The sequence below is a fragment of the Toxorhynchites rutilus genome, chromosome 1 (assembly GCF_029784135.1).
Source record: "Toxorhynchites rutilus septentrionalis strain SRP chromosome 1, ASM2978413v1, whole genome shotgun sequence".
In the NCBI taxonomy this organism is placed as follows: Eukaryota; Metazoa; Arthropoda; class Insecta; order Diptera; family Culicidae; genus Toxorhynchites; species Toxorhynchites rutilus.
In genome coordinates this window covers 120,872,115-121,016,293 of record NC_073744.1, presented here as the reverse complement: position 1 = coordinate 121,016,293, position 144,179 = coordinate 120,872,115, and the positions used below count along the sequence as shown (strand labels likewise).

Sequence of the window (144,179 nt, the reverse complement as noted above, 5' to 3'; positions counted from 1 at the left end):
TTATAACTTTGTAGTACGAAGTTTTGCGTTAGAATGTTATGTACCAATATGAAGCTTACCTTTTACCCTTTCAATGAAAAATAACCAGAGAATCAATTATTTGACATTTCTCTTTTATTTAACGTCTTTATGAAGGGTGTGTCACATCAAATTGCATCACGGAAAAAACGCTGTAGAAATTTAATTTTTAGGAATTATATCTTCAGCTTTCGCTTATAATCAGATAAGAGTGTATAGATCACGTTGGCCATGCTTCACTGTCAATTTTTCGTAAATTTGGAAAAATGTCGTTGAACGAAAAAGAGCGTCGTGAATTAATCCTGTGCACTTATTTCGAGAATCTGGAGTTGTCACATCGGGACATCGGTAAGATGCTGGGAATCGTCCAATCCACGGTCAGCAGAGTACTAAAACGATACTTCGAGAACCTAACCATCGACCGGAAGGTGAAGAGCGGCAAAAATGGATGCTTCGTCAGTGAAAAAGATCACAAGCGCGTAGTTAAGCAGTTTAGACATGATCCGAGAAGTTCGGTCCGGGATGTCGCCAATAAGCTGAATTTGTCAAGTTCATTCGTCCAGCGGACCAAGCAGCGGGAGGGCCTGCGTACATACAAGGTTCAGAAGGCTCCTAACCGCGACGAAAGGCAAAACATGGTGGGAAAGACGCGAGCCCGGAAGCTGTACACCGAAATGCTGACGAAGCCGCATTGCCTGGTAATGGACGACGAAACCTACGTCAAAGCGGACTTTCGTCAGCTGCCGGGCCTGTTGTTCTTCTCCGCAGAGGACAAATTCAGCATTCCGGAGGAGATTCGCAAGCCGAAACTATCCAAGTTTGCCAAAAAGTACATGGTGTGGCAAGTGATCTGCTCTTGCGGAAAGCGGAGCGCCCCCTTCGTGATAATCGGCACGGTAAACGGGCAGGTTTACCTTAAGGAGTGCCTACAGAAGCGCTTACTACCACTATTGAAGCATCACGAGGGCCCGACCATCTTCTGGCCGGATCTCGCTTCGTGCCACTATTCAAAGGACGTGTTGGAGTGGTACGAAGCCAACGGGGTCACCTTCGTGCCATAGGAAATGAACCCGCCCAACGCGCCGGAGCTTCGCCCAATAGAGAAATATTGGGCGATTATGAAGCAGGCCCTCCGGAAGAACCCAAAAGTTGTCAAATCGGAGGCGGACTTCAAGAGAAAATGGATTTCTGTTAAAAAAAAACTACAACCTGACGTTGTACAGAACCTTATGGTCGGGGTAAAGAGGAAGGTGCAAGCATACGGGCTTGGGCTCGAAGTATGAATAAAAAGAAAATGCCAAAAGTTGTTTAATAGTTTTTATTCTACTGCGAATTTCGACAGCGTTTTTTCCGTGATGCAATTTTATGTGACTCACCCTTCATGTCAGAATAGATTGACCAACTAACCCCACACACGGGGTAAATTGGTCAATAATAGGCATGCTATTTTTGAGCAAATAATAAGCATTTTTACATTAGAAGTTTCCTTCATTATAAATTAATTAATGAAATCAAAACGAAACCAGTTAACTAATATCATGTAGCAAGTAAAAAAACAAATTAATTAAAATTTCAAATTATCGTAAAAATCGTTGAAAATTATTCAGACAATCTTTTTTGTGTCATTGAATTTCTATTATTTTGGCCCTACTATACAATAGATTAACCTAGATCTTTCAAACGACTGCTTCACAAATCGAAGATTTTCCAGTTACATACCTTTTCTACAATTAGTTTCGTGGATATGGTTTGAGTTACAACCAAAATTTCAAAGCTGAAATAAACAAATAGAGTCACAGTTCCGTTTTTGTGCGAAGAACTTTCCTCCGATATTATGGTGAAGACATTTTCTCGTACCATGTCAAGACTTTTGAAAAAAATCACCTGGCATCCCAGCAACGCACAACCGCTTGCATTCTTGCTTGCATTTGTTTTAATGACATGTGTACCGTTCGCCCCAAAGTATATAGAAATAGCCTCCAGGTATGCTACATTACTCAATGCATTATTGTGAGTTCTGATATTCAAAATGAGCGCTTATTAAATTTAAGAAAAACCGTGAATGATTTTTGGCAAAATTGTAACCATGTCCGTATTTTTTAACCCACTTAATAAAAAGTTTTTCCAATTTGCTTATTTTTTTTGTATCACTATTTGTATCGCTATTTTTCATCCACAGAACGCTAATTTTTAGGACGTTCAGATTCCAAGATATCGTCACTGAACAACTTACCTCTATGACCAACTAGCCCCGCCCTACCCTATCTGTCGTGGTGCTGTACAAGAAATTTGGGCAAAGTACTAGATGCTCAGATCTGTGGCTAACGGGAGACAGAGGAGGTGCCTAAAACTGACCGTCGCACAGTTCGTTGGATGTATAGGAAAATGGGACAAAAATCATAACAGCAGAATTTAGTCATTGCGACACTTTGATGTGATGGGAAAAATTGTTCATAATTATTAGAACTACTGTTTGCACAAATGTCTCGTGTCATTTGAATCATCGCATAAGTGTCTCAAGCGACAAAATCTTTTTTTATCTAAAGTGAAAAGTTCTGATCATTTCGGGTACGCAGGAATCATTATTTTAGTAACTACTTTTTTGAATTATGCTAAAGTATTTTTTTTAAAGATCAGAATAACGATCTTCATTAGTATCTTATGTCATCTGAACAACCTCATAAGTGTCTCATGTAAAAAAAAAATGTTTTTCAAAAATGAATCAATAGCAAAAATGTCTCATATCCAACGGATTATAAAAATAAACTATTTATTTATTATACCTCATACGATTTACTCGGGTTTCTTTCAAAAACAAAAAAATGATGACAAGAAACACTGTGATAATTCTTCGTAATTCTTTTGATGCTTAAAAGCAGGCGGTTTTCGCATAAGGGATACAGGTCGGATTCGATTATATACGGACTCGATATATGATTCGATTATACACAGTTTGAAAAATAAAAATATTTGATATATGGCTTAATTAAAGAAAAAATATAATATTTCAACATGAGAGTTTGACGTTTGAGTTTGTTATTTAATTACACTAATTTAGATGTTTCACTACTATACCCTGTACCAAATTTTCTTATCTTTCGAATGGAAGCAACAGAATCGTTTTACGTAGCTACTTGTTGAAGTAGTGCCACTTAGAGGCAAACAGAACCTGAAATAGCAACAGAATCGTTTTACGTAGCTACTTGTTGAATTATTATCGAATTCAAAAATTTCGATAATAATTATTTTCCCATACCCTAATTGACTCTCAGGCTTAGTCCCAAAAGGTCGATTTTCGGCCAAAATTTTTTTTTCGAGATGACACCAGATCTCGACGTTTCGTGGATTTTTAAGTCATTTGGCATCGAAAAAAAAAATCGATTTTCCAAATTTCCTTTATTCCCCCCTTGCAAGATTACGGGTACCGCGTTAAAAACCGCGTAAAAAACAGCGTAAAAAAACAGTGTTAATAGGAAAATCCGCTTAAAAAACCTCGTAAAAAAACCGCGTAAAAAAACCTGAGTGTATGAAACAATTTATAGTATCAGCTATAAAGAGCTAAATAGAGTTGGTTTATTTCCAGCAACATTGCTCGATATTTTGTAATATCAATTTGTATGCCGCTGGATATAATTCTAAAAATGGTAGAAAATTTTGTGATGAGATTTAGATCTATTCAAGTGATTGCAGCACTTGTCATACCGTATCAAGGTTTCGGCTTGTCAACCATTAAGCCGTTTTGAGAGCCTTAACACGTTGAGCCCAGGAATGTGCTGACTGACTGGGACTGACAGTGACAAAATAATAAAATAAAAATATATACTGTTTGGATGTTCTACAAAATGTGACTACAGTGGGACTTTGATTATCTGCGAGCGAATGATCCGCGTTGCGGATTATCCGCGAAAGCTAGTTCCATAGTAATTCTATAGAGCTTCCCAAAATTTTTCAGTGAGACGTAGGTGCTTGCTCTTTTGTTTTGGTCATAGCTCTATATTATCTGATCACTGGTGCACACGACCTTGTTTCCTGTATTGACAAAAAAATGATGCTGAAATATCTTTACTTCGTATTTAAACTTCATTTTTAGTCGTATATTGCGTTATCCGCGGTGACCTAGCCGGACTATTTCGCGGATAATCTGGGTTCAACTGTACTTTCTAGTCGAATTGATGACTTTTTTTCTATTTATACAATAACTATCTTCAGGACCTGGGACCGACACTGATATTGTGCAAACGCTCTTGATGCGGACTGAATGGAGAGCGCAGCAAGAAAAAATCGGGGCTTAACGTGTTAAATTGACTTTGAATACGTTTCTTGCATTAATCGTAACTTTTCTTGCTAGCTTCTCCTCGAACATGTCACGTTCTGAATGGCAGCATGAAAATAAAATACCAGATGAATTTCTTTTCAAATTTTGAAATGAATAAGGCAAACCTGTAAGTTATATGCAATAAACATTTGAAATATTTGATCCAGCGATGTAGAATCGATAGACCGAATCTAAAAATTCCGGAATTCTCGGACTTCTCGTGGACGTTAGAGCTGTTCATCTCTTTAGGAGTGTCTCAACAGATATAACACTTAGCCGCTTCTTTCTCTTGGGATAGCGTGCCACATGCTTTCCCATTGGACATGTTGAACAGAATCTCGAAAGTTATCCGAAATTGATACCGTTGGTTGATGTGTCGTAAGGCAACAATTCTCTGATGAGTGACTCTATTGCAGATTGCTCATTCAAAATGAGGTTTGTATCTTCTTCTGCGAACATAAACTTGATAGATCTGCAGAAATGTGTAGATCCTGGACGGGGATTTCGCCCCAAGGTTTCTCTTGTTCCAACATCAGTTAGTTTGATGGGCACCATAGCAATCAGAAACATGAATTCATCTGTTGCATTTTCATATGAAAGCATTTGTTTGTAAGTACTGTATCCAGAAATGTCGGGCGAGCCTCATTTAAGGATCAATTTGTAGCTTTTGTAGGCTTAATCATGCGCAAGCTTTCAAAAAATACCGTTAACTGTCGAGTTAACCCATTAGTGCCCAGCGTATGAAATTTAATACGCAAAAATGACCGTTTTTGAAAAACTGTTTTTGATGAAACTAAAGTGTTAAGCGCAATTTAAATGACACCACATGACAATTTAAGAGTGTTTTTTTTGTGTCATTGTCATTTTATCTGTCATTTTTGTTGTTTTGTTGTGTATTTAAGCTTGCAAAGTTCGAGTTTAATGGAGTCGCAAAAGTAAACATAAATTTATCAAAGTTTTATTTCTTAAAGGATTCTAGATTGTTCAAATCTGTGACACAACACTACTAGACGAGTGTAAAAAATGATATCTAGGAAAAAATTCGAAGAAAATTATGAAACCGCCAAAAAATCTATTTTTACTTTTGAGCGTATGAAATTTCATATGCTGTGCATCTACGGTTTATTTTTTTCTCAATAGGATATATCAGCTTCCCGATAATCCGGAGGAGCTGTACAATTATTTGATTGATTTGGACGAAGACGCTTTCGAAAATCTAGTGTCAACAAATTATATTGACTTCGTCATCGTGCCCCCAAGCGGTGGAGACAGCGATGTGGATGCTGGAGATAGTGACTCGGAGGACGGCCCTTCCGATTTTGGCAAACAAGTGAATGTCGAGAGCAACATTGAACGAGGCCAATCACAAGAATGCTCCTCGGGCAGCAGCAAGAAGCAGAGAGCCAGACACTGGGAAAAGTTTTTCAACGTGGAGGTACGTGTAAGAGATACATAAGGCTGAGAAAAAGAGAGGATCAATATTCCAACCCCATCTTTGCAAAATGTACAACAAAAGAATGGGTGGAGTTGATCTCTTCGACGCTCAACGAGGGCTATACCGCTGTACCATCCGTAATAAGAAGTGGTATTGGTTCTTTTTCCGATTTGTGCTGAACGGTGGGGTTGTAAATCTTTGGCATATCTACAGAAAGAAACATGAAATGGACCTTTGCATAATTTCGTCAGAGCTATCTGTGAAGTACTTCTAAGTGACATAAATCTAGCAAGGATCGAGTTCATGCAGATCATGCCTAAACACTCGAATTCGTGGAAGTTAGGTTTGGCGGAATAAATCATTTCATTAATACGAATCCAACTGGTACCCATCGAAGGTTTGCGTATTGCAACCGATGTACGACGTATATTTGCTTGAAGTGTGTTGTTGGTTTGCACCCTTCGGAGTGCTTTTTTCGGTATCATACTCAGTGATACTAAATCCGATACACTGCCGTTCTACGCATAACTGTACTATGTTCTATGCAATCCCTATGGACCGTGGGACAATTATGCGTAGAACGGCAGTACACGAAAGTGCTAATAAAACATGAAAATGGTTGTTTAAGTTGAATTTTATTAAATAAAACCGTTTTGTTCGTAATTCAAATGATTTCCATTTTTGATACTGAGTACTTTTTGATACTCAGCGTATGAAATTTCATACGTCAGATATCTCAACTTCCAAAGAACTCCAAACCAAAATATTGCGTTTCTCCCCCGTTTCGGGACAAACCTAGATGGACTAGAAAGTTTCATGCCATTTGGATCAAGTTCTTGTACACCTGGGTTAACTAGCTCCTGAATGTCTACCATTGCTGATATCTCCGCGCACGATGCATCGATTCAGTTGGACCGGTGTTTACACTACCCCTAACTGCTCAAAATTATCGGCCGATGGAAACTTTGCAGTCAGAAGAGGCTCTTAGTGTATGAGCGCAACAAAACTAAAACTCGTTGCCCGCTGCCACACTACTGCCGTTACATGCTAGAATGATGGCATTAGCACATCAGCTCTGCTTCGCGGTCAGAAAATGAATGATATTTTCGGAAAGCAACAGCAAAATTTATTTCGACTGGCGGTAGAATCACAAGGGGAGTGCCTTACATAAGCATACTTTGCTTTTCTTCATGTTTTCATTGTATTGAGAAAAACCGTTGTATATCCTATTGTTTTTGCATGATAATGATATCATCAAATTGTATTTCGCTGCTGTTCTATGTCATTCGTCGTGGAATATTCGATTGGTGAACACCGTTTGCAAGATGAGTCTCGGCGAGGGATCGAATATCTTTCTCAAGGCATGAGTGTAAAGGAGTAACCGAAAAGTAGAGTTTTTGCCAAGGGCCTTTTTCAAGGCTAGAGACGAATGAACTAAAATAGTGGAAGTCTCTTGAATTGGAAATCCTTGCTTCCTTTCTGCTGCACTAGTTACTTTTTGGTTGACTCAACTGACGGATTTCGCGTCAACTCGATCAGATGTTGGCATGACCCTCTCAAAATTGAATGAACCTTTCTGGACTAATTCTAATTCTAATTCTTTCTGGACCTTATTAAGCAACTTGGCATACTTAGTTTTCCGAAAATTCAACCTGTTTAATATGTGGAAAGGGCCAAATATTGATGACCATTTCTTTTAAATGGGCCGTACAAGCACCGCAGATGTACCGCTTGTATGCAAATTATATTCCGCTGTTACTCTGGTTGCTCTTTTTCGTCGGACCCATTTGAGGAGCAGAAATTAGACCAATAAAAACGAGGTACATAGAGGGTTTGGACAATGCTTGACATTTCACAATTATTCAATTGTTTATATCAAGAAAAATGTTATTTATTGCGATAAATGCGTAGGAATATTTCCTATCAATTGATGTAAACGTCGTTGCGATGTATTAAGAAATGCTCGAGTTATAAATGTTTGAAATCTTTCAGAAAAAAATCGCGTAATTTCAAGAAAACCTTGTAAAAAATCGCTTTGAATAAAATCACGTAAAAAAGAATCTAGTGTCAAGTGCTTGAGAATTTGTGGAAAGTGATACTATGGAAACTGATTCAAGTATTCAATTAAACACGCGGTAATCTCAAAAACGATCCTCACGGTAACTCACAGCTAATTGCCGGTTCGGCTGTTATTCGAATTCTCTGCATCACCTGGTTCTCTCACTCCTAGGGGAGATGGGGGTAAAACGGACATGTTAAGAAGAACTTCAATTATATCTTTGGAAATTCATGTTTCCCAAAACTTTGATGCAGTTTCTTGCAATTCAATGTGCTGTTTTTCTACCTAACTGGCAAAATATTTTACAAAAAAGTGTTTTTCAATGTGTTTCACTGAAATTAAAACAGACCGAAAAGTACAACATTTTTTTCGATGCGGGTAATATGGACATATAGTGGGGGTAATATGGACAGGTTTGTAATATATGAAACGTAGAGGTTTATCGATCACGAGAGGAATAATTTTATTCAACCAAGGTCTGAACTCATCACGAATGTTCGTTAAATGATGAAAAAATCGAATTAATCCACCTAGAAGTGATATCGTGCTTTTCAGTAGTATAATTCTACAGACCCTCAACTATTTTTCTTTTGGCTTCAGTCAGCTTCTAAACAGTCCACATTTGGTGATTTTATTTCCATTTATAGACGCAGGGCATTTCTTAGGAATAGATTAAACAGATTTTCACAGTCCACCTCACTCCCACTGGCAACTGTCCGTTTTACCCCACCAGTACAATTATTTCAATAATTTAAATATTCCACTCAAAAATGAATTTACTTTTCTGTACATACCTAATATCCCTTCTCTGTTAACTCACAAACCGAAATATAATCATCAGCGAATTTTATGTTGATATTAAAACGCTCTAAATGCTTAATATCGAAGCAGCTAAAACTACATCCACACGCGGAATCATGTATGATTTTCGGTTTTTGTTACCCTTTTCCACTTTTGATCAGTATTTATTGCCATAAGGTGGCTTAGATATTATAGAATAACATGTAGAAGGTGTTCTCATTAACAGAAATCTGAAATTCAAAATGTAATTATACAAACCAATCACCTGTCCATATTACCCCCACTCTCCGTATTACCCGCGGTTCCCCTACATCTTACAAAGTGTATCAGATTAGCAAAAATTCAATATAATAGTAATTGGATTTTTTTTCTATGAATGTAATATTGGGCTGTCAAAAAAGTCCTGCGGTATTTCCGCGAGGTGTCGTTGTAAGCGCGTAGTTCTAGTTGTATTCATTGTATTGAGTCATACTATAGCTTGTTGGAAAGATATTTTTGCGCGCTATATAGTCCTTGACAGTGTTTTGTTTGGTTAAGTCATTCGTGAGTTATAGTGTCGCAAATATGGAGCAAAATAAAAAGAAAATCCGACATATTATACAGTACGACTATGACAAAGGCAAAAATGCATCTCATGCTGCCAATAAAATTTGTGCAGTTTATGGACCCGATACAGTTTCCATTTCCACCGCACAACGATGGTTTCAACGTTTTCGTTCTGGTGTAGAGGTCGTCGAAGATGCGCCACGCTCCGGAAGGCCTGTCGTCGAAAATTGCGACAAAATCGCTGAATTAGCCGAGAAAGACCGGCATAGTAGCAGCCGTAGCATCGGCCAAGAGCTGGGGATAAGTTATCAAACCGTTATTAACCATTTGAAGAAGCTTGGATTCACAAAGAAGCTCGATGTATGGGTGCCACACACGTTGACGCAAAAAAACATCTTTGACCGTATCGACGCATGTGAATCGCTGCTGAATCGCAACAAAAACGACCCGTTTCTGAAGCGGATGGTGACTGGCGATGAAAAGTGGGTCACTTACGACAACGTGAAGCGCAAACGGTCGTGGTCGAAGCCCGCTGAAGCGGCTCAGACGGTGGCCAAGCCCTTATTAACGGCCAGGAAGGTTCTGCTGTGTGTTTGGTGCGATTGTCAAGGAATAATCTATTATGAGCTGCTTCCCTATGGCCAAACGCTCAATTCGGACCTGTACTGCCAACAACTGGACCGCTTGAAGGTAGCACTCATGAAGAAGAGGCCATCTTTGATAAACAGAGGCCGCATTGTCTTCCATCAGGACAACGCCAGGCCACACACTTCTTTGGTGACGCGCCAGAAGCTCCGGGAGCTCGGATGGGAGGTTCTTTTGCATCCGCCGTATAGTCCGGACCTTGCACCAAGTGACTACCACCTGTTTTTGTCCATGGCGAACGAGCTAGGTAGTCAGAAGTTAGCCACAAAAGAGGCCTGTGAAAATTGGCTATCCGAGTTTTTTGCCAATAAGGAAGCGAGCTTCTATAACAGGGGTGTTATGAAGTTGGCATCTCGTTGGGAACAAGTCATCGAACAAAACGGCGCATATTTGACTTAAAACAGATGATTGGAACTAATTTTATGAACAAATGAAAATTCAAAAAAAATACCGTAGGACTTTTTTGACAGCCTAATATGTATTATTTTTATTTTTTATAATAAAGACCGTATGATATATTGAACAACAATTAGTTGAGCTATAATATTCTTCGAAGAACGGAGAATATAGCGGTATGTGGACGTAGTAAACGGCCATATTTCTTCGGGTGTTCATTTTGACCGCTTTTCCCCTAATATGATTATTTAACCAATACTAGAAATTTTCAAATGTGTTAATGTTCCTGCGTCTGAATTGACCCTATGTATAAAATGCAAGTTACTCTTTTACCAAAAAAAAAAACAATCGGGAACATTTTTCTTAAAGCGAGTGGATTTGTCTAACCGTCATAGCGTCCCGTGCTTCCTAATAATCTTTCATGAAAGTTGTTATGTAGTTTTATTCTGTGGAATTAATCTAAATTATATCGGTATCCACCTGACGGAACAGAACGTCAAAGATGCGCATGTTCCTGGGGAATGCACAACACAGTAAGTATTTTTTATTGCTCTCTCGATCGTACAAAGGGTTGCCTTCGAGATCGCTGTGGTTTACTTCTGAAAGGATTCCGGCGATTGAATCCAGCGAGGCATACACACACTGAATGCCACTCACTCGTATCATCTAACCCCCATGAATGCGATCCACGAATGTCGTTGACGAATCTGATCCTTCGCTGCTGCATGCTTGCGATCCCGTAGAGGAGATCTCTTTCCATTCACTATGAACCCAAGATTCGAGGCCCTTATGACTCGAAAAAAGCAGAGCTGAATTTCCCGTTCTTTGTTCGCTCTATGACCCAACCCAAACTACACGCACTAAAAAGCATAATAATATCTCCTATTACAAATACTCGCGCGGGCGGTATATTGTGTGCGGTACACAGAAATGGATGGAGGATAATTATTATGCCTTTTTCGGTCGTAAGAGCACAAGTGATCTCCAGTCTTTAGCAAATTGATTCGCCGTAAATTGTTGTTCCTTTTTCTCTTGTTTTGAATTCAAATTCATGTACGCTTGCGGTTGGATCATATGACATCGTCGTGGGAAGTTCTTCATGTTAAGGAGAAGAATGCGGTGCGAGCAGTACTCCTTTTGTTGAAACCTGGCTTGATGGCTCTTCGCGTTGAAGGCTTTCTGGTACAACTTTTTTCTCCTGTTCGTTCCGTACTTATTTTTGTCATCAACAAAATACGCGGCTTTGTTGCGTGTTTCTGGAATCAGCAAATTATTTTGAAATTTGTTTTGTTTGTTCGATTACAAGTTTGTTTGATCATATTTTACTTCTAGTTTCTCGGAAAAAACCTCATGCATTGAAAAGTTGTTTTTAACTAGAATATAAAAAAACAAGAACAACTGATAAGTTTGATGTTATTTTTTTCTATTTTGTTACTGATGTAATTGTTGACAGCTTGCGACGAGCGTTGAGGTTGAAGTAGCTTCCCAGAAGCTCGAGCGAAAAAATGTTGTTCAACTAGGCACTAAACTGTTCGAGGGCACTCCGGAAAACGTGATTGTAAAACCTTCGGAAAACTTAAGACATTCGATTTTGGTATATATTCCTGCTACGATGGTTTTATTCAGACTGACTGGTTTTACAATTGTTTCTGTTTTTATAATTGTTATTTGTATATGTATGCGTGCAAACAGTGATAGGAAGTAGATTGACGCGAACTATTACGTTACGTTTACGAATTACGTTTTATAGCAAGCAAATTTCGTACACTGCAATTAATTCTACGACAAATTCATGTAGGATAAAATTCATTTTAGGTATTTTATAATTTTAAGCTAGGACAATAAATTTCTGCCCTCAACAGTAATGTTTTCAATTATTTATTATATTTATTTATTTTTAAACCGTGTAGTTGAGTACAATTCCACGCGCCTATTTGAGCGACATTTTTAAACCTGCTCAATGGTGCGAAGACTTCCGCACACTTTTTGAAATTAATTATGAAGATGGGTGAGTTGAAAGTTGACTACGTATCGATCTTATATTCAAGTTATTATTGAATACATAGCTGATCTGATTATATACAGTACCCACTTTTGTTTTTCATCACACTGATAGGCAAAATAAAATGCCCACGTTATTATTTTTTTTAATTTCCCTCATTAATTTGGTTCACATTATTTACTATATTTATATGAAGATTTACTCATGGAAAACTAAAAAAAGAGTTTCACTTACAGAAACAAAAAAAAATCAATTTATATTAGAAAAAATAGAGTGCCCGCTTCGACAATCGATATGTTTTCGATAAGTATTCGTCGGAAGACCCCTCGATTGTTTATGTTTTGAAGCAAGCTCGACTTTGTGCATTTTTACATTTTCACATTAAATTTTGCCTGATTTTATCGAAATGAACCTGATTTTTGCTGATTTTGTACTTTTTCCTTCATCGGAATAAAATTTATCCGTTATAAATATACTACCAATGTTTTCCTTTGAAAATGAGAACTGTCATAATACCCTACATAAAAGTGCTCTCCGATCCGCAACTGTATAATGCTTACTTTTCAATTATCTATGGATTCTGCAGCGATTCGCTTTATCGGAAGTACATTGTCGACATACAGTTAATTGCAAAATTGAGTGTACAAAGTGCTATTTTTTAGTTTTTCGGGGTTCAAAAATAAATAATTGAGAACAACTTATATTCATCGTATAATTGATTCGTTTTACTCTCATGTAGTTGACAAAAAAAATGGTCACATTTTTACTTCGTGTTTGAAGAACAAACAAAAAATTATAAACTAAAAAAGCTAAAAGAAGAGATAAGTTGCAAGTTTTTTTTTCTGAGAATGAGAATAATAATTGCGCAACTCGGATAGGCCATGTGTTCTTTTCCATAAATCTGAAGCCGAGGGAAGTAGTGACGATGAAATAGTGCGAAGCGCTAGATGAAAAGTTTCGAGTATTGTCTCACCGAGTTCCGATTCGGATATTGAGGAACTATACGCAAGTGAAGATCTGAACTATATGTTAGAATAACTTACTCTAGACGGCATAAAGATATAACGGATTTTAATATTAAGTATATTTTTTGAGAATTATTTTCTAGCAGTAGGTACATTTAAAATGTAACGGTTTATTGATTTTCCAATAACTTTGTCAAACATAATTTTTTAATTTTTTGAAAGAAAAGTCTGATAAAACCCTTTTAAAAAATCAGTCGTAATTTAAATTGGTCATAAAATAATGAAAATTGTAATTTTGGTAGTTTCCATCATTTGTACCAAGTTTCAAAAAAATCGTAGAGGGTCGGGTCTGCAGTCGACTGATTTGGGGTGTAATCGCTCTATACGGGAGTTAAATAAAAAGTTAAATAAATAAATGTAATTGGCCATTTTGAACTTCGATTTTTCATGGTCTTTTCATTTGATACCCATATTGATGGGGTTTTGATAAAATGTGTAGTCCGCCATTTTGTAGCAGCCGCCATTTTGGATTTTCAAGATCATGGAATACGCAGTTTTATAACGACAGCAGAGATAAAGGCGTGTTCCAAATTTCAGATCAATCGGTCAACAGGTAAGGGGTTAAATTTCCATTAATGTGGGGCAACCCTACAAATAAACATACAAACATAATTACAATAGGTCATGCTTAAAAGAACTGTTTAAAAGTATAGTATATAAACTATATTTTTATGTTTTAGATTTTTTGATTATTCTAAATATCCCATATTTACATTTAAGTGCCTATTCTATCAAATTCCGTTCCTATTCAAATTCAACGAGGAAAGTGTCACCCACATCTGGGTGACGGGGCCCCCCAGGAAATACACCCGTCGCCCAGATATGGTGTTTAGAGATTTTGCGTCTAGTCAAATAAATGGAGAGTATCGTCAAGTAGCATGTGTACACTCAATTTTGCGATTGACTGTATATTAAAGCATGATGTAGACGTGAAAGAAAGAAAGACTCTCTATCCGATTAGCCTGTCCGAAGGCAGTTTTCTGCCCAAAGGCAGTGTGCAAGCAGAAAAAATGAAATTTCATTCATAATTTTTATTTCATGAGTGCGTTTATTCCATTTGGAACATCCATTATGATTTTCGCTTCATAATGACACGAACCTCAATACTGTCAATACGGTTTGAATGAATGTACATTGAAAGTAGTGCTGCGAGATCTTTTTTTTGTCTCACTCCAAAATCTTACTTCAAAGATGACAGCTTCACAGTTATTGGGTGGATTTCATATGTATGATATATAACTATATAAGCTTCACATACCATATGAAAATATGTAATATGTGTTCCATCAGGGCATTGTCAAACTACATGTATTTTCGACAACATAACACATTATTTTAGAGTCTGGCTGGAAGGTGTTATCCCACCAACTAAACTAAACGAATAACTCTGGAACCTGTGGGTACCATTAAAAATACCTAGAACACTTTTCGATGTGAAAGTAAACATTTTGTGAGAGGGTATAATCTTTAATTGTGCATATAAAATTGAATAAATGTTTATCTGTCTACCCAAATAATGTTATTGTTTTCCCAAAACTCGGTACAAACTTTCCGGACAACCCAACCTGAACTATACTGATTTCTCCTTATTTTTATTTTCATTCTTCCTGATTTTAAAAAATTATAGTTGACAACCCTGCATAGTACTTTTATTATATGTATTTTTTTCTGATAGAATGACTTAAATCACTTCTGTATTTTCTTTTCCAAATTTCTTTTCATTTCAATAATAAATTCGACCCAATCTTGGCTGTTAAATCGGAATTTGGTTTATTTAGTTAACAAATATTCCCTTCTTCGTTACGTCACTCTTTCCTAGTGAATAATGGTCACGATCAGGGTTGCCAACTATAATTTTCAAAAATCAGGTAGGATGGAAATATAAATCAGGAAGAAATAATTTTGGGTTTTGGGTTGTCCGAAAAGTTCATGCCGATTTCTGGGAAAACAAAAGCATCAATTTAATATATACAGTTTTGTTCCACATTCTTTTGCTATCCTTCGAGCAGCTCTATTATTCTATCCTCCCAGAACATGTTTGCTTTCTTGTCGAAAACTGATTGATGCTCATGAACAATGGTTTCAGGTAATTGTAGTGAATCGGCAAATTAATTTAATTTTATTTTATTTTTAAAAGTCTTATATATCGATTTTTGATTTGGATGTTATTTGCTGCGAAAATATAACGGAAACTTAATTTTTTTATTTAGCTCTACATAATTTCTAGCGGCTAATATTCCTTTCATTGTTTCCGTTCCTAGTCTATCTATAATCTTTATTTTATTAAGGTTGAATTGAGCTTAAAGTTCTTCTACCAATGATGAGGTATGTGAAAGGATTAATAAGTGGAAAAACTAGTATTTCATCGGTTCTTTTGATCGTTTGCATGTTTTCCAAAACCCCCTTAGTATTACTACAATCAATTGCATAGAAATCAATATTCAGATTTTCTCTGAATTCATCGTCCATGCTTTGAAAACGAATCTTTACTCATCAATCGCTTATCAGCAATGGAAGACTGGTTGATTTTTACTAATGTTGATGTTTTTGATGTTCGTTTCTAGATATATTTACCGTAGTCCCATCATTGAAGTTGATCCTACTTTGAATCTGACGAGCAAAGGATTTTTAAAATCTTTTTATACTGACCGTGAATTAAAAAAAAATCTTGAGTAATTTTACACTCTTAAGCGACCCATACTGCCGTTCTACGCATAGTTGTGCCATGTTCCAAAATCAGCAACTGAGAAAAACGCACTCAAGGTTTTCTCGCATATTTGTCTAGCAAAAGCTTTAAGCATTTCAATTTAGCAATACACCGGGTTTTTTAGAAGCACTATACTATTGTTTGATGAAATGTGATGAGATCCCCTCACTGAAAAAAACGGGTTACGGGTTTAAAAATTCATGGTGGGACTGTTATGCCTAGTATATCAACATCGGATGATTGAACTTGATGTTGTCTTTCGATATACAATAATTTTTCATGTGTTTTTCCGAAAGATTATGCATAGAAACATCGTTTTACGAAGAAAAGTGAAAATCGTCAAAAGGTAACATGGGACAACTATGCGTAGAACGGCAGCATAGACGTTCAATATTATGGCCGAAATTTGGTTTGGGCATTATAATTGAAGGTCTAGGGGCAATATATTGCACAAACCAAAATATTCTATATTATTGATCAATAATATTGAACGTCTATGGGCCGCTTTAAACGTATTCCTTCATCAATAACATTGCGGCTACATCTACATGAACTGTATCCCCAACAAGGTAAAGCCGCTCCTCATACTTAATCACATCCGATATTCTGGTTGCATGAATTTGTCTAGTAGGGGAAATGGGGGTAAGACGGACATGTTGAGAAGAACTTCAATTATATCTTTGGAAACTCATGTTTTCCAAAACTTAAAAGCAGTTTCTTACAGTTCAAAATACTGGTTTTCGAAATAATTGGCAAAACAAAAATTCGTTTATCAATGTTTTTTTTTACTGAAATTGAAACAAGCCGAAAAGTGCAACATTTTAATCGATGCGGGTATAATGGACATGTAGGGGGGGGAATATGGACAGGTTGATAATATATGAAGCGTAGAAGATTTTCGCTCTCTCTCAGTGTTTGTGTGTCCAGTAACTGAAACAGAACAAAAAGAGAAAGCAATATAAAAAAGATTTGAATATTCTTCCCTCCACTTTCTATCGTGCATTGGATGTGATTATGGACGTGACTGTCCATTTCAACCCCACCAGTGCAATTATTTCAATAATTTAAATTTACCACTTACGAAAGAATTTACTTTTCCGTACATACCTAACATCGCTTCTCTGTCAACTCACAAACCGAAATATAACCATCAGCAAATTAAATTTTGCATTGAAACCACTCAAAATGCTTAATATCGAAGCCGGAAAAATAACATCCACTCGCGGAATCATGTTTGATTTTCTGTTTTTTCGGTTCTATACCACTTTTAATCAGTATTCATTGTCATAGGATGGTTTAAGTATTATAAAATAGCATGTAGAAGTGGTTCCCATCAATAGAAATTTGAAATTCATAATGCAACTATACAAATCAACCACCTGTCTATTATACCCCCACTGTCCTTCTTATCAGCGGTTCCCCTACTGCTTTGAAAAGTCACGAAATTTTTGAGTGTGGTGATAAGAAAAAGTTAAGTACAGCTTTGCATCAGGAGAGTTTAACATAATATAAGCTTTTTAGAAGTTGTAGTGGATTGACTACCGGTAAACCCAATCAGTCATCTATCCTGTTTTTAATTGTATCTCGTCTCCGGTCTGCTAATCAATCCCCATATGTTTCTGTTTCTCCGTAATTAATGCCTTCCCACTCCCTTCTTGATTCTTACCCTAGCATTCTCTCTGTTGACATCGCGAGGGGTTTTTCAGACCAAGATTATTATATTGAGGTGAACCCTACAGAAGTGTGGACCGCAGATGACAGTTCTCATTCCCAACTAGGAGAACTTTGGCAGGGATCCTAGTATCAGAGAAGAGAAGTGGAACATGAGAGAAAAAAGTGGCAACGATTTGTGGCAAGAAAATGTAAACAGTGAAAAAAATTGACAGATGGTTTACGCTCTAAAAATTGAACATAATGTTAAGATGTCTCTAAAACGGTGGGAGACGTATATAAAAGGTGGGAGGTTCGTATGTAATGTTATTAATGTTAGCATCATCATGATAAACACGGCGAATGGGATAGAAATTACGAACTGAAAATTGAATAAAATATATATATTAGACTCTGAAAGTGCTGTGGACAAATAATATAATGCATTTTTATAGGTTTATGTATAATGTTGTTAATATTTGCATTATCAAAATAAACCCATATGTATTGTAATCATAACATGCTGAGCTATTCATAACAGCATTTATGGTCGTATTCCACAAATGATAACAAATGTGTAATTTACGAATGAAGCTTCGCCATAGAAACTGGACATTGAATAAAAAAAAAATTAAAATGTGGTAAGAGCATCAGTTGAAATTTTTTCAAGCATTGATATCGAAATAAATTGAATGATACAATGATACAATAAATACTACTAGGTAATGTATGTACGCTTAAAAAACAACATAAAAATATGATGAATTTTATTTTTTTCAGTTTCGGACATACCCCGTAAAAAGCCATTTTTATTGTTTTTATATACCCTCTGTTGGTATTGTATCTAGAATTTACAATGTAATGAAACGTTAACATCAATTAGTTTCTAGTAATCAGCTGTTTAGTTGCCGGGGAAGTTAACACCAAACGATATTTTTTTAGTGTTATATATATTCCATACCAAACCGATATAGTGGTTCTCGAATTTTCGTGTAAATTGGTAGTTTTGTTCCTTATCGCAAAATATTACATCCCATTCCATTTTAGGGTGGTTCGAGAAATCTAGTAAAAATATAAAAAAAATCTAGTAAAATATTTTTTTTTCAAAAATTCATATCTGTTGAACTACTAAACCGATTCAGGTGATCGACATATCAAATTGGCCAGTTAGCTAGTCTTTTTTAAAAAAATACTGCACTTGCAAAAAAAAATATTTTCTTTTCTTAATTATTGATCGTATTTGATCTTTATAGTTTTCATCGTCTAAGGGCGCTGTATTTTTTTTAATATTTTTTCTCGAAAGCTGAGAATTTTTTAGATAACATATCCAAAAATGTGTTCTTGGTTTTTAAATTATGATTTTTCAAATTTAACCGATGATTCAAAAAATCATTTTTCTCCTTTTTCCAAAAGTTACGTTTTTCAAAAATTATGCGACATAGTTAATTGAGGTCAATAATTTCACTTTGAAAAATCATAACTCAAGAACGAAAAAGAACATATCTCTGATTTTTTAATGTGTTAAGTAAAAAAGCCTCAGATTTCAAGAAAAATATAAAAAATATAGCGCCCTTTTTCCGAAACCATGCTAACTATAAAGAACAGATACATTTATTAATCACGAACACAAAATTCATTTTTTTCGCAAGTGCAATATTTTTCCAAAAAATTCTAGCTCATTGGCTTTAATTTGATATATAGATCATCTTGGTTAAAATTATAACTCAAAAAAGAAAAAAAGAACACATCTGATTTTGAGTAAAAAATGTAAATGTGTAAAAAATCCTCAGTTTTCAAGAAAAGATACATTGATGATGATGATGATGGTCCCGCCTCCTTCCCCTACAGAGGTTTGAGCAAGACGAGTTATCTAAAAGATAATTTATTTTTCTCAGCATTGAAACCAGTTTAACAAAAGAAAACTAACTGATTTTATTTACAGATATAAATTCGTATATAGTATTGCAATGTCAAAAACAACCCAAGCCGATACCCAGTCGTGTGATACCCCACAGAGCCGATACGGTCCCGACCAGACTCTTGCAGCCAATTGGTCCACCAAAGCACAAGTCCATCCGCCAGCCTTGTTTTGGATTGACATTGAATATCCTCATCCAGAGAAGTCGAGAAATTTTCATTTACAAAAAATTTCTAGACCGGCTCGTAAAAAAAACTTTTACTTTAAATCCTTTATATCTGTGAAACGCGCGCGGGGCTCAAACTTTTGTAGACTACCTTCATTTTTTTTAAACTAATACAAAACAAAAACAACAAAAAATAAAAATAGTCCATCATCACCAAGATCATGATAGACATTATAGAGACGAATACAAATTGAAAACAAAAAATATAACATAAATCAAAAATTGTTCAAAATTGTATAAACAATATAATCCGTTTAAAAAAACTTCGTCAGGTGGAAAATATTAAAAACCAAAAAATAATAATCAAGAAAACTGTTCACATTAAGATATCCGTTCGTATAAAACATTGTCAGTCAAAAAATATTTGTCATAAAAAAAATTTAAAAAAAAAACTTTCAGCTGTTAGGAAAACACAGCCTTAACGTGTGAAATACAGTTTCTCTTAAATTCCGCTAGTGTTGTTGCACGTTTAATATGTGTTGGCATCGAGTTGAAAACATTTACTCCTTTAAAATATAGAGAATTTTCTGAAGCGATTTTTTGTGAATTTTGTGAATGGATACAATCAATAATTACAAAAACAAGACTAAATTTTTTGCAAGTTTGATATTTCTCCAAAAAAGACTAGCTAATTAACTTCAATTTGATGTGTCGATCATCTGAATCGGCTTAGTGGTTCAAAAGTTATGAGTTTTTGATAAAAGTCATTTTTAAGAAAAGTTAAAAAAATGGAATCACCCAAAAAAATAATACAGGTTCATTGTTATTCCATAACGAAAAGAAGGTACCAATTTTCACGAAAATCTGAAACCACTATATCAGCTTGGCATGGAATGGCTGAAGACACTAAAAACTATTATACTGTGCCTTAATTTTTTGAGTGTAACATTCAAAGACCCTTCAATAAAAATGGCATTGAAACAACAGAGTAAAACTGACATACAATTATGACGGATGACTGTGCGTGCTCCAACTAGCAAACCGCCAATTAGAAAGCACTCCAACTAAAAAAGCGTCAATAAGCGAATGTGTATTGTAAAACTGTAAAAAATATATAAAAAAATACAATCGAAGACTCTCTTTGTCGATTATGAGTTTGTTTTTTTTATGTTACTACTAGATATGTTTGCGGATTAATAGAAAGATATGATATGTTGATCCTTGAAATAAGTTTGAAAGTTAAGAATTGGAAAAAAAAATTAAATTCATGTGAATGGAGACGACTTTTGTGTACAGCACATGCCACTGGGGCCTTTTGCTGATTAAGTAAGTAAGATTTCTTCCAAAACGTCATAACTTTTCAATCATTGAGTCGATTTCAAAAATCGACATATCAAATGAAATCTCATTCTTCTATGAATCAACTTCAATCGGTCATTCAAACAAACTCAGAAATTGGATACTACCGAAAAACTTTAATTATAAAGCATAGAAAATTTGCCACTAAATTTTCCACTCTTTCACACCAAATTTCTATCTTGTCGCAATGTTAAACCTCTCAAATTGAATTGTCAAAATGATAGGTCAAAGAACGAAAAGCAGGAAAAATTAACAAAAAGGGAGGGTAAATAATAAAGCAAAGGTAATCATCAAAAAAATATTTGAAAAAAAACATTCCTTCTTTAATTTCACTTTCAATTTTGATAAAATTGCACTGAATAGTTAAAGAAGAGCAATATTAATATTTGAATAAACTTATGTAATTATAAACATGTTTATATAAACCTTCCCATCTTATCCTTCTTCATTGAAGACCTAGCGTTAAGACAGCTAGAAATCCATAGACTCTCAAATCAAGTGTGCATGAAAAATTTATATTCTTCACGTAAACAAGCGATGAAAATGTGGACACTTTTTAGTCAGTGAATTATATGGAGTTCCACTGCTGTGCTAGTACAGGGTGGGCCATTTAAAGTGGAAGCATCTGGCAACCCCATAACTTTTGACAGAGATGTCAGATTAACAAATGTCATACCGCGTTGGAAGCGTCATTTCAGTACAATTTTAACCATGGAACAACACACACCTAAACAAGGCGCTGAAATTGTTCAGCTGTACATTCAAAATAACTTCTCAATTGTGGCTTTTGGCAAAAAATCATAATGTCTGATGAGGCGCATTTAAACTTGAATGGAGGAGTGAATAAACAAAATTGTCGGTTTTATGCTACTGAAAACCCTCAATTCATCGAAACGCAACCTCTTTACGACCAAAAAGTTACTGTGTGGTGTGGCATTTATGCCGATAAAGTCATCGGCCCGTACTTCTTTGAAAACGAAAATGGAGCAACGGTAACCGTGAATGGGGAACGTTATCGGACAATGATAACCGATTTTTTATTGCCATTTGTTCGTGAAAATGAATTGGACAATTACTGGTTCCAACAGGACGGCGCTACATGCCATACAGCGGCTGCCACGACCAAATTATTGCGCGAAATGTTCCCCGGAAGATTAATATCGAAAAACGGCGATTATGACTGGCCACCGAGATCACCTGATTTGACGCCTCCTGACTTTTTTTTTATGGGGATATTTAAAATCCAAGGTATACACTGGTAAACCAAGGACCCTGGCTGCGCTGAAAGACAATATCCGACAAGAAATTGCTGCCATATCGGCCGAAACATTGGGCAAAGTGATGGAAAATGCCGAAAAAAGGGCACATTTTGCGGTCAAGGCCAGAGGCGGTCATTTACGAGATATCATATTCAAAAAGTAGTTAGAACAAATCTCCTTGGACCAAAATAAATGAATTTCAAAAAATTTTTTAAAATTCCACTTCTTTACTTTGCTATTGCAAAAACAAATCCTTCCACTTTAAATGGCCCACTCTGTATATGTATAAGGGATAACTTTTATTTTCATAAAATGAAAAGTAAAAAAATCAGGATCATTTCAGAAAAATCAGGCAAAACTGAGTGTGAATACGCAGTGAATACGTCAAAAAATTTGTTTATTTCTCATCTCTCTTCGCATCATACTGTAAGCAGGGTAATCGGCTATGAGAGAAATGAAATGATGCCATAGTTTTATCGGATGTAAGAAACAAATAAGTGAATTTAACAGCTGATCATTTGGAAATCATTCTACATGACTAAAATTGAGTCACTCTGATCGCGTTTTGTGGTGGTGAATAGTGCGTCCGTCAATTAAGTTAAACGTTCACCAAGATGTCTTAATGTCAATTATCTGATAACCATCTACTTTAACTTCATTTCTCACATTCCATTTCAGTCCACTGAAAACATCTTTGATTCCCGAAATTCAGTTAGTTCGTATCATTATGACTTCCGTGAGAACCGTTGAAATCAGTTCAACTACCATCCGTAAGTCTGATTATTATTCTCTATCAGAAAAAGCGAGGAGCAAGACCACTCCTCCAAAGGATGTGCTGCTCAATGCCGAAAGACAGGAAGTGTCATTACAACTTTATAACGTTTACAATATCACAGCCTTCAAAAAGACCGTCATCCGCTTTCATGGTTCCAATGGCAGGACGAAAATCAAAACAAAAAATGCAAAACAGGAACAAACCAGTGGAAGAGGAGCCAAAAGTCTGTGAAAAGAGCAAGGAAAAGCACACCATCGCTCAGACGGAAGGCAAGTGTAGTAAAACGCAACGAAATGAGCGACTGAAGAGAAGTGAAGCAAAAAAAGCATTCATTTTGCTCCCTTCGCATTTTATTGCGCAGCAATCAAAAGCAACGATGTCGTCACTACAAAAGAGAGAACCACACCTCCAAAAATCAGACTAAGTACGTACTGAGTGCATGGAAATCTGAGAGTTCTTGTCTTTTTGCAGCAGAAAGCCACTCTGGTATCGTCTTTCCGTTGGTGGCAGTGGAAGATGGGATAATAATTATTTGTTGCGTGCTTCCGCCCGTCAATAACGCAAAGATCTTCAGGTTTCAGCGTACCTGAATTTTCTCACCCTTTTCTGGCAGTGCTCCAACGGTTTTGCCTACGATTCGATTGGAATATAAACCTCATCATGATCACATTTTTTCTCAAATGTATTTCATTATATTTTTTTCTGACATGTTCAACTTTTATGAATGACTTGAGACGTAAAAAAATATTGCTTCGATAATTTTCCTTTTGTCTTTATTTGACACAAAATCGAGATCAATTATGAAACACATCAGTTAAAGATGCTTACGAATGAAATTTCAGATAAGCGATACTACATAAAGAGCTGTGAAAATCGGGGATTTATCCCGAAGGCCTAACATTAAATCAATGTAACGAAATATTGAATTCATTTCATGTGAAATTCGCTACGTAGAGAATGTCAATATCGAGAGAAGTCATCCACAGGCTGGTACATCGTTTGTACACACCTGTGTGAAAAATTTTCTGAGGAAATCATAGTCCAAGAAACGACTACCGTATTCATTGCGATCGAATAACATCTCAATTAGATTGAGTTTTGTATCATCAATTCCAAATCTCGATATCCTCTTTCCTCCGAATTTCGATTCTGTTTTGTGAATGGCGAACAATAGATCGCTGCCTTTCCATTCAAATCTTGCTGTAGAATGGAGAGCGAAAGATCACGACAATCCTCGAGCAAAGAAATTCTGAGAAATGAATGAAAGAGGATCTTGAGTTTCAACCGAGCTGGCAAATACGTTTCGATCTGTTGAAATTGGCACCATTGACTGGATCGGTTCTGGAAAGTTGAATTTCGCAGTGTGAAAGGCAAAAGTTGCAAAAGTTGAAAATGGCATGTAAAGCCCAAGCACTTTGTTAGGAAAAGTCGAATCTTAATCGACAAAAAAAAGTTCAAATATGCAACAATAGAAACTTATGGAATGCGTTAGTTCTATTTATTCTTCATTGTTACATTGACAAATCGGGAGCCGTGTTTTCATTCGCAACGAGAGCATTTATTATCAATTTAAACCCTCTATTCAAAAATGCAATATATTTGGCATAATTCGTTCTTCGGTAATCTATGTAGAAAAGGTTAGGGTTTCTCAGGTGCCTAATCGGTGCGAAAAAAAAAATTAGGTTTCCTACTATTTCTTCTGAGTCCACTCGTTGTGATATAATGTCAAAAATAAATAGAATCATGGCAGAGTTCCGACGTTCTTTTAAGCTTTTCATATTGATTAGCATGCAACGTGCCCCATATGGAGGGAGATGGTATGAAAACCAGCCTAGTTTACGAAGTGCATATAATAAAAATTGTTTTTGTACAGATTCAATTCTGTCTTCGTGTGAAGTTATGTGGGGGACCATACAATACTGCAGTATTCGAGAATTGATCTGACGTATGTGATATACAATGTTTTTATTGTGTACGGATTGTGGAAATGGTAACTAAAGCGTTTGATGAAGCTCAACATATTATTTGCTCTATGGATGATTGTACTATAATGATCAACGAAGGTTGGTTTCGAATCTAAGACCACGCCTAAGTCTCTTACTCGTTGACATCTACTGATGGGTTGATTTCTCAGCTTAACACCATTGTTGAAGTGTGTTCTTCTTCTTGTAAAAGCGCATTTCCTAACATTGAGCTGTAATAAACTCTTAGTGCACCATTTATAAAATATGTCAACTTCATTTTTGAATGTTTGAGAGTCTTCTTCATTCTTTATTTCCATATACAGCTTCATATCATCTGCGTAGATAAATGCCGTAGATAATACTGTTAAGAAAAACGCAAACGTCATTAACAAATAAAGTGAACAAAAGTGGCCCCAAATGCGAGCCTTGAGGAACTCCGGATGTAACAAATATGGGTTTTGAACTTTTCCCATTAAATCTTACCATTTGCGTGCGGTCAGTCAAATATGATTCTAGCCATTTCAATAGCTTGACTTTTATCCCTATTTTTTGAAGTTTGAGAAGCAGTAATGGTATATCAACACGATCGAAAGCCTTACTAAAGTCAGTGTATAGAGCTTCAACTTTATTACAATTATCCATTGTATTCGAAGTGAATGGGACAAATTCCAGCAAATTTGTTGTTGTTGATCGTACTTTGAAAAAACCGTGTTGCTTATTCGTAATTCGTGTCTTTAGTTGTTAAAAAAAAAATTTGGTTTATTATGGCTTCAAAGAGTTTTGGAATGCAAGAAATAATTGCTACTCCACGACAATTTCTTACATCGGATCTATTACCGGATTTGAATATAGGTACAAGAAAAGAGTTTTTCCATATTTTTTGGAACTTTTCTGATTCCAATGACTTATTGAAAAGCCATAAAAGTGGATGAGTTAATTCAGATGTCTAATTTTTTATAAAAACCGGTGGAATTCCATCAGGACCTGGCCCTTTCGAGACATCAAGCTTATTTAATGGGTCAACAATTTCAATGTAAGTTAGTTTAGACTCCAACATCACATGGAAATTCTGGAAGAAATGCAAAGAAGTTACGATCTCGGTCCTCCTCAGCTGTTTCAATATAAACTTCTTGAAGAAATGCTGCAAAGAGGTTGCAATTTTTTTCTGGGTCATTCCCCACGGTATCGTCAAGGTGCATGCGTGATGAAAAACCATTGCTTTTTAATTTTGTTTTTATGTAATTAAAGAAACTTTTCGGATTAGACCTTATGTCCGACTCTGTTTTTAAGTTGTAATATTCAAAAGCGCTTTAACAGTTGAGTTGAGTTCTTCGCAAATGTTCAGATATTTTTCGAGATTAGCGTCAGATTTGTATTTCTTATAAATTTTATTTGCCTTCTATTTTATATATTTTAGATTCTTTATGTTTTGATTAAACCAAATCGGAATTTTTTTTTTCCTTTTTCGTCTTGTTGGTATCTCCTCGTCTATAATTTCATTGATCATCGAGTAAAAAGTCGTCAAATAAATCCTGCCAATTGATATAGTTAAGCTTACACCTAATTGATTGGTAATTTGCTCTAGTGTAATCAGAGACTTCCTCGAATTCATAATCAAATGGTTTTTGGGTGTTATCTATAAATATAGAATATTCGATAGCTGTGTGGAAGGCTTCATTTTTCCAAAGTGGAGTTAATGATTCAGTCACACAAAAATCTTCGGTCATATTTATCAACAAGAAATCCAAGAAGCATTTCTGTCGATTATAAACATTGTTTATTTGATTCAAACTCGTCGAATTCTCTTGTTGAAATATGCTCTGAGTTTATTGATGAATTAATAGCAATAGGAACGCCGCTTCCCGATTTTTTATGGGATATGTGGAGATTACGGTCATCTCTGAAGACATTAAAATGATTTTCGAATACTTCCTCGCTTCTAACACTATCATCTCAACTTGTCTCTGTGGCCATAATTTACGAGAAAGAAGAAATCAGAATATTAATTTGTTGAAATTTTTGTTGTTATTTCTACGATTGTTGAAATTGGTCCTGTTCCTGCTGCCATTGTTAGGGCTACCATTGTATCTGTTATTATTATTGTTGTATCGGCGATTTTGTTTACGCCGTTTTCTGGCTTTATCTGCCTCTTGTTGTTGTTTCATTCTAGGGAGTTGCCGTGCATAATACTCATACCAATATGGCTTCCATCTCCTTGTTGAATCTAAAATTCTCCAGCCTGAGTTCTCTGGAGGGTAAAATGGTGGATTAACTGGAAGAGTAAGTTCCACGCGCAATTCCTCAGCTAGACTGGGACAGGACTCCGGTGGAGGTGGTAGCATATGTTCTACATTGTTTCCTGTTGATATAATAACGGCTGAAAATGTTCTTAATTTCTCTAATATTTCTATTTCAGCTTGACTATCCTGTGGGGTTTGATTAATGTTCGCTGCTATTTCCAGTGACAAATTCCCCAGTTGTTGAATTCCTTCTCGCATTTGGCTGAGATCGCGATTCAATGCCGACGTCGTTGATTTCATATCATCCGCTATATTCTCTCTCGTGTTATTCATTGCGATGTCAATGAGTGTCGTAATATGATTCTTTACCGTCGCCGGAGAGAGATTGTTGCTTTTATTTGCGGACAAATCATTTTTCAAATCGACGAGCTGACCCTCAAGTTCTTGACGGCTTCATGTACAACACATGCATTTTGTTGCTGCAGTGTCAGCCGATGGATCACTTCCGTATTGTATTGCAATTGCTCGTTGATTTTTTTTTGCTGCTCGATAAGTTCACTAATGTCCAACTCGGCGCGTACGTAATTCTGGCACTTATTACAGCACGGTAAAACATATGACGTAATGTCAATTGTCAAATCTTGCGATGTACGCCGATGCAGGCGGCGTGGAGTCGTCGCGGACAGCCAGCACATTTCCACAAATTGCAAAATAACGGAATTTATTCGCGGGTGCTTCGAACAATTTGAAAACACGTCCACTCTGATCGAAGGCTAGAACTTGTTCCTACATACTTCCAAAAATTTTCCTTGTGACTGGTTTCTTGTCATGAAGACTGCAAGACATACCGGAAAAGAATGCATTGGTAAGGTATTTCGGCTGAAATCAGTGGAATTCTCGGAAAGAGTCCTCGTTCTCGGATTTACCTTTGAATATTGGGGCTTGGAAGATATTCCACTTGTCCTATCTATTACTTTTATTTTTCTTCGTCTTCTTTTTCTTTTCCTTCTTCTTCACAAAAAGATAAAATAAATACACACCTGGTAGATCTCTTACATCGTCTGGTACACAAACAAAGTGTAAAATTGCGAAAGAAACACTTACAATTCTATTGTTGATTCACAACATGTGTTATTATATATCACATATAACAAAATGTGTCAATTATTGCACTATTTCCGTAAAACCTGTTAGTCATTATTCCAAGTGGCAATCCATACAAAAATGAGCATTAGTTTATGATTCCGACTTAACAACTTTTACCCTTTCAACGCCAGTGTATTGCAACGAGATGAGTCAACTTGAATGCGTCTATAAAAATTAGTCTTGTTTCTTGAGTTTTTTGTTTTCTTTCACCGGCAAACCAAAGGCGTTTTCAAAAATTTGTATTTCCCCAATATATAACCACGAATTGTTTTACAACAGACGGACGCCATGCAATTTATAACAGATTTCCGTTTTCTGGTTACCCCAACTGGTTTACGAAAACAAGGTGCTGAAACAACGAAAACACGCCACCGAGAGAACGAAGAGAGGTTTTCTATCCCATCGATGATTGCTTATCATCTTCAACACGGCGGCGGCAAACCTATTTACCAGATCCAATAAAAGTGCTGAAATAACAACCTGTAAAAAGGGTAATGATCGTTACTTTTATTGGGGGCAATGATTTATGGCTCTTTGTGCAAGTGGCGAAAGCATCACTGGTAGAGTTGCTGCACCGCAGTTTCGATAAACTTCAAAAAATTGAGACGTTACAGTTGTGTTGTGATGAAATATCATCTTATTCGAATTGGTGATCAGTAATATCTGTGCGACTGTATGACGTATTCTAGTGATGATAACCTCATCATGGATACGATTGGGATGGACTCATTCCAGGGAAGTGAATTACATTATACGATTATGCGAAAATCTTCAGCAAAGAAATTGTGGATTGCCAGTATTCCGGTGAATATGCGTTCAACGATTTATTTATATGGAATGAAGATAAGGCTAGACAGTATTTCTACACCAGTTGTTTTGAAATGGTTTTGTAAAACCACATCATGCGCAATGTATATCTAGGAAGAATGAATCATTCTTGGCTAGTAAGATTAACTGGCTTCACGTTAATGTGGTGCTTGAATTTGAATGTTTCGTGCCTGACAAAAACGATTAATTATGTTTAGTTATTATTTCACATCTTATGTACATCTATTAAACCGAGCTTTTTTATCTCTGGAAACAAAAACAAGTTATAAAACGGAGTGTAGTAACTATTTTCACAAAAATCCTGTGACCTTTCGCTCATCAATCACTTCATTTAATTTATTTTCAGTTGTTACAAATTTCTAGATAAGTTCTTTAATTAGACAAACAATAAAACAAACATTTTCGAATATTAAGGGAATGAATTGAGGAAATATGGAAAGACACAACCAAACAACTATCAACGTGCAATGGGTACTTAAGGTGGCCGTCCACTTGTCCAGATGTCAAATATTTGACACTTTCTTAGAGTTTGGCTTAAATTTGGTACAAACACTATTTTTTTGCCGCTTTTAATTATCAACAGTGGCAAATATTGGGTTGGAAGGTAAGTTCGTAGCGTCGATTTTTTAAAACAAAAAACAATAATTATATCATTAGGTTAATCAATTATATATACGTTCATTTTTTCCGCTAATTCATGACTGGTTTGGCGACCGTTCTCCTTTGTTTGCCAAAACGCAAACAAATCGTCTTGAAATAAAATAAATATATGAACTTATTCCTCAACCCAATAAATCGACTAGAATATTTAACGAAACGTAGCCATGTACAGTAATAATTTTGAATCTTTATTCCGAACACTTTTTCATTAAATTCAATATCATATCAAAACCATAACATCTTTTACATGTTGAATTAATGTGACTGATAGTTACTATCGACGGAATTCATGCCAACTTGCATTAGGAGTTTGTAGCACCATCTCAGATAACAGTGAAGCGTTGTGGGTGTAAAAACATTGGTCATTTAAGCAACTTTGCATACTCGAAATCTTCGAGAATGAATTAGACTCCTTTAGGAAAATTCCAAACAAATTCTGGTCAAAGGATGAAAGGCGTGGTACACAAATAACGTAACGTTGAAAATGCGATTTTAGAACCCCCTCTCCCTATGTAACAATAAGTAACGCAAGACAAACCCTCTCCCCCTTGAGTCTCGTAACGCTAACACAATCTTGATAATAAATCAGACGTTTGAAAAATTTTCATAATTAAAATATCAACGTATAAAATCAGACATCTGCCCAAATCGGAATAAAATCTTCAAACGGATGTTCGTTATGTACTAGTAGTGACTTCGGAAGAACTTTTGACAAATTCATAAAATTTCGAACAAACAGAGACAGAAAATTAGTGCTCACATGGTGCTTCCAAACCATCTGGCATTTAACTGAGAGGACTATGAGCTGATATAAATTGATGTTGATTTATACAAAAGTAACTACTCCTTGGTTCAATGTAGCAGTACCTGTCGTTACATTTCGCTACTTGCGAAAGGTACTGGGATGTCCATACGTGACGAGCAAACCACTCGTCTTAATATCGTACTAATTCCGCTTCATCGATTTGGTAGTTTGTGAGCTCAATACATTCTGATTTGACAGGATCGCTAGTTTGTTCCACACACATCAGCTAACGATTCTCCTACATACCCAAAATCTTCCATTTCCGGTTTCGGGTTCCTTGTTTTGAGTTTTTCATCCTAGTGAGATCCGTCATGATCATAAGGAAGTATTTAACTTGCTAACTCCCGGGAAAGAGCAGCCATTAGACGATCAACTCGATTGAAAGCACTGAGTTCTCGAGCATTTTCTAACAACGAATATTGCATCAAGATTCCATTGATTTAACCCTTTGCGGTCGGAATTAATTTCCCTTGAAAGAGGTTCTCTTATCTCATAGAAACTTCGTATACATTCGTGGAAAAGTACACTAGACATTAAAATTCGTTTAGAAAAAATGTAAACTTTTACATCGTTGAATAAAGTATTCATTAAGAGCAGACAATTTAGAGCAGTGTAATTTTCCTTTAAAACATTTTGGATTTGGATTTTTTTAATGAAAATTCAAATGATTACCTTCATTCAATCCTCCGACCAGAATCGTTTCGATATTATAGTTTATGAGCTATAATTTTTAATAAAAAATGAAGAAACAAAATTTGGTCCTCTTCAAACCGTAACAGTTCGGCTGAAAAGTTTATAAGATAACACAGTAGAACTATTTTTTTTCAAAATTCAATTTAAATATTCAACATAATTGCCTTCGATTATAGCGATCTTGCAACTTGATACCATTTTATAGTACTCTTTCGGTTTTTCCTCAAAATAGGCCTCAGTTTCGGTAATCACTATATCATCGGTCTTAAATTTCTTGCCAGCGAGCATTCTCTTCAGGTCTGCGAACAGAAAATAGTCGCTTTTCTCACAATAACAAAAGTTGTTTCACTCTCAATGCTGTAACTCACGAACTAATCGACCGATTGCTGTCAAATTTTGACACGTATCCAGTGAAAGATGGTGCTTTGTGATACAGTGGTAGACATTCGTTTAGCCGCACCCTATTTTTCCTCATTATTTTTATAAATAAGTCAATGTTTTGTACAGTTTTGCTCATAAAAGACGATTTTTTTTTCGTCGCATTCATTCTAAAAAAAAGTATACATTCACTTTTTGTTTTATAATTAATGACGCAAAGTAACTTTGGTGTTCCCATTTGTTGGTCGTTATATCCCATATTTCTGGCACTATTTAAAGAATTTCCGTACCACTTTCTCAGATAGACCAATTTTTGTCACGATCGAGCGATTAGAAAACTTTTGTTCACTGAATATCTTTATTATTTTCCGCCCCTCTTCCGTCAATAGAATACCTTTCGCCATTCCTTTAAATTCTACGTGAATCACTAATCTGACCAACTTCTTACGTTGCAAATGTAATATTTATCTTGTAAATTGAACATTCCCAAGTATTTTTTCAAAAAAAACACAGATAAAGGCTTGGTGATTATGCGAAAACTCGATTTTTATGCGGCTAAACGTATGTCTCGGGAAAAAAGACGTTTGAATGTTTATATCCACCGATGCCGCCTTGTGTGTGTGCGTGTGTGTGATTGTGACGCACGTCCTTTCAATAAAAGTGACTTAAATATACTATCGCTACAGCAAATAAGTATCCCGATAAAATGAACATTCTTAGTTGATTTGTAAGTGTTTCAAGTTTTTTTTTCAAGTGCGACTCAACGAATGTCTATCACTGTAGTCAAGTAGATTTATGCAAAAGGCGTCATCTAGACGTCAACCTTATGAACTTTTCGGCCGAACTGTTAGTCTATTTTTTTTTAAAGATTTAAAGTATGCAAAAGCTGATTAAATGATCAATGTATTTACACCCACAACGGTTTACTGCAATCTGAAATGGTGCTGCCAATGACCAGTCGAGTTGGCATGAAATTTGTCTAAATATTGTATTAATTTAGTGTAGGGTTAAGCATTGTTCCTAGCTGTTGGCAACAAAATGGCAAAAATCAAAAGAAATATTCGTGTTTCACAAATCCATGTCCGGAATAAAAAACACATTTAGAGGACGATTTTAAATCCGGATGGAGAATGAAAGTAAACGATGAAATTTCTAATTGAAAGAGTTGCATAAGAGTGTCCAAAATTAAAAGCAAAAGCGTCCGAAATTCAAATCGATATATATATATATATATATATATATATATATATATATATATATATATATATATATATATATATATATATATATATATATATATATATATATATATATATATATATATATATATATATATATATATATATATATATATATATATATATATATATATATATATATATATATATATATATATAAATGGAGTGATGTCTGTCTTTCTTTCTGTCTGTCTGATTCTTATGGACTCGGAAACTACTGAACCGATCGATATGAAAATTAATATGTAGGGGTTTTTGGGGACGGGGAACGTTTTCGTCATAGTTTGAGACCCCTCCCTCCTCTCTAAGGGGGGCTGGTATAAAAATGAAACACTAATTTCTAAATTTCTCGAGAATTAATCAAGCAAATGAAACGAAATTTGCCGTGTGGAGGTTTTAGGGTGCAATAAATGATTCTATGGTGGTTAGACACACCTCCCCCTCTCTTAGGGGGGCTGCCATACAAATGAAACACAAATTTTTGCATTACTCGAGAATTAATCAAGCAAATGAAACCAAATTAGGTATATGGAGGTTTTAGGGTGCAGTAAATGATTCTTTGGAGAATTAATCAAGCAAATAAAACCAAATTTGGTATGTAACGTAACGGAAAAACATGTTATTTGCAAGTGGTTGAAAAATCTTGAACGAGAATTGCGTCTGAAAATAATCTGAGATTATAATGTCGAGTTTTGGTAGAAGTACTAGGAATTTTATAGTATAACGTAATTTTAAAGGGTAGATTAGAAAATCAATCAATGAATAATTCTGCGATTGGACCCATGAACAGCGCTTAGTAAGAAAACGTGGATGTGATAACGAAAAATAAATTTAGGGCGGGACGAAGTTTGCCGGGTCAACTAGTCATGAATAAAAAAGTGTACGAATTTAAAACCACGGAAAATGAAGAAATTTACCGATTTTAAACAAATATAAGCCTTCTTGTTCTATAGGAACGGTAATTTTTCATGCTATAATATGGCAATATTTTTTAGTAGTTGAAGATATCATCGTAAGTGCTTATGTGTCCAGATTTCGATGCATTACGATACGATGATAGGCTTGACAAACAGATCGAGAAAAAATCAATAACTGAATATTTTTTTTATCCAAAATATATTGTTTTATTAAGGCTCATATGGCGTCAGCCTAACGGGGCCGGGAGTTTAATATTTCAACAATGTTTGCTTACAACTATGTTAGTAATATGTAACCGATTACTCGCGGTTGGCTCGAGGTTAGTATTACAAGTGTTCTCATAATTGGTATGTTGCAGTCTTCGATGCTCTGTACGTGTGCCCAACACGGGATACTTCCTATTGGGATGCAGCTGACCATTAATCAGCAACGCCCCCCTAGTCTGTACCCCATATCTAGCGTGGTGCGTCTTTCTCGACTCGAGGAATCCAGGATAGAATGGTCGCTAGCCGGCGCAATCATCAGCTCGTGTAGAGTTGTCATGAGCGGTACAACCTTTGGCTCTTGTTGAATGATCAGTGGACTGCACAACCTTTGGCCCGTGTATCTGTAAAGAGTGTGTGTGTATGTATTGCCGCGACTAAGTAAAAGTTTATCGTTTGGATAGGAGGGATATGAAACGGGGACACAACGAAGGAAACATCATTAAACGTTGACATCGGCGTTTCTGAGGAACAGGTATAGATGAAGCAGAAGATCAGGATCCCGGCTACCTAAGATATCCCGGACGGGGATATCCGATTGTCTGCCTTATGCTCTCAGTGCTCTAGAGAGCTGAGAGCGAGCAGCATGGAACCGGATACACGACCAGACAACATGCTCGATGTCGTGGTAGCCATCGCCACAATCACAAAGATTGTTTGCTGCGAGCCCAATGCGATAGAGATGCGCGTTTAGGTTGTAGTGATTGGACATAAGCCGAGATATCACGCGAATGAAATCACGACCTACATTCAATCCCTTCAACCATGCACTCGTCGAGACCTTAGGGATAATCGTGTGTAACCAACGACCGAACTCATCATCACTCCACATGCGCTGCCAACTTACGAACGTATACTGACGAGGAATGTGGAACAATTCATTATAAGCAATTTGCCTTTCAAAAAGTGTGCCTTCTAAAGCGCCCACCTTAGCTAGCGAGTCCGCTTTCTCATTCCCCGGAATCGAGCAATGAGAGGGAACCCATGCTAAGGTAATCTTGAATAATTTTTCGACCAAAACACTCAATAGTTGTTTTATTCTTGTTAGGAAATAAGATGAGCATTTATCAACTTTCATTGAGCGGATTGCCTCTATTGAGCTGAGACTGTCTGAAAAAATAAAATAGTGGCCGATGGGCAATGTTTCAATGATCCCTAATGCGTGATATATCTCACCCAGTTCAGCGACATACACGGAACAAGGATCTTTGAGTTTGAAAGAGGCACTGGAATTTTCATTGAAGATGCCGAAGCCAGTGGACCCGTTTATGAATGAACCGTCAGTAAAGAACATTTTATCAGATCTAATTTTCCCATATTCTGCCGAAAATATCGGCGGAATAGAATCGGAGCGTAGGTGATCTGGGATTCCATGGATTTTTTGTCGCATGGACTGATAAAAAATGACAGAGGAATTGCAAAAGTATGGGAAGCAAACTTGGTTGGAGATGCCTGGTGAAGGGTGCACGTCGTGGGTAAGGTAATCATGGTTTAAAGACATAAAACTTGACTGAGGAGAAACTTGACTGAGATGAAAAATCTGTAGGATAATTCTGTGAACCGAAGAGTAAGCGGGGGTACTCCTGCCAAAACTTCGAGACTCATCGTATGTGTCGAATGCTGATCGGAAGCAAAAACTGCCATATTCTAACACTGATAATATCGTTGTTTTGTACCAATATATGAATATTTGCTTGTGGTATTTTCTGTCAAATATATTGGATTAGCACACGTTGATTAAATTTTATCTGTCAAAAAGTGTCAAATTTGGCTTCGGTCAAACGGTGTATGAGCAACCTTTCAGACGCGCTGACAAAGGTGCTAGTGTTTGGTCGAGCATTATGAATCTTCTTCTTCTACTTCTTGAATGGCGCTAACGTTCACTGTGGAACTTTTGCCGTCTCAACGTATGCATTAACTAGCGTCATTTTTAATACTTAGTTGAGATTTCTTAAGCCAAATAACACACCTTGAATGTATTCCGAGGGGCAAGCTCTAGAATACGCGTGACCACAGTGCAAGTCGAAGGAAATTTCTCTGACGGAAAATCCCCCGACCAGAACGGGAATCGAACCCGAACACCCGGCATGATAATGTGAGACGCTAACCACTCGGCCATGGGTGCACATATTATGAATCTAGTACTGTATAATGAAGTAGTAGTTCATCTCGAATTTATAATATGTAACTCATTGTCAATAGATGGCTAAGCTTTTTTTTTCAATCCATCTGGTGAAGATGGCGATGTATAATACATTTAGATTTACTATTGCCATCTGGTGGTAAATAATATGGACGGTGAAATATTTCATCATCATTGCTTTGAAATATTTCACGTATAACGAGACAAAAATCTTTTGAATAATAAGTTGGGAAAAAGTAATCCGTTATTTTTGCGTGAAATTCAAACCCTTTTTTCAAAAGTTTCGGATTGTCCGATTTGCACCGTTTGTACCGTTTTGTTGTAAAATTTGTTACCATTCTAAAGGTAACTTCATAATGTCTCTCTCGTAGTAGTGTTGGTAATTATTGGCGAAAAACTCTAGCAATCGATTTTTACAGTCTTCTCTTGATGCAATTTTCTTATTACTCAAGAAGTTTTGCAATGCGAGTAAAAGGTGATAAACGCTTTGTGCCAGGTACGTACTATACAGTGGATACATTTAAATATCCAATCAAGCTCCAGGAATCTCTGGCAAGTCACTATAGACAAGCGTTATCCTGATGGAACACAACACCACTTCTATTGGTCAATTCTGGACGTTTCTGGTCAATAACCAGCTTCAAATGGTTCAGTTGTTGACAGTAGAGATCTGAATTTAGTGCATTTCATTAAAACAAAAAAAAATAAAACGAAAAAATTGAATTGCACGTATTTTTCTGTTATAGTATCGAAGCCATAAACACCATTCACAACTTCAGCGGTCTGGGTTGCATTTTCAGCATTATCAAAGAAAATGTGCAAAATTTACCAAATTTTCTCTTTCTTGACTTCCATTATTAACACCCTGTAACCCATAACTGAATGGAACATTAAAATCCAGTAAATTTTTTTTTAATGTGAAATGTTACCTTTACAACGAGCATAAACTTGAAATTTTATGATCGATATTACACGAGATATCGATCACTACAACCAGCTATCGAGAAAATAACGGATTACTTTTCCCCCAATGAGAACAGTTAGGAAATTAATTATCACAATTTTTCAATATATTTCTGTAAAATATCCACGGAGAGGGGGACGGTTTTCACGAGGACGCGTGGAACTTTTTTGAATAAATACATATTTTAACATAAATCTGTTCTGTTTTGTATTCAGAATATTAAGATATTCCGCCCAGCCTCAGTAATCTAGATTAATTAATAAACGGTTTGAGTTGTATGAGATTGCCGTCCAGTCAAATATATCATTGAGGTTCTTCATTGAAATCTGTATTCTGTGCATAGTTTCATTACATAATTGTGCCTGAAATGAAAATTTGTTGTATTACTTCTTTCAAAATGTACCAATTTCGTAAAGTATTGGAATTTCGTCAACTGTTAAAAATAAATATTTACGTTTTCGTGAGAGGATGCTAGTTGTAAAACTTGAAATAATTGACAATTGAAACAATCTTATTAATAATGTATATCAAAGAATGTCAGTGTTATGAGATATGAAGGGGTTTGAATTAACATTGAATTCAAGTTATGTAAAAAATTTTTTACAGTTTAAATATTTCTTGAAATTATCATAAAAAAAGTTTATTGATTACTAAAAAATATTGCTAAACATCATATTTTAATTGGGCAGCAGGCTTCCGAGTTATGATTTTTTAAATGAAAAAATGTACAAAGTTGAGAAAAAATGTTGATGGGCCTGTGCCTAGGGGCACGGACGGGATCTTGACATAGGACTGTGATTGTGTGTAGTAATTGCATTTAATTGATTTTTTCATTGTTCAAAATTTGTATTTTTTCTCTTTTGATACATCAAATGGATGCCCTGGAAAACCCATTTCCTGTATGTACTTGTATCCTTGAAACGGGTTAGATGACATAACGTGGTAGAATTCGGTACCGTATTCTGTTCAAAAATATACACAAAAAACCATTAAAGCCATTACTACCCTTTTCTTCTTTTCTTCTTTTCTTCTGCAGAAGAAGACAAAGTGTCATCATGTATCATTTTTAAACACAAGTCTAAATAGTTAAGATCTACATAAATATAAGCCTAAGTCAAATCATTCTATGACTACAAAAATATATTATAGATAAAAATAGCATTACCTCCTTCGTTACCACGTTGTCCGGAACACTGTTTGTAATAACTTTATAGTCCTGTAAGATCGCGACTACTCAAGCTATCATAATCTGATTTACGTGGGTACACCCTTTCGATCTTTTAAATCAGCAGCCATTCAAATTCATTTGTTGCCTTTTACATAACCAAACAACATACTCGATATTATGACATCCTGGACCACAATTACACAAATTGTTAGTAGTGAGACCTACACGATAAAAACATGAATTGAGCACAAATTAATTGGACAACATACAATATAATATAAAATTAATGCCTATTATCGGTAAATGGAGTATAATTCATTTTACGCATCAACTTATAGAGGGTTGGGGAAAAAGAAATGTCGTATTTCTGATCGAAATTTGACGCTTTATTTAACATACTTAAAATTATCCAATTTAAGTCAAATATGCGCCGTTTTGTTCGCAAACTTGTTGCCATTTAGAAGGTAACTTCATTATCCCTTATAAAATCCCCTCTCCTTATTTGCAAAAAACTCAGACATCCAGTTTTCGCAAGCCTCTTTTGAAGCCAAGTTAGTATCACCAAGAGCGTTTTGCATGGACCGGAAGAGATGATAATCACTTGGAGCCAGGTGCGGACTATACGGTGGGTGCAATAGGACATCCCATCCGAGCTCCCGTAGCTTCTGGCGGATCATCAAAGATATGTGAGGCCGAGCGTTGTCCTGGTGGAAAACAACACCATTCCTATTGATCATTTCTGGCCGCTTCTGGTCAATCACCTGCTTCAAACGGTCAAGCTGATCACAGTAGAGAACTGAGTTGAGGGTCTGGCCATAGTTGAGCAGCTCATAGTAGATGATTCCCTTCCAATCCCACCAAACACACAGCAAAACCCTCCTGGCCGTCAATCCGGGCTTGGCGATGATGTGGGCCGCCTCACCGCGCTTCGACCACGACTTTTTTCGCTTTAGGTTGTCGTACGTGATCCACTTTTCATCACCAGTCACCATTTTCTTCAAAAATCGAGTTCGTTCCGTTTCAGCAGTGCATCGCAGGCGTTGATTCGGTCTAAAAGATTTTTTGCGTCAACTCGTTTGGCACCCATACAATCCAGCTTTTTTTGGAATCCAATCTTCTGCAAATGGTTCCAAACGGTTTTATGGTCTCTACCCAGTTCCTGGCCTATCGAGCGAGTGCTCACATGCCGGTCTACTTGGATGATTTCAACGATTTTATCGGTTTCCACGACGATTGGCCTACCAGTACGGGGTGTATCTTCGACAGCCACTACACCAGAACGAAATCGATCAAACCAACGCTGTGCTGTGCGAATCGTTACAGTATCGGGTTCATAAACTACACGATTTTTTTCAGCCGCCTTCGTTAGAATTTTACCTCGCAGGTAGTAGAAACGTAAAATATGGCGAATTTCTTGCTTGGTGGACTCCATCTTTGACGCGCTATAACTTGAGACTGAAAAGGACAATCACAACACTGTCAAAACGACACTTATAGAATGTCGTCTTTAAATAGCCGTATAGTATGACCCGATGCGATAAGTACAACACAAGATATGGTTAAGTGTTGCCATATATTGACAATATACGACATTTCTTTTTCCCCAACCCAATATTATAAGCTAACGCCCGAATTTAGGCAAAAAAGATGGCTCGTTGCGTCGGGGAGGAAGCGAGTGGATAGTGCAATCGAAAGAAAACATACCCAATTAAAACGTCAAATTGTTAACTTTTTTACTATATTCACTGTTCATGTTTCAAGCAAAAAACAAATCTGGATAAATTTTTTGTCTAATTATATATAACACAACATATGTCGCAATAATATTTTGAGTAATATGCGTTTGAAAACTCTTAATAAATCGTTACATTTTTCGTAGAGTGACCCCTCTATATAGAAATCAAAGACATAGTCCTATGTCAAAATCTGAGAGGGCCGGGAAGTGACTGATTAATTTGGCAAAGATCTATCGTACAGTAATCTGTTCGTAGTACATAAGTAATGTTTTGATACGGATTAAAGTGGAGTAAAATTAAAACAACATTAATAGCATTTGGAAAACACTAAGCAAAAAAAACTTAATTCTATTGGTCAAAAATATTGTTGGAAATTTGTGTTACAAACAAAATTTCTTGTACCGAAACGTTGAAAATGTTGCAGGATGCATTTGGTGACTCATGAACGCATGCAGATGAACGATTTGTCCCGTAAAAGACGACCATCCACTTCTTCAACTGATGAAAACATCGACAAAATAAAAGGAATGGTGCACAGAAATCTTAATTTAAGTTAGAAAGAGCTAGTTCGAGAATTAAATATTTCTTACGAGGCCGTTCGTCATATTTTAGTTGATGTTTTGGGCATGAAAAAAGTCATAGCACGTCTAGTGCCAATAAAGCTCTATTTTCTTCAATAATCACAATCAATCGAAACGAGAGAGTATGAGGCTACCACACACTGACAATTTGCGGAAAGGCACATAGATTCACTATGGAGCTTGCTTTTGCAAATAATCCGCACCGCAGATCATCCGCTCGCAGATAATCGGGGTTCTGTTGTATGATATGTAAATACAGGGTAGACCCGATTATATACAGTCTCCAATCTTATTCATTCATATATATTCTTATTCATTGTATATATTCGAAGAAAATCTTTTTAATTGATTTATGTACATATATTTTGGACATAAAAGAAAAATTTGATTTTTTATTCATTCCATTAAAGTCAGAAAACACTTTTCTCACATAAAACAATTACATTATTCGGAAACTTTCAGGCAGTGTTGCCACATTAAAATCTGTATTTCCGAGGTAAAAAATCTTTTTTATCTGTAGAGAAAATACAAAATCTGCATTGGAATCTGTATTGCGGATTTTGCTTGATATATTCTGCTTATTCATGTTTTAAAGCTCGTGATCACTTGTATAGCTTGCCAAAAGTTTTCTGAATAAGACTATCTTTCAATTTTCAGGCCTATGCAAAAGTTTACTGTGCAATTTTTTTTCGCGAAGAGGGTTTTAAAGGTGTTATTATCAATTCTGTTCCTAAAATACATAGTAAAAATCGATGTTTTATCAACCAAATTAAAGCTATAACCGATCGACAATTCTTTATTTAACACCCAAAAAACACATCATCGAATTCTCTACATCGACTCTCTCTCTCTCTCTCTCTCTCTCTCTCTCTCTCCCTCTCTCTCTTTTGGGCATAACTTAGCTGCAAACACATTCTCAGCTGTATTTCACAATATGCATGATAAGCGGATCTTACACTGTCAACTTTATTGAAAATATGATGACATTTGAGAGCATAATGACAGCTGAACATGGCCGACAAAGCAGAAATCCGGATTTTCTGATTTTTGGGCATCAATATCGTGACATTTCATATGGATGCATGATGATGACGTTTTACCTCACGGACTTCCAGACTGAGTTGCCAGATTTGCAAGCGGACATTTAATGTTTGTTAGTCTTTTTTGCGATTGCAATTAAAATTTATAAACTTCTGAAATTGTAGGAATCATAAATGAAAGCTTTTGGTTTGGAAAACTGATACAGTAATTTACATTTAATGCGACATGCCGAGGAAGCACTCAGTGTCGCATTGGAGGCGATTTGACCTGTAATTGGACATTGAAGATGAGAGTGGTACAGCGTCAACGTCTGGCGGCGAATTTCAATGTGGGGCCATAATTTGGGCCCGAACTCGATGTTTACAAAAATGTCTAACTAAACGTGTCGCATACAGGTCTGTCCAATCAGAAAAATGTCGCATTAAATGTAAATTACTGTACCTGAAATAGCAAAATACAGTACTTTTCGCGATACAAATCAAAACCTCTAAATAAACTGACAATGTGATGGTGAGAGAGTGAATGAAAATTAACAACGTCTTAGGAATTTTTTAACATTGAACTCGGTCATTCTTTGCGCTAGCGGGGCAGCCACTTTAGTCTAAGTTGTGTGTATCTTCACACTCCGCTATAAAATTTGGAGAATGGGAAGATCTGGGAAAATCACAGGTGAAAAAACATCACGTGTTAATTCAAGTTACAGTAGAATCCCGATTATCCGCGAATAGTCGGGATGATGTTTAAACATAGAAACTATGTTTTATCAATACAGAAATAGATACAGATACAGATAATCGGGGTACAGATACAGATACAAATAATCGGGGTTCTACTGTCATAGTCTTATTTATCGAATAAAAACATTTGCTTGCAGATAATATAATTTGCATATATTTTCGCAATCTAAAATAATCTGGAATCCCTGAAACTGAAAGGATCAGTCTGTATTTGTGAAGCGAGTATTATGACGTGTTTTTGAGAAGGAAAAACGAGTTTTAAAGTGTAAATTATGAATGAAAATTAACTTTTCCAAATGAAATTAGTAGTCTATTTATGTGAATGCAAATCACTTTCTTTCTGCAAGTGGCGAGAAAATCCCATACAAAAATTGTATCTGAAACTGACGTTATATAATAATAATAAATTTTAGTAGGAATATCTGAAAATTCATAGAAAATAGGTTAAGTTAGAGTTAGGACTACACGCTTCAACTAATCAAATAATACCAAGTAGATATTTTCATTCAAATTTTACCAATTGGAAATTGCCTTCTAGCCTTCTAATCTGATGGAGAATAGTTTGAATCCCAAACTGATAATATCGCCACTAGCCATCGCGGATATTTTCGTTGTCTCGGGTTGAGAGCGATATTGACCGTGTAAGGCGGCTGGTTAGATCGGATGTCGAAAGCCTAGCTGTCACGATATTGAAGGCACTTATTGTCAATCAGTTTGATCGTGTAAGGTGCCCATTACACGGTCAACTTTATTGACAATATGATGACATTTGAGAGCACAATGACAGCTGAACATGGCCGACAAAGCAGAAATCCGGATTTTCTGATTTTCGGGCATCAATATCGTGACATTTCATATGGATGCATTATGTTGACGTTTTATCTCACGGACTTCCAGACTGAGTTGCCAGATTTGCAAGCGGAGATTTAATTTTTGTTAGTCTTTTTTGCGATTGCAATTAAAATTTATAAACTTTTGAAATTGTAGGAATCATAATGGAAAACTTTTGGTTTAGAAAACTGATACAATAATTTACATTTAATGCGACATGCCGAGGAACCACTCAGTGTCGCATTGGAGGCGATTTTGACCTGCAATTGGACATTGACGATGAGAGTGGTACAATGTCGATGTCTGGTGGCGAATTTCAATGTGGAGTCATAATTTGGGCCCCGAACTCGAGGTTTACAAAAACGTCCAATTAGAAGTAAAAATGTCCAATTAAACGTGTCGCATTACAGGTGTGTCCAATTAGAAAAATGTGGCATTAAATGTAAATTACGGTACTTTAAATAGCAAAATACGGGCCTTTTCACGATACAAATCAAAACTGACAATGTGATGGTGAGAAGTGAATGAAAATTAACAACGTCTTAGAAATGTTTTAACGTTGAACTCGGCCATTCTTTGCGCTAGCGAACGGAGCAGCCACTTCAGTGTAAGTTGTGTGTTTATTCACACTTCGCTATAAAATTTGGAGAATGAGGAGATTTGGGAAAATCACAGGTAAAAAAAACATCACGTGTTAATTCAAGTTACAGTAGAATCCCGATTATCCGCGGAATAGTCGAGTTAACACATTGCGAATAACGAAAATCGCGGATGACCCATTGAAGGACCAAAAAAGAATAACAAACACGAAAAAAGATGTTTCAACATAAAAACTATGTTTTATCAATACAGAAATCATTAAACTATTCATCTATAAGGTCGTGGCTAAATAATGTAAAAGCCATGACCACAACAAAAAATCATGGGCCTACCACTCACTATCAAATTCCGGAAAGGCCTATTGATTTACTATGGAACTCGCAGTCGCTAATAATCCGCACGGCGGATCACCCGCTCGCAAATAATCGGGGTTCCACTGTCATAGTCTTATTTATGGAATATATAACTTGCATATATTTTCGCAAACTAAAATAATCTGGCATTTCTGATGTGTTTTTGAGAAGGAAAAACGAGTTTTAAAGTGTAAATTATGAATGAAAATTAACTTTTCCGAATTAAATTAGTATTCTATGTGAATGCAATTCACTTTTTTTCTGCAAGTGGTGAGAAAATCCCATACAAAAATTGTGTTTGAAATTGACGTTATATTATAATAATAAATTTTAGTAGGAATATCTGAAAATTCAGAGGAAATAGGATAAGTTAAAGTTAGGACTACGCGCTTCAACTAATTAAATAATACTAAGTAGATATTTTCATTCAAATTTTACCAATTTAAAATTGCCTTTAGCATCTTAATCTGATGGAGAATAGTTTGGATCCCAAACTCGAATGTCGCCACTAGCCATCGCGGATACTTTCGTTGTCTCAGGTTGAGGGCAATATTGACCGTGGCAAAATATTGATTGAGGTTAGATCGGATGTTGAAAGCCTAGCTGTCACGATATTGAAGACACTTATTGTCAATCATTTTGATCGTGTAAGGTGCCCAATAGGTCAGAACCGAGATGAAAAATAGAAGGTGAGGAGATTCACGGGTTTTGGTTGTGTTAAACTTTGATTGTAGTAGCCAGAAAGATGGGAAGTTTACATATCAGGCATATCAGTCAGTTACTCAAATGGTATAAAATTGAACGTGTCAACGAACAACGATGAAAGAGGATGTACAGAAACTAATTACATATTTCCAAAAAATATTTTTCGAATTATAAAAAAGAGCATGTAACGAACTAAAATGTTTAAATTTTTTCTTTGATTTCTTTTTATGTCAGAAATAGTATTCTAATGTCTACTATGTTTGAATTTTAGAGCAACTTCATGGAAGTTTATCTCTTGTCAGCATTTGTAATTACAGTGTTGAACACCTCATTTCTCTAAAATTAAGACGAAGCAAGGAAAACTTTTCGTCTCTATCTAGGTCATACGGAGTCAATTGAATTTATTTTTCAAGTTCATTTTACATGAAAAAACTTGCAATCTTTTTTCCTATGCCCTGTCTAATGTTTCTCCGTGGAAGAAAGAAAAGATTATGTGACTCTGACTTTGTCCATTTACGTTTTTGGTCGACGTAACGAGAAGTAAAATTGAATTGAAATTAAGTTTAGAACACCTCAATAATATTGAAATTTCAGTTTCTGTTAAAATGTCAGTTGGGTCATTATGATTTTGAACGCTAGCAATGATTGCAGAAAAAAAACTAGTTCGTTCATTTTATCTGCTTGTATTCACTTTCAAAAACAACACTTTTCTGATGTAGTGGTCTATTATAAGAAAAGTAAAATACATATACAAAATCTGTGACGTCACATATTTAAAAATCTTCTCAATTGTCATTTTCCATCTCGGGTCAGAACCTTATCTATCGGATTCTATAGCAAATTCAAATTGGAACTTTTTTTGCAGTTGAGTTGTCAACTAAACAAAAAGTTGATGAAGAGAAATCGATCAAGTCATTTACAACCCTTTTCTTCTGAGCCCCTCAACTAGAATCTTTGAAAATTACAAATTTTACTCCACAGTACTTAAAATGGTCAATTAAATTTCACCTTAACGTTGAAACATCATATTATTTCTCAAAGTAAGTCATATTCGAAATACAAAAAAAAGTTTTTTAAACTGTACATAATCGAGTCTAAGTCTCAGTCTAAATATGATCGAACCATATATAATCGAGTCTGTTCTGTTCGATTTTTGAGATTGAAGAGATTTTTTTAATTTAACTGTACGACATTGAAAATATACCTGACAAAACAGAACAAAATATGTTTGTGTTGTATTCGGTCTATCTGCAACCATGTTTTTGTTTTTGTGAATTATGAATTTTCTTACCCATCATTGAATCATTACTTAATGCGTGCCATTATATTATAAAACGAACATTTTTGATCAAATAAAACATAAATCTCACCCGAAATCAATGAACCATTAAACCGGTGATGCTGACAGCTCATTTTAAACATTTTGGTCTTCCAAACCGAATGCCTGCACTTCCAAAAACACAGCACACATCATCTTTGTCTCTACGATCTAACGATGCCTACATCGGCCGAAGCGTCGATTTAATACCGATTATCACGCCTTTATGAGATCTACCATAAAAATGTAAATACAAATCGAATGGCCAAGCGCAACGGCTCCGTTAGTGTCGCCCGGAATCAGCAAAGATACGCAATCAATGCGGTCCGGAGCTTCGATTAGATGATTGAGATAGCATTCCTTCGCGGTCAATGATAAATATTTATCGCCTCCGTATAGTGGCAATTCACGCCAGCTATAATTGCTATCATTTAGATGAACGAGAAGCCGTTACCATGTCGATATACTGATTCACCGAGCGTCGGCTTATGTGGGGCTAAAAGCAGGAAAGACCATTCCAAGGTGGCACAGATTAGGAACATTAAACAGTACTTCATTAATAATTTCATAAAGTTTATTGCTGTGACGAGAAATTTTGTAGTTTATGTTCAAACGCTGTCTTCGAGCCTTCAGTCCTGATTTTAGTACATTAGTACCATAGCGTATCGTGATAATAAATATTATTTATTCCGTTGTGGTTGGTCACGGTTAGTTGGCGAACCTAAAATGGAATTATTTGCACGAAGGAATCTTTTTCCTTACAAAAACAAGTTTGATGAAGTTAGAAAAATAGGTTTTATGTGACAAACAAACAGTGCTGCATTCTTCTGGAAGGGGTTCTACAAGAAAATTTTATTTTAGACAGTTATTTTCTATGGAAAGTATCGGTTTTACAGTTACTTCTTAACCGGAACGAGGGATGATCCGAGCACCAATCGACTATTGTCAACTGAACGTCTAATGTTGGTTCTCTTCATATTACTTTAATGTTCACATAAGTATTATGGAGAATCGGAAGGAAATACGATAATTTTTAAATAAAACTTTCTTCAACACTCCCAATTCATCACTTGTCTGTCTGGTGCATTAGAGAGATCTACTATAAGACTGTCCAAGCTTTTAAAAGCACATGCCCGGAAAATAACTTTAGTTCTATAGTCGGTGCCAATAAATAACCTTTGTTGTAAAAAAATCGTAACTCGTAAGAAATTAATTCAATATTGGGTGCCTAGGTATTGTGGAGTGCGACTGATAGCTAGATCATGAATTTTTTTCAAATGTAATTGAACCAAGGTCAGTTGAAATGCACGACACGGCACGGCACGGAAATACGATAATTTTTAAATAAACCTTTCTTCAACACTCCCAATTCATCACTTGTCTGTCTGGTGCATTAGAGAGATCTACTATAAGACTGTTCAAGCTTTTAAAAGCACATGCCCGGAAAATAACTTTAGTTCTATAGTCGGTGCCAATAAATAACCTTTGTTGTAAAAAAATCGTAACTCATAAGAAATTAATTCAATATTGGGTGCCTAGGTATTGTTGAGTGCGAGTGATAGCTAGATCATGAATTTTTTTCAAATGTAATTGAACCAAGGTCAGTTGAAATGCACGGCTACTATCCACACAGCTACACCCTAATTTTATATTTGGCACATGTTTTGGCATCCCGATTGGTTATATTGAATGAGATTAAAAATAACAGAAAACGTGCTACTCTTCCATACTGGTATAGCATTTGTATAATATACAGTGACTTAAACTGTAGGACTCTCCCATGCAGAGATATGTTGACGTAGGACTACGTCTAACCTATCAATGTAGGGGCCCATTTCAATATTTCGGTGTGAAAAAGTGTTCAGTTTTTGAACGCTAATACCTCCTCAATCAATAAATGGATTTTGGTTCCAAATAAAGGGTGTGTCACATCAAATTGCATCACGGAAAAAACGCTGTAGAAATTTTATTTTTAGGAATTATATCTTCAGCTTTCACTTATAATCAGATAAGAGTGTATAGATCACGTTGGCCATGCTTCACTGTCAATTTTTCGTAAATTTGGAAAAATGTCTTCGAACGAAAAAGAACGTCGTGAATTAATCTTGTGCACTCATTTCGAGAATCCGGAGTTGTCACATCGGGACATCGGTAAGATGCTGGGAATCGTCCAATCCACGGTCAACAGAGTACTAAAACGATACTTCGAGAACCTAACCATCGACCGGAAGGTGAAGAACGGCAAAAATGGATGCTCCGTCAGTGAAAAAGATCACAAGCGCGTAGTTAAGCAGTTTAGACGTGATCCGAGAAGTTCGGTCCGGGATGTCGCCAATAAGCTGAATTTGTCAAGTTCATTCGTCCAGCGGACCAAGCAGCGGGAGGGCCTGCGTACATACAAGGTTCAGAAGGCTCCTAACCGCGACGAAAGGCAAAACATGGTGGGGAAGACGCGAGCCCGGAAGCTGTACACCGAAATGCTGACGAAGCCGCATTGCCTGGTAATGGACGACGAAACCTACGTCAAAGCGGACTTTCGTCAGCTGCCGGGCCTGTTGTTCTTCTCCGCAGAGGACAAATTCAGCGTTCCGGAGGAGATTCGAAAGCAGAAACTATCCAAGTTTGCCAAAAAGTACATGGTGTGGCAAGCGATCTGCTCTTGCGGAAAGCGGAGCGCCCCCTTCGTGATGACCGGCACGGTAAACGGGCAGGTTTACCTTAAGGAGAGCCTACAGAAGCGCTTACTACCACTATTGAAGCAGCACGTGGGCCCGACCATCTTCTGGCCGGATCTCGCTTCGTGCCACTATTCAAAGGACGTGTTGGAGTGGTGCGAAGCCAACGGGGTCACCTTCGTGCCAAAGGAAATGAACCTGCCCAACGCGCCGGAGCTTCGCTCAATAGAGAAATATTGGGCGATTATGAAGCAGGCCCTCCGGAAGAACCCAAAAGTTGTCAAATCGGAGGCGGACTTCAAGAGAAAATGGATTTCTGTTCAAAAAAAACTACAACCTGACGTTGTACAGAACCTTATGGACGGGGTAAAGAGTAAGGTGCGAGCATACGGGCTTGGGCTCGAAGTATGAATGAAAAGAAAATGCCAAAAGTTGTTTAATAGTTTTTATTTTACTGTCTAAAATTTTCAAAAGGATCGGTCTACTGGGCAAATTTCTACAGCGTTTTTTCCGTGATGCAATTTGATGTGACACACCCTTTACACACATTGATAGCAAATATCCTTAGCAATTGTTTATATGCTACACATTACGGTTTTAATATACAGTTTAAATTGATGAAAAATTGGAAGAAAGAATTCCCTACTTTCCCATACATTTTTTCTGCGCTCCCGCAGCAAACAGCTATTTATTACAAGCAAACACGAATACGGGCGAAACGTAAGGACAAGGTGAAGGAGGGAAACAAAAAAGAGATTATAAATAAATATAGGCGGTCGCTACAACGTTAACTATATGGCTATATAAAGTGAGCGATGGTGGTGCTTGGCCACATTCAATCATCGGACGCCAAGCAGGAAAGACGCTATCTTGAGATTGATTTTCAGCTTAAGAGATATCGCTGCATTGGCCGGGGATGTATACGTTGCGATACCTCAAGAATGAGAGGCAGGAGTTTCAATGGGATGTGGAGCAGGAGAGCCTATCGAAGTGTGTTAAAAGCGGTGGAAGCGTCGCGCCGGGTGAATGAGTGGTTAATCGCGCTCGATTTGATAGAATGTTGGAGTTTTTAAACGGTTTTATTTAGCTGTGACATATTTGTATGTTTGTATGTAACATGTTTGTCTATGGCGCTGTACCACATTAATTGAAATTTAACCCCTTTCCTGTTGACCGATTGATCTGAAATTTTTATCTCTGCAGTCATTATAAAACTGCGTATTTCATGATCTTGAAATTCCAAGATGCTGACCGTTACAAAATGGCGGATTGCATATTTTCTCAAAGCCCCATCAATATGGGTATCAAATGAAGGGGATTGACCAGGAAAACACAGTTAATTATGAAAAATGCACATCCAAAATGGCCGCCACCACAAAATGGTGGGCTACATATTTTTTTCAAAACCCCATCAATATGGGTATCAAATGAAGGACTTGACTAGTAGAACACAGTTATTCATGAGGAATTCAGAGCCCAATTGCATAACGATAACAGACGGCAAATACATATTACGATATGCTTGCCATCAAGTGTGTTCGTTGCCGGCTGAACAATAACCCCTACAACATTTGCACGACAAATTTTGATTTTTTCGTATTTGAATCTAAACGTTTGAGTGTTTGCTTAATGCTGAGGTTTTATTTTAGCCTTTGATTTTTTTCTGTAATTTTGTACATGAAAAGTTGATCATTCTAGGATCTGTGCTCCATGATATTCGAATAATGGACACCCTTCGTTTAGTCCTACGTCTCTCCGGTTATGTCGCCGACATTACCCACCCGTCTTTTTGTTTGAAAGAAAAATCACCCCTTAATCTTTGATGACGATTAATTCAATAAACAATAATCGCACTGAAAACCGGAAAGTAGTTGAAAACTCTAACGAATTCTGTACAAGTTTAATTTAACGTCTTATATTGATAGGTTCAGCCGTTTTTTTAGCTGATCGATCAAAGTTTGGAGTAAATAAGAGGAGCACTTCAACGCATTTTGTACCAGAATTTTAAAATGCTATGCGTATTCTCAGAACGAACGATTCGTAACTTTAGTTTTCATACGAGGATTGCAAGGAGTGATGATACATACACGTATACATACGCATTCCCACATATACATGCACTCCTCACCTACAAACATAATCGAACGCGAAGGGGAATTTTTGACGTAGGACTACGTCTTTCATTTCTATACCGGGGTGTAAAACCAAAGTTTCGAGAACGAAAGCGTTACGCTGGAGACCGAGATTTTGAGCGTTAATAGCTCTTAAACAACTGAACGAAATGGTATGATAAACACTTCATTTGAAAGATAAAATGTCTACGCGTCATATACTTGTTACTTTTTCATCCAAAAACTTGTTTCAATAGTCTTAAAATTGCTTTCAAAACAGGCTATTGAAATCACCAATCGGTATATAAGCGAGCGCCGCTCGTAAACCCGCTCAGTTATGATTGAACAGCGATTGGAGCATGTTGTCGCTGTTGTTGTGAAGCTAATTTCGTTTATCATGAAAACGCTGATGAAGGGTGTCACCAAGAGCCTGTTTGTGCACCTAAGGCCAAAAGGGAATCCATCAGGAGGAGAGTGATGCCACGGTTCCGCTTGAAACATCGGAGCAGCCGCCACACACACACACACACACACACACACATACACGCGCGGAATTCTCGTTGCTATCATCGTTGCTGAAAAATAATCTGCCAGTTCCCCTGCGAATTGAAAAATACATTCATGCGAAAGAGTTTATTTTAATGTTTTCTATCCATATAACACTGCAACCAAATACATTTGGTTTTGTTATTTTTCAATCAATCGCAATTAACAGGAAAGCTTCTGAATATTTTTTTCCCCATCAGTGGAAATTTTCGTATCCAATAATGGATGCATAACATGAAAAACGGAAAATGTTTCGTATCGCCAAAATTATATAATTTTCAATCGATTATTGCTCAGTCGCCGAAATTTTCATACTCAGAAAGTTCATTCTCCTCTAGTTTGCCTTCCAAATTGCCATCGTAAACCACATCTTCTCTCGATTCAATCACGCACGAAAAGCATACTGAAATGGTATTCTGGTGGTGAAACCCATTCATTTTTCGTGAGGCGTCGTGCACAAATTACGTAACGCGATAAGGGGGGAGGGGTTAGATGTTACGTTACTTTCTGTTTATTAGAGATAGGAAATTGCGTTACGAAAGGGGGGGGAGGTTCAAAATCCGGATTTTTGCGTTACGTAATTTGTGCACGACGCCTGAGGACATCGACAAGACAACATCGTTACTGAACGAGCTGAACGGCGAGGGATCGAGGTATTCATTACCTGGCTTGACCTGACCTGAAATGCAATCAGTTTGTTTTAACTGTGAGGGAGCGCAGAAAAGCCGATCGATCAGAAGGAGAAGAGAAGGTGACCAAGAGAGTATCAGCATCGAAATACGGTTCCTCGGGAAGACATAGAAGCAGCCGCCACACACACACACATACACGCGCGCAACTCTTTTCGTTTGCTGGTTATCGAGAGGAAACCTGGAAAGAAATGATCGTTGCTGAAAAATAATCTGCCAGTTCCCCTTGGAATTGAAAATTACATTCAAGCGAGTTTATTTTAATGTTTTCTATCCATATAATACTGCGACCACATACATTTGGTTTTGTGATTTGTCAATCAAGTGCAGTTAACAGGAAAGCTTCTGAAGATTATTCTTCAGAACAAGGTTTTTTGTATCCAATATTGGATGCATATAACCTTGAGTCTTCAAAGTAACACTCTCGTTTTTGAAGTCACCCAAATATTTATTTATTCATTCATTCAGGATGGATTTAGATTCAACTTCAAACAAATGATCTCTAAATCAACGATAGTCCTACGTCACCCTTGCGGTTATACCATAGATATAACCCACTTCCTGTTTTTCATTCAAATAAAAATATCTCTGTGTTGGAAGTTCATACAGGAACGTTTTAGGGATCAAATGTTAGTTGGCTAATTAAGTTAATTGGATTTGCTACTGACTTAGTCTGTAAAAAAAAATTTGTTTGCAAATTTTTGATAGGACAGAAAGAAGCATGGCATGTTTTCTAAGAGTAATAAGGAAAGCATAAACGTGAAGTGTGTATTCTTTTCGGTCGGGGCTGTGTATGTGGCAAAGTATGCGGAAAGAGTTATTGGGTACTTATATACATTGTCAACTTGCTCTTATTGCTATGGCATATATACACTCGCCAAAAAATTTAAAGGAACGCGAAGTCGTAAATTTTAAGTGATTTTTGACATGCTGTAACTTCGTGAAAAATCAACGCACATCGATGGCATGCGCATCATTTTGAAGCTACAACTTTAGGTATTAGAGTATTGTACGTACATATTTTTATCTTGGTGTGTGTAGGTGTAGTGGGCAACAATATCGGGAAGAAATAAAAAATCGGTTTTTCTTGGTTTTTTCAAGCATATTCTGGACTAACACATTTTTTTGCTAACCAACTCAAATTCGATTAACCATATCAAGCAGCTTTCATTTGGTCCCAAGAACGTTTCTGTAGATCCTTCCCACGCGTGGATATTTCAGTTTGAATGAAAAATTACCTCTTCATCTTTGATGATGAATAATTCAATAAGTTGTTTACACTCCAATAAATTCTGCACAAGGATAATTTGTTACTTTGACGAAAAAAAATAAATTATTTAATTATTTTTTCTAGCCGATCTTAATGAGTTTGAGGGTGAAGCATGCGAGTAAGTGTGAAAATGTGTATATATATGTGTGATTACCATCACCCCTTACAATATTTGTACCTACAAACGCATTAAAATGAAAGCTACGAATCGTTTGTTCTGAGAGTAGCGTTGGATTCTGTACTTCTGATACGATTTGCGTTTAAATGCTAGTTTTATTTACTCAAAATTTTAAAAAATCGGCTATAAAAACGGCTGAACGTATCAATATGAAACGTTCACAAATGTTTAGGGAATACACTAGGCTAAAAATTTGCCTGCAAACATTAGAACTTACTGCAATATCTGCAGAATTACAGTGGATTTTGTAAAGCACTATAAAAATCCTGTTTTTGACGCTTTTTTGAAATCGATGCAAAAAAATTTAAATAATTTTTTTTGCTGTACTTATATGAGAGTTTTTTTTTGTTATTTTTAAGCTCATTTAATGTTATAAATCAGGAAGGCAAAACATGTGCTAAAAATTAATTTTTGGGTGTAGTTTCTTAGTTGCTTGAATGATCTCAGTCCAACTAACAACACCACTTCGAAAGTGTGTTTACCGGGTGTTGTGTTTAAATCGGCTCTTTCAAATAATAGGTTTTCGGTTTGTTCTTTAAAAATTCAAAGCATTTGGACTAGGAGAACGATCAAGTACATCGGGCGTAGATATCATATGTATTGTAGAATCATGGCTTAATGACAAGGTGAATGATAATGTTGTACACGTCGATGGATATAGTACTGTAAGATATGATAGAGTATGTAAGCTGGGTGGTGGAATCTTGATTTACGTTAAAAATTGTATAAAGCACAAGATGGTTAGCACATAATATAACGTGGGTTTCATGAAAACCGAATTCATTTTCATTGAAATATCAATGAATAAAAACAAATTATTTCTAGAAACAGTTTATAATCCTCCCTGTTTGTCATGAAATAAACTTCTTTATGATAAAATTAGTGAGATTGGTGTTGTCGGTGACATTATACCAAATTTGTTGGCTCATACAAACGAAGTATGTAAATTCAATAATGTTCTGGAAAGTCTCGGTCTAATCAGTGCAGGTATTGAACCAACTAATTTTTATGCTGAAGGTGCTTCGCAATGAAATTTGATATTGACAAATAGACTGTCCATCTGATTCGCTTTAACGAAGGTAAGTGTTCCGGGTATGTCCAATCATCGACATTCGCATCATTCGTTTATAATACTGCGGTTTCAAACAATATTAGTTCTTATAGATATTACAAACATGAGCACTCGACATATGTTCTTGAACAATTTAACAATATCTCTTGGGATGTCTTTTCTAGTTCTCATAATTCGGACGTTTTTTCAATAAACATTATTAGTGTACCACTTAAAATCTGGCGAAAAAAGTCGTACAGCTCGTGGTTTGATGCTGATATCCAACGAGAAATAATTGATCGTGATCTGATGCACCGCACATGGGAACAGCCAAGGGACGATCGAGACTTCAGAAGAAGCAAAACAGAGTAAGCTCAATGGTGAAATAAAATAAGTAAAAAAAACTTTTTAAGTTAAACGGTTTATTTGTGATTAAACATAATAATTTACTAAAAGCTAGAAAATAATTAGGCAAGTAGCAGTTAGTAGTTATCACACTTCTCCTTCATTAGTCTAGGGCATTGATAATACTAAAATAATCGTGGGACATATGATGAAGTCGCTGACTGTGGATGATGGAAATCCAACGTGCTCCACGATTTTATTTTAGTCTTATCAATGCCCTAGACTAATGAAGAAGAAGAGTGATAACTGCTAACTGATACTTGCCTAATTATTTTCTAGCTTTTAGTACACCATTATGTTTAATCACAAATAAACCGTTTAACTTAAAAAGTTTTTTTTACTTATTTTATTTTCTAGTTTTTAGTACATTATCTGTTTCATTAAAATATTTCGCTACAATAAAACCATTGTGCTGTATTCTATCAGTTAAAACATTTCATTTGATACCGATATTGAGTGGGTTGCAGAAAATACATAGTGTGTTCTCCAAGTCAAGCTCGTTCGTTTGATACACATATCTCAATCAACCTTTTTTTATGCTTGTCGCTATTGCCGCTATTTTGTAGCGGCGGCCAAACTGGATTTTTTCAAGATAAGCAGTTTTAAAATGACAGCAGAGATAAAGGTATTTTATAAATTCGGTCAGTTCCTATTGGTCAAATTTCTATTAATGTGGGACAACCCGACAGACATACAAACATACATACGAACAGTTCAAGCTAAATAAAACCGTTTAATAAAGTGGTTTGCTATTTTTTTATTGCGGCCATCTTGGATTTGGATTTTTAATGATCTACTGTGATCTACTATTCAAGCCCTTTCATTTGATACCCATAATAATCGGGTTTTGAGAAAATATGCAGCCCGCCATTTTATAGTGGCAGCCATTATAGATTTGCCTTTTTACATGAATAACTGTGTTCTACTAGTCAAGCCCTTTCATTTGATACCCATATTAATGAGATTTTGAGAAAATATGTAGTTCGCCATTTTGTAGTGGCAGCCATCTTGGATTTGCATTTTTCTTAAATAACCGTATTCTACTAGTCAAGCCTTTTCATTTGATACCCATATTGATGGGGTTTTGGAAAACCTATATTGATGAGGTTTTGAGAAAATATGTGATCCGCCATTTTGTAGCGGCCGCCATCTTGGATTTTCAAGATAATGAAATACGCAGTTTTATAATGACAACAGAGATAAAGTTGTGTTCCAAATTTAAGATCAATCAGTCAACAGGAAGGGGGTCAAATTTCTATTAATGTGGGTCAGCGCTACAGACAAATATGTTACAAACATACAAACATACAAACAGATTACAGGGCAAGCTAAATAAAATTGTTTAATAAAAAGGCTAGGAAGAATTATTTTAATCAAATTTTCACTTCGAACATGACGAGTGGAGTGCTTTGGACAAAGGTTAAGAGCGTTGGAATCATTAAATCAACAAAAAAGAGCTGTGGTGATGGTTTTCGGCCAATGACATAAATGAGTATTTTTCGACAATTTTTTCGAGTTCCGTTCCTAGCACTAATTTAAATGTAGATAACAGTGTTCGATCAATTTTTCTGTTTGGTTTGATTCACTAGTATGATGAATCGCAATATACGAAATCCATTCAAATGCCATAGGATAGGATGGGATTCCCATTAAATTTATAAAACTGATTCTGCCAATATTGCTGCAACCAGGGTCCGAAATCTTCGAAGATGAAAAATGGAAATCGACTCTCCTCTCAATAATTTCGCTTCGCTAATGTTTGTTATCGATACCTTCAAACATTAAAACTTTCTTACTAAGCGCAAGTTAATGAGTCCAATCGCAGAACTGTTCATTGATTGATCTTCTAATCGACCCCGTTGAATTCACCTTTTTCTAAAAAAATCGTAGTACTTATACCAAAACTCATCGTTACAACATCAGATTACTTTTAGACACAATTCTCGTTCAAGATTTTTCAAAAACTTGCAAATAACATGTTTCTCCGTTACATGAAATAAATGTTTGATAAAGAAAATATGATAGAACAAAGACCGACCGAGGGGGAAGAAGTGTCTATTCACCATAGAAACATTTCGTGCCCCACCGTGAAAACATGTATTGCGCCCTAAAACCTCCATATACCTTATTTGGTTTCGTTTGCTTGATTAATTCTCAAGTAATGCAGAAATTTGAATTTCATTTGTATGGCAGCCCACCCTTAGAGAGGGGTCTGGAGTGTCTAACCACCATAGAAACATTTATTGCACCTTAAAACCTCCAAATGCCTAATTTGGTTGCATTTGCTTGATTAATTCTTGAGTAATGTAGAAATTTGTGATTCTTTTGAATGGCAGACACCCCCCCCACCCCCTTAGAGAGGGGGGTGGAGTATCTAACCACCATAGAAACATTTATCGCACCCCAAAAGCTCCAAATGCCTAATTTGGTTTCATTAGCTTGATTAATTCTCGAGTAATGCAGAAATTTGTGTTTCATTTCTATGGCAGCCCCCCCTAAGAGAGGGGGGAGAAGTATCTAACCACCGTTAAAACATTTATTGCACCCGAAAACCTTCACGTGCCAAATTTGGTATCGTTTGCTTGATTAATTCTCAAGTAATGCAGAAGTTTGTGTTTCATTTGTATGGCAGCCCCCCCCCCCCCCCCCCCTTAGAGAGGGGGGTGGAGTGTCTAACCACCATAGAAATATTTAGTGCACCCTAAAACCTTCAAATGCCTAATTTGGTTTCATTTGCGAAAACGAGAACAAACCATATATATTTTCAAAAGCTCAACGTCAGTCCCTAAGGACCGACGCGGGGCTCAGCGTTTTAATAAATTCTTATCTAACACGTTGACTGCCGCGTCAGTCACCGGCGACTGATAGTATAACATATGATAATTAATGTAAATAATATAAGCATATAAGTTCATAACCATTCTCTTTTGAACAGAAATACCTTCCATTACGATAAAAACCGATGGTCCTAATACGTTTTAAAATGTCCATCCAATCGCTAAAAAACCGTGGCACTAAACGTGTTGAACGGTCGTTAACAGGCAGTATTTCATGACGAAAAGCTTTCTCATTTCTTATCTATTACGTCTGGAGTGCCGCATGGGTCGGTACTGGGGCTTATTCTTTTTTTGAGTGATATATCATGAATATCGAAATACTGCTATAGAGCAATTCCTAATAAAATCAACAAATGACAATACATGAGTATTTTTGATTCGAATGAAAGTTTGTATTCCGTTTGGGTTGGAGGAAATATGAGTTTTTCACAGCATTTTGAAATTTTTTGACTCAAGAGTAAACTTTTGAAAAGGGCGTATCGAAAAGAAATCTTTGATAATTTATATCTCCAAAACTATGATTTCTATCGAAATAGTGTCTAGAAAGAGTTATAGAGTATTGATGTCCAAACGTGAAAAAAATATACACTGAGAAATTTTTTTTTATTTACAAAAAAAAATATAGTAAGAGAAATCTTTGATAATTTATATCTATTATATTTTTTATATAATTTTCTACATGACATCTTTTTTATATTAAAAAATTGAAAAAAATACATATAAAAATTTACATATAAATACATATAAAAACATTAAAATTGAAAAAAACAATAATTTAGAAATGTTGTTTCAAATATCTCTAGAACGGCTGCATTTATTAGAAGATTGATGAAGAGCTTTTTTATTTTAAATTACATCAGGACTCATAATCTGTGGCTAAAAATGATTGTTCACATACAAAAATTCGAAGTTTCGAAAATTCATAAAAATTCGATGTTCCACAAAGTTCGTCTAAAATAGTTTTACCATCTTGTACCCATTTTTAAATTTTCTGCATGACTTCTATTTTATATGAAAAAGCTCAAAAAAATTAAAAATATTATTTTTTTTCTCAGTGTATACTTCTTCCACGTTTGGACATTAATACTCTATAACTCCTTCTAAGATACTATTTCGGTAGAACTCATCTTCTTCTTCTTTAATGGCACTAACGTTCCTAGAGGAACTTCACCGTCTCAACGTAGTATTACTTGCGTCATTTTTATTAGTACTTAGTTGAGATTTCTATGCCAAATAACACGCCTTGAATGCATTCTGAGTGGCAAGCTCTAGAATACGCGTGATCACAGTGCAAGTCGGAGGAAATTTCTTTGACGAAAAATTCCCCCGACCAGAACGGGAATCGAACCCGAACACCCGGCATGTTAGTTATGACGCTAACCACTCGGCCACGGGAGCACCGGTAGAACTCATAGTTTTTGTATATAAACTACCTGACCCGGCAAACTTCGTCCCGCCCAAAATTGGTATGTCTAACCACCATAGAAACATTTATTGCACCCTAAAACCTCCACATGCCAAATTTCGTTCCATTTGCTTGTTTATTTCTCGAAAAATGCAGAAATTTGTGTTTGATTTGTATAAAATAGTGTATTGAAACACTATTACAAAACTTGCTCAAACATTGAATTATATTTTTTTTTTTAATTCGAAACACCTCCCATGGATATATTTTTTCACCAAAATAAAGAAACGTATTTTTATAACAATTATTTTAATACTTTGCGGAATCATTTAAGAAAAGTAATATTTGAAAATGTGAAAAAATTAATGCATTTTCGCATGAAAAACAAAATTCCAACCCTAACACTCCGAAGGAGTGTAGTGATATTTTGATTCGCCACGGTTGTTTCTCCAGTAGACCAAAACGAAACTTGCATTCGGTTGGTTGACTAATTAGCCAATGTCGTTAAAGTGCGTTTTTACCTATCATTTCCCATTACAAATGTCGTTTTAGAAACAATCGTGACATTTTTGGAGGAACGTATTGCCTAAAGACACCTTTTTATGAGGGGATAATTGCTTCCTGTCAGAGACACTGTCAAGTTGATTGCTTTTAACGATCACATAACACCACGATCCACAGTTAACGGTTGATTCTGCCCGCCATACACAAATCGATACAAAAATAGACACACATGTAACATATGTCTCTTGCTTCGTAAAATCAAAACAAATTCGCTTTGACTTATGGTCATTTCTTCGCTCTTGGTGTCGTCATACGTGTTGTGGTTTTAATGTTCCACCTAGCTCACTAGCGAAAAAGCTGAAGCTGTAAAATTTGCACACCAAGCGCCCGTTTGATATGATGCTGCGGCTTCGTGTGTTGGTTATGAAGCAATACCGGTAGGATGACAAATTGTCAAGATTAGGTGAACAATAATAGAACTTTCTTATCGTAGTACAGCTTGATTCATGCTATCGACCAGCGGATATTCAAACGATTGCAAAACAATCAGATGGAGAACAATGAAGAATTATAAATGATTATGACGTTGATTGTTATTTTTAACCTTCGCATACGGGATGGAAATTATATATCTTCTACACCTTTTATAAATTGAATCACGGCACCAAGAACATCTTGTTCAATAATTGCTCGCTGCTTTGATAATCAGATAATTTAATATATTCTACTCTAGCAAAACCGAAAGGAATAAGGATGTTCAGAAGCCGTTTTGAAAATCACGCTATCATATGATTATCTTAGCCTCAGCTAACAAACGTCGTGGTTAGCTGCAAGTCCGAGAGGAAGGTTGTAAAACAACACCGTTCAATAATTTATAACCTGCTGAATCGGATCAGTTCACCCGGGCAAAATAATTACTCCGACTCGTCCTTATGGACAGCGGTCGCAAAACAAAGCATTCGTTCTGTATAGTCAAGAACTAGAAGTCTCCGCCCTGCTGGAACCGGCTTTTGTTCTTATGCGAAAAGAACGAGAGCTGAGGGATACGCTACTTTTTTAGCTTTGATTTCGGTATATTCCTGCCTCGATAGAAGGCCGTCATGGCACCTTACATCGTCGTGTTCACTCGAACGTGTGTAACGGCTGGACTTCTATTTTTACCCAGAAGTCTTTTTTTACCAATTCAATCATGGAAAGGTTCGTCGTTCGACGGGTTCAGGTCTCCTGTTAGTCGCAGAGAAGTACCGATTAATTCAGTTAAAAGGAGTTCAGGAATTCCGAAGACAATTCTTGTTTCTTTTTAGATATCCTAATTAGTCTCCACCGTTTTCAAGTAATGTTACTCTCGTCGTTTATACTTGCTGCAAGTTGGGTTTTCTTTGTCTTGTTTCTACATTGTATAAATTAGAAAGGCATCTTAATTGTTCGTAATTCATAAGAAATAATCTTTCGAACTGTAATGTTTTGATTGAGCGTTTCATTCATTTTTTTTGTGTTGTGCGTCAACTGCAGTAATATTTGTAATTAGTTTCTGTTGGTACGTGGTTTGTCTCGCTATAACATTATGGAAAAATTATAAACAGCTAAACGTATTGCAATATCATTCCGTTCATTTTATATCGATTGATATTAGGTCCGCCGTAGGATTGGAAACAGTGGAAGATGCTCTGTTCATCAATATAGAATAATCCCAATTGTCGGAGTGGAAATCGTGAACTTCCACCGATTACTCGCAGCAGTACTAAACGCACACACAAAGCGTGATGAGGTACTTTCTCCCGCGAATCTAATGGTCATATATATATTCTCACATCCAAATTGTATGGAACAATTGAATAAAGAAATAGTCTGAATTTATATCTTGAAGATAAAACACGCGTTTTTCATTTTTTTACCCGTATTTCGCTTACGACAGCTAAAATCTCCACGATTCAAAGATTGATTCCAACATATGGTCCTTCGAACCAGATAGGGACCGTCGGAATTTACGCGTTATATCCGTGAATTTCCTGAATCTCTATCCAGATAATCGATCCTAGAGTAGTGGACGTATAATAATCGCAATTTGTCGAGAAGTGATAAAGCTAGCTCATGAAGACAATGCCATTGTATTCGGTAAATTATTTCGCAAAAAGAAATCGTTTGACGCGCGGTTGAAACGAATTGATTATAATGTGAAGAAATTTTGTGAAGAAGGTGAAATTGACGACGTAGACATCCAATCAGAACTGGAAAGTCTACAACATATCTGGAATGGTTATCGGAACGTGCATAAGCGGATGGTAAACGTATGTGCCGATAGTGAAGTGGATACGGTTCTTGACGAAATGTCCAATTTCGAAGAAAAATCGATCGAGTTAAAATCCACGCTTCTGAAATTATTGCGAAGAGTCGAACAATCCTCGAGTTCAACCACAAAGTGTCGGGTTGTATTCGATGCTTCAGCGAAAACAAGCACCGGACGCTCTCTGAATGACATCCTCCTCACTGGCCCAGTATTGCAGGACTCGCTTATCAATATACTTTTGCGTTTTCGCTTTCCTGCTGTTGTGTTGACCGGCGATATTCAACAAATGTACCGCACGAGAGTGATCGTGAATGTCAGCGCATTTTATGGCGTTGGAGTCCTGATAGTCCGATCGAATAATATAGGCTAAACACCGTCACCTACGGCACCGAAAGCGCGTCTTACTTAGCGATAAAGTGTGTGCAGACGCTTTTATTAGATCATCAGGACAAGTTCCCAGAGGTAACTCTGAAGGCCCTAAAGGGAACGTACATCGAGGACGTTTTTGTTGGCGCTGATACTGAGGAAAATGCCAAACTTTTACGCAAGCAACTCTGCTGGGAATTTTCCAAGGCCATGGGAGCGGAGCGTCGACGCAGCGGGGAACATCAGTTCTAGATTATTGTGTGCAAAATCGAAGCTTGCACCCATCGGCAACGGAAGAACCACGATACAATGTTTGGAGTTGTGCGCCGCTGTTATTCTTGCTAGGCTGTTGAAGAATGTCACCGAAGCTCTCGATGAGCTATTCCATGAAATACATGCTTGGACTGATTCTCAGGTTGTGTTAGCATGGATAAAAGGAGGTGCATCAAAGTGGAAGACCTTTGACGCCAATAGGGTGGCCGAAATAGCGTCAAATCATCCCGCAATTAACTGGAGTCACATAGGGTCCGATCTTAGTCCAGCAGACCTAATATCCCGTGGGGCCACGCCGAATCAATTAAAGGACAATTCGCTATGGTGGTGTGGGCCCGAACGGACACCAAGTTGCAGTAATCCAGCTTCAGCAGAAATGTCGATGACCTCTAAACTAAAACAAGAGGTAATTCGAGAAGAGCGAATAAAATCCGTAACGCTTATCACTACTTTCTATGAGAATGCCTTTCTCGACGGTATGATGGCGAGATACTATCCCAAGTTACAAGTCCTCCTTCGCGTTACTGCCTTCTGCGTTTTCGTCATTCGGAAAGATGTGAGCGCTTACTTCCAGCGGAACTCGATCGAGCACTATCTGTTTATTTGCGCCATGTTCAGAACGCGCATTTCAGTGAGGAAATTCAACGTTTGGAGGAGAATAAGAATGTTCCTCCAAGTAGCACTCTTCGACAGCTAGATCCATTCGTCGAAAAAAAGGAATGCTCAGGGTGGGCGGAAGGCTCGAAAAATATGGACTCAGCTACGACACCAAACACCAAATTTTACTTCCTAGAAATTCTTTACTTGCGTCTCTGATACTGGTTGACGTTTACCATAGTCACCATCACTGCGGACCCCAAACATTAGTCGCTGTGTCACGACGTCGTTTCTGGATAATTCGAGGAGGAAGCGTTGCAAGAAAGGTATATCGACAATGCATCTCATGTGCTCGAGCAAAGCCATCCCCCATCACTCAAAAGATGGGTCAGCTACCTTCCGAACGAGTGCAGCCAAGTCCACCGTTCCTGTATACTGGTGTTAATTATGCTGGACAAGTCAACATCGTAGGGCGACGCACGCGAGGGGCAGTTGTGAGCAAGGGATACATTGCCCTATTCGTGTGTCTCTCCATAAAGGCGGTCCATCTGGAAGCTGTGTCGGAACTGAGTAGCGCTGCATTTCTAGCAGCATTCACTCGCTTTTCCAGTCGCTGTGGTTTACCAGCGAAGTTGTTTTCGGACAACGCGACTAACTTCCGAGGAGCTGCTAAGCAGCTGGTGGCGATCCATAAATTAATCAATTCTACCGATTACAACCAAGAGCTGACAGATTTCTTAACCAACAAAGCTGTAGAGTGGTGTTTCATACCCTGCACGATCCCCACATCACGGCGGCTTGTGGGAAGCTGCGATCAAAAGCGCTAGAACGTTTTTAGGAAAAACTACTAGCAACCATAATTTCACGTACGAGTAATTATCTACACTTCTCTCCCAGGTGGCCGCCACAATGAATTCGCGCCCTATAACTCGATTATCAAACAATCCCAGCGATCCCCAACCTTTGACACCGGCACATAACGGGTGTTAAATAAAAAATGAGAATTTTTTCAATACCTTTCAGTAACTCAAATGAAGAGCGTAAAATTTTCTTTCTCCAAGAAAATTGCTCTTTGGGCTCCCTAGAAACAATAGGAGTGTTTGGTTTTGCTAGTTTGAATTTAGTCAAAGCAAAGATGGCATCGAAACAGCACGTGCTCCGCGAACGCATTGTACAGTTCTACGAAACGCATTTCCAGCAAGGAAAAAAGTTCACGGTGGTACATTTTAAGGAAGAAAATATACCTGTCAGTACGGTATATCGTATCCTGAGTTCCCTGAACGTAGAGCGGAAGGTCGGAAGTGGTCGTCGGGTGACGATAATGACGAAACAGAGGAAGACATCGTTAAAGAAGCTGTTTGACAACAAGGACGCAACCAGCCTGCGTGACGCCGGTCGGAAATATGGCTGCTCCCACGTATTGATCCATCGGACCCTCAAGATGGAAGGAATCGTCTGCAGGAAGAAGACGAGGTTGCCGGAGTACACGGAGGAGCAGATTGAGACGGTTAAATCACAGTGTCGGTGGATGACCAAAAAATACCGCGGGACGTCTTTCGTTCTGGACGACGAAAGCTATTTTCCGCTGTCCAAAACGCATATTCCAGGAAATGATAATTACTACTCCAGCGACAAGTCATCCACACCGCCTGAAGTGAAATACAAGTTCAAGCACAAACAGTTGTTTGAAGAAACTACATTATGTTAATCATAAAAAATACTGAATTCGATGAAAAAAAAAAATTTCTTTTTATATGTGATTGAAAAAATTCTCATTTTTTATTTAACACCCGTTATGCTCATCGGGAAACCACTCACTACGGTTCCAGAAGCCAATCTCTTGGAACGCAACATTCGATGTCCCGATGGATCTATATCTGCCCATTGACGATGACGAGTTTGTACCAGGTAGATTGGGAGCAGAAATTCCCGATCTGAATTTGGTGGGCGGCATATGTCGGAGTGGAATTCGTGAATTTCCACCGATTACTCGCAGCAGTACTAAACGCACACACAAAGCATGATGAGGTACTTTCTCCCGCGAATCTAATGGTCACAGAAATACATATATATATATATATATATATATATATATATATATATATATATATATATATATATATATATATATATATATATATATTCAAATATATATATATATATATATATATATATATATTCAAATATATATATATATATATTCATATATATAATAGCCTAATATATATATATATACATATAAATCCATATATATGTATATATATATATATATATATATATATATATATATATATATATATATATATATATATATATATATATATATATATATATATATATATATATATATATATATATATATATACATATATATGGATTTATATGTATATATATATATATATTAGGCTGCCAAAAAGGTCTGCGGTATTTTTTTTGAATTTTCATTTGTTCATAAAATTAGTTACAATCATCTGTTTTAAGTCAAATATGCGCCGTTTTGTTCGATGACTTGTTCCCAACGAGATGCCAACTTCATAATACCCCTGTTATAGAAGCTCGCTTCCTTATTGGCAAAAAAAAACTCGGATAGCCAATTTTCACAGGCCTCTTTTGTGGCTAACTTCTGACTACCTAGCTCGTTCGCCATGGACAAAAACAGGTGGTAGTCACTTGGTGCAAGGTTCGGACTAAACGGCGGATGCAAAAGAACCTCCCATCTGAGCTCCCGGAGCTTCTGGCGCGTCACCAAAGAAGTGTGTGGCCTGGCGTTGTCCTGATGGAATACAATGCGGCCTCTGTTTATCAAAGATGGCCTCTTCTTCATGAGTGCTACCTTCAAGCGGTTCAGTTGTTGGCAGTACAGGTCCGAATTGAGCGTTTGGCCATAGGGAAGCAGCTCATAATAGATTATTCCTTGACAATCCCACCAAACACACAGCAGAACCTTCCTGGCCGTTAATGAGGGCTTGGCCATCGTCTGAGTCGCTTCAGTGGGCTTCTACCACGACCGTTTGCGCTTAACGTTGTCGTAAGTGACCCACTTTTCATCGCCAGTCACCATCCGCTTCAGAAACGGGTCGATTTTGTTGCGATTCAGCAGCGATTCACATGCGTCGATACGGTCAAAGATGTTTTTTGCGTCAACGTGTGTGGCACCCATACATCGAGCTTCTTTGTGAATCCAAACTTCTTCAAATGGTTAATAACGGTTTGATGACTTATCCCCAGCTCTTGGCTGATGCTACGGCTGCTACTATGCCGGTCTTTCTCGGCTAATTCAGCGATTTTGTCGCAATTTCGACGTCAGGCCTTCCGGAGCGTGGCGCATCTTCGACGACCTCTACACCAGACCGAAAACGTTGAAACCATCGTTGTGCGGTGGAAATGGAAACTGTATCGGGTCCATAAACTGCACAAATTTTATTGGCAGCTTGAGATGCATTTTTGCCTTTGTCATAGCAGTACTGTAAAATATGTCGGATTTTCTCTTTATTTTGCTCCATATTTGCGACACTATAACTCACGAACGACTTAACCAAACAAAACACTGTCAAGGACTATATTATACCTTTCCAACAAGCTATAGTATGACTTGATACAATGAATACAACTAGAACTACGCGCTTACAACGACACCTCGCGGAAATACCGCAGGACTTTTTTGACAGCCTAATATTTCGAGAACAGTTGGTCCTACAACAAAACGTTATATAAAGGTTTTTATGTTGAATCATATGTAGATTTCATTTTTTATGTTACTTTTTTTAAATTTTGAAGATTTTACAAAATATTGAAATTTCATAAATGTTCAAAAATTCATATCTCCGTTTTGGTGGGTTTACCACGGCACCACTGTACGTCAAACTTCGTTAAATTTGAAGGGCATATGTAAACATATATCGAAAGGAGGGCGTATTGAGATATAAAAGTTTTTAATATTAAATTAAATTTTCGAGTAAGATTTTCTAGCAGTGCATTGTAAATATTATTTTCCCTAAACAGTACATTGATTTTCCGACAACTTTATCAAACATCATATTTTAATCAGACATCTGTATTTTGAGTTACGATTTTTTCAAAGAAAAACCATTGATTTTGAATTCGCCCTTTTCAAAATTTAGTCATAATTTAAATTGGTTATATTATAATGAAAGTTGTGATTTTGGGTACCAAGCTTAAAAAATCGAAGAGGGTCGGAAGTCAGCGGCCAGCAGATTTGGCATGGAATTACTCTATGGTTTTAGTTGAAAACTTGTCTAAGAAAATCAATTTTGCCCTCGTTGGTTTTTGCCTGCGACCTACGTTTGGCCAGAATAGAGCTTACAAACATTTGTTTACAAATGGCGCTAGGTCCTATTAGTAGTTGTTCCCGAATTGAACTGTTCTTGTTCTTGTAAGTGTGTTTACACATCTATCTTTCGGAATTTGAATCATGCATCAAAACTTGAGTCAAATTCCGAACGCTTCTTCTTCTTCTTCAATGGCACTAACGTTCCTAGAGGAACTTCGCCGTCTCAACGTAGTATTACTTGCGTCATTTTTATTTGTACTTAGTTGAGATTTCTATGCCAAATAACACGCCTTGAATGCATTCTGAGTGGCAAGCTCTAGAATACGCGTGATCACAGTGCAAGTCGGAGGAAATTTCTTTGACGAAAAATTCCCCCGACCAGAACGGGAATCGAACCCGAACACCCGGCATGTTAAAGGGTGTGTCACATCAAATTGCATCACGGAAAAAACGCTGTAGAAATTTAATTTTTAGGAATTATATCTTCAGCTTTCGCTTATAATCAGATAAGAGTGTATAGATCACGTTGGCCATGCTTCACTGTCAATTTTTCGTAAATTTGGAAAAATGTCGTCGAACGAAAAAAAGCGTCGTGAATTAATCCTGTGCACTCATTTCGAGAATCCGGAGTTGTCACATCGGGACATCGGTAAGATGCTGGGAATCGTCCAATCCACGGTCAGCAGAGTACTAAAGCGATACTTCGAGATCCTAACCATCGACCGGATGGTGAAGAACGGCAAAAATGGATGCTCCGTCAGTGAAAAAGATCACAAGCGCGTAGTTAAGCAGTTTAGACGTGATCCGAGAAGTTCGGTCCGGGATGTCGCCAATAAGCTGAATTTGTCAAGTTCATTCGTCCAGCGGACCAAGCAGCGGGAGGGCCTGCGTACATACAAGGTTCAGAAGGCTCCTAACCGCGACGAAACGCAAAACATGATGGGGAAGACGCGAGCCCGGAAGCTGTACACCGAAATGCTGACGAAGCCGCATTGCCTGGTAATGGACGACGAAACCTACGTCAAAGCGGACTTTCGTCAGCTGCCGGGCCTGTTGTTCTTCTCCGCAGAGGACAAATTCAGCGTTCCGGAGGAGATTCGCAAGCAGAAACTATCCAAGTTTGCCAAAAAGTACATGATGTGGCAAGCGATCTGCTCTTGCGCAAAGCGGAGCGCCCCCCTTCGTGATGACCGGCACGGTAAACGGGCAGGTTTACCTTAAGGAGTGCCTACAGAAGCGCTTACTACCACTATTGAAGCAGCACGAGGGCCCGACCATCTTCTGGCCGGATCTCGCTTCGTGCCACTATTCAAAGGACGTGTTGGAGTGGTACGAAGCCAACGGGGTCACCTTCGTGCCAAAGGAAATGAACCCGCCCAACGCGCCGGAGCCTCGCCCAATAGAGAAATATTGGGCGATTATGAAGCAGGCCCTCCGGAAGAACCCAAAAGTTGTCAAATCGGAGGCGGACTTCAAGAGAAAATGGATTTCTGCTCAAAAAAAACTACAACCTGACGTTGTACAGAACCTTATGGACGGGGTAAAGAGGAAGGTGCGAGCATACGGGCTTGGGCTCGAAGTATGAATAAAAAGAAAATGCCAAAAGTTGTTTAATAGTTTTATTTTACTGTCTAAAATTTTCAAAAGGATCGGTCTACTGGGCGAATTTCTACAGCGTTTTTTCCGTGATGCAATTTGATGTGACACACCCTTTAGTTATGACGCTAACCACTCGGCCAAGGGAGCACCATTCCGAACGCTACTTGAATATTAATTTTAATGAAGATTTCTGCGTTTCTTACGTTTTTAGCACTTGAAATTAAAACAACAAACAAAATAGTTAAAACAATTATAAAAAACTTGTTTTCTACGAATTTTTTAACGCAATAACGCAGTGCATCTGACTACGATAAAATTATTTTAATTTTTTTTTTTCAAACTTATTTCATTTCAACTTTCCAAACTATTAATTGAGATATTAATTCAAGGTAGGGAAGAAAATTTTATTACTGATTTTTGTTTCAAAAATGTGTTAATTTCTCCCACGGCTAAGTTGTCTAAGAGAGGGGGAGGAGTATCTTGCCACCGTAAAAATATTTATTGCAGCCTAAAATCTCCACATGCAAAATTTGATTCCATTTGCTTGATTCATTCTCGAGTAATGCAGAAATTTGTATTTCATTTGTATGGCAGCCCCCCTTAGAGAGGGGGGTGGAGAGTCTGACCACCATAGAAACATTTATTGCACTCTAAAACCTCTATGTGGCTATTTTGGTTTCATTTGCTTCATTAATTCTCGAGTAATGCAGAAATTCGTCTTGCATTTGTATGGCAGCCCCCCCCTTTAGAGAGGCGGTGGAAAGTCTAACCATCATAGAATCATTTATTGCACCCTAAAATCTCCATATGTCAAATTTGGTTTCATTTGCTTCATTAAATCTCGAGTTATGCCGAAATTTGTGTTTTATATATATGGCAGCCCCCCTAAGAGAGGAGGAGGAGTATCTAATCATCGTAAAAACATTTATTGCACCCTAAAACCTCCAAATGCCAAATTTTGTCCCTTTTGCCTAATTACTACCATACAAACGAAACACAAACTTCTGCATAACTCGAGAACTAATCAAGCACAATTTGGGATGTGAGGGTTTTTGAGTATGAGTAATGTTTCTATGATGGTATGACACCCCCCCTCCTCTGGAATGGAGAGGGGGTCCCATAAAAATATTACACATATTTCAACTAAAAATATTCCAACCAAACATGACAATTGGAAATTTTCGGAAAACTCTGAAGGAAAAAGGGAAAATTCGGAAAATAAATTCCCATATGTTCTTCAACTAAAATAGTGACAAGTGCTGTTAGTCCATTTGATGTTTGCTCTAGCGAAATTGATTTTTGTTCGAAACTGGAAATGGATTTTAATGTGATGAAACGCACTCCTTTATCTTCCTCTATCTATACAAAAAAAAAAGAATCGCCGGATGTGTTGATAAGAGCAGAACAAGAGGAAGGAATTGTCCGATTTAGGGCTGTCTTTATTCTATCATATTTTCTGTAAAAAACATTTATTCCATGTAACGGAGAAACATGTTATTTGCAAGTGGTTGAAGAATCTTGAACGAGAATTGTCTCTGAAAATAATCTGATATTATAATGATGAGTTTTGTTTGAAATACTAGGAATTTTATAGTAAAAAGTAAATTCAACGGGGTCGATTAGAAGATCAATCAATAAACAGTTCTGCGATTGGACCCATGAACTTTCTCATAGTAAGAAAACGAAAATGTTTGAAGGTATTGATAACAAAAAACAAATTTTGAGCGGGACGAAGTTTGCCGGGTCAGCTAGTATACTATAAAACTACTGTAAATCATAAAAAAGACAATTTAATTTGTATGTTTTGAAACATTCGAATACCTTTTTTGACAAAGGAGCGCTGAATTAGAGCATTCAAAAAAGTGGACAAACCATGATCATATTTTCGACTGGACAAATCAAAATCATTTACCTTACTAATAAAAATGACCCAAGTAATACTACGTTGAGACGGCGAAGTTCCAATAGGAACGTTAGAGCCATTTAAGAAGAAAAAGATCTACGAACTCCAAAGTATCAATAACGAGTGACATTTTTCAACTTAACTACATTCAATTTGACAAACAAGTTACAAACATACAAACATACAACTTACAGGGTAAACTGAATAAAAGCGTTTAAAAAATACTTAAATAATATTGTGCTGAGACGAAGAAGAAGAAGAAGAAGACAATTATAAGCTATTACTTGTAATGTATTAAAATACTAATACAAAAGGTATAACATGTGTATCATAATGAATTCGCCATTTGAATTGTATCTATCTTTTTGGCAGCATATTATTTGAATCGTGAAAGTTTAGCATTCGTTTTCTGTGCTATTAATCTACATTCGATCATTTACCACACTTTGTACGTGGATAACATTCTGAAGCTCACTGCTATCTTGTTGGGTACCATTTGCTCTGAGCTAGTTGATGTATGATTACTGTAATGATAACTTTTAACAGAATATAGGATACAGAATGATATGCTGTACATAAACGTTTTCACCCTGGTGATCATATGTGATAATACGAAAATGAAAGGGTTTATCAGATTGATTGCTCTCGGGAGTGTAAAGAACTCATTCTGCATTGATCACACAGCTACTACTTCTGCTTCCGTGTAGATTCTTTTCAGATCAACTTTAAGTGTACTACCACTCTTGTTATAAACATTGGGAATATAAAATGCTGAATCACGACACATTCCATTTGTTTATGGTTTTTTTTAAAGAGCACGTGAATGTTCAGTTTAAAATGAAATTACCTTTCACTGCATGAAATTGAACTGGTTTGCAACTGACAACCGAACGACGTATGCAATTTTTAAGCTCTTCGTTGCAGCACCACCCAAGTTCAAGATCAAGATTGCAGTGGATTGCCTAGACTGTTGCCAGGTCTATCACTGGTAGCGAGGTAACAGCAGCTGGTCGTAGAACATAAAAAAGCTTTCAATGTATAAAAAAGAGTAAATGAGAGTGAGGCCGAATGAGTGAGTGAGAGAAGCAGAAACCGTCAACCTCCGTTTTGGACTGCACTAGTTTTCGGTTCCTTGTCTGAAATAAACTTCAAACAAGTTTCAGGTTGGGCCCAACCGGTGCTATTGACATGCCTGAACTTTCCTGATGACTACAAGTGGAAACCGGTGACACGTTCTGGCAAACCCTCATCACCGGCGCTTGCTACGAGGTAAGAGGAAATCCCCGTCCTTGGAGACATTCGCAGCTCTGGTTTCAGGCTATGATTGGTTGAAGCTCTGAGATGGCAATATAATTTCCAATAAACATTCATTCTTAAGAACGCGACGGTGCAATGATCTCTGATTCATTAGGGGCTAATGGTTTTTGGAACGATTTTCTCATTTGTTGAATTTATTGATCATTATTATAGCATTAATGGACGGAAATGCTTTGCGAAATATTTCTTGGACGCGATTGGAAAGTTATATACTACTTTGGTAGTTTTTTGAGCTGGTATTGGAAGGTATTCTTTGCTATGCTATTGGTCTTAGAATTTCAAAAGATATGAAGAATGAAAAATGAAATTATATGCGTGTTTTTATATTGACAAAATAAAGAATAGCATAGCATATCTCATAAACTGTCCTTATACGATAATTAATAATGACTTTATAGGATGGATACTATTAGCAAGATTCACTTCATTATTCTTCAACCCTACACAAACTTTTTGTTGTCACTACATTCTTTCAGGAATGCGGAAACTCTAGACAACTTAGCCGTGGGAGAAATTAACACATTTTTGAAACAAAAATCAGTAATAAAAATTTCTTCCCTACCTTGAATTAATATCTCAATTAATAGCTTGGAAAGTTGAAATGAAATAAGTTTCGAAAAAAGAATTAAGATAATTTTATCGTAGTATTGCGTTATTGCGTTAAAAAAATCGTAGAAAACAAGTTTTTTATAATTGTCCTAACTATTTTGTTTGTTGTTTTCATTTTAAGTGCCAAAAAACGTAAGACTCTACTATAAATGGATACAATATTATCTTTAATGCAGAAATCTTCATTAAAATTAATATTCAAGTAGCGTTCGGAATTTGACTCAAGTTTTGACGCATGATTCAAATTCCGAAAGATAGATGTGTAAACACACTTACAAGAACAAGAACAGTTCAATTCGAGAACAACAATATAAAAGGACCTAGCGCCATTTGTAAACAAATGTTTGTAAGCTCTATTCTGGCCAAACGTAGGTCGCAGGCGCAAACCAACGAGGGCAAAATTGATTTTCTTAGACAAGTTTTCAACTAAAACCATAGAGTAATTCCATGCCAAATCTGCTGGCCGCTGACTCGACCCTCTCCGATTTTTTAAACATGGTAACCAAAATCACAGCTTTCATTATAATATAACCAATTTAAATTACGACTAAATTTTTAAAAGGGCGGATCCAAAATCAACGGTCTTTCTTTCAAAAAATCGTAACACAAAATACAGATGTCTGATTAAAATATGATGTTTGATAAAGTTGTCGGAAAATCAATGTTATGTTTAGGAAAAATAATATTTAAAATGCACTGCTGGAAAATCTTACTCGAAAATTGAATTTAATATTAAAAACGTTTATATCTCCATACACACTCCTTTCCATATATGTTTACATATGCCCTTCCAATTTAACGAAGTTTGAAGTACAGTGGTGCCGTGGTAAACTCACCAAAACGGAGATATGAATTTTTGAACATTTATGAAATTTCAATATTTTGTAAAATCTTCAAAATTTAAAAAAAGTAACATAAAAAATGAAATCTACATTTGATTCAACATGAAAACCTATATATAACGTTTTGTTGTAGGACCAACTGTTCTCGAGATATAATCAATTTTTTTACTCGTATAGTGAGAATAATGTTAGTGAAACTTCTATACGATGCCGAAGCCTTAGTCGTAATGTATAGTTTCAGTATGTATTTTATACCATTTTGGTTGAAATTATAAACCAGTCATCCTTAGACAACGGAAAATTTAGGTTCATCAGGGTTACCGTTGAAGGTAACAATATCACAATCGATGAATTTCATGCCAACTCGTCTTAGGAGGTGAAAAAAATGAAAAAAAAAAATTTCGCTGACAAAAAAGTTATTTTGAAAATTATAATTTATTTTTCTCAAAAACGTATTTTTTTTTAAATTCCCAAAAATATATATATACAGCCATTCCATACCAAACCGATATAGTGGTTCTCAGATTTTCGTCAAAAGTGGCAGTTGTGTTCTTTTTTTTTTTGTTAGGGTGACCATTTCCATTTTAGGGTGGTCCGAAAAATCGCATTTTTCGCATTTTTGACAAAAATGATTTTTTTCTAAAATTCATAACTTTTGAATCACTGCACCAATTCAGATGTTTGATATATTAAATTAAAACCAATTAGCTGGTCTTTTATGGAAAAATACTGCAGTTGCAGAAAATTTGAATTATGTTTTCGTTATTATTGATTGTATTAGTTTTTTATAGTTTTCATGGTCTCAGGACCAAAGGCACTATATTTTTTGATATTTTTTCTGGAAAGTTGAGGATTTTTCACATAACATATCTCGAAACCAGGGAGGCGTTTCTTCGTTTTTGAGTTTATAATTTTTCAAAATTAACCGGTGGTCCGAAAAATCAATTTTTTCCTATTTTGTCCACTACAAAAAATCATAACTTTTAATCTACTGAACCGATTCAGATGATCGACATATCAAATCAAAGCCAATGAGCTTGTTTGAAACAAATATTACACTCTGAATAAAAATTAATTTTGTTTTCGTAATTATTGATTATATTTGTTTTTTATAGTTTACATCGTTTCGGGACCAAGGGCGCCATATTTTTTAAATATTTTTTCCTGAAAGCTGAGGTTTTTTCACAAAATATATCCGAATACCAGAGATGTGCTATTTTTCGTTTTTAAGTTATGATTTTTCAAAGTTAACATGTTCTCAGTTTTCGTTCAATATTTCAATGCGACTAGACTGGATGTGTGTGTGACTATAATCCAATTAATAGTCAAGTGACAAGTATCCTTTCAAAAAAGGCTAGCTAGTAGGCTTTAATTTGATATATCGATCATCTGAATCGGTCCAGTAGTTCAGAAGTAATAAATTTTTGAAAAAAGTCATTTTTTGGGAAAAAGGGAAAAATGATTTTTTGGACCATCGGGTAATTTTGAAAAATCGTAACATAAAAACAAAAAAAAACACTTCCCTGGTTTCGAGAAATGTCATGTGAAAAATCCTCAGCTTTCCAAAAAATATAAAAAAACAGCGCCTTTGGTCCCGGGACCATGAAAACTATAGAAAACAAATAAAATCAATAATAACGAAAACATAATTCAAATTTTCTGCAACTGTAGTATTTTTCCAAAAAAGACCCCTCCCCTCCTTCTCTAAGGGGGCTGCCATTCAAATGAAACACAAATTTTTGCATTACTCGAGAACTAATCAAGCATGCGAAACCATATTTGGCACGTGAAAGTTTTAGGGTGCTATAAATGTTTTCACGGTGCTTAGATACTCCTCCCCCCTCTCTTAGGAGGGCTGCCATACAAATGAAACACAAATTTCTACATTACTCAAGAACTAATCAAGCAAATGAAACCTAATTAGGCATATGGAAGTTTCAGGGTGCAATAATTGTTTCTATGGTGGTTAGACACTCCACCCCCTTCTCTAAGGGGGGCTGCCATACAAATGAAACACAAATGTCTACATCACTCGAGAATTAATCAAGCAAATGCAACCAAATTAGGCATCTGGAAGTTTTAGGGTGCAATAAATGTTTCTATGGTGGTTAGACACTCCACCCCCCCCCCCCCACCTCTCTAAACGGGAGCTACCATACAAATGAAACACAATTTTTTACATCACTAGAGAATTAATCAAGCAAATGCAACAGAATTATGCATCTGGAGGTTTTGGGGTGCAATAAATGTTTCTATGGTGGTTGGACAGTCCACCTTCCTCTCTAAGGGAGGGGGAGGGGGCTCTGTGCGCTGCCATACAAATGAAACCCAATTCTGCATTACTCGATAATTAATTAAGCAAATGAAACCAAATTAGGTATATGGAAGTTTTAGGGCGCAATAAATGTTTTCACGGTGGCTATACACTCCACCCCCCTCTCTAAGGGAGAGCTGCCAAACAAATGAAACACAACTTTCTGCATTATTCGAGAATTAATAAAGCAAACGAGACCAAATTTGGCATGTGAAGGTTTTAGGGTGCAATAAATGATTCTATAGTGGTTAGATACTTCTCCCTCTCTTAGGGTGTGCTGCCATACAAATGAAAAACAAATTTCTGCATAACTCGAAAACTAATCAAGCAAATGGAGCCAAATTTGGCATGTTAAGATTTTAGGGGGCACGAAACGTATCTATGGATCATAGACACTACTCCCCCCTCTCTAAAGGGGAGAAGAGGGAAGGGTCTGTGTCTGAAAATAATCTGATATTATAATGATGAGCTTTGGTAGAAGTACTAGGAATTTTTTAGTAAAAGATAAATTCAACGGGGTCGATTAGAAGATCAATCAATGAACAGTTCTGCGATTGGGCTCATGAACTTGCGCTTAGTAAGGAAACGTGAATGTTTGAAGGTGTTGATAACAAAAAACAAATTTTGGGCGGGACGAAGTTTGCCGGGTCAGATAGTTATAGATAAAAATAGCATTATCTCCTTTGTTACCACGTTGTCCGGAACATTGTTTGTAATAAATTTATAGCCCTATAAGATCGCGACTACTCAAGCTATCATAATATGATTTACGTGGGTATACCCTTTCGATCTTTTAAATCAGCAGCCATTTAAATTCATTTATTGCATTTTTACATAACCAAATGACATACTCGATATTATGACATTCTGGACCACAATTACACCATTTGTTAGTAGTGAGACCTACACGATAAAAACATGAATTAAGCACAAATTGATTGGACATCGTACAATATAATATAAAATTAATGCCTATTATCGGTAAATGGAAAATAATTTTACGCATCAACTCACATTGTGAGCTAACGCCCGAATTTAGGCAAAAAATTGCTCGCTACGTCGGAGAGGAAGCGAGTGGATAGTGCAATCGAAAGAAAACACACCCAATTAAATCGTCAAATTGTTAACTTTTTTTTAACTATATTCACTGTTCATGTTTCAAATTGTGGACAAATTTCCTGTTTAATGATATATAACACAACATATGTCGCATAAACCATTTTGAGTAATATGCGTTTGAAAACTCTTAATAAATCGTTACATTTTTCTGACCCCCCTATTTAGAAATCAAAGACATAGTCCTATGTCAAAAAAATCATTTTTGCTGTTCGGAATTAGAGTCAGTGACTAAATTGGTGTTCGGAATTTGAGACAAATATAGATGAACATATTTTTAGTTTTTCACCATGAATGTGGTTTGTTAAAAAAAATTCTTGTAGTCAAATAAAAAAGGCGTAATAGTCTAAAATCAAATTATTTTGTCGAAAAAGTACCATTTTGAGTAGTGAGACACTGTTTGATGGTTTTGTGTTCGGAATGGACTTAAGTGTTCGGAATTTGAGACAAAACGGTACGCCATTTTGAAAAAAAAAAATGGTTTTGGGTGACAATGGTCAATTGACCTGTGAAGAATGATCAGCTACACCGCAAACATTTTGAAAATGTCAATCATATTGGAGATAATTATTTTTCTTGCAAATTGTTCATGGATATTTTTTTTCTTAATATTATGAGCTTATTGTTTTGATTTGACATAGAACTAGATCGGACAAATCTAGGTGTAGAAAATCAAGACAGAGTGCATAATATACTTATTCATAAATATTGTGTGTTAGTACCTATTAGAGTGTTTTTCATATTAATCAATATCATAATTTCCCAAAGCACATACTATATGACGATAGGTTTTATTTTGCTCAACATATATAGCGATAAATCCGACCCGTCCGGTACGAAACCACAACACCCACACCCACTTCGTCTAGCCATAAGAATGATCCTGCGGGGCCAGTTCGCGCCTCCATTCTCACAATAACAACAAAATACAAGCAATTCTAGAGGCGCCCTCTCGCGTTTTCGATCGGTCGGTTCCGATTCCGAGTAGCCGAGAACTTGAGAACACGCAGTGCGGTGAGTATAGGTTCGAGAAGCGCAAAGAGTATAGAAAAATATGTATATCGTGCCAATTTAATTTCTGTTTCACATAGCATTTGTCAGTGCACAGCCGTCCGTGTCATAGAATAGATGCTTCGGGTCCTAGCGTATTTGAGAACCGCGCGCTCTTTGCTCTCCTCCTTCCCACAAACATCGTGGGACTGATTTTTGAAATAGTGCGCGACACAATCGATCGAGCACCTCAACAACGACCAAGGACACACTTCTTAAGCACCGTCAGATTCCCGGGAACATACCGACCAAGGGAAAGGCGCACGTTTTGCATCTACCGAAAACAGCAGATTTCCTCATCGAGTACGAGAGCGAACCAAAAAAAAAGTGGAGCGCGTATCCAAAAGGGTGGTCAGAGTGAAGACAATGAAAATCTTGAACTAGTTACCACCTCAAAGTGAGTCTCGATCAACTGAAACAGAAGGAAAAAAAATCAAACAAATTGTTGAGTTAGTGTTTTTGGTGGCATCGTGGAGAGGAAACCTTTTTTTTTTCAAAGTCACGCGAAGCAAACCGAAAGAGTGAACACAATTTACCAACCCAATTCTGCAATCGAAACCGCGGCTCAAGTGCGGCTACGCTACCGTTGGAGTAAAAGAGGACAGTGGGAAAACATTTTGTCCAAAATGGCTCAAATTTCATCTTTTACCGAAGAGCAGATTGTCGCCCGCGAGCAGTGTGGTTTAAATTCGTTCGATTCCGAAATGCAGATTTGAGGGAAAGAAAGTGCTTTGAGGACGTTGACTGTGCACCCGGCAACGAGCAACGACAGAAGGCTCTGATAGGTTTCCGCGACCGGATAGTGCTATGCTTGAAAGTTAATACCATTCTTTCCGATACTTCGTGACTGGAAGAAGTGTCTGTACAAAGAAGAAGAGGACTGTACAAAATTATTTGAGCTAAGAGAAGGGTTGATTCTCAAAAGACGACAACGGAGAGAGGAAAGGGGAAAGTGTGTTGATCCGCAGGCAAGAGGCGTTCATAGCTTGTGCTGGCGGTCATCGAACGATCGACGAGAACCTGAGGAAAATTGTTTATTTTGTAGCTGACATATACAAAATCATTTCACATTTTAGTAGGATGGAACAAATTGTAAATTTGATTGTTTGCTTTTTAATGGTAAGTTGAATCATCTTATTTTTGTTCCTTATAAATTTATCCACGGCACTTTGGAATGCTTCCACAATTACTATTATTATTGTTTTTCTTTGTTGGCAAAGTGCTGGCAAATGCCAAGTGTTGGAAATAATCGATCGATTGGTAATGTGTTCTTCACGGGCTCAAGTTCCATTTCAGGTACCAGGCTGTAGGGTTGCTATGCTGGTAACGCTACACGATAGGGGCTTTCGCCGTTTATATGATTATTTTGAAGATGTTATAAAAATTAATCCCGACTTAATTAGAAGATCACCAAACAATTTAATTGTCCTGTGAAGTGAGGTTGTTAAAATATATCTGCTTTTGATTGTACAAATTTGGGTTCATTCCCGAAACATGGATTTATGATTTATTACCTTTTGTTGGCTACATTTATAGCGTCGCTTATATAGAACACCGGAATTCTGAAGCCACGTTTCGTTATTGCTAATTTGCCTTTTTTTGGTACGCCTACGAGCCTATTCAATCCGGTTTTTTGACATTCCGAATATGTTTCGTCAAACTCGCGTATGACTCGATACTTTTGCGTTATACTTCCGCCTCAGTGAGAGAGATTGGGGTGACATAATAACAGTTAATTGGAATGCAAATTCCTGTGAGGTACTATAAGTTTTTAAACTCTTATTTCATTATATAATATTGATGCGTTTGCAGATAACAGTAGTTTTGATGATTTTTTTTTGTGTTGTTCGAAGCTATTTTCGATGAAAATGGGCACATAATTCTGATCAGAAAAAATGACACAAAATTGGATTTTTCAAAACTTTCAGATCGCTTTGTCCCACAATCTTTCGAAGATTTTCGCGCAGTTTGGAAATTTCATCCTCCTAGAACTTGTTTCGTTTCTAGTCAAAAACAGATCCATCGTGCTTTCATGTGCTGTCCAATAAGTCGAAATGAGAATTTTGCAGGAACCTGACCAGGCGAGAATCTAAAGGAGAAATCAAGTATGCGGGAGTTGTCCCAACCAACTTTGAGAAATTTCAACTGTCGCGGTAGCGGGTAAATTTCAAATATTTCTAAATATATTTAAGTGAATGTTGTTGATGTGCTTTCTTTCTCGTTTAGCTGGAGTCTTACACGTGGATTTCGGATCCTTTCTGGGAAAACAATTTTTCCATTGATCATTTTAAAACATTTCTTCAGTTGAGGCTTAGATGGCTTCATAACGTTGATGTTTTAGGAATTCTTTTAACTGCTCTCACGTTTTAGGTGGTAGCTGGCGTACGACTTCATGGGAACTCAACGGTACGATTCCACATTTTTTGAACTGTAACTGAAGACTTATGGTTTCAAACTAAAAAATAATGTACATTTTAAATGTCACAATAAATTATTATCTGCGTAAACAGGTTCTATAAGTGATCTGCCTCAAACACCATACATAGCGGTAGCACTTTTTCAGTTGCATTGCCGCAAAACATAAATGGAGTGAAAGACTTACTGTAGTTCCTCTCGTTTTCGAAATATTTAAATCCACACTTGCATATGACAGATTTGTCTCGCCGTGATATAAAATCGTGAAAGTAGGAAATGAATCGAGAGATTTCTCCAAGTTGGCCATATATTCTTCAATATCTTGACGTGTTACCCTTATTTAGTTAAGCAATATTTTTTGAGCAAAACGTTTGCTCAGTTCATTGTGTTCCAAAAGGAACCGTTGCACCCAGTCGGGAGACGACTCGGTTGTGGGCTGTCCATGTACCTTGTCCAAGGGGGGGTCTCTCTAAAGGAACCGACTATCTTCGGGAAGTAGTCAGGATTTATCTAACAAAGCAGGAGTGAAATTCTCCACTTCTTGTAAATAATAAACTTCCACGAGTTTTTTTTTATCCATATTCATGTCTTCATACAAGCGGAACTGGTGATCAGGTAGACCTTTTGGCATCGAACGGCGCGAGTAATAAAAACACCGCCGCAGTGGATCCAGGAAGATTTTATATGGTTTACCAATGTGAGGCCCAGCGTTGTTATGTTGGAGAACTACTTGCCCATATTTTTGACGTTCAGTGCTCAGTTGAAGTGCTCGGCTCAAACGTAACATTTGAATTCGATATAGTTCATTAGTGACGGTTTCGTCCGGTTGTAACAGCTCATAATCAATAACACCGTCCTGGTCTCATGTGGTATATAGCTTAACTTTTGAAACGTGAATATTTGACCAAGCCAACGGCGTAGAAGCATGGCCGGGCAGTACTCAAGACATTCTTTCATTTGGGTTATCGCCCGTCGCGATGCAATGAAAATAATCTTGGTAACAAAGGGCCTGGCCGGGTAAGGGAGTAAAAAGTGCCCCCAAACCAAATCACTAGCTGTATGGTAAATATTGTAAAGGATATTAAATAAGAAATTTTACTGGTTTATTTGAACCCCTATGTGGTTTGACGTAGGATCTATAGTGAAAAACGTACTTTTTCGATTATTTCACGCCATCCTCAAAAGATCCGAGATAGAAATTTGAAAAAAATACTGAAAAAAAATCACACATATCTAGAAAAGCCGTAGAAACACATTTAAATATGAATTAGAGTAGTACTGAATCTCTAAATCTCAAAAAAAAAAATTCAAAATTTCAATATTTTTTTTGGTACTAAAATTTTTGATGAAATTTTTTTTTGATAATTTTTCTTGATATACTGTAGTAGGATGCACATTCAGTATTTTTTTCAAATTTTTATCTCGGATCTTTTGAGGATGGATACGTTTTTCTCTATAGATCCTACGTCAAACCACATAGGGGTTCAAATAAACCAGTAAAATTTCTTATTTAATATCCTTTACAATCTTTACCATACAGCTAGTGATTTGGTTTGGGGGCACTTTTTACTCCCTTACCCGGCCAGGCCCTTTCTTTCAAAGAAGATGGAAAAAAATAATGTAGGAACTATGCATCTCTCTTATTTCGAGTTCACCGAATACTAAATTAAAATTTATGCTGTATTTATTGTATATGGATATCTCACTCGCTGGGATAGCGTAGCGTTGGTATGTAGGGGTTTTTGAGGCCGAGGAAGGTTTTCATGATAGTTTGAGACCCATCCCCCCTCTCTAAGTGGGGCTGTCATACAAATGAAACACAAATTTCTGCATTACTCGAGAATTAATCAAGCAAATGAAACCAAATTAGGCATATGGAGTTTTAAGGGTGCAATAAATGTTTCTATGGTGGTTAGACACTCCACCCCCCCCCCCCTCTCTAAAGGGGGGGGGGTGTCTACCATACAAATGAAACACCAATTTCTGCATTGAGCTAATCAAGCAAACGAAACCAAATTTGGCATGTGGAGGTTTTAGGGTGCAACAAATGATTCTATGGTGGTTAGATACTCTTCCCCCCTCCTTTAGTGGGGTGGGGGGTCTGCCATATAAATAAAACATAAATTTCTGCATTACTCGAGAAATAATCAAGCAAACGAAACCAAATTGGGTATATGGAGTTTTTGGGCGCAATAAATGTTTTCACGGTGGTTAGACACTCCACCCCCTTCTCTAAAGGGTGGCTGCCAAACAAATCAAACACAAATTTCTGCATAACTCGAAAAATAATCAAGCAAATGGAGCCAAATTTGGCATGTGAAGATTTAAGAGGCACGAAACGTTTCTATGGCGAATAAACACTCCTCCCCCTCTCTAAGGGTAGAAGAGGGGAGGGGTCTATTTTTATTATATCAAATTTTCTGTATCAAACATTAATTACATTTAAAGGAGAAACAAGTTATTTGCAAGTGGTTGAAAAATCTTCGAGAATTGTGTCTAAAAATAATCTGATATAGTAAAAAAGAATTTTGGTAGAAGTATTTGGATTTTTTTAGTAAAAGGTAAATTCAACGGGGTCGATTAGAATATCAATCAATGAACAGTTCTGCGATTGAACTCATGAACTTGCGCTTAGTAAGAAAACATTAACATTAATGTTTGAAGGTATTGATAACATAAAACAAATTTTGAGCGGGACGAAGTTTGCCGGGTCAGCTATTGTAATGAATTAATCTTTCAGGTACGCTATGGTGTCTTGGGCATATTCGTTCATATACCATGGATTCCCCTCATATGTTTCGTTAACGTTTCATTGCACGGTTAATCGCACAATGCTAGTCAATTAGTTAATTCGCTATCAGTTAAAGGTTAATTCTCTATCAGAAAAGCAGCTCCGAAGATAGTATAATATTGTTAGAATTTGATTCGATTTACATAAATAAATTTATGTCTTCTATTTTTTTGTTTTTAGACTATACTTTATACAAGTATTTTAAATTTCAATTTGTTAGACTCTCTTTTCATATTAATTTGAAATAGAAATCTGCATAATTTTAGCGATTTAGCATGTGTCTAACCTGGATCACCAATCGTAACTAACCTGTTGTGAACGGTAGAACGGCAGTTGCAGAAGATTTGAAAATTTTATTCTCAATTTACCCGGCTGTTATTTTCCTGTATAGAATGATTTTTACCCTACATCGCAATGTGTGGAATCATATAAATTTCATGCTTTATTCAGCCATGTATAAATTTAGACTGCTTCTTAACGAATCTCAATGTCTAGTGATCCTGTTGACGAATTATTATTGTGCTTCTATGAATAATGGATAACGGTACTCAGTATAATTAGCGAGGAAACATAAGGGGATAGTCACGTGGCTGAATAGCTACGATACAACAGTACAACAGTTATAGTAAAAAGGATGAAACGAGGCGGCACCGTCTACTTTAGTAATCCAAATTTTATTTTAAACTGCGATATGAATAGGGGAGAAGTTCCCAAATGTGTACGGAAGTTGGTGGAATGTGTTGTTGGTTCATTGCCTTTATTCGAGAGACTTTCAGCCGTAGGCTGGTTCAAATACATGAAGGAGTATTATAAAATATATTTGTTATATAAAAACATATTGTTTAGTAAATGCATATTTAAAATTCACAGGAAATAAACAGATCTTATTTAGCCTTCATAATCTTACATGATACATACAGTGATATATGCTCTTTCAGGGGAAATTAATTCCGACCAGTAAGACAACCATATAAAAAATTAATACGACCGCAAAAGGTTAATAGTGTCGCAGACGTTAATATTAGAGATTTTTGAAAACCGAAAAATCTCCGGAATTCGGAGTTTCAAAAAATTTTTTTTCGATTCCAAATGTCTTGTAATTGCACGAAACATAGATATTTATTGTTATCTCGGAAAAAAATTTTTTTTTGGCGCTCCGTGTCCTTTCGATCTGAATTCTCTTCCATACAAAAATCGCATGTTCGATTGTAGAGTATTGTAGATCTGTTCAGAGACAGTCATCTGATTTTTCAGACAAAGATTAGGAATTCTGCCAATCAACGAGTACAAAGACGGAAGTCGAATATTGAAATCAGATGACTGTCTAAGGTAGTGCCACAAATCATCCAAATTTATTCACGAATGGAGGAATCAGCTTTTTCCCAGTGTCGGATGAATTCTTTTCTGTTGAAACTCAACACCATATATGTATGACACAAGAGTCGAGACCCGTGAACTTTTTCTAGTATATTGAACGAAGGCAGCAATAATTAATTTCGAAAAGCCTGCATTCAGGCCATTCCTTACTGTCAATAATTTCAGGTGATTATCAGTAAAGTCTAGCTGATCTTTATCGCTTGCAGTGAATTTCTAGTGAAAACGTGTTTTATTTCCATATTTGAGAAAAAAAGGAACAGGGATCCGGATAAGACATCATTATGGTTTTCGTTTAGCGTTGAGCGGTTGAGCGGTTGAGTGGCGTTGACCGTTGTGCGTTGTGCGTTGAACGTTGAGCATAGAACATTGAAGTTGAAGTTGGATTCGTTTCCGTTTTCTATGCTTATTTACGACCGCCATTTTACCCTAACACGATCTTATTTTCTAACACTCTCCTTATCTAACTCCACTTCACTAATTCTATTTTCGGTCCTCAGCGCTGTTTTAAAAGAACTGGAAGCCACCATCTTCTTTTCCAAAATGGCATCGGAATGCGATATTCGACTTCTGATATTAAAGCCCTTTCATCCAATACCCATATCGTAGGGGTTTCCTATCATTTCAGCGGAAATCAAATCGTTTTGAATATCATGACGAAAATGACAAATGAACTTCATGGCATGTTGATGTTGATGTTCATTCCACCGGTGTTCATTGATAGTGTTTTTTCAGCAGTAGGTTATCAATGCAAGGTAGGCTGAAACTCGCCGTATTTGAATATCGTGAACGTGTAAATTTTCGGCACTGGTCTAAAGTGATTCTTTCACTTCCCTGGGTCATTTAAGAAGGGAGTCACCAAAACGAATTCTGACGTTATCAGTCGGAATAAGACTAGTAAATCTCAAATGTGTAGATAGAATAGTCTGAGTCTTCGCGATATTGATAGCAATTTTCTAATTGGTATTATAATTTGAGTGAAAATTATTACTTGATGTTATTTGAATATTTAAAACAATTAGTAATATAAAAAGTCGTAATTAAATTTTTATTTTATTGAAAATCGAAAAGTTTCACAATTTCATAAGTATTTTAAATAGAGTGCCGACATCTCGTGGCGACATCCGTGTTTGTGAAGAAATTTACTATCTATCTGATTAGCAGGCATGAAGATTGTTTTGAATTTTTTTAACTACCTCAAACACGTCTCTAACTATAGAGGACAATCCTTTATTTATCCTTTTTAGTATTTCCCTTAATTTAATCTTTTTCACATAAAATTTTAAAACGGACTAAATTTTCTCCAGATTTATCACAACTTGCATAAATATGTTACTCTATTACATCGAATACATGTTCAATACGGAAAAGCATATTTCCATTCAAAATCTATCATTTTTAAATGTACTCATTCCACCTGAAAATCCATTATCATTTTCGCTTCACAACAACGAAACACGAAGCTGGATGCCATCAATTTTAATTCTAGCTGTGCTGTGAGCGGAGATGAATACAACAAAACTATCCGTTTTATACTAAAGGGTGTTCGGATCAAAAAGTGGTCAACTTAAATTCGCCTAATCATTCATATAAAAAACCTGATCACCCCTCATTTTGTAGGTGTGTGTGTGTGTGTAAAATGATGCCTCTATTTGGATTTTGACATTAGATCTTTAGTTATTAAAATGGCGTCAAAGCAAGAGGAGCGACGAATCAAAATGTTGCACATGCGTCGTGAAAATCCAAACTACACGCACGCAGAAATAGCAAAATCGTTGAATGTGGCCAAATCAATCGTCACCAAAGTATTAAAAGTGTTCGGGGAACGTTTGTCGACAACTAGAAAGCCTGGATCTGGGGGAAATCGAAAGCCGGGAGCCACAGTGATGGTGGTAATGGACGACGAAACCTACGTCAAGGCAGACTTCAGACAGCTTCCTGGACAAGAGTATTATACAGCAACCGGAAGGGGAATTTGGCAGACATTTTCAAGCATATTAAACAAGCTATCTGTACCTGTGGCTTGAAAAGCGACATTTTCGTTGCAACCGGGTCCGTCAACCAGGAAATTTACGTGAAAGAGTGTCTTCAAAAGCGTTTGTTGCCTTTCCTGAAGAAACATGACCTGTCTGTGCTGTTTTGGCCGGATTTGGCATCCTGCCATTATGGAAAAAAGGCCATGGAGTGGTATGCCGCTAACAAGATGCAGGTTGTGCCCAAGGATAAGAACCCTCCCAACACACCAGAACTTCGCCCAATCGAAAAATATTGGGCGATAGTTAAGCAGAACCTTAAGAAGACCCAAAAAACTGTTAGCAGTGAAAAGCTGTTCAAAGCAAACTGGCGTTCTGCGGCGAAGAAAGTGGATAAGGTGACTGTACAAAATCTGATGGCAGGCGTCATACGAAAGGCTTTCCAATTTGGACTAGGTCGACCGGAGGCTTAACTGAGTATTTTCTCCGTCTTTTATACATATTGAACTTCAAAAAGAAAGATACTTAGATTTTTTAATAAACAAATAATCGATTTACACGCAATTTAGTTTGACCACTTTTTGATCCGAACACCCTTTATCTTATGTGAAGTTTCTTTTCGTCAAAAATGGGGCCAAACCCAATTACTGATCTCGAACTTGTCTCAAGGTTATTATTATAAAACACTCCATCGGAGTACTGCATTTCAATTATAACTCAATTAAAACTAAAATACAGACGGCTGCTCTTGCATACGGTACATAACAAATGATTTTTCCTGTTCTGTTTGAAAGTTGATTCTTTTCAACGCGTGGGATTCTAGAGAAAAAAAATATTTAGCTTGTGTATGAACTGTTGTTAGAAAATATATGTTCTTTCACAATATTTCTGGAAACAAAACTGACATCTAATCCTTAATGGAACTTCACGTTTGCACTTCCTTTGAATGCGGGAAATGCGATATTTACCTTGTGTGTCATGTCATTTTTTATACATTCGTTCACCAGGTTTCGCTTCTAAAATCAGTTATACCGTTTTCAGAGGTGTTTGCGCCGCGCACACATTTGGATTTATGGAAGTTACCAAGGATTAGGAGGTTACGTAAAGCCGTCGAAATTATTAAACTATTAGTGTTTATGTTCGGCATTTAACACTCGGCGCGTCGATTTGTTCACTTTTCAGCGTGGTTCAAACACCACGGAATGATGGGTACAACTCGAAAATGTAATCAAATACAAACATACATAAAGACTCCTTTGTTCAAAACAGTCTTCTGCATATTGAAATTTGTATATTTCCAGGATGTCCTTGAAAATGTCGGTGTTGTAATGTTGGATGGCTTTATATAGGGTGGCTTGGAGGGTGGAACCTTTATCTATTTCATTGTATCATTATAATTTCGCCATATCGGAGACACGCGCATACCCTGAAACTTTTCTAGACTCGATAAAGAGTCGAAATAGATGATTATTAGTAACGACATCACCACTGCTTCGACTGCAATCAAATCATTTTGAAATAATATAAACACAATAAACGTACACATAAACTAATTACCTATCTTGGTTCACTTGGAGTTATTTCCAGGCAGCATCCACAAGAAAAGGATGCGCCGAATAAAAAAACTGATCCGAGTCCGTATCTGTGTGCGCGTGCTCAAACGTAACCGAGTTCCATCATATGAGTCGTATGCCAGCCACAAGCAGCGAGTCATAACATTCAGCTTAAATGAGACTTCAGCTGCTGAAGCGGTCATTTTCGACAGATCAAAACAAATTTTCGTCTCGTTTAAAATAGCTACGAATCTGAGGAGGAAGCCGGAATCGGTTTAATGAAGTAAAGTACGCCGACGAAACGAAACGGAGACGCCGAAAGAGATGAAATCGCCGCGTCTGCAGCAACGCGATGAATTTCTACGGTTCTTCTGTTCAGCGGCAAACGTATGTGTGTGTATGTGTGCATGCTGAAGACATAATTGGTATCCATTTACCACATGAGTAGACGTTTTCAAGGTGAGAACCAAACTTCGGTGACGTACTCCTAATGACTACCGAAATGTACTTCTTTTAAGAACTATGAAAGCAGAAGGCCGGATGCATCGACGAAGATTTTTTTGCTTAATGTCTCATGATTGGAGATGAATGAATCCGCGCAAGGAGAAATTTAACAGCGCAATTCCACTCACTTAGTAAAATTTCGATCAAGTTCGATGTGGGGGGTTTCCGGTTGGAGACAGTGTGGGAACCATAGTAGAAAATAAGCTTCATGTTGTATACAAATAAATAAGATGTACTTGTGCACGAATATAAAGGTCAACTATGACATTGAGTCAAATTCAAACACATATATTTCAAATATCTGTGTCGAATACATCATATTCTGGAAGACGAAGAGAACCATCGGAAAAGAGTTTGTGAAACGTTTCTATTGTGAATACGCTCCTCCCCCCCCCCTCTCTAAGGAGGGCTGCCATACAAACGAAACACAAACTTCTGCATAACTCGAGAACTAATCAAGCACAATTTGGGATGTGAGGGTTTTTGGGTATAATAAATGTTTCTATAATGGTATGACATCCCTCGCTCCTCTGGAATGGATGTGTTGATAAGAGCAGAACTCGAGGAAGGAATTGTCCGATTTAGGGATGATGATTCCATGTAATGGAGAAACATGTTATTTGCAAGTGGTTGAAAAATCTTGAACGAGAATTGTGTCTGAAAATAATCTGATATTATAATGATGAGTTTGGTTAGAGAAGAGGGAGGAGTATCTAACCACCGTAAAAATATTTATTGCACCCTAAAACCTCAATATGCTTAATTTGGTTTCATTTGCTTGAATAATTTTCGAGTAATGCAGAAATTTGTGTTTAATTTGTATGGCAGTCCCTCCTTAGAGAGGGGTGAGGGGTCTCAAACTATCACGAGAACCTTCCCCGGCCCCAAAAACCCCTACATACCAATTTTCATGTTGATCGGTTCACTAGTTTCCGAGTCCATAAGAATCAGACAGACAGACAGACAGAAATCCATTTTTATATATACAGATTTCATCATTCCTGCTGCATTCCGAATGACCATTGCTCAATAATTCCTGATTGGGTAACAAAATACATTTTATATTAACTATTACGCCGTTACGATTTTTACACCTCATTATAACATCCATTTCCTGTTATGGAAAAAATCATATTCGCACTGTGTTTTTGAGTATACATATCTATAGAATAAGGTATAGTAAACCATTTCACTATATGGAATAGCAAATTATATGAAATTTGTATATTCCTCTTGACCCTGACCATGCTCACGTCGATCATGAACTATGCGTACATTCAATCTTAGGCGAATTCCCGCTCAGCAACACTTTGGTTACAAGTGAATACCCTGGCTCTACAGCAGTAGACCCTTATGGTTAATTTGCGTGAGCTGTCACTAAAATTATTAGATTACTCGTTATTCGCGGCTCATATTAGAAAATTCCTTTTGACAATTGACGGTCATCTCTGGTGATGATCGCAATCTACTCACTTCCTATTAGCCATAGATCATTGGTTCTGTGGCTGTGTTCGATCCCGAAGTTCAGTATAGGCCATGTCGCTGGGAAAGCAGCTGAGCGACAGGTCACATCACAGTTAGATCACGGACAATGATCACAATTTGTTCTAGCTGAATCGTGTGCCGTGCATTTTTTGCATGTGTATGTACGCGAGTACGCAAGGAATGCGCTCAATTAAGCGGAATCCACTAAACAACACTATAAGCTCCGTCGCTGAATAACAATTATCGTTTCAAGAAGCAAGGCGATGGAAATTCTAAACCACAAAGCCGCGATTTCTAGCAAAAGAGACCGACTAGGTATTCGGTTACGTTCGTTCGTTCGCCAATTAGTCGAGGGTGAGTGAGCTTCGATTGAATGAGAGCTTCGCTCTAGCTATCTGGAAGTAATGCACAAAAGCTTAAATCAATGTTAAGGCGATGTGTGGCTTGCTTGAAATCAGCCAAGTCGAGAGTCCATTGGTGTGTATGATTCGATATAAATAGCCTTGACTTTCATATTCGCTTCCAGGTGGAAAGAAAACCGGGTGGTGACAATGTAATAATTTGAACTATTTTTTGTTATAATTGCCTTCTAATGCGTTTAATGGTGTGTTATGCAACTGATTGGTTTGTTGAATTTATTTTCTTTTTTGCTGGAAATGTTACAGGTGATTTTTTTTTCATTGTGTGATTTTTGTTCTGAACATTCTGATGATAGCTCTGAAGATCCTGGTAGATTCGAATCTGGAATACGAGGAGAAAATTTCTGAGGGTGAAGTATATTCAATTTTTTGTGGTGTTATATATAAAAACTCATGCCTCTCAGTTATGCTAACAAATTCGGCAACTTTAAAATGTTTAGATAATTTGCAGCTATATTGCAGCACTGTGTAGAATCCATTGTAAACTAATATAAATATTACAATAGCATTTCGCTAATATTCAATTACAGAACACAATCTCTCAGTCATGAACATCTTATTATTCAGACGATATTTTTAATTTCTTCGTCTCACGAAACCAAACCTGTTTATAATGTCATATTTAAGTTACAAATTCAATTCCTTACACATGAATACCAACAATGAAGACTTTTATCTCCGGATAGCTGGACGTTAATGCAAGAAAAAATAAATACTCCGCCACGCCGCCTCTTATTCATCCCAACCTCCATGCTAACAAGCTGCTGTTACTAATCTCGCTAATCTCCCAACTTGTTCCAGCAGTCGATATCTTTACTGCGCTGACAGAAGTATCCACATATCCTAACCAATATTTTACCTACGAGCCAATTCTTGATCACGTGATCGGACTTAGGGAGCACCATTGATCCAGTTTTTTCTTGCTCACGCTCTCTTGTTGTTCTCGCAACATTTTTGATTGATTTCCGTTTATCAAAACTGAGTGATGAAATATATAGCAGCCACTACTGGTTTGCCAGCCCCCCGACGCAAGGAAGGGTTACCATTTGGAAAAGTTGTTCTTCGACCAGTTTGGCCGGTATTAAAATTGCTGACGCCTGCATCTGATTTAGTTCGATATCAATACATATTTGTACAGTCGTACGGAACCGATGGATTAACCTAATCGCTTGCAGGAGAAATAATGCAACAAAATCAATTGTTACTCACTTCAGGGCGCAAATGTTTACTTATTGAAGCTGATAGTAGCAGGGCGTAACAATGTTCATGGCTTATTATGGTGCCTCCAGAGATTATCGGTGGTGACCAATTTAGGATTCTTAGACTGGGTTGACCACCGAGTTTATATGCAGAGCCTTTCTAGAATCGAGGTGCGCTCATACTTTGATCGAGCGGCGTCACCTAGTGAAGGCTCGCTCGTTCTGACCCGGCAATTTTCGCTCACTAGCTCGGAACATGGAACGTGTGTTTGTGTGGAGGAAAAAATAAGATCAAGGTTGTGCTTTAATTAGAACACTGCATATAACAGATCCTCTGGTATTACTGGCGCTAAACGCAATGAACCGATTAGGGTAGTAGAAGCAACATTAGTGAACGAATGAAAATTGGTAGGTTTCTTCAGAAACCGTTCGTCGCTGCGATTTATATTTCAGGTTTAATTGTTTTTCGCTTGTTGACCACAGGAGCACAAACACATGTTTTCTAAAATAAGAAATTTGATTTGGTGTTTCGCGTTTGTTTCTTATCTAATAGTTTTCCGTCCTTTTTCGAGTGTAAGCTAAAAATAACCTTTTCGATTGACTGTCCTAACCTGTTAGCATTTGAAAGGCTTCAGGGAGTCTTTATGATTGATATAAAATGAGCTATATTTTTGCTACACACATTCTATGGTATGTCTATTCCGGTCTTTTCTAAAGACCTACAATAATCGATCATCTGTGATAAGGTCAGAGATGACGCGCTACCATTATTCCGCATTAAGATAAATGATGAAAATCTTTTTTGTTTGTAATCTCGCGAAATGTTTATGAGTGAGCCGTTATTAATTGTCGCCTGGAACCGGTTCAATCTGTCGCACCATATAAGGAACGTATTTCGATAGTAAACAAATATAAAATTTCTGAACGGTAGTTTTGGTCACAGACAGGTAGCTGGCGATCTAACTCTGAGTGTTATTTGATTATTTTTTTGTGAGGCTGGATTCCTTTGTAATTTTTGATACTAACGTGACGGGTGACGAGATACTAACGAATTTGAGCGCTATTTGAGAATAATGAATGATTATTTTGATGCATTAATTTCAAATAAATGTATCAACAATCATCTACGTAAATCGGACCATAACTTGGCGAAGATTTATGAGTTGAGCATGAACGCTGAAAAAAATTGGATGTATATTAAAGGTAATGACATTTGGTGTCATAACTATAGAACCACTCTATTCTATAGCTTTTAGCACAAGAGCTTAGTAGGAATATGTACATACTGCGGTATATTTAGACTAAAGGGTGTGTCCCATCAAATTGCATCACGGAAAAAACGCTGTAGAAATTAAATTTTTAGGAATTATATCTTCAGCTTTCGCTTTAAAATCAGATAAGAGTGTATAGATCACGTTGGCCATGCTTCACTGTCAATTTTTCGTAAATTTGGAAAAATGTCGTCGAACGAAAAAGAGCGTCGTGAATTAATCCTGCGCACTCATTTCGAGAATCCGGAGTTGTCACATCGGGACATCGGTAAGATGCTGGGAATCGTCCAAGTCAGCAGAGTACTAAAACGATACTTCGAGAACCTAACCATCGACCGGATGGTGAAGAACGGCAATAATGGATGCTCCGTCAGTGAAAAAGATCACAAACGCGTAGTTAAGCAGTTTAGACGTGATCCGAGAAGTTCGGTCCGGGATGTCGCCAATAAGCTGAATTTGTCAAGTTCATTCGTCCAGCGGACCAAGCAGCGGGAGGGCCCGCGTACATACAAGGTTCAGAAGGCTCCTAACCGCGACGAAAGGCAAAACATGGTGGGGGAGACGCGAGCCCGGAAGCTGTATACCGAAATGCTGACGAAGCCGCATTGCCTGGTAATGGACGACGAAACCTACGTCAAAGCGGACTTTCGTCAGCTGCCGGGCCTGTTGTTCTTCTCCGCAGATGACAAATTCCGGAGCGTTCCGGAGGAGATTCGCAAGCAGAAACTATCCAAGTTTGACAAAAAGTACATGGTGTGGCAAGCGATCTGCTCTTGCGGAAAGCGGAGCGCCCCCTTCGTGATGAGCGGCACGGTAAACGGGCAGGTTTACCTTAAGGAGTGCCTACAGAAGCGCCTACTACCACTATTGAAGCAGCACGAGGGCCCGACCATCTTCTGGCCGGATCTCGCTTCGTGCCACTATTCAAAGGACGTGTTGGAGTGGTACGAAGCCAGCGGGGTCACCTTCGTGCCAAAGGAAATGAACCCGTCCAACCCGTCCAATAGAGAAATATTGGGCGATTATGAAGCAGGCCCTCTGGAGGCGGACTTCAAGAGAAAATGAATTTCTGTTCAAAAAAAAACTACAACCTGACGTTGTACAGAACCTTATGGACGGGGTAAAGAGGAAGGTACGAGCATACGGGCTTGGGCTCAAAGTATGAAAAATGGAAAATGCCAAAAGATGTTTAATAGTTTTTATTTTACTGTCTAAAATTTTCAAAAGGATCGGTCTACTGGACGAATTTCTACAGCGTTTTTTCCGTGATGCAATTTGATGTGACACACCCTTTATGTACGTTTATAAGGCTATCTTTAGAACTTTAGCGGTTTCATCTGGAGCGAAACATCCAACAAATTCAAAAAAGTATACTTAGTAACTATAGATCCAGATGCAAATTTGTTATTTCATACGAAATTAATATACGTTTCGCATGAATTGAAGTAAGTTTATAATGCCTACCCAGAAAAACATTGAATCTGATAACTTGCATATTTTAGGTCGTTTATAAAATGGGATTGAAACACAATAGTACAACACTTAATCATATCTTGTGTTGTACTTATCACATCGGGTCACACTATACAGCTATTTAAAGACGACAATCTACAAGTGTCGTTTTGACATTGTTGTGATTTTCTTTTTCAGTCTCAAGTTATAGCGCGTTAAAGATGGAGTCCACCAAGCAAGAAATTCGCCATATTTTACGTTTTTACTACCTGCGAGGTAAAACTGCAACGAAGGCGGCCGAAAAAATTCGTGTAGTTTATGGACCCGATACTGTAACGATTCGGACAGCACAGCGTTTTATAAGGGATAATGAAGTTGCCTTCTAAATGGCAACAAGTTTACGAACAAAACGGCGCAAACTTCTTAAATTCGACTTAAATTGGATAATTTTAAGTATGTTAAATAAAACGTCAAAATTCGATCAGAAATACGACATTTCTTTTTCCCCAACCCTATATATATTAACGTACAAAGTACACATCGTGCATATCCAAAATCGTATAAAGTGAGAAATACACGATTTTATTCTTCTCGACAGATTAAGTCATAATACGGTCTAACAAGCATCGGTTTTATAATGTACACAATCGTAAAATCTCCGAACTCCGTCACATCTTCTCTCTCAGCTCTTCGGTATTCAGCAGATATAAAATAAGTAAAAAAAAACTATTTAAGTTAAACGGTTTAATTGTGATTAAACATAATAATGTACTGAAAGCTAGAAAATAATTAGGCAAGTAGCAGTTAGCAGTTGACACACGTCTCCTTCATTAGTCTAGGTTATTGATAAGACTAAAAAAAATCGTGGGACATATGATGAAGTCGCTAATTGTGGATAATGGAAATCCAACGTGCTCCACGATTTTATTTTGGTCTTATCAATGCCCCAGACTAATGAAAGAGAGGTGTGATAACTGCTAACTGCCACTTACCTAATTATTTTCTAGCTTTTAGTACATTATTATGTTTAATCACAATTATACCGTTTAACTTAAGAAGTTTTCATTACTTATTTTATTTTCTAGTTTTTAGTACATTATCGGTTTCATTAGAATATTTCTCTACAATAAAACCATTGTACTGTATTCTTTCAGTCAAAAAATTTCATTTGATACCGATAGTGAGTGGATTGCAGAAAATACATAGTGTGTTCTCCAAGTCAAGTTCGTTCGTTTGATACAAATATCTCAATTTTTTTCGAGATGATATCAAATCAGCTATTTTGTAGCGGCGGCCAAATTGGATTTTTCAAGATAAGCAGTTTCAAAATGACAGCAGAGATAAAGGTATTTTATAAATTCGGTCAGTTCCTATTGGTCGAATTTCTATTAATGTGAGACAACCCTACAGACATACAAACGTACATACGAACAGTTCAAGCTAAATAAAACCGTTTAATAAAATAATTTGCTATTTTGTGATTGCCGCCATCTTGGATTTGGATTTTTCATAATCTACTGTGATCTACTATTCAAGCCCTTTCATTTGATACCCATATGATTCGGGTTTTGAGAAAATATGCAGCCCGCCATTTGATAGTGACAGCCATCATAGATTTGCCTTTTTCATAAATAACTGTGTTCTGCTAGTCAAGCCCTTTCATTTGATACCGATATTAATGGGGCTTTGACATAATATGTAGCACGCCATTTGGTAGAATTTTGATGGATTTGCATTTTCCATAAATAACTGTGTTCTACTAGTCAAGCCCTTTCATTTGATACTCATAACAATAGGGTTTTGAGAAAATATGTAGTCCGCCATTTTGTAGTGGCAACCATCTTGAATTTGCATTTTTCATAAATAACTGTGTTCTACTAGTTAAGCCTTTTCATTTCATACCCATATTAATGAGGTTTTTCAGAGACGAACCAGCCTACGGCTGAAAGTCTCTTAAATAAAGACAAAAAAAGAGGTTTTGAGAAAATATGTAGTCCGCCATTTTGTAGTGGCAGCCATCTTGGATTTGCATTTTTCTTAAATAACCGTGTTCTACTAGTCAAGCCCTTTCATTTGATACCCATATTGATGGGGTTTTGGAAAACCCATATTGATGAGGTTTTGAGAAAAAATGTGATCCGCCATTTTGTAGCGGCCGTCATCTTGGATTTTCAAGATCATGAATTACGCAGTTTTATAATGACTACAAAGATAAAGGTGTGTTCCAAATTTCAGATCAATCGGTCAACAGGAAAGGGGTCAAATTTCTATTAATGTGGGTCAGCGCTACAGACAAACATGTTACAAACATACAAACATACAAACAAATTACAGGGCAAGCTAAATAAAACCGTTCAAAAAATAACTTCTTTCCAAAGCGACGGTTGATATTGAATTTTAAGAATTCTCTTCTTGCACGCAGTGGTTGCTCATATGTGTGCGCGCTCTGTAAAATTCCATTAGAGTAGTGCGGGGCAAAGGTGCGCGTGGGGCAAAAGTGCGCATTGGCCTTTTTGGAGCAAACGAGCAAAAAAAAAATTGACAACAGTGCATTCGTTTGATACATTATTACACCAACACATATAAACATGATATATTTCATGAAAATGGCAAAAAGTTATGAGGTATTTTTTGTTCAATTTTGGGGATGACGATTTACTTTCCTAAAATAACTGAAAAGTGCGAAACTACACTATCAAGGGAACCTTCATTCTATAGTAGATGATAGTGCGTATTCGTTTTTGTGAGAAAGTTCAAGAGTTTTTTTTTTAATTCGATTAGTTCAAAAATTGCTTGTGGGGCAAAAGTTCGCACCAGCGTTTTGTTCTCAAAAAGAAACTATAAATTGTTTTCAACCAAATTTTAAACGGGACCCACAAGAAGAAAACTGATTTGAAGAAATGCTCAAATGGCCCTACAGAGGCTTCGGGAGGGAGTGTTAAAGCGTCGGATTGCGGCAGACCTCGGTATTTCTGAATCAGCTCTGAGGATAAGGCTCCTATCAGTAAGCGATTTATGATTTGAATCTTCTTCTATTGACATTCCTACTTCTGCTGGGTATCGCGTAATATGTACGAATAATTCGTATTGCAAAGATTTACTAATCATTGGTAATATTTACCAAAATAGTTGTCATATACGAGGGCAGTCCGATAAGTATTTAGCCTACAAAAAAAAAACAATTTTTTTACGAGAATGTACTACACGTTAAGTAATCTCTCTTCTGATACTGACACCATCGGGCGATGAGGCTAAGTACTTATCGGACCGCCCTCGTATACCAATTTTTCGGGAGAGTGTACGTGATACATGAGAGAGAAACGAATTCATTTTGAGGGGAGTCACTTCAAAATGCTATGGAGTCCGTCAAATGGGAAGAATGAAATGAGATAGTCGAGCCGTAGAGGGAAATAGCAACTAAACGCCCGACTGACTCTTGAGTTATGTTGACGGAGAAACTGCGTGAAGAAGCCAAACGTCATTTCCGATTGAGTACGAGGGGGAATTTCTTCATAGTCCCCTGACTATCGTCAGTTGAATATGACTATGCCGAGACTTGCTCAGGATATCAGGGAACGATGCAAAAAGTCTGGGAAATCCTGCAAAATCAGCACGATTGGCATCTCTGCCCAGCATGATCGACAATAACATTCTTGTTTCATTATAATGTTCGCAAAATTGAGAACATACAAAATATTCTGTATATGTGGCAACCCTGGCAGCGGGGCTTCGTAATCCACTCCATCGATGAATGCTATCGGTCTGTGATTACGACACGGGGAGCCTTCCGTCGACACTGAACATTCCACATGCTGGATTTAGAGTTCCAACAAATTCAGTTAACTTGAATGAACGTAATGTAATGTAATATTGACTTAGTTACCCTGCAAGACTTCATGACTTTGTCAATTTTTTCGAATATTTTTTTATATTTATATTTTGCATATACGAGCAAAATATAAATATAATTCTTCCTATATTTTATTGAATATTAACTCAAATTCAACAACTTCCAATAAACGAGCAACCAATCCTTTTCCATATTTATTCTTCGTAGACTTTATTTCTTTTACCTACGCACGCAGATAACCACCGTATAGAGATTTTAATTTCAATACTCCACTCGTTCCGTTTTTACTGCTACCCATATTTGATTCGTCGTACAATCAAGACATTCTCTTAAGAATCCATCTTTAGTAAGGATAATACAGAGAGAATTCCCAACTCATATAATGTGCAATACATGGCAATCGTGACTACTGTCAGAAAAATATGATTACTCCCGACAATGACAGAGCCACACACGGCGCAGCATTTTCACGTTTCTGTTCTGATTACTCTCATCTGCGCACGGATGAAGGCGCAGATGATCACCTGCGGGCAGGGGCAGCGATAAATTAACCTCCAACAGTAGTACACGAGGTGGACGGACGGTATCAAGTCAAGCGTTATATTCAACAGTTTGCAAGTCGGAAGAATCTCGGAAAATGATTTATGATGGTGTGGTTACCAGTGGGATTTTTGACCAAATTGAAAGATTCCATTTTTGTAATTATTGCTTGTTGTGTGACCGCGAATGTCAGTAGTTGACTCGCGCGTAATTCGAGCTGACCTTCGGAAGATGAATCGAGCGTGAATCGTGGTTTGATTTAATACCAAATGTCGAGACTATTTACGGCTGTCTTCGAGTTTCCAAAATAGAATATAATGATAATCAAAAATGTTCTTTTCATTGCAAAAACGGCCCACTTGCTGGAATTGAACTTCGTACTTAAAAGTCAAAAAAACAGACACATGATATTCATAAATAAAAACACATTGTTAATGTTCTAAAAGTTTTTCATACTACTTGCAAAATGTTTGAATTTATGTTAATCTTTCACATCTTTAGACAGCAGATATATTCCTAGAATCAAGTCCAACTCATAGAATAGAGACAAGACGTTTTCAACGACACAAACTATCGCATTTTATCGAGATCTCATGTATTATTTATTGGATGATTTGCATATTGGATGATGAGAAAAGTCGGTGCTTCCAATGGTGTTTATTATCTGCACTCGTGTTCGCTAATCACTTGATCAACTCAACGAAGGAGTGTGAAGAGCCGATTAATTAGAATAATATGTAATTGTTCCCTAAGCGAGGTTCGTAAATCAACAACTTTCAATTCAAGTATTTACATGGCGATACGCTACAATTACTTATTCTATTGCTACTGTTTCGCTACACGCTCGAATGAATGAACAGATCAGCATTTGCTGTTCCAGTGCGATCTAAATACCTTCATCCACATCCAAGGGTTGGTGTGCCGACAACCAATCAATATAACCGTCATTCAATTATAACAAGGAAGCGAAATTTGATCAATCCGTCAGAAATATGTTTTACTGTCGGACTTAAAATGTGATACACTCACCCGCGCTCTCCGCAAGGAATACCATGGTTTTGTACTGGGATCTTCGCAAGTCGCCACATGCATGAGTTACCGCTATTGGGAATCACTTGAGTGTGGCCATCAATAATGGTGATATCACGATAGTGACTTCAATTAACTGCATTACTTCAACCAGCACTGACTGATCGCTGGCCTCTCCACATGAACACTCCTCGTGCGAAACGTTTCTGGAAATAGCCGTTCAATGGTATGACGCGGCAGCAGCGATGATCAGAATGATGTCGGATTTATTGATAATAAAATTTTACGAGGCGTTTCAGGCTTGATCCTCCCTTTCTGCACCGTTGTGAAACCACCGTAATGGCTCTTGTAAACGAAGCCTGATGAATGTCAGCTGGGGTGCTTCTCTGGAATTAACGGAGCCAATAATTAAATCTACATGAATCCACAAAAATAACACACATCATCCGTGTAGCGCCAATTGTGGCAATGTTAGCTGATATAACTTCAAGGTTGTCCTCTGGGCGTGGATGTTGTTGATACAAATTTACTCAACGGTTCTCAGCGCGGTTGAAGTGAGCGAAAGGAAGTAAGGTAATAGAATCAATTATGTCGATCGAAAACAGGAAACGAAGTAAAATGCAAAGAGACAGAGGGACAGGTTGTGTGCCTCTTAATTTAGCGTTTCCAACAGCGCTTTTTCACATATGATTTGACTAACATCCTTAGATAATCGTCGAATGTACTTTGCAACGATTGAGTCGTTCTGCGAGACAAAAAAAATACAGTTCTTTTTCGAATTACTTTTTCTTCGTCACACAACAAAGCGTTCTGCCTTGTTTGCATGATTCTAAATGCCCCAAGAAGCGGAGCGAATTCAGAGTGGAACGGTATCTTGGACATAGTAAAATAAAACGAGAAATTCGTGACCACCACATGCGGGTTTCAGCAGGAAATCAGAGATTATCGAATAGAAATTAATATCTAGCTCTAGGAAAGTGTTCATCCAGTGTATCTTTCATTTGGACTGAGACCAATGATCGCGAGTTTTTAGAAGATAAAGGCGTGCAAAGGCACCTTCGTGGGGCCAGAGGAAGAGCAGCAGGCTCTTCTGGAACCCTTTTTCCTTTATATATTTGGTCGTTGATGATGTCGGTTGTTATGTACGGGTTGCTGAATTTGTCGCACCCACAGATCGCCTGTCATTCTAAGTACTTCTTGGCAGATTAGTCGACCTTCTTCTTTCGGAATTTCTCTCTTACCTTGCAGATATGAAGTGCGGCCCGCTTCATTGTGTGCTGGACGAACCAGACGGAAGAATTGACCTTCTTGCGCTTGAAACAACGATTGTGTCACATTTACCTAAAAGACATTCACCCGAATGTAACTAATACCCGAATGAAGCATCTACCTGAATGAAACATCTACCCGAATGAACATTTACCCGAATGCGACATTTACCCGAGTGTCACGAATACCCGTATGCAACATTTACCCAAATGCAACATTTATTCGAAAGTAACATTTAACCAAATTGAATAGTTACAGCTATATTTAATTAGTAGCTTTTTCATATCCTGAACAGTTGTTCCAAATTGGCATATCATACTCAATCATCGGGTACATGATTTGTTTGTAGAGAGCAAGCTTGTTACTCGGACACAAAGAAGGCCTTCTGACGTGGGATTACGTCTAACCAGAGTACATGGGGAGTAAAATGAAAACCTAAACACAGAAGATGCAGGAAAAAATGATATATTTTGAGTGCTTATAACTCGAACATTTCTCAATTGATCGGAAAGATGTTTGCATCTATTGATAGGGTATATTTCTACGCATCTATCGTAATTAATAGAATGTAATGTTTCATCAGATAAACAATTGAATAACTGTAAAATGCTAAGTGTTGTCTAAAGGCCCTATCTGCCAAGTTTTGATTGGCCCGATTTACGGTTTCCCCAACACAGCCATCAAAACCAAGCAGCCTTGGGGAAATCAGCATTGCAAATACATGAATGTATGAGGACTTTTGTTCTCACCGAGATGTGTTCCCTAACACAGACTCCAAAACAAAGCAGCGTTGGAGAAATCGGCATTGCTAATACATGAAAGTCGGGGGCACTTTTGCTCCGACTGAGATGTGTTTGCCTAACACAGTCTTCAAAACCATGGTGACTGGGGAAATCGGTTTTGCAAATAAATGCAAGCTGCGAGTATTTTTGTACTCGTTTGCCTTTGTGCAGACTAAAATATGTTTCCTTCTCGTTTTCTAAATTAAGGAACCTGGGAAAATCGTGCAGACACTGGAGGCGAATGAACTTTCAAGTTTAAAGCCTCTATAGTATAAAAAGTAGAAGTTGAAGTTGTTGATTCATGCAAGCCGTGGGTACTTCTGCATTCGCAAGTTCTTTTTGCACTCCTAAAAGTGTTTTCCTAACACGGATTGCAAAAGTGGGTACGAACACAATGCTTTGGCTCGGTTATTCAAGATTGCATATGAAGGCATATCCCTGCATATCTTCTGCTCACTGAGTTTCTATGCATACCATTTGATGAGTAGGTGAAATGTTGATAACCATTTGCTGCGATAACGCCTATTGATTAAACAATATGCATTCGTACATGTCATGCATCGAAACTAAGTGTCTGAAGTTCATCAAATCAAGCAAATTCGCGGCTCGAGAAGTACGTGCACTTGAGAGATGCAAACCTCAGAGGAAAATGTAAAATAAAATAATCGTTTGATAATTCTTCCGTTCACAGGACGGTCATTAAATTTATTTGTAACTAAGAACATAATCTATCACAATGCATGAATTGTCCTTACATGGCATTTATTCAATCTTTTTACAATTCAATTGAATTCGGAAATTGTTTCATTCAATCAAAAAATTATTAAACACAAACAAATGATTGCTAATCTAAGATAGTCCCACGTCAACCTTGCGGTTATATCGTAGATATAATCCACCCATTTTGATTTATGAGTAATATAAATGAAGTATTCACGTTTTTGACGTAGGATTACGTCTAACCGGAAGATATAGGGGGTGAAATGGAAATCTAGGCACAGAACAAGTAGGAAAAAAATGCAAGATTTGGAACGCTTATAACTCGAGCTTTTCTCAATAGATCGCAAAGGTTTTTGCATCAATTGATAGGAAATATATCTACGCATCTATCATAACGAATAACATTTCATTTTTCATGAGATAAATAATTGAATAATTGTGAAATATCAAGCATTGTCAAAATGCACTATATGCCCATTTTTGATTGGTCCATTTTGTGCTCCTAAAATCGTACCGACCAAAACGGGCAACCAGAGCAGCAGCGAAATAGAATGAAGCACGATTGGAAAGGAAAAAGAAAAAAAATGAACGAAACATTGGTCGCAGTCTCACACATGCGTAATTCTCGAGTCAGCCAGTCAGCTTAAAAATCCCCGCTCCGCTGCCGTAACGATCATTCTCATTCAAACCGTACACCACATCAGTTCGCATCACAACACATCAACAAACCAACCCAAGCAGCCATGTCTGGACATGGCAAAGGAGGAAAAGTGAAGGGAAAGGCAAAATCCCGCTCGAACCTTGTTGGTTTGGAGTTCCCCGCAAGGGTAGCTAGGCCGAGCGCGTTAGTACCAGTGCACCAGTCCACCTAGCCGCCGTTATATAGTTTCGGCCGCCGAAGTGATCGAGTTGGCTGGTAAAGCTGCTCGCGACGATAAGAAAACCCGCATTCAGTACAGAACACATTCGGTTCGGTGGACATCAAGACAACAGGTAGTTGCAGCGAATGGCGAGTGGCAAACGCAATCGCAAAACGGCATCAGGTAGCAGAAGAAAAAAGTTTGTTCTTTATACAAACTGCTTTAGTGGGAAATCCAGAACAAGGCGGCATCGAGGGCGTTCGAAATGGTTTTTTTCAAAACCACGAGTACTAAGTTTTCTAAATTGGAACCATTCCATAAAACAAGGCGCTTTTCAGGGCCATTAAACCTTTCAAAAAAGAGTTTAGGAAATACAGTTCAATGCTTTCTAAAACAATATCCAAAATAATAATAAAACACAAATTCATAATTTGTTTGCCAGGATATGATGAGTATGTGAATTTGGCAGTTGTTCTGAGCTTATTGATTTTCACCAATTCTTATATTGCTTCTAGATTGAAAGTACAGTAATTTACACTTATCTCGACATTTAGCTAATTGGACGGACATGTAATGCGACATATTTAGTTAGACATTTTTGTAAACATAGAGTTCGGGGTCCAAATTATGACCCCACATTGAAAGTCGACACTGTATCACTGTCATCGCAAATGTTCAATTACAGGTTAAAATTACCTCCAATCCGATACTGAGTGGTGGTAATGCGACGTGCCATTGAATGTAATTTACTGTAAAATATGTCACAAGCTGGATGGGAAGAAATTTTCCAACTGTGAAAGCTGTGGCGAGTGGCAAATGCAATCGCTAAACAGAAAGGTTTAGCCGAACAAGATGGGGATATCGAGTGATAACAAAACAATAAACTCTTTAGATTGAAGATAATTTTGTGATCCTGAAAAGGACCCTTTTTAGCCTGCATGTGGATCCAACGAGCGAATCGTAATGAATGTATTTTTTTGCCATCGCTCCCTTTTAACGCTCATTCGTTCGTCTAGTTGGACTCGCCCCTCTGGCTGAGTCTGCCGATTTGTCTCTATCCTGTGAGTGTGTACCGCTAGAGTATAAAACACGCGGACCCCAAAAAATATCTTATTTTCTTTCAAACTGTAAACCCGTGTGGTTATACGGCATCGGCATCGTGGACGTAACAAAGGAGGACAAATTAAGGGGAAGGCAAAGTCTCACTCGAACCGTGCAGAACCGTCGCATTCACTGATTGCTCCGCAAGGGTAACTAGGCCGAACGGATTGGTGCCGGAGCACCAGTATACCTAACAGCGATTATAGAGTTTCGGCCGTCGGAGTGCTCGAGTTGGCTTGCAAAGCTGCTCACGACAATCAGAAAACCCGCATCAAGAACAGAGCAGCTTCGGTTCGGCGCTCATCAAGGCAACAATTAGTTTCAGTGAGTGGCAAAGTGTTTCTCCGGCACGTCGCATTAAATGTAATTTACTGAACAATATGTCACAAGCTGGATAGGAAGAAATTTTCCAACTGTGAAAGCTGTGGCGAGTGGCAAACGCAATAGCTAAACAGGAAGGTTTAACCGAACATGATGGGAATATCGAGTGATAACAAAAACACAACACCAAAGGTTCTTTTCAGAACCATCAACATATTCATGAAGAGCAAACAGTAAACTAATCCATTTTTCAGGTAGATAGGTAGGTATTCACGTAGGGGAAGAAAATAAAACAATATATTTAAAATATATATTTAACAAAAGCTGTCCCCTTTGTATAGTCCTACGTCACTCCGGTTATGTCCCCGACATTACCGTCTTTTTTCATCTCCCTCCTTCACCCCTAGCCCGAAAATAAATAATTTTGCAAAACAGTGTGAAGAAAATGATCGTTTTCGCACACCTCCATCAAGTAATATCAACCAAACTGTAATCGATTACTCATAAGATATAAAATTTTCATCTGCCGTCGCACTGTATAGTTAAAAAAGTCGGAAAACTCAAGCTAGTGCTCTGAAAGTGAAAATTATATTGCAGAGCTCGGAACTGCCGCGGCTGTCTATGCTTAAAAAAAAGTAAACGAAAAAGTATTACATTCAATCAAAATGCCTCGGCCGACGAAGAGAAGTGTTAAGGCTCTCCAACGTGAATATGTGAAAACAATACGATCAACGAAGGAAAATATTAAGGAATTATAAACATCGAGTTACTGTGCGGAAGAACTTTTTAATACCAAAAGAGCCCCAATTCGCATGTGTTATCAATTTGCTCATGTTACGCTCGCTATAATCAGAGTTTTCCTTCATATGCAAATACACTCTCTCTCTCTCTCTCTCTCTCTCTCTCTCTCTCTATATATATATATATATATATATATATATATATATATATATATATATATATATATATATATATATTTATATTTGCAATTGCTCATCGGAAAACATCGTTCATACATTTTACTCTAGCATTGAATTGTTTTTATTTTTCAAATGTATTCTAAGACTCGTGTCAGTAAAGCGCCGTACAATCTCATAAGCGAATTGATCTATTTACGTACAAAAACCAACACAAACGAAACAAATTGCTCTTCTCTCACAAACACTATTACCCCATTTTTACACGTGGTTTTACCTATACTACTACAATGGCTTTCTTCTACCTTCACCTAAAGGACCGCATGTTTTGGGGCAAACTAGTACGCTTCATTTGTTCGGATTCCACGAATGAGATCGTTTCCTTCGGCGTGGATGAGACGAAGGCTGGCCATCGGTAGGCCTTGTAAGATTCTTGGCAGACCAAGGATTTAACCATCAAGTGTAGAAAACACGGTTTATATCGTGATTCGTCCGTAATAGACGGAACGCGAAACACGAGAAAACTCGTGAGCGGTCCGCAATGTGTTAAAGATCGTAACAACTGTGGTAAACTCAATTCTCATCCATACCCTTAGAAAAATCCTCGGTCGAAAACTACTAAATACATTTGGTAATGCAAAATTAGTAGAATGTACAAATTTTTTGTACATATTGTCAACAAACCCGCGTCCCTACCAGAGATTAGTATATTTTACTCGATAACATTAGTAAGCTTGGATATTATCATATCTGAAAACTGGTGAGAAAAGCGCGTATTTACCATTTTCATTGTTCCCATAAGGCAATACGGAGGTATAATAAGGATATAATTCTGATACTTGCATTTTCGGCGAGAAAATGTAGCCGATATTGGGCTTCCGAATCATGGTTCTGCTTGACATATGTGTTTATTAGTACGGTCGAAAATTACTATAGATTGGTAGTATTTACCAAAAAAATCGTTATATTTACTAATTATTTCTCTCAGTGTAGTTACAAATCGACGCGAAATATCAGCTTCATTCTTTTAAAAAGGGGCTAAATGTTGTTGTTTCACGTCTTCTGTAGTAAAAGGATTAAATACGGGTCGATATTTTCGACACTTTCGCTAAGATAACGCGATCGACATTCTTCATTTTTCAAGAAAACAATTGCCAGAAGATTTATACAGCGATTTTCATGATCTTCATGATAATGGCGTAATGCATAGAATAAACGTGTGAGTCGAATTTGCATTGTGACCATAGAATAAAATACTGAAATTAAATAATTTTCTGAGATGTTTGGTGGATAGGGAAACAAGTCATGTCGTATTAAACTCACACGGCAGTTTTGTTTGAAGTTTTTTAGTCCAGTACCGTTTACAAATTCAATTTTTTTCCACGTAATTCAGTGTAAATTTTCTCATTGTCTTTGGTTTTTATATTGGTCCGTGAGTAACATCAGGTTCAAATATCAAGAATACGCCAATAAATATTCCGAAGTTAATACGCGTCTTAAGTACATAATTTCAACAAAATATGCTCTCCTCCTAGAAAACGGCAACCAGTACCTAGCAACCATTCCTGTCGACATATTTCAGCATCGCAAGTTCACTCTCATTGTAATTAACCTGACCTTTTCGTAAATCATGTTTTGCTGACCAACCATGAGCCTGTAACGCGGTGGATCTCCCACTAACAGAGTTCACACTCTCCCCGGCTTCGCCGGCTTCAGTTCGCTTCTTCAAGCGGGGAAACTGACAGAATAATTGCCGTCGGCACAGTTGAAAGTGTCTCTCTGCCAGTAGCAGACAACGCGTGCGAAACCATGTGCGATCATCGATCAACAACTTAATTTGATGACCTTGCCCTCCAGCGCATTCGATCCCTTATGTTAGATGGGGTTCGTTACTCGTGGGCGCCGGTGCGCATGTAAAACGCGCTACCGCGTGGTGGTGGATGTTCAATCGATAACTAAGATATCAAATTTCACTCGTCAGAACAGAACAGACTAACGCGAGCCAGAGGGCGTCCTTAACTGCTTTATTGTTCGTTGAAAAATGTGGTGCAATGAAAAAGAGTTATTTATACCGTTCTGAATCATATTTCGGACGCTTAAGGCATATGATGCAGAAAACAGATCTCAACTTTATGCACATGTATTATTTGGTTGATATTTTCAATAAATTAGTTCAATATGCTTTTAAGCTTTCTACATTGGTACCTATTTGATTGAAAACATAAAAAAAAAATCATCGAATAAAATGCTCTTCAAATGAAGCGAATAAGAATCAAACATCGGACACTAAATCAAATTTCGGACAGATTGAATTCAAATTTCGGACACTTTATTTTGTAATTCTTTGGACGAAAATTACATTACACTTGATTATACTTGATTATAACACTTACCAAGCAACCAAAGTAAATCGGTTAACGATGATGAGAACTGATGGTACACGGGAGAAATTTAAATATTTATGAACGGATAAATTCTACGTGCTCACGCTAAGGAAACGACAAACACAAACGATAATGAGTAGTGTTGTAAGATTGCTGCCGTTTATGTTATAATTTAAATGTAGTTCTGATGTGTAGTGATAGTGAAATCAAGGGATTACTCTAAAGAAGCAATTGTGATATTAATTTTATAGCTATATCATCAGTACATTAAGCATTTCAAGATATTAGAACAAAGTGTCCGAAATATGATTCAGAACGGTTCTACCAGTTCCAGTTATTAGCATACGCAAGTTCAAACGGTGGGCGATACTTCGTCTCTCTTTCCGTTTCCTCTCTTTTTTTTCGGGAATATGGGTTCAAGAATCACATTTTTTCTATACTGTGTTAGAAAAAAATGTTTTGATTCATTTACATGAAATTGATGTTTTGTGTAGCATTTGAAAACATACACTATGATGCAATAATTGTTGTCATTTCATCGCATAATAGATTAAATTGCTAGGAAAGAAATCATTCGAATGGAAATATAAAGAATTTGAATATTTATTGCAAAAGCAGGTCGATTCCACATCGTCAAAAGCAATAGTGATTTAAATTAATATTTATGAGATGATGAATATGAATTATTTTTAGATACGATATTCAATATGATTTTTAAAATACATAATGCTTGCTATCCAATGGAATAGAAACAGTTACTTCAACAACTACGGCGATGTTGAACTCCTGGTCCGGAAACATTCCACGATTGTGTTAGCTATCCTGGAAGTCCACAAGGTCGACATCACAAAACTGAATAGATCCTTGGGTGGCCGATACACTGAGAACACACGCCGATTTCTACCATTTTGTCGCACTAGGGGTCCGCCAGCCATTTAAGTTCACAGAGGTGAACCTAAACACCGAACTTCCAGCTGCTGCAGTGAAAATCAACAATCCTACTCTGATAATAATAATTACTTGACAAATCCAGGGATCCCTACCCTACAGACGAGTTGATCTACGCTCTTCACAGTATCAGTGGTTCAAGTTTGTTCCTAGGAGATTTCAACGTGAGCCGCTAGAAGTGGGGTAGTTCCAGCTGTAATCGGCATAAGGGGTTGCTGTCATGGAAGTTTTTTTTTCACCTCTATACCAAGAAGCAGCTCTACATCTGGAAGAAGGGCAAACCGGTGGTGATCCCCCGATGTGAAAAATAGCCATAAAATTGAGAAGGAAGGCCTTACGTGCGGCCAGACGCTGAAAACCCGAACAAACTAAGAGCAGTGCATGGCTCGTAACGAATGCAGGGACGCTGCTGGCGGAAATTCATCGACAACATATCCAACGGCAATACCTTGACTGAGTTGTGGTGGCGATCAATGCTTCTCTGGAAAGAGTAAATGTCAGGGAATAACCAATTGTCCACGGCGAACGGTACTGTTTCCGATCCACTCGCAGTCGCGAACGTTCTGGGGCACGCCTTTCAATTACTATCGGCACTGGAAGGGTACCCCATAGAATTCATCAAACGAAATCAAGTTACGGTAGACGCTATACAACGATACAAGATTTCTGATCATGATCCCAACCCGCACATCAATCAACTCTTCAATCTACGCGAACTGAACTTGGCCCATTCTTTCGCCAAGGGTAAATCAGCGGGATCGGACGAGATAGGGTATCCACTTCTCGCAAAACTCACCCCGGCAAGTGAAACGAAATTGCTGGAAATCTTCAACAGGATCTGGACTGACCATGACTTCCCTCAAGAATGGACCCAAAGTCTGGTTGACCCGATTAAAAACGAATACAAAACCGGACACTCATCAGAAGACTGCCTCCCGATATCACTAACCTGTTGCGCCTCTAAGGTCATGGAGAGAATGGTGAATCGACGGCTGATGCAGCTTCCTCCCGGAAACCATTTACTGGACTTCCGTCAACACGCGTTTCGGTCAGGCCACGGGACGACCACGTGTCTGGCTACCCTGAGTCAAGCTTCAAATGAGGCAAGGGCGGAAAATCTTCACACTGAGTTAGCTGCGCTGAACATCTACAGAGCATACAATCGAGATTAGGCACGGGTCCTGCAGCAACTCAATAGTATCGCCGGTCACATGCTACACTTTGTGAAGGACTTCTCATTTTATATTATTTTCTGTATTATAGTGACTTTGAACACTTTTTGGCTGGTTCCGCACTTTTACTTCTTTTTTGGAAGAGTATCGGGAGTGAGAATTGAACTCGTGACCTTTAGCGTGAGAGGTATGGATTCGAAAAATCGAGGGAATTCAACGAGGAAACCGGAGGCTCCGTACTAGTTGTGACACTGTTTCTCATAAAAATGAACAGCATTTTCAAGAACATACCAAGAGGCATCCGTTTCTTCGTATACGTGGATGATGTGATGTTAACGGTAGAGTGTGCCTCTGTCAAGCTGGTCAGGAAAATGCTCCTCCAAACTGTTTCTTGGGTGGCTTAGTAGGCTTCCTTAGTGGATTTACAGCTATCACTTTCCCAAAGAGAATTTACCCACATTTGTGGTCACAACCATAGAGTCAGAATCACCCCCATCCACATCGATGACAAACGTATTCCAAGACGAAACACTTTACAGATCCTCGGAGTCACTATCGACCGGAAGCTGTCTTCCAACTAACACTGTGATGCTGTGGAGCGGCCGACCTAGAATAGCACTTCGGGTCTTGGTCCCTGTCGTAGAAGGCGACTTATCAGGTGACAACGCGAGTAAGGGCGGTAAAGCCTCTGGAGACTGCACGAGGGATATATCGTGTACAGGAGCAACGATGTGCCTGACATATCAGGATCGACTCCAGTAAGATTCTCATTACAACATACTGGTATGACGCGGAAAACGGAAATGATAAGGAAATTATTTACATTCGACGCTAAAGGCTGACAGTCGTGCTATCCTGTTCCCTGAGTAAGGAAGGGTGACATCTTCCTGAAACGGCGTGTGGGCTAATAGTGCGGTGGCCCCCGTCCCGGTAATAATTTGGTGAGTGTTCGGGTATGTTCGATGCTCGTCTAGGCTTAGGCGCTAGGTACTAGGCTCAGATGTTACATTCCTGACTTACGCTGATTCGGTTCTGAACACGGTCCTCATGAAGGACCGTGTCAACCCTCGCATGACCTCGCTGCTCGTATAGATAACCATGGGATCACCAAAAAGCGACTATGTACTACGAGTGGAGATAGCGGCCCGGAGTTGGGACCCAAAAACAAATATGAGTTTTCAAACAAATTCCACAGAAATCGGGAGCCAGAAGAGGGCAGGTAATGAGATCACCTCAGTTGAGCCAATCACCAGCACCAAAACCTAGCAGCGACAAAAACATAGAAGAGTAGCATATTCTGCAATACGAAAAAATCTAAGTATATTAAGTCTCGCAGTAAAGTTCACGCAGTCATAAGGCCCTTGACGATCAAGATCAAACCAGCGCTTGCAGCAGTTGCACACGAACAGCAATCCTAGAGAGCAAGAGCTAAAAAGGCGGAGAATGAAGCTGTGCAGAGTTATCCAAAAGAAGCGGTTTCGAAACCAATCGACCCCATTAACCCTTTCCGGTATAACATCGAGTCATACTCGTGTTGTACCTGCATAAAATAGGGCGCAAGAATGCTCAGTAAAGTAGTGAAATCACTTGATTTGTGACGTATTAAATAATACTGGAAGGGGTTAACCAACAAAAGGAGAAGACAAACTCCTGGAGAGAGAGAATGGTTGCCAACAAACAAAAAAATGGTAGCGAAGTGAAACGGTGAAAAGAATCAAAACAATGCAGAGATAAATGAGTGGCAAAAAGTTGAGAGGAAGAAAAAAGAAGAGAAGAAGAAAGACAAACCAAGGCTTAGGCAGGAGAGATCAAAGCCAGATACTCTGATTGTGGTTACTGCGGGCACTGCGACCTATGCTGAGATTCTTCGGAAGGAGATCTGTCGCTGAAAAATCTCGGAGAAAACGTGGCCACAGTGAGGTGCACCCGAAAGGAGAAATGCTTTTCGAACTGAAAAAGGATCCAACAATTAAAAGCTCGGCCTTCGAAGAGCTTGTTGAGAAATCGTTGGGAGAAACAGCGAAAGTTAGAACTTTGTCTCAAGAAGTAGTGGTCGAATGCCGAAACCTGGATGAGATCACAACAGAAGTCGAGTAGAGAGAAGCCCCAAATGAACAGTTCGAGCTGAGAGAAGTCTCCCTAACAATTCGACTGAGGAAAACACTTGTACTTGTACTTAGTCTCCAAGATGCATGCTCTGCACGACAGAAGAAGAAACCGAGATGTCCGGTATTTGAAAGGGCGTTGGCTGCAATAAGTAAATGGAGGTAACGCAGATAAACCTTGACCACTGCGACACGGTACAACAGTTGTTATGGCAAGCTGCATCAGAAACCAAATGCGATGTGGTGAACATATCAAAGCCGTATCAAGTACCTCCAGATAACGGAAACTGATTGACTGATAAAACTAGAATGGCTGCATTAACGACGATGGGAAAAATACCCCATTCAGGAAGTGGTATCCAATGCATACGAAGGGTTCGTGATAGCCAAGATTAAAGGTTCATCGACGCCCAGCTGTCCGCTGTCCGGTGAGGTTAAAGAATATTGTAGAAGGGTTCTTTCCGCAGCATGATCCGATGAGCTGGCCAGAAAAACCATATAGTGATAATGAAGAACACGTCGAAAGAGTGTCCACAGAAGAGCTGTTGGTGGCAGCAAAAGAAATGAAAGTGAATAAAGCACCTGGCCCCGACGAATCCCATATGTGGTCCTCATAGCCGCTGTCCAAGCGAAGAGCAACGATGCAAAAGTGTCTGGATGAAGGATGCTTCCCAGATATTGGGAAGAGCCAGAAACTGGTACTGGTACTGGTACTAAACTGGTACCGAAATCAGGAAAGCCACCAGAGCCACCTCCTCGTATAGACCCATTGGCCTATTGGATACCCTCGGTAAGGTGCTGGAGAAGATCATTCTGAACAAGTTGACGAAGTGGACAGAAAGTGATAACGGACTATCGAAGACGCAGTTCGGGTTCCGCAAATATAAATCCACGGTGGATGCCATCCTGTTAGTTGCCGAAGCAGGCCGAAAAAGCTTTAGGGCCGAAAAGATGCGGAAATCGATATTGCGCTATAATAACGATTGATGTAAAAAATGCTTTCAACAGTGCCAGTTGGTAAGTCGCACCGAATGCACCGAATGAAGGTACCGAACTATGTGTGCCAGATCCTGGAAAGCTACTTCCAAATCCGGGTTCTAGCTCATGACACAGAGAAGGGACAGAAGTCATTGAATATAACAGCGGGTGTCCCCCAGGACTCCATCTTGGGTACAACGCTATGGAACGGAATGTACAATGGTGTACTGAGGTTGAAGCTTCCTACAGGAGTGAAGATTACCGGCTCCATCGACTGTATTTCTCTGACGGTGACAGGCGAGACACGAAAGGAAATCGAGATGCTGGCTACAGAGACTATAATGATAGTGAAGAATTGGATGAATGAGGCTAATTTGCAGATAGCACACCGCCAAACCGAAACGGTGTTGGTCAGTAATCACAAAGTTGTACAACAGGCGAAGATCTTTGTGGTACGCAAGTACGCAAATCACACCGTCCGATACTCGGACAGGTCACTTGTGCTGGGGAGAGTATCCCCGGGAAATAAAAAACAGACCAATTCGCTGGGTCTTGCTCGACTGATGAGGTTCTACACTAAAACGATCCCGACAGACGAAATAAAAAACATGGACTACCGAAATGCTCAACCACAACTGGACGAGACAACTCACGTGAGTATTTCCTGCGTAGAATAAAGACCAATATTTAAAAATGAGAACACCCTAGAGGATACCGAGATCAACTTTAGATTGCGAACGGGCTTCACAGCCTTCGCTTACAACAAGGGCAGTAGGGGCTACTGACTCTCCAAGCATAGACCGGGCATGGGCAAGTACAATGAAACCCGAAACTGAATAAACAAAACAAGTAGTTCTAGGACTCGAAGTCTCCATCATTTCGGCCCTTCAGGACTATTCCTTGTACTTCACAAAGACTTATCAGCCTACGGCTGAAAATCTCTCAAATAATAACATTAACTAATGTCAACGATTTAATTGTTAACAGACCAATAATATGAGAAGCCAAAAATGTTCGAAACAATCAAAAGGTATACATCAAGTGCATAAAAACAATCCCTTCCCGTGTCCATTTTGACCTGTTCGTGATATTTTCGTTCAACCTTATTGCGGATATAGCGTTTTGGAACGCCCTCTCTGCACCCCCACTCAGTAGTGGTGGAGGTTTGGTTTGCACGAGAGCACTGTTTGCATGTGATCACTTCATAAATTATACGGTTACTCCTATCGCCATGAGCGACATAGCGTGAGCACAACTTTGGCCAGCAAGAATGTGATCCAGTTTTGTGCACGCGGCGAGTTGTTCCAATCGCTCTGCTTCAGGAAGCCGATAATTATACACTGCTGACCGCTGTTGGTTGGAACGGTGCACTTGAAGGTGGTAAAGTGATGGACCCCGCCGTATGAATTGATGAACTGTTAAGTGGAACGATAAGATCGGAATTCCGTCTGCACCACTGTGGTATGAGGACCATAACCTTGACAGATGTTCTATCTATGTCATCATAGTCAAATTGAGAAACTTGCAACTTTTACAGCTGGAGACAAGCCCTGGCAAGTAAAACATGTTTCGTGTCTGTGGTTCTACCATTTGAAAAAAATATTCGAAAAAAAAGATTAGTTTCGCGAATACCGTCGCCAGTCGTCTTTGTACGCTTGTGTTGAAAAACATTTTAATTTGTCTATTCATCGTTCCGATAAATTTGATAAACTCGTTCTTAAACCGCTTCATAAGCCATTTATTCAAGCAGCTCCGTAATTGAATGCTGCAAATATGAGACCTAGCTATGTATAACGTTTTTACAAATATTGGCTTATAAAACTGCATTGTAGCAACACCACTTCTCCTTAAACATCAGAAGTTCGCTTGCCACTTCACAAAACTGCTTATTAAAATTCCAAAAAATTGAAATCAATTCATGATCACTGCAAACGTTCGGCAGGTTCCCCATGGCCAGTCAACAGCACCATGGTAAAACGCAATCAGAAGAACCATCCGCGAACAGAAGATAGGAGTAGCATGTGCAAACACACGGAAAACGAACCTTTTAGGACGACGGGGCAAAGCAGATCAAAGCAATTCGTTCGATTCGTCGTCGTCTAGAAAACGGCATTGAACGGCCTTGGTGGAAGGCCACGGAATTAACTGCTCTTCTTTCCACGGATTTTTCTTCGCTACCTGTAGTAGCCGCTCCACACAGCAGTGATGGATTCGCTTGGACTTTTAAGTGACTTGTGCATGCGATTTTTGTGTTTATGGTTGTTCGTTTCGGGCAACAATCTTCTTCTTGTGTGCTTATTTATATTTTTCATGCTGATTGATAGATGTTCCGAGGAGGAATTTCCAGCTCGAAACAGTTTATATATAGCACCGACGCAGACCATGAACAGATGAACCTTTGATTTATTTGATCATGACATGTAAAATCAGGAAACCAACCCTGAAAGATATTTCTCAAACCTAAAGGCATTCCTGAAACAGTTCTTTTTCAGAACAATGTTTGTAAAATAGTTCATTTTCGGGATAAAGATATTCTACCATTCTTCTTGAGTACCTTCCCTGATATCAGTCATATTTAGAGTTTTTTTTTTCTTGTTGTTATACTACTCAACGTCGTTCCACATATTAATATATTAGGTTGGGGAAAAGTTGTCCATTATTTTCTCGATAGCTGGCTTTAGTGATCAATATCTCGCGTAATATCGATCATACAATTTCGAGTATAGGCTCGTTGTAAAGGTGACATTTCACTCTAAAAACATTGTTTTGCTGTTTTTGTTTGCTCTATTCAGTTGAAAGTTACAGGGTGTTAACAATAGAGACCAACAAAGAGCAAATTCGGTACATTTTACACTTTTTTGGTTATTAATGCGAAAATGCAAGCTAGGCCGCTGAAATTAGGAATGGTGTTTATGTTGTCGATACTGTAGCAGTAGAATACGTGCAACTTAATTCAATTTCAATTTCAATTTCAAATTTCAATTTTTTTTTAAATTTTTATTTTTTTTTCGAATTTTTATGTTAGTACAATACACTGAATTAAAATCTCTACGGTTAACAAATGGACCGTTTGAAGCGTGCAATTGACCAGAAACGTTCAAAATTGGCCAGAAGAAGTTTTTTGTTCCATCAGGACAACGCGAGGCCACCGTTTTCCGAGAGCTTGATTGGGATGTTTTAATGCATCCACCATATAGTCCGGACCTGGCACCATGCGATTACAGTCTATTTTCTCGCATTGCAAAATTTCCTGAGTGATAAGAAATCGGGATGAAGAGAACATTGTAAAAATCTATTGCTAGAGTTTTTCGCCATTAAGACCTCTAAGATAGGGACATTATGAAGCTATCTTTAGAATGGCAACAAATTTTACAACAAAACGGTGCATATTTAATCGGATAATCCGAAGCATATTCAAAATAATTTTGAATTTCACCCAAAAATAATGGATAACTTTTTCCTCAGCGTAATATTAGTGACCAAGATAAAACATTAAAATGCAGGTTGAAGAGTCATTGCTTCATTAGTTCGAAAGAATACTTTTGATCATTATCGCGCATGAAAGTCCATCTCAACGGAAGGTTTTCTTCATAACATGGTTCCACATGTCCCCTAACAATGCGTTTATAGAAGCCCGGGAAACTACCCCACACCATTATGCTGTCTTCTTCATGCTTTACAGTTTTAGAGTATACTAGCTGACCCGGCAAACTTCGTCCCGCCCTCAATTTATTTTTCGTTATCACATCCATGTTTTCTTACTAAGCGCACGTTCATGGGTCCAATCGCAGAACTGAAATCGGACAATTCCTTTCTCGAGTTTTGCTCTCATCAACACATTTGGCGATCTATTTTTATTTATATAGAAAAATATATAATTTATATATATTTTTTTTAAATATATATATTATATATTTTTATTTATATTTTTCGAATTTTCCCATTTTCCGAAAATGTTCAATTGTCTTGTTTGGTTGAAATATGTGCATTATTTTTATGGGACCCCCTCTCCTTTCCAGAGAAGGAAAGGGTCTCATACCATCATAGAAACATTTCTCGTACCCAAAAACCATCATATCCCAAATTTGACTCCATTTTCTTGATAAGTTCTCGAGTTATGCAGAAGTTTGTGTTTCATTTGTATGGCATCCTCCATGCCCTTAGAAAGGGGGTAGGTGTGCCGAACCACCATAGAAACGTTTATCGATCCATAAAACCTCTATATGCTAAGTTTGATTCCATTTGTTTGATTAGTTCTCGAGTTGTTCAGCACCCTCCCCCTCCCCCTCTTTAGGGAGGGGAAAGGAGTCTCAAACCACCATGAAAACATTTATTGCCCCCTAAAACCTCTTATGCCAAATTTGGTTCCTTTTGCTTGATTAGTTCTCAAGTTATGCAGAAATTTGTGTTTCATTTGTATGGCAGTCCCGCTAAGAGAGGAGTGGTTAGGAGTTTCTAACCACTACAGAATCATTTATTGCACCCTAAAACCTCCACATGCCGAATTTCGTTTCATTTGCATGATTAAATCTCGAGTAATGTAGAAATTTGTGTTGCATTTGTATGGAAGAGAGGATGGGGGAGTATTTAACCACCATAGAATCATTTATTGCACCCTAAAACCACCACATGCCGAATTTCGTTTAATTTGCTTGATTAATTCTCGAGTAAAGTTGAAATTTGTGTTTCATCTGTATGGCAGCTTGACGGATTTCTGCTACATGCTTTCCATCGATTGGGTTTGGGCTATTGCATACCGTCAATTCGATAGTCTTGAAACCACTTCTTTACAGTATGGACTGTATGCTTATGGTCATTATCTCGCATAAACTGCCATTTCAGCGATATTCCATTCCGTATGTGGTAGAATTATCAAAGAGGAAAGGGAATTTCTGATTCCCCCGTCTTACATCCCAGACCTTGCCCCTTACGACTACCAATTGTTCCGATCCATGCAGAACACTTTAGGTGGAGTACACTTCACATCAGAACAGGATATCAAAAACTGGCTCTTCAACAGAACGCTTATTTTGTAACGGAATGCGTGAATTGCAAGAAAGATGGGAAAAAACAGTAGCTAGCGATGGCTAACACTAATGAATTAGTTTTAGAATTAGTAGTCGTTTCATTATTGAAATATATGTGCTTTTCACGCAAAAAAAACGAATGAATTACCAATAGATTTTTATGATTTTTAACGGGAGAGCGCTTGTATGAATTTAAGAGTGTGTTCGAATATATTGGAGATTTTTTCTGAAAAATTGTATAATTTTCGTGATCATTATTTCCGAGTGAAAAGTAGTATCGAGAGTGAAAGAGTGAAAATGAATGCTCGAATACAATTGTACGTAATGCCAAACTTTGCTCGAAACTCTATTCTCTCTCTACTCTGCCTTATTCGTTTCACTCGTTTCGTACTCGCCTCGAGATCCATAATGGCAAAAGTGGTTGAAACGAACAAAAATCACTCGTTTCGAAACGCGGAGTGCCACCCCTGATTTGTCGGAATTTTTCCTTCTTCATTCGGGAAAACGTTACACTCGGATAAATGTTGCGTTCGGGTATTTGTTGCGTTCGGGTAAATGTTCATTCGGGTAAATGTTTGATACGGGTAACAATTCGGCTGAAAAATTCATAACGTTTACATCTAGATGGCGCCTCTTGCAAAAATCTACTTGACTATCACAAATTACCATCTTTCAATGGATACGTGCCAAAATTTGACAGCAATCGGTCGATTGGTTCGTTAGTTACAGCATTGAGAGTGAAGCAACTTTTTTTATTGTGAAAAAATGGAAAAATCACAAATCAATGAAAACGATGGCAAAATTGCATGAACTGGTCTTCAAATTGCTTCCGCATCCACCGAATTCTCCAGATCTGGTCCCCAGCGACTATTTTCTGTTCGCAGACCTGAAGAGAATGCTCGCTGGCGAAAAAAATTAAGACCGATGAGGAAGTGATTACGGAAACTGAGGCCTATTTTGGAAAAACCGAAAAAGTACTATAAAAATGGTATCGAAAAGTTGCAAGATCGCTATAATCACTGTATCACCCTTGAAGGCAATTATGTTGAATAATAAAATTGAAATTCGCAAAAAAATAGTTTTACTGTGTTACCTTATAAACTTTTCAGCCGAACTGTTATTTGTTACATTCGGGTGAATTTCTTTCGGGTATTTGTGACATTCGGGTAAAAGTGTTTCGGGTGAATGGTATTCGGGTAAATGTTAATCTGTCGATACGTCACGACAGCGCACGACGGATCACAGATCCTGTTTTTTTTAGTGATCATGCAAAATTCAGTGACTCTGGGTACAGCATCCCTACTAAAATTAGAAACAAGTTGATCGGCACACTGTTGTTGAGTTGCTAGATATCATGATATCATGCTCGATATCATGACAACATGCTCGATATCATGATATCTTGGACTACAATTACATAAACTGTTAGTACCAAGACCTACATGATAAGAGAGGGAATTGAGCACGAATTGATTGGACGGCAACCTAAACATCAATTTAATGAAATCTCCATCAACAGGTTAAGAGCCAGTCGTTGACAGTTTACTGTGATTGCTGTTTCGCAGTTGACTATAAAATATAATCAAGTGTAATGTAATTTTCGTCCATAAAATTACAAAATAAAGTATCCGAAATTTGAATTCAATCTGTCCGAAATTTGATTTAGTGTCCGAAGTTTGATTCTTATTTGCTTCATTTGAAAAGCATTTTATTCGATGATTCGATTGAACTAATTTATTAAAAATATCTACCAAATAATACCTGTGCATATATTTTCTGCATCATATGCCTTAAGTGTCCGAAATATGATTCGGAACGGTACGGAACGGTATTCGAAAAATAATTAGACAACTTGGAAAAAGACCAATTTTTTTCTTAAAATTTTACAAAAATTTATAACTTAAAAACTATGATACCTACAAAATTCATGTCAAAGAATGAAATATAGGAAATTGTTTAAATTTTTACGAAAAAATATCAAAAAATTTTTGGAAAAAAATTTCGCTGAAAACAAGTTATTTTAAAAATTAAAATTCATTTTTCTCAAAAACGTATTTTTTTTAAATTCCCAAAAATATATATATGAATAGCCCTTACAATTTCCAACAAGTCGTCCATACATCGGAAGATGGGCGCTTTTAAAGGGAAAAAGTTTTTCTAACAACAACTCTTTTATATTTTATTTGAAAAAAATACAACTAATCCTAATTTTGTTTAAAAAAAATTGATATAAATAGCCCTTAGAATTTCCAACAAGTTTTCCATACATCGGACGATGGGCACATGTACATGAAAAAATTTTGCCGAACAACAACTCAAACTCAACGATCCTTGTTCCGTGTATGTCGCTGAACTGGGTGCGATATACTACGCACTAGGGATCATTGAAACATTGCCCATCGACCATTATTTTATTTTTTCAGACAGTTTCAGCTCAATAAAGGCAATCCGTTCAATGAAAGTTGCTAAACGCTCATCTTATTTCCTAACAAGAATAAGACATCTATTGAGTGTTTTGGTCGAAAAATTATTCAAGATTACCTTAGCATGGGTTCCCTCTCATTGCTCGATTCCGGGGAATGAGAAAGCGGACTCGCTAGCTAAGGTGGGCGCTTCAGAAGGCACACTTTTTGAAAGGCAAATTGCTTATAACGATTTTGTTCACATTCCTCGTCAGGACACACTCGTTAGTTGGCAGCGCATGTGGAGTGAAGATGAGTTCGGTCGCTGGTTACACACGATTATCCCTAAGGTTTCGACGAAAGCTTGGTTTAAGGGATTGAATGTAGGTCGTGATTTCATTCGCGTGATATCTCGGCTTATGTCCAATCACTACAACCTAAACGCGCATCTCTATCGCATTGGGCTCGCAGCAAACAATCTTTGTGGTTGTGGCGATAGCTACCACGACATCGAGCATATTGTCTGGTCGTGTATCCGGTTCCATGCTGCTCGCTCTCAGCTCTCTAGAGCACTGAGAGCAAAAGGCAGACAATCGGATATCCCCGTCCGGGATATCTTAGGTAGCCGTGATCCTTATCTTCTGCTTCATCTATACCTGTTCCTCAGAAACGCCGATGTCAACGTTTAATGATGTTTCCTTCATTGTGTCCCCGTTTCATATCCCTCCTATCCGATCGATAAACTTTTACTTAGTCGCGGCAATACATACACACACTCTTTACAGATACACGGGCCAAAGGTTGTGCAGTCCACTGATCATTCAACAAGAGCCAAAGGTTGTACCGCTCATGACAACTCTACACGAGCTGATGTTTGCGCCGGCTAGTGACCATTCTATCCTGGATTCCTCGAGTCGAGAAGACGCACCACGCTAGATATGGGGTACAGACTAGGGGGCGTTGCTGATTAATGATCAGCTGCATCCCAATAGGAAGTATCCCGGGTCGGGCACAGGTACAGAGCATTGGAGACAGCAACATCACAATTACGAAAACACTTGTAATACTAACCTCGAGCCAACCGCGAGTAATCGGTTACATATTACTAACATAGTTATAAGGCAAACATTGTCGAAATATTGAACTCCCGGCCCCGTCAGGTTGACGCCATATGAGCCTCAATAAAAATATATATTTTGGATAAAAAAAAAACAACTTTTTAATTATTTTTTTTAAATATTATTAATGTAATTATCGTAACATTTTTATGTATAAATTATCTCAATTTACACGCTCTACTAACTTTTCTCTATTTGGAAACATGTCAAGAACATGTCAAACGTGAGAATTTACGCACAAAAATGTTACGAGCAAAACATTATTTTTCAGGAGTCTTCATACAAAAATTACTTATATTCCAAAAACTATAACAGATAGAAAGTTGATGTCTTCGACAAAAGTTCACATTTTTATAAGATCTAAAACTTTGTCGAATACACTATATCGCTATCTTGACTTTAAACAAAATTAGGATAAGTTGTATTTTTTTCAAAGAAAACATGAAAAAGTTGTTGTTCGGAAAACTTTTTCCCTGTACAAGTGCCCATCTTTCGATGTATGGACGACTTGTTGGAAATTGTAAGGGCTGAATTTTAATTTTTAAAATAACTTTTTTGTCAGCGATTTTTTTTTTACCAAATTTTTTTGGTAAAACTGATGAAACACGGGAGAAATTTAAATATTTATGAACGGGTAAATTCTACGTGCTCACGCTAAGGAAACGTCAAACACAAACGATAATGATTAGTGTTGTAAGATTTCTGCCGATTATGTTATAACTCAAATGTAGTTGTCATGTGAAATGATAGTGATTACTTACCAAGGGATTACTCTAAAGAAGCAATTGTGATATTAATTTGATAGTTATAGCATCAGTGCATTAAGCATTTCAAGATATTAGACCAAAGTGTCCGAAATATGATGTTGTCCGAAATATGATTCAGAACGGTATCATAATTTTTAAGTTATAAATTTGAGGAGCGTTGAGGAGTGGTGGACCCATTTCCAATATGTTAGGTTTTATCATTACAAATGAAATGACTTTAAATTCTTCATATCCCTCCTGTTATTTTGATGACCGTCGGGAAATCAAATCACATAAAAAAATACTATCGTGAAATAACTTAAAGTACATTATTTTATACGGCACACGAGAGTCACTAAAAAGCAATTTTCGTGACATTGTCAACCTACTCAGTGCTGATTAGTTCCGGCTCATTTTATGATTCAGTCGTTTGGATCAAACACAAAGCCAACACATAACTTGTTTCGTTTCACACCATCCTCTTCGCCAATGGACTCGATCGATCGGGTCGATTCTTCTTCTACCAACTTAAACCAGTATGTATGCTTGAACGTGCGTAATGATGGTGTCAGATTAATAGTCAGAAGCGTAGATCCTTAAGAGTACAAGGAGCTCTAATTCACGGCAGCACCGCCAGATAAATCTCTGATCGTCACCTATATACACAAGCTCTCCCATTATAAACCGTGTTTTTGAAAGAGCGTTCAGAATAAAAGGCGTTTCCCACTTCAGCAATTGAGATTGTGTCTTGCTGGTCGGTAGACATTATAGTCGGTGTCGGTGCCGCTGTTATTTATGCTGACAGCCCGTAATTCAACCATGTACAATCTATTCAGTTCCAATACACGGAGTGGAGAAAAACCGTCGCACAGTCCTTTTTCAGTGGTATTCGACTTCAAATCCGGTTGGTCTTGCTGGGCTAATTATCGAGTCATTCATAACTTCTAGTGCGCATTTTTTGTCTACTTACGGTGACTTGCTGTTGACTTCATACAATCGTCATTTTAATTCTGCGGATCTGCGCATCTTGAATCCAATGATATAGCACTATGAACTGAGCGTCAAATAAATCTGTTGATGGTTTGAAATGATGTGCACAACATTTAATCCGATTAATGTTTCTCTTCCGTGTCTAATGGCTTGATAGACAGTGCGAAAATCGTCCATGTCATCTAACAGAATTAATCTTTTACCCGGGACTATTCCTTCTGCAAAAGTGGCTTTTGGCATATTCCATCAGATGATCAACAGCGGCGTGTTTCGTAATCCCTAGATTTGCCGAAGCCGCGCGCCCAGTTATCCCAACATTAACAGAATTATCGTGAAAACATATTTTCTTATTAAATTTATCATAATACAATTTATAAGCCAAACAGCCTCTGTCTTGCAACAAGAAGATTAGATTCATTCAAAAACCCAAAGTGCTTCTGACGATGAGTCCATTTAAACGTGCGCCGTGTGGACAGATTGGAATCTTATCTTTCCGCGGTTTGATTCACTTTGTGACCACTTAACATATCGTAAACATATTATCTAGCGCTCCGATGATGCAATTTGTATGTTATTTGAATATCGTTCCGGGGCGGCGTAAGTTTGGAATGCCTTTTCCAGCATGCAACAAACATCAGGTCGATGACAATTGCACAAACTTGAACATCAAACCAGATTGTGTGTCATTCTCGGTATGGCACCGGTCGCTATTAGGTATGTGAATGACAACTACTTTTCCCTTCGAGTAGCTTCCGGGATGTGAATGTTTGAGGCACGCCAAAGGTATCGTCAGACAACCAACTGCGAAAAATAAGTGGGTTTCAATTGCTGATTATTAGGCTTGAAGCGTTCTCCATCGATCCGAGCTTCTTTCAAAAATGGTACATTTTCTTAGAAATGGTACATGGTACTTTAATGTATATTCATTTGCTGTCTATCTATAAAATCTAATTTCTGTATCAAGCTAAACAACTGAATCCATGAGAAAACGAAGGGTGTGATTTTTTGACGTAGAACTACGTCTTTCAGGAAGGGTTCCAAATCAGAAAACAGGTCACGTTCTTATGAAATAAAGGGTGTGTCACATCAAATTGCATCACGGAAAAAACGCTGTAGAAATTCGCCCAGTAGACCGATCCTTTTGAAAATTTTAGACAGTAAAATAAAAACTATTAAACAATTTTAGGCATTTTCTTTTTATTCATACTTCGAGCCCAAGCCCGTATGCTCGCACCTTCCTCTTTACCCCGTCCATAATGTTCTGTACAACGTCAGGTTGTAGTTTTTTGACGTAGGACTACGTCTAACCGGAAGATATAGGGGGTGAAATGGAAATCTAGGCACTGAACATGTAGGAAAAAATGCAAGATTTGGAACGCTTATAACTCGAGCATTCCTCAATAGATCGCAAAGGTTTTTGCATCAATTGATAGGAAATATATCTATGCATCTATCATAACGAATAACATTTCATTTTTCTTGAGATAAATAATTGAATAATTGTGAAATATCAAGCATTGTCAAAATGCACTATGTGCCCATTTTTGATTGGTCCATTTTGTGCTCCTCAAATCGTACCGACCAAAACGGGCAACCAGAGCAGCAGCGAAATAGAATGAAACACGATTGGAAAGGAAAAAGAAAAAAATGAACGAAACATTGGTCGCAGTCTCACACATGCGTAATTCTCGAGCCAGCCAGTCAGCTTAAAAATCCCCGCTCCGCTGCCGTAACGATCATTCTCATTCAAACCGTACACCACATCGGTTCGCATCACAACACATCAACAAACCAACCCAAGCACCCATGTCTGGACATGGTAAAGGAGGAAAAGTGAAGGGAAAGGCAAAATCCCGCTCGAACCGTGTTGATATGGAGTTCCCCGCAAGGGTAGCTAGGCCGAGCGCGTTAGTACCAGTGTACCAGTCCACCTAGCCGGCGTTATATAGTTTCGGCCGCCGAAGTGATCGAATTAGCTGGCAAAGCTGCTCGCGACGATAAGAAAACCCGCATTCGGAACAGAACACATTCGGTTCGGTGGACATCAAGACAACAACAGGCGGTTGCAGCGAGTGGCGAGTGGCAAACGCAATCGCAAAACGGCATCAGGTAGCAGAAGAAAAAAGTTTGTTTTTTATACAAACTGCTTTGGTGGCAAATCCAGAACAAGGCGGCATCGAGGGCGTTCGAAATGGTTTTTTTTTCAAAACCACGAGTACTAAGTTTTCAAAATTGGAACCATTCCATAAAACAAGGCGCTTTTCAGGGCCATTAAACCTTCCAAAAAAGAGTATAGGAAATACAGTTCAATGTTTTCTAAAACATAATCCAAAATAATAATAAAACACAAATTGATTTTTTCATAATTTGTTTGCCAGGATATGATGAGTAAGTGAATTTGGAAGTTGTTCTGAGCTTATTGATAGTTGGGGACTTTCCTGATTTTTCAATTTTCACCAATTCTTAAATTGTTTCCAGATTGAAAGTACAGTAATTTACACTTATCTCGACATTTAGCTAATTGGACGGACATGTAATGCGACATATTTAGTTGGACATTTTTGTAAACATAGAGTTCGGGGTCCAAATTATGACCCCACATTGAAAGTCGACACTGTACCACTGTCATCGCAAATGTTCAATTACAGGTTAAAATCGCCTCCAATGCGACACTGAGTGGCACTTCGGCACGTCGCATTGAATGTCATTTACTGTACAACATGTCACAAAGCTGGATGGGAAGAAATTTTCCAACTGTGAAAGCTGTGGCGAGTGGCAAATGCAATCGCTAAACAGAAAGGTTTAGCCGAACAAGATGGGGATATCGAGTGATAACAAAACAATAAACTCTTTAGATTGAAGATAATTTTGTGATCCTGAAAAGGACCCTTTTTAGCCTGCATGTGAATCCAACGAGCGAACAAATCGTAATGAATGTATTTTTTTGCCATCGCTCCCTTTTAACGCTCATTCGCTCGTCTCGTTGGACTCGTCCCTCTGGCTGAGTCTGCCGATTTGTCTCTATCCTGTGAGTGTGTACCGCTAGAGTATAAAACACGCGGACCCCAAAAAAATATCTTATTTTCTTTCAAACCGTAAACCCGTGTGGTATCGGCATCGGCATCGTGGACGTAACAAAGGAGGACAAGTTAAGGGAAAGGCAAAGTCTCACTCGAACCGTGCAGGTCTCCAGTTCCCTGTTGGTCAGATTCACTGATTGCTCCGCAAGGGTAACTAGGCCGAACGGATTGGTGCCGGAGCACCAGTATACCTAACAGCGATTATAGAGTTTCGGCCGTCGGAGTGCTCGAGTTGGCTTGCAAAGCTGCTCACGACAATCAGAAAACCCGCATCAAGAACAGAGCAGCTTCGGTTCGGCGCTCATCAAGGCAACAATTAGTTTCATCGAGTGGCAAAGTGTTTCTCCGGCACGTCGCATTAAATGTAATTTACTGAACAATATGTCACAAGCTGGATACGAAGAAATTTTCCAACTGTGAAAGCTGTGGCGAGTGGCAAACGCAATAGCTAAACAGGAAGGTTTAACCGAACAAGATGGGAATATCGAGTGATAACAAAAACACAACACCAAAGGTTCTTTTCAACCCTCAACATATTCATAAAGAGTAAACAGTAAACTAATCCATTTTTCAGTTAGATAGGTAGGTATTCACGTAGGAGAAGAAAATAAAACAATATATTTAAAATATATATTTAACAAAAGCTGTCCCCTTTGTATAGTCCTACGTCACTCCGGTTATGTCCCCGACATTACCCACCCGTCTTTTTTGTATCGCGCAACACTCAAAAAATCACACATATCTAGAAAAGCCATAGGAACACATTAAAATATGAATCAGAGTAGTACTGAATCTCTATATTCCATAAGAAAAAAATCAAAATTTCAATATTTTTTTAGTACTTAAATTTTTGATGAATTTTTTTTGATAATTTTTCTTGATACACCGTAATGAGATGCACATTCAGTATTTTTTTTCAAATTTTTATCTCGAAGCTTTTGATGATGGCGTGAAATAAACGAAAAAGTACCGTTTTCACTATAGATCCTATGTTTAACCACATAGGGGTTCAAAAAAACGCCAAAATTTCTTATTTAATATTCTTTACAATTTTTTCCATACAGCTGGTGATTTGGTTTATGGCACTTTTTACTCCCTTACCCGGCCTGGCCCTTTGGGAAGTATTGAATGTCTAATAAGTTATTGAATTTAAAGCGAACAATCGTTCATATAACGTTGATTTTCAAAATTAACGGAGATCCCATCTTGCCGTGGGAAAATAATATGTTATTGTAAATTATGTTGAGATATTCGAATAACATCGCTATCATTGCCTTTTTTTCGTTGTAGATTTCAACCATCAATCGAGCCTACAGCTATCCAACACCAAGTGATATTCTATCAGGGAAAGAGTTCCTATCGCTTCTCATGGAACCGGAAATTCGAAGCAGCAGAAGTAATGACGGCGGCAGCACGGACAACCAACGATCATCAGTGACAGCTCGTTCCCAGCGAGGGTCGCACAAGTTTAGTCAGTTCTACTACGATGTTGAAGACGAAGCAAGCATATTACCCATTGAAGCGCTGTTCACTTCCCAGGAAGATCAGGGTCGAAGTGGCTCCGAATCGTACGGCTATAGGAATAAACCTCGGCCTAGAATTGGGAAATTGTTGTTAGGTATGACGACGACCACTGAAATTGCGGAAGAATTTGAAGATTCTGAAGTTACTGTTACTGAATCGACCATCCCTACCAGTGAGACAACCGAAAGCGATACGAGCGAAAGTACCATATATACAACGGAACTACCATCAGAGACAGATGCTACCTACAGTAGTGCATCGAGTACTGTGGCAACAACGTCTACTAGTCATCGACCACAAAATATCGTGCAACAAATGCACATGAAGAGTTCTGCGAAATCGCGTGAATCCATGGAGTCTGTACAGTTGAATGAAGGAGATCGAACTGTGGATTCGAAGTCATATCGCAGTGAGTTCATGATTGAAGAAAGTGCTCCTTCAATGACTCGTGACGACAAAGAGTCCGAACGTGGAGAGTCGAGTAATATCCATCGTGTTGTGCTTCCACCGGGCACAGAAATGGCTCGTGTTCAACCAGTTCGGGGCCGAATGCAGCGCAAGCAGGACCCCGTGGCGCAACTACAGACTGTCATATATCACGACAAGAAAAATGACAATGACCAACCCCATTCGGTTTCGTACAGCTTCATAGGTGAAACTGCTCCCACGTTAAAGACGTGGAAAGACATAGACGAGGAATACCTATCAAAACCGAAAGCACAAAAAAACGAAACTATGGAAACCGCCAGCAAACCACATCAATCAGAGCCCGCAAAAGTATGGTCGGAGCCCGAAAAGAATTACAGTGAACCAGCCAAAATATGGTCACAACCGGCAAAATTTTACTCTGAACCGGCAAAATTTTATTCTGAGCCGGCCAAAATATACTCCAAGCCGGCGGAAATATATTCTGAACCTGCTAAAATTTACTCCAAGCCCTCCAGCTACTGGCTAACCGCTTACGATAACCCTCCCCCAGTTGTTAAAATGTCTACCACTACTCTGAAGCCCATTGATGAGCCGAAACGCACAGTATTTAATGAGCTAGATAAGATACCATACGATGAACTGAATGCACCGGCAGATAATCCTAACACCATTCAGAATGCGATTGGAAAATTTGTACCGAAACAGACACACGATTCGTCGGAGAAGTTCAACAATAAGCCAACTCCCGATCCGACGGAGATTGTCGATCCGTATGTGGAGAAGCACGGAACGAAGGCAGGTGCACCAACACTGGTGCAAGCTCTTGCCCCCGCTACCGGATCAGCCAATGACTCCAAGGTGGGATACGTAGTTGAGGGACGCGATTATAAGAAATATCGTGTTGAAGAGAAGACACCAGACGGGTTCATCGTCGGAGAGTACGGCGTGTTGAGCCACAACGATGGCAACCTTCGAGGGGTCCGTTATACGGCGGATTCAGACATAAACCCGCGATTAATTTATGACGCATTGCTTAAATTTCTCTCACTGTGAGTGACAGGAGACATGGTCTGAAGGTAACTGTTGCCAAATAGAGTCAAACTCTTTTCCCTCGGATTAAAATAGCTTCAATATCTGTTTGAAAACACTATTCGAAAAATGAAAATGTTCAGCCGGTCGAATACAACAACTAATTTCACACACGGAACATCAAATCATTCAGTTTCATTTATGGTGAGAAGAGTTCAAAAACTAAGTCGATGCCATACAAACACTCCTCACCCATTACTGTGTACTCTAAGACAATATTCGTGGCAAACTCATAACGTAATCGCCTCTTTTTTTACATAATAGCAATTGAATCGCGTCAAATGGAAATTGAAATTGAATGTGATAGTAGATTAGGATAATTAATTTATTAGATAGCTCCTTCTGCATATAAGCAACATGTCACCTTAAAAATGCTCAAATGGTAAGCTTCTCTAGACGTTGACTCTCTATTCTTTCGAAACGAATTCTTGCCATATCGAATCGCACTGAAATATAATAGCAGTAAGGCATCATTTAGTTTTAGATTTAGACCTATGGTGATTGTACATGTTTCTGGAGGATACCCACTCAGTAATCTTCACTAAAACAAAAGGCAGGAATATGGGGAGGCATTGCATCTAGATCGGATATCGAATTCATGCAAGAAGAAAAGCTTCGGTTAACAATACCTCGTTGAAAAATTATGAGAAATTGTTAACGATAAAAATACCCATAGAAATCCAATGGTAGTATTATTTTCTCTCACTCAAATCATGATTCAAATTTATGGCTGGCGTATTAGTAGACGCCGACGTATGGACACGTGTACTGGTGCTATGTCACTGTGAGTGAACAAATGCGATACAATCGTACATGACCCTGACGTATAAAACTGGTACTTATTATGGTATACTTCCTATCCGAACTTGATATGCTCTTTTCTTTTCAGTCAACCTTTATAGTTTTGTTTAGATGCACGAACCTATCTATCTTGACTTGTATATGAAGAAACATGTAATTCCATCATAGGTCAGAAACGCAGCAGCAATTTCGCTCAACCGACAAATAACTCAAGTATACAGTCTACTGTAGTAAAGTCATGTAGGAAACTATGTTAACTGTCATAAGTCCAAATCATTATTTGAGTACTAATCTTTCATGAAAACATCATCCCGAACTATTACGACTGTCAATCAGGATCGTTATAGTGAAAATACTCGAACTTATTGTAATCGATAATCTTCATCATCCTTTGTGCGGTGTCTATTCAGTCAAGAATCATACTAAATATGAAGGTATCACTGAAGCCAAGATCTCTCGTTGAGATTTTCAGGTAAATCATACAAATAAATTATATTGAAGACGAACAAAATATCTTTTTTGTTTGTAGGAAAATATCACAGTACCCATACAATTTACAACGATTCTACATAATTATCACCCTTATTTTTGTTAACGGCCGTATCTGCTTTCGTTCGAACACGTTCGAAGAAGGTATCATAGGTTTCGTACGAATCCGATCTAACGCGACTTTTTTCGAACGTCAAAATGTCGAAATAATCGGATCCAAGATTCCATGCATCGCTCAAATTTCATGCAAGATTTCATCAAAGCAACGATGAAAGTGTCACCCATTCAGTGAGCGTTCGTTAGCTTGGTCGGGAAATCAACTAAATTATCGAATTTTACTCGCTAACAGAACTACAAAACAGCAAAAGCAATACGTAAAATTGAAGATGACGTTTATCATTGATACATAACTGCTTTGTAATTCAGTTAATGCACGCCCTGTTAAAGTAGTTGATGAAATCCCGTTAGCGAATGACTACTGTATATGACTGATGGGGCAACAAACATGTTAAGCGAGTGTCTTCCGGGTTGCAGCAACATGGACAATTGTACAGCAAAAAACGATATCAGTACTAAGAGAATGCACGACTTTAACCCTTTAACGGACCGTGAGAACTAGGCATGTAATCAACACAAACTCCAATACAACGACACGTTTAGATGCTAATATACACAACAATATACAATATACAAAACAATATACAATATACAAAACAATCAAAAAAATTGTAAGAGGTTGTATCTAGGACACGACTGCATGTTTCCGACGTAGAACTACGCAATTATATTATGCAATCCACTTGTTTACCACTTCGAATATAATTTTAGAATGCATCGAAATTTTTGTAATAGATTATGTTCTTCGTTACAAATAAATTTGATGAACGTCCTTTTATGTTGGAGATGATGCCTAGGACTACCAAAATTTGTGAACGGAAGAATTGTCAAACGATCATTGTATTTTACATCTCCCTCTGAAATTATTGCACATCTCATGTTTATGTAGTTCTCGAACCGCGAAAGTTTATTCACCTCTAGTATCTGAAATGACGATTTCCCAGGCTTCTAAGTTTAAAAGTACGTTTTAGAGAAACATATTCCGGTCTGCACAACGACAAGCGAGTACAAAAATACTCAACACCAAAAAATACCCCCGACTTGCATGTATTTGCAAAGCGGATTCCCCAAGCACATTAATTTTGAAGTCCGTGTTAGTGAAGCACAGCTCTGTGGGAACAAAATACCCCCGACTTGCATGTTTTGACAAGGTGGATTCTCCCAGGCACATAGATTTTGAAGTCTGTGTTGGGGAAACCGTAAATCAGGCCAATCAAAACTTAGCAGTTAGGGCGTTTAAATAACGCTTGACATTTTACAGTTATTCAATTGTTCATCTCATGAAAAATAACATTTTATTAATTATGATAGACGCGTAGAAATATTTCCTATCAATCGCAAACATGTTTCCGATCTGTTAAGAAATGTTCGAGTTATAAACATTCGAATCACGGGTAGGGTTAGCACACAAATCGGCAGAACAAATGTATGGGAAAAAAGGGAGTTCTTCCAGTTTTCATGAATTTAAACTTTAGAGATTATCGAATTATAATGTATAGCTTATCAAACAAATCTTAGAGAACTTCCGATTTGATTGGTATGCAAATTATGAGAATTCGTTCACAGTGAAAACAGTTATTAACGTTAACTTTATTTCATAAAACCGTGACCTGTTTTCTGATTTGGCACCCTTCCTGAAAGACGTAGTTCTACGTCAAAATTGAAAAAAATGATGGCATTATAGTTGCCGCTGCCCGGTTAGTGGCAATATAGCTGCCGCCTGTTCGTAAAAGGACTAGTGTTAGATGTTGGTGGAAATATAGCTGCTACCCGCCCGTAAAGCGAAAAACACTTGATGGTAAAAATGTTGTTTTTGTATTTCAAATTTTGATGTTAGTTTCAACAAAAACAACTAATAAAATTCATGATCAGACTCGACAGGTCCTAAACAGTTCATATATATTGAAAACTTCAACAAAATGACTGTTTTTCAATAACTTTACGGGAAATTTGCTTTTGCTGCTCTAAATTGTGAGTTGTTAACACAAAAATGGCTCCAAAATGAATAGTTTTTGACTTCTTTCGCGCTCAAAAAAATCAGGAAATATAATAAATAATAAAGACATATTTGTCAGGTGAAAAAATCATGTCTATTTCTTTCGGCTTCTATAGAAAGTTTCCACTGTAATAAATGAGTATTTTCAGTTTCACATACCACATCGTCTCAGAACGCCACGAAAACATAAACATTGATTGAATTTTTAATATACGCTTCATCTGATTCGCAACTCAACAGTAGCGTTTGACTGACAAGCGGAAAAACACATTCGTACGAAAACAATGATAGGGCAATTCGTTCGAACGAACGATGTTCGAATGTTCGATCGGATGGATTTCTTTCGTACGAACCCAAGGACACGAATGAGGCATACTTTCGAACGTTTTGTATTCGTTCGAAAACAAGAATAAGGGTGTTTATCTTCCCTGTTGCACGCATATTACATTCGTCTAGCCTTGGCGACTCTCTAAATGCTCAGTTCACCATGAAGTTGCGCCAGTTTATGGTTCATTCTTCACCATACCCCGTTTTCCTGTTCATCGTCTTAGATTGTTCTGATAACTTGGCGATTTCGAACACAAAGAGCTTCGTTCGAACTTCGTGCACATAGAGGACTACGTGATTTCGTAGGACCTTATGGTTTTGTGGACATAAACTTCCGTTGACTAACGGTCATGAGTCATGAGTAGCGGGAGCAAATGAGAACATGTTCGGTAAAAAAGTTTTTTTTTTCTTTATTGCTTTTTAACAAGTCCATACACTATGCATTTGAGAAGTGAAACAATTAGACAGATATTGGCCTTTCATCTTCAATCTTTCTCAAAATTCCCGGAACCCTCGCCATCATGGTATGGACCACCTTATAAGGTCCTCATATTTGGCACATCTGATAATACGGGATTTAAGTTGTTGAGCTGTAGTGGCTTCCCAACCATTTTCGTACAGCGACAGGGACAGTATGGCCCAATACGACTCGTCGGACTACGCATGGGGTACATTTGGGAAATTCTCTTCTTTATGTATAAACGGTATGTTAAGATCGTTCGACCAACAACAACTTCGTCCAAAAGACCTATTTGGTCCGGTGTTGAACTAGGTCTTTTGGACGTAGAACTAAGTCTTTCATTTCCGTATCGGAGTGTAAGTTCAAAGTTTGGAAAACGAGAGTGTTACATTTGGAGTGCAGTTTTTGCAGGCTAAACGGAGTATGGATAATCAAATCATTCGAAAAATACTATGTCTAAGAGTTATAAACTTGTTACTTGTTGACCCGAAAACCTAAAAATTGCTTTGAAAGCATGCTGTTGTAATCACACAAATATGTATACAAACAGGTGCCCGCTCAGAAATCCGCTCATTTATGATGTACAATCGTCGGAATGTGTTTCCCTAACACGCCCAACGGCTGCCATAGCAATCATGTGGGCAAACCAACATCGGTGCATCGGACAGACCATGATCGGAATTGAGGTTATCGAGATTCATTAAATCTGATACAAATTGTGTGCAAAAATGATGTTTACAATACTTGTAAGTGTTATAATCCCGAAAAGGTGTGAAAACGTACGAAATAACCATCTGGTGGTTGGATAAAAGATAGCTCAAACTCAATGCCAAGACACATTAAACGTGCAACAACACTTACAGAATTTAAGGGGCAACAAGTGAAGGCTGTGTTATATTAACAGCCGACCGATATATTTTTTAAATTTAATGACGAATATTGTTACTGATGAAGTTTTATACGAACGGATAATTTAATGTGGGATTTTATTTGCAGTTTGTTTGAATATTTCAATGAATATACCTAGCTTTACGGCCTAGATACGTTCCACGAAATATGGCCGCAAAGCGAAAAGCCGTAGAAGGAATCAATTATTCTAATACAAATTGATAAAAATTCAATCAGATCGGTTCCAAATTTGTCAAGTATGTAATATGGTTTTTCATTCAAAATGTATTCTATCCTTTAATTTTTATTTTATATAAATCAAAAATACATACATAACAAGTACATAAATTTGTACATAAAATAATAAAAATGACTTTTATCTGAAGACGATGGTGATGACGACAGTGATCTGTAGGTATGGTAACCTACAGATCACTGTCGTCATCATTTTTCTTTGGTAAGGATGGGCCTGGCTTGAAAAATTATCCATCGTTTGTCTTGCCTTCTTGTCTATTTAATTCACTGATTTATAACAGGTCGAGTTAATTTCTCGAGACACTTTAGCGCTACACTCAAAGTTAATGTTTAGCGAATGTTATGGCATCCCGATTTATTACATCAAATGAGCTGAAAATAACAAAAAATGTTCTACTCCCCAATACATGTATATCATTTGTATAATATATATGCTAGAGCCAATATGAGCGAGCGAAACAGGAGACACATTTAAATGAAAGCATATGAAAGCTTTTCGTATAGTTTGCCAAATACACGGCCCAGACAGAGAAAGATATATTCTCGTTCATGTTCTTCTTTATCCTCTTAGAAAACACTTTCCAACTTCATGATGAGGTGTAATATTATCACGCTTCTTTATAACAGCACTAGCAGCTATATGGATAGCATGGTCGTCTGAAATAGCTTTGCATTCCACCTGGCCTTGGTTCGATCCCCATTGTCGTCGTATGGACTTTTTTCGGAACAATCCCAAATGAAAAGAGAAAAGGAAACAGAAAGAGATGTCTGCTCGCATACATACAAACCATTTTTAAGCTATAAAAACAGCTCATTATTTGCACACGAAATGGCATGATTTCTGCCAAAGATGAAATGTTTTCAGCCAACGCTAGTTTGGGTGTACGTTCGACGTCAAGATCGTTTTGAAGGAGTATGTTTATTCCTTGTTCGAAATAGGAACAAATTTACGATAATTTGGATTTTGGATACAACTGGTCCATGTGCTGGATCCAAAATGTTTTGCCTAACTTCAGTAAGGAAATTAACTTCTGCATCAGTACTTTTCAATCATTTTACCCATATTTTTTTCAAACATGATTCTTTAATTCATTGCATGATTCACTGATGTTGTCAACAAGATCCTTGATGTTATAGTTTCATCAGAATATTTTAATTGAAGGTCTATCATAAGTAATAATATGTAATATGCCTCAAAAGTGGCTATTGCGCTCTGATCTATTGGTTGGATCAGAACTGTTGTATTTTTATTAAGGTACTCAATCATGACATCTTCAGATAGTTCGGATAAATTGAAAGGATGCCCTAGTGCAATATCCAAAATAAGCAGATCCTGTTGCTTAAGTTATTGTCTTGCAAATATTTTTTCACTTCTGTACAAATGTGATTTTTGAACCAATCCCACAAAGGTTTTTTTCTTGCCGTTATAACGAAAAATTTTAGGCCGTAAATCGAAAACGTGTCTTAATTGAAGAGGGCTGTTAAAGCGAAATGCCGTATAAAGAGCGGCCGTATAGCGAGGTATGGGCGTAGTAGAAAAAAATAAAAGTAGTCTACAAAAGATCGAGCGTCGCGCGCCCGACACAGACATAAAGGACATTCAATTGAAAGTTTTCCAAGTACCGGTATAGAAATTTTTCGTAAAGGATATTTATAGTTCTCATCTAGAGAAATGATCCTTGATCGAAAATTGTGTCTGATAATGATTTCATATTACAATGACGAGTTTCGTTAGAGGCGTTAGAAAATTGATAGAAAGGGTAAATTATATAACGACCAATAACAAGAATTATTAATGAATAGCTCTGGGATTTAACCCAAGATCTTGCTTATTAAGAAAATATAAATCTTCTAATCAGTCAGGCGGGACGAAGTTCGCCAGGCCAGCTAATGTATAATAATAACGATGTTGCGTAGTATGCATTTGAAATCCCCATTATTTTTTGTTACATTTTTTGTTAAGTGACCTGCTTATAAAGAAATCAAAGACGTAGTCCTACATCAAATTTTGAAATTTGATTTGAAACGAATGGTCTACTCTCGGGTACGCTGTATGAGTTTTCCTGGGGCTGAGGACGAATGTGATGGACTTGCGTTGCTTTCTTCAGAAATTCAAATGGCTTATGCTCAAAAAAAGTCAAATGATACTTGGTCATGAAGGTGGCCTTTGATTCAATTTCAATAGAGGGCCTATCAGAAAAATTACACTCTCGGGGTCTGGCGCCTCTATTGAATAAGATGTTATATGTTTCATGTTGCACGAGAAACATTTGATTTTTTCTCGTGGCGATTCGACACATAGTTGAGTTTATTACATGGGCTGCCCCCAGGGCTTAGGTTTAAGTCCCCTTTTGTACAACTTCTACGTAAGCGACATTGACAATTGCCTTACGTCAAACTGCAGCCTAAGAAAACTTGCAGATGATTGTATTCTTGCAACGAAACCAAAGCTTCAACTTTTGATTGAACCGATCACTCATGCCATGTCATTCAAGTATCTTGGGATCTGGTTCGACCCCAAATGTACTTGGTAGGTATCTGAGTGAGCCCCAACTCGCTTGTGTTATAAATTTGCTCATGTTATGCTCAGAATTTTACTTCATATGCCAATACACCTTCTATATATATATATATATATATATATATATATATATATATATATATATATATATATATATATATATATATATATATATATATATATATATATATATATATATATATATATATATATATATATATATATATATATATATATTTATATTTGCAACTGTTCATACATTTAACTTCAGTATTGAATTGTAATTTTTTTAAAATGTATTTTAAGACTCGTGTCGGTGAGGCGCCACACAATCTGATAAGTGAATTCTCGCGTAACTTTTGAAAAGGTCCAATGTAACATTTTCGTCAACTCGAGAAAAACGAAGTTGAAGACCCAAACATTATCCCGCGGATTGTCTTAAAAGCTTTCGATCTTTATCGCTACTTTCACCACTAGCAGTCAAGAATAACTCTGAAAAACCAATCGTAACTGTTGATCCGTGATTTGAGATTAAAGTTGAAGACTAGGAGCGAAAAATGTTACATTGGACCTCTTGACTGCCCGCATTTGCACATTGGACATATTACGTTGCACGATAAGAATTTGAAACTAACTACTATTTAAACAACAATCCAAATAATAGCATTTCATTCTAAAGGCAGATTATTATTGTTATCACTCGTCGAATTGCACTAAAATCGGTAACAACACATGTGAGAAACAAAAAAAAATATAGAAGGTTGTGTCCAAGATACAACCGCATTGTTGACGTAGAACTTCGCTGTTATTTTATAAAAGCCGCTTGTTTATACCTTCGGATATTATTCTATAATGCTGTGAAATTTTAGAAACAACTGTTTAGTAGAATACTCTCTGAGATGTTTTTTTCATTGTAGAATCAGTTGACGATAATTGATTGATGATTCATTCTTGCCTTCGCAGAACAATACACTAGCTGATCGTATGTCGCAATTTATTTCATGTCAATGCATTGGAAATTTACCTCGAACGCTATTCCGGTTGCCTTTTTCGCAATTGACATAGACTCTGGATTGTTCAACAGTCCGATGCCGAATGAAAGTGACCGTTTGGAAAGCGAGATCCACCGTTTATACTCTGGGCAAGTATTCCCCTTCATTCTACTTCTTTTTCTTTGTTCGCGGAGACTTTGAATCCTGTGATTTCCCCTTTGTTGCTCGTCGATAAGTTGCTCGTTATTGACAGCTCTGTTCGGGAAAGCACACAAATGGACAGAACAAATGCATGGGAAAATAGAAACGCTTAAAGTGTTCATGTATTTTAACCATTTACAAACCAGGAGAATCTAATTTATAGCATATTAAACAAATCTTAGGGAATTTCCGATTCGTTGAGCATGTGAATCGCCTAAATCCGTTCGCAGCAAAAATAGTTATTAACATTAACTTTATTTCATAAAAACGTGACCTGTTTTCTGATTTGGCACCCTTAATGAAAGACGTAGTTCTACGTCAAAACTCAAAACGACCGAAGTACGACTTCGTATTGTTTTGACTGCTTTGTTACTTCGGACGTTTTGGGCGTCGGAGAATAGAGGCGTCCGAAGTAACAGCCGGGCGCATAAAATCCGAATCTGTACATTGGATATTTTTTGTATCGGCGATAAAAAGATGAAGAAGATGGATACGTGAACGATTGTTTTTGTAATACATTCAATGATTGAAAACTAATGGCGTGCATCCACTAACTCGATTTGTTTACATTTGTTACATAGGACCTTTTCAAAAGTTACGCGAGAATTGTACTTACGTACAAAGATCAAAACAAACGAAACAAATTGCTCTTCTCTCACAAACACTATTGCCCCATTTTTACGCGTGGTTTTACCCAAGGCGCCTCTATATATACCAGGTGAAACAATCATATGAAATGCACTTTCAGCCATATTGGAATTGCTGTCGGTATTGTTTACCAACAGCATCAGAACGCTGCCGGCGGCTCTCTACAAACTGCTGCGACGCTTATTCGAACGATGCCTACTTTGTTCGGCTTTCGCGAATTTATGTGAAAAAGACGGGATGATTTTGTAGAATTTTATTCTCATCCAGTTCATCCACTACTCTCGCATGTGAAAATGCAAAAATGGCGTATCCTAGCAATAACAAAACAAACAACCCCCGCTCCACAAACCGTAATCCCCTTCTCGTTGAAGTGATGATGTTGCTTCACCTGTTATACATTTATACAAGCGCCTTGGTTTTACCCAATAACGTTGAACATAACTGTCGCTCGATTTGTATCGTCGTTCCTGATTAGGATATTATCCAGAAATATCGTAGCCTTACATCGAAAACGGGTGGAACCCGGTGCCTCGAATGGCTTCAACGGCTTAGGAAAGAGATTGAGCCGTTGATACCCAACCGTGGCAGAAATCTTTATATAAATGCGTTGCATTTTATTCCACCAAGTAAGTAAAATTACTCTCCGGCAGTGAAATTGAAAATATCTGCCACAATATATTACAGGTTTCATTCCCTCCCAATAATGGCTCCTGAAAAAAACCCGAAAAATCATTACACAAATTACACAATCAAATCAGACACTATTTTTGCTCACGATTTTTTAACCACTTGTAGAAAACTCGTTGAACTTTCACATAAATTATTTTTTGATAGGAAAAAAATATGTTCATGGATAATTTTGTTCCTAAAGATGTGTTTATTTATCCCACCGCAGAGATAGTGTCATTTCATACAAAAAAATAGACGCTTCTAACGTTGCTCATTTGAAGAATAAGAAAAAGAAATGTCGTATTTCTGATCGAAATTTGACGCTTTATTTAACATACTTAAAATTATCCAATTTAAGTCAAATATGCGCCGTTTTGTTCGCAGACTTGTTGCCATTTAGAAGGCAACTTCATTATCTCCCCTTATATAACCACCCCCCCCCCCCCCAAGTAAGTAAAATTACTCTCCGGCAGTGAAATTGAAAATATCTGCCACAATATATTACAGGTTTCATTCCCTCCCAATAATGGCTCCTGAAAAAAACCCGAAAAATCATTACACAAATTACACAATCAAATCAGACACTATTTTTGCTCACGATTTTTTAACCACTTGTAGAAAACTCGTTGAACTTTCACATAAATTATTTTTTGATAGGAAAAAAATATGTTCATGGATAATTTTGTTCCTAAAGATGTGTTTATTTATCCCACCGCAGAGATAGTGTCATTTTATACAAAAAAATAGACGCTTCTAACGTTGCTCATTTGAAGAATAAGAAAAAGAAATGTCGTATTTCTGATCGAAATTTGACGCTTTATTTAACATACTTAAAATTATCCAATTTAAGTCAAATATGCGCCGTTTTGTTCGCAGACTTGTTGCCATTTAGAAGGCAACTTCATTATCTCCCCTTATATAACCACCCCCCCCCCCCCCTCCTTATTTGCAACAAACTCAGACAGCCAGTTTTCGTAAGCCTCTTTTGAGGCCAACTTAGTATCACCAAGAGCGTTTTGCATGGACCGTAAGAGATGATAATCACTTGGAACCAGGTCCGGACTATACGGTGGGTGCAATAGGACATCCCATCCGAGCTCCCGTAGCTTCTGGCGGGTCATCAAAGATGTGTGAGGTCGAGCGTTCTCCTGGTGGAAAACAACACCATTCCTATTGTTCATTTCTGGCCGCTTCTGGTCAATCGCCTGCTTGAAACGGTCAAGCTGCTCACAGTCGAGAACCGAGTTGAGGGTCTGGCCATAGTTGAGCAGCTCATAGTGGATGATTCCCTTCCAATCCCACCAAACACACAGCAAAACCTTCCTGGCCGTCAATCCAGGCTTGGCGATGGTTTGGGCCGGCTCATCGCGCTTCGACCACGACTTTTTTTTCGCTTTAGGTTGTCGTACGTGATCCATTTTCCATCACCAGTCACCATCTTCTTCAAAAATGGGTCGAGTTCGTTCCGTTTCAGCAGTGCATCGCAGGCGTCGATTCGGTCTAAAAGATTTTTGCGTCAACTCGTGTGGCACCCATACATCCAGCTTTATTGGAATCCAATCTTCTGCAAATGGTTCCAAACGGTTTTATGGTCTATACCCAGTTCCTGGCCAATGCTCACATGCCGGTCTACTTGAATGATTTCAACGATGTTATCGGTTTCCATGACGATTGGTCTACCGGTACGGGGTGTATCTTCGACAGCCACTACACCAGAACGAAATCGATCAAACCAACGCTGTGCTGTCCGAATCGTTACAGTATCGGTTCCATAAACTACACGAATTTTTTCGGCCGCCCTCCTTGCAGTTTCACCTCGCAGGTAGTAAAAACGTTAAATATGGCGAATTTCTTGCTTGGTGGACTCCATCTTTGACGCGCTATAACTTGAGACTGAAAAGGACAATCACAACACAGTCAAGACGATACTTGTAGCACAGATTGTCGTCTTCAAATAGCCGTATAGTATGACCCGATGCGATAAGTACAACACAAGATATGTTTAAGTGTTGCCATATATTTACAATATACGACATTTCTTTTTCCCCAACCCAATATTTCAACCTAATTAGCTCAGCAAAACATTCTACTTTCGTTAAATGCTAACCATTAAAAAAAAATTTTTTTTTTAACTCGCTGTCAAACTCAGCTTCGATGTCCCGAATTGCGTTGGGATGTATGCCCTCAACACACACCATGAGTCCCGAGGTTTTGACAGGCGTGCTTCCACTAAAAGATCCTTTCAATTTGTTATCTGTTTGGTTCTTCATCCGGTGTGAGGTTATGAACCCATTGAACTCTGGAATGAATGGAACAGGATAAATGTCGCCGAGCAACTGAGTTTTCTGAGAATCCCGAGGATGGTTTTAGGAGATTCGATCGGTTTAGGACCTTTTCTTCTATTTTTTTCATTTGTGTAAATACTCTCAGGTCACCGGTATATGGTTAGTATTGTATAAGTTTGGTCACCTTGAATATATTTTGTGAATATTAAAATCAATTTCTCGTAACAATTAATTACCTGCGAATTGCGTGATATAAGTAGGAAGGGGTTCTTCGTAGCCGAATAATTGCGTATGAGGCACCCTTCGACTTCCAAAATAAAGTTTTTGCTCAATAATTCGAGATTCTTACGAATTTATGGGTACATTCTTATCCTCTCTGAGGTCGTATGACCCCCATCAAGAAAAGTCTTGTTTATGAAATAAGTGTACATGGATCAATAATTAATGCCCCGTCGTTACATCAGTTTCTTTGTAAGTCCTCTCACCACGAAGAAGTATCTACATCCTTAAGCCTTTCCACACGTTTTGTTCGCTAATCCCTCCACAACGATCGATTTGTTTTGTTCGCTTTGTATGGTTCGGATTATGAGCATCTACAGATTATTTATCACATTATCTCGCCATTGGTCACCATAGTTATCCCCGGACGAATGAAGAGTGTTGGGATTGAGAGCCTATTTTGTCTGACTCCCACACGGAATCAGCCGACATCATCCTCAGCAGACAAGAATTTACATGACACAGCTTCAATTGGGGACAATATTACAGTTAATAATAATGTTATTTCTCTTCCTTTGTGTGGATGTCGCGGTTTAACGCGTGTTTTGTGCCAACAAAATGAATTGTAATTCTGTTTATTATAATTGGAAATTGGTAGCTGGCATATAATTACGGCTCATGCGGCGCGTATGCTTCACGCGTTTATCCGTTCCGACCAACTTGGGAACCTCTGATGCGGACGATGTATTCGCGCCGCACTTCTCGCGACAAATCGTCCGTCTTCTGCCCGGGATTGTCTTTGTTTGCGGAATTCCAGCAGCCATTAATGCGGAGCGAGTTGAAATTCAAATGAAATGAATCAATTTGTGGGCT

The 144,179-nt window shown here is 37.6% G+C and overlaps 1 protein-coding gene across 1 annotated transcript; it reads left to right on the top strand.

Moving 5' to 3' along the window:
* Positions 1-78,664: 78,664 nt before the first annotated feature.
* Positions 78,665-131,739, top strand: LOC129767985 (uncharacterized). The gene is made up of 2 exons (XM_055769328.1): positions 78,665-79,740; positions 128,687-131,739. Exons 1-2 carry the CDS (start codon positions 79,702-79,704, stop codon positions 130,400-130,402), a joined length of 1,755 nt encoding a protein of 584 aa, XP_055625303.1. The 5' UTR covers positions 78,665-79,701; the 3' UTR covers positions 130,403-131,739.
* Positions 131,740-144,179: the final 12,440 nt, after the last annotated feature.

What these genes read in the sequence shown, in the direction of transcription:
- LOC129767985 (XM_055769328.1), top strand. Translation starts at nt 79,702, where the DNA reads ATGGAACAAATTGTAAATTTGATTGTTTGCTTTTTAATG. An exon ending in TGATTGTTTGCTTTTTAATG is followed by an intron (nt 79,741 to 128,686) that starts GTAAGTTGAATC and finishes TTTTCGTTGTAG; the next exon opens with ATTTCAACCATCAATCGAGC.